At 35.0% G+C, this 144,179-nt stretch overlaps 4 protein-coding genes across 4 annotated transcripts; 2 read left to right on the top strand and 2 right to left on the bottom strand.

The window, feature by feature from the left end:
* Positions 1-48,171: 48,171 nt before the first annotated feature.
* Positions 48,172-65,943, bottom strand: LOC130648304 (thioredoxin domain-containing protein 5 homolog). Its single transcript, XM_057454343.1, has 12 exons — positions 65,670-65,943; positions 62,667-62,751; positions 61,592-61,650; positions 61,356-61,464; positions 60,506-60,645; positions 59,745-59,829; positions 59,476-59,562; positions 59,073-59,222; positions 55,204-55,280; positions 49,971-50,058; positions 48,888-48,929; positions 48,172-48,528 (listed from the first exon to the last, which is right to left on the bottom strand). Exons 1-12 carry the CDS (start codon positions 65,840-65,842, stop codon positions 48,373-48,375), a joined length of 1,251 nt encoding a protein of 416 aa, XP_057310326.1. The 5' UTR covers positions 65,843-65,943; the 3' UTR covers positions 48,172-48,372.
* Positions 65,944-67,972: 2,029 nt separating this feature from the next.
* On the top strand, positions 67,973-70,838 carry LOC130648303 (uncharacterized). The gene is made up of 3 exons (XM_057454342.1): positions 67,973-68,910; positions 69,410-69,564; positions 69,970-70,838. Exons 1-3 carry the CDS (start codon positions 68,329-68,331, stop codon positions 70,028-70,030), a joined length of 798 nt encoding a protein of 265 aa, XP_057310325.1. The 5' UTR covers positions 67,973-68,328; the 3' UTR covers positions 70,031-70,838.
* A 2,422-nt stretch (positions 70,839-73,260) lies between these two features.
* On the bottom strand, positions 73,261-102,298 carry LOC130648270 (double-stranded RNA-specific editase 1-like). The gene is made up of 9 exons (XM_057454310.1): positions 102,152-102,298; positions 101,939-101,999; positions 101,314-101,736; positions 77,771-77,977; positions 77,291-77,655; positions 76,420-76,591; positions 75,450-76,186; positions 74,933-75,347; positions 73,261-74,766 (listed from the first exon to the last, which is right to left on the bottom strand). The coding sequence occupies exons 1-9, from the start codon at positions 102,296-102,298 to the stop codon at positions 74,150-74,152; spliced, it is 3,144 nt and encodes a 1,047-aa protein (XP_057310293.1). The 3' UTR covers positions 73,261-74,149.
* A 10,826-nt stretch (positions 102,299-113,124) lies between these two features.
* On the top strand, positions 113,125-127,516 carry LOC130648302 (protocadherin Fat 4-like). The gene is made up of 9 exons (XM_057454341.1): positions 113,125-114,138; positions 123,001-123,157; positions 124,380-124,618; positions 124,815-124,970; positions 125,102-125,302; positions 125,623-125,827; positions 126,118-126,404; positions 126,555-126,686; positions 126,783-127,516. The coding sequence occupies exons 2-9, from the start codon at positions 123,091-123,093 to the stop codon at positions 126,960-126,962; spliced, it is 1,467 nt and encodes a 488-aa protein (XP_057310324.1). The 5' UTR covers positions 113,125-114,138; positions 123,001-123,090; the 3' UTR covers positions 126,963-127,516.
* Positions 127,517-144,179: the final 16,663 nt, after the last annotated feature.

Below are 144,179 nucleotides of genomic sequence, written 5' to 3'. Positions count from 1 at the left end.
AAAGTATAAGAAGAATCTAACATATCTATAGGACTCCTATAGATTTCTTGAAATCTCCTATAAGACTCCTATAGATTTCTTGAAATCTCCTATAAGACTCCTATAGATTTCTTGAAATCTCCTATAAGACTCCTATAGATTTCTTGAAATCTCCTATAAGACTCCTATAGATTTCTTGAAATCTCCTATAAGACTCTCCTATAAGACTCCTATAGGCATCCTATAGGACTGCAACAAAATGATAGAATATATCAATTTCATAATAGTACTACTAGTACTACTAGTACTACTACTAGTACTTAGTTTTTGCTATTTTTGTGTTAAAAAATACCTATTGCTATTGAAAATGGCTGAAACGGCAATTGATAACTTAATTGCTCTTCCGGGTCCTCCATCCGAGGATGGTAAGAGGCAAAAATTGCTAGAGTGTGTGTTAACCGGAAATAGCAAGCTATACCTGGGTAAAATGTATACGGACGATCAAATTCAAAAGCTCAAAGATGATGAGGTGAAGAAACTATTTAGTATATATGAAGCTAAACTATCGGGTCAAATGGTAAAGTCCTTGGGACAATCAATCATCCACATGTATTCCATGGGTGCCTGTACAGTATTAGGGATAAATTCTCAAAATGCATTGAGCAATGACCTGGAAAATGACCCCTTCCTAAATTCCGCCCTTCAAAGATTCACATGTGACTTGTATTATAAATTCGGCTCATTGTTAGCACCACTCAGTGTTGGTCTCATTACAGGTAGGCATTATATCGCTGGAAGAAATTTAAACGCAAATAATAATACTACTACTAGTAGTAGTACAACAGATAATAAAGATGTCAGAGGAACAGACTCCCATTCAGGTGACAACGAAGAACCCTAAAAAGGTTGAAGCGGGTAAGAGGTTGGCGGAATACAACCGTAAAATGCGGGAAGAATATAAAAAAGCGGCCATAGCACAAACACAGCCGACTCCTCAGACACAGCCATCTCAAGAAGACAATGCTGGAGAGGCAGAACCTACCATCGTCCCAAATGAAAAGCCTATGAACTACGCTATAGGGGAGTAATAGCCATCGGTTTGGTTGGTGGATTTGCTTATTTTGTGTATAAACAGAAAGACAATGTACTTTTTGCTATAACTGGGCCGAAGGGTACCCCACCACAAAAATCCAAAACACCTGTGAGAATAAGTAAACTTGAAATGGAATAAAGGGATAATATCGCGATATAATAATCTCACAGTATATAATAACATGGACAAGAAAAGTATCGTCAACGATTTATATCACGTATCGGTCGTCTGCGTTTTCGCTGTCGGCTATTCGATGCTAGCAAAAAAGGTGTTAAAAATGTCACCACCATCAATTCAAAAGTTTGACTTGGAAGATACCGGAAAGCTAGTCGCCATCGTAGCCGCTAGTGAAATGTCAAGGGAATACTTAATTAAGCAAAAGATTATACCTGAAACTATCAATATCTAAATATGGCTTCAATTGCAATGATGTTGGGAGGGGCCTTAGCCAATGCTTTGGCTTTTACAGGCTCAAGCTATCTATTTTCAAGCTTATCAAAAGACAGAATTGATAAGGAAAGAAAGCGTCATGATCTGGCTATAGAACAATTACAAAAAGCCCAGGTTTTGTGGCAACGTAAAAGACAAGAGAGAGTAGACTTTATCAATAAGCAGCTCAGACTTGAAAAGAAGGCCGAAGGAAAATTTATAGAGCTAAATGATGCAATGCGCGAATATAAAAAAGTGTTTGGAGATAAACTTGAACCTTTACCGCGGGAACCTGTATTGAGCGACTTTTAAACACCGAGTCAGGATCAACATGAAAGGGAATTGGCCTTTATCGCGCTAAGTATGATCGGTGTCGGTGGTGCTGTGTGGTATTTTAAAAGATATCAAACTATTGCTAGGTAGCACAAAAAGTATGTTACATGATACGTGTAACATATAAGCTGTAGTAGTATCCCTAACGCTTTGTCACGAGATAGGTGTATATCAGACCTCCGATTCCAACTATCAAAGCCCACAAGTTTTGACTCAACCAACCTACCGCTTCTTTCGCTCGATTGAGTATCCATGATACTATGGATCCTAATATACCTGGTAGAGCTGCAGCGGCCGTCCCCGCCAACCTTCCCAAGAGAGATCCCAACGCATTCAACTTGTTTTTTATCCAGGACCAGAGGTCCTTTGCACCTTCATCACCACCTTTGTCGGGATTTTGTGTGTTACCGGTGGATGACCCCCCACCCCCAGGTGACAAAGCTTCTACGAGAAGGCCTATAACCATACCAAATGCCGTTAGCACGCTGACAACAGTGATACCTTGCTCACAGAATAGGGTTCGTATCTTTCAGACAGTGTGGTATCTTTGTCAAGGACTTTGGTAATCGTCTCCTTGATGCTTTTTATTTGACTGTTAAGTTTACCTTTGAGAATATCGATAATCTCTTGCCGACCTTTCAACTCATTTTGCAAACCTTTCAACCTTTCTTTCGGTCATATTTGGTGTGTTTTCCATCTCTTCCAACTTGTTTTTTTCTCTGTCAATATGCTGTTCGAGCTGAACCTTTTTTGCAACTTCATCCTGAAGACTTCCTCTTATGTTTCTCAATGATCTATCCAATCCTAGCAATTCACGCATAGGATATTCAAATAGATCACCGGTCTAGGTTGCTTCATGGTCTACAGATTGTTGTTTGACCAATGAAATTAAATCTTCCGTACTGTTTACCACATCCCCAGATATAGCTTCTAAATCTGCATCACTTGCTGTTGTTATTTTAGATGATGAGGGTAGTTCTTCTTGTATTTTGTTTAGCTTAGCTGCCTGTCGGGCTGTAATCTTACCTTTTGGTATGTCAAAGCCTAAATTACGCAGCCTTCTCTTGCCTAATATATCTGATATAGTACCGGTGGCCCTTAGTCTTCCATTGTTTGTCAAAGGTTCGTTTTTACCTCTGTAGTATAATTCACCATCCTTAATTTCAAAAAGGTCTGTATGTACCACCTCAGGTTTTGACAGGGATCCTTCAGATAATCTATCATACAACACGTCAACCATTTCCCGCAAAACTCTGGTACGTTGAGTGGAACCTCCTCCGAATGATGTTTCTTCTTCACCCGGTGTATGTATTTGCACATGCGTACGGTCCCCGGTGGGTATTAGGGGAAAAGTTTCATCGGTACCTTCATCTGGCTCACCATGGTCTCCAAAAGGGTCAATGTCTGCCATTTTTTATTATTTAGAGGATAGTTTTTCTTTTTAATAAGATAATAACTAAAATGGCCGAGCTTAAGATTTATCCAAAGTTACCCACTGCTCCTGAGTATTCGAGTGAGCAAGACAAGTTTAACACAAATATACTGAATTCCCAACTTGATTAGTTGATAAAATTAAAAAAGAAATTCCAGGACAAGAAGTATAAATACAGCAAAACACTAGACAGATTAGTGATTTCATGTGCCATCTCGGAAACCTTAGCCATTGCCTCTGGTATTGGTACGATAGCAACCAGCGCTACCCTTGTTGGAATTCCCGTTTCTATAGGATTATGTGGTGTATCCCTATCAAGCTCTGTTTCCTGTAGCATTATCGTAGCTTCGATTAAGAAATATCGAACGAAACTCGACAAAGTAGTGAAATTATATGATATTGTAACTCTGCGCTTTCTGTGTTTGAAAACTCTTTCTCACGAGCATTGAATCAGGGTATTTTTGAAAAAGGTTCATCCTATCGTCAAGAGGTTGATGAGTGACGTGCTCGGGCAGAAGAAGTCATTGAAGACTCAGGCGACCTTGTGGGTGAGGTGGGTAAGGAATGATTTATCCAATGAGGATTTATCTAATCCTGAATCCATAGTAATGTATGTCGATAAAGCGTTCAATAGCTATATGGAGATACTGCACGCCCACGATGACATTTCTGATGTTTTCGATCGGATGTGTAATAAGATAATCGAGCAGATTGAAAACCCTGCTCTACCCGCCAGCGGGTTCACAATCGAAAGGATCCTACATATGCATGTGGACTTTCATAAACTGAAATTAACCAGAGGTAGTTCTTACTTGCCGCTACCCAAGAATTTCAGTGGAAAGCGATCTGTGATTAACCCTCATAACGAGGATGATGATGACCACAATCTGATCAATAATCATCCTGAGCGTATCTCAATTCTTAAGAAGTTTGAAGGCAAGTATAATTGGGATGGTCTAAATTTCCCAATGGCGCTAAATAAAATATATTTGTTTGAGAGAAGGAACCCCGATGTCCCTGTGCATGTTTTGACAAAGGATGGGAAAGAAGGTATCTACATGTGTCGCAAGTCGAAGCATCTGGATCGTAAGGAGACGGTTGTTTTGTTTTTACTGTGTGAGGGGTATTGGCAAAAATGGGGAGACCAAAGACAAAAAGATACAGCTGAGATTCATAGACTCATTCAGATTAATGGCAAGCGGCTTGAATTCGTTGGTAAACAATCTATCTGATGATCAGTGTAAAAATCTTCGAAAATTCTTCAATGATGATGAGCAATTCAAAATAATGAGAAGAAAAGGTGTATACCCATATGAATATGTTGATTCATTCGATAGGTTTAATGAAACTAAGCTTCCGTTGAAAGATGACTTTTATAGCAAGTTGAACATGAATGGTATCAGTGATGCCGATTATGCGCATGCCCAGAAGGTGTGGAAGGACATGGAAGTTGAAAATATGGGTGCTTATCATGATATCTATCTCAAGACAGACGTTATATTACTTGCTAATGTTTTTGAGACTTTTAGGGAAACATGTTTGACAAACTATAAACTGGATCCTTCACATTTTTACACGGCTGCGGGATTAGCCTGGCAGGCCTGTCTGAAAAAGACAGATGTTGAGCTAGACTTGTTGTTCGATATGGATATGTTACTGTTTGTGGAGAGGGGTATTAGGGGCGGTCTCTGTCAGGCTGTTCATAGACACGCCAAGGCCAATAACCCATATATGGGTGAGATGTATAATACTTCTGAAGATACCACCTATCTACAATACCTAGATGCTAACAATCTGTATGGATGGGCTATGATACAGAAGCTGCCGACTGGAGGGTTTGAGTGGGATGATGCTAGTAAATTTATCGCTAAAGTCATTTCAAAGTTGGCTGCGGAAAATGGTGAATATGGTTACTTACTTGAGGTTGATGCAAGATATCCGCGGGAGCTTCATGATACTCATAACGATCTTCCTTTCATGCCTGAGAGGAAGGTGATTAATGGCGTCGAAAAGCTGACACCGTGTCTTTCAGACAAGAAGAACTATGTCATTCACATCCGTGCACTTGATCAAGCGTTGAAGCACGGTCTCATTCTTGAGAAGGTTCATAGGGTACTGAGGTTTAAGCAAAGCGCATGGTTGAAACCTTATATCGATTTTAATACCGATCTGCGTACCAAATCAACGAATGACTTCAAAAAGGACTTTTTCAAATTCTTCTATCGTTGATTTAACGGGTATGATCTATTCTTCTGACGTAAAATGGTAAAGTGCTAAGGGATTTTTTCCTAACATCGGCATATTCCTATCTCTGTTTAAGACGTTCTGCTGACGCCAGCATTGTAAATCCAAAAAATAGCCCGTTAAAACGCGAAAAATTTTTTCCAGAAATTTGTATCCCTGTTACCTTCCTCGTATAGAAGCGATGATCAAGAAAATGTATAGGATCATGTACTTTTGAGAAACAGTTGCAGAGATATTAGGGTGTGAAAGGTTTTTGATGACGTTTTGATCCCGTCTATTCCGAAACGGATTTGGGAACCCAGGTTTGTGAAAATAACCCAAATTGGTCCTAGGTGGTCCCTAGTTACCTACGCGGTGAAAAATCATTGACGTCATCACCTCGTTTCCAAGTTATTTGGCCTCAAAGTTTCAAGTGCACTGCAATGGCTTCAGTAATTTAATATACTTTCCTTTGACGTTAATATTGTTTTAACGTTAAAAGTTTAGTAAGTTACAGAACAATTTTATGGGCGATGTTTTACAGACTTTATCAAAGAAAATGGTGTAGAATATAATCCACTTTGGAAAAGTCACAGACAGACAGAACTGGCGTATTATTATAGACTAGTCGATAAGGCCCGTGGAAAAATCCACTTAGGCAGAAGGACAATGGAAAAAAGGTTGTTTTACATTTTTTGCTGACGTCAGCAGTGCAATTACAAAAATTTTTGGCGAAATTTAGTTTATTCGTTGCCTGTACTCTGCAGAGGTTTAAACGGTGACTAAGAAAATGTATATGATCATGTCTTTTTGATAAGCGGTTAATGAGATATAAAAGGGTTTTAAAATTTTGCTGACGTCAGCAATGGCCAGTCAAACCCCCAAAAGTTTTTTTTTAGAAATTTATATACCTGCTGCCTTCATTGCATAGGTCTTGAAACGCTGATCAAGAAAATGTATAGGATTTTTGACAAACGGTTGCAGAGATATTAGGGTTTAAAGGTTTTTGGTGACGTCATCAACCCGTCCATTCCGAAGCGGATTCGGGAACCCAGGTTTGGGAAACTTACCCAAATTGGTCCCAGGTGGTCCCTAGTTACCTACGCAGGAGATGAAGTCAGTTATTTCCACCCGTTTCCATATATAACATCAAACGAAAGGAAACAGATTATTGTGGTAGGTGATTCAATCGTAAAACATATTCGACCATACGGAATATCAAAGACAGACTCTGTTAGAATTCGTTGTCAGCCTGGTGCTACAACTGAAGATATTGTCGATCATGTTAAGCCATACTCACGAAAACTTCCGGATGCAATTATTATTCACTCTGGAACCAATGATACTACGAACGGGTTTGGCACAGTAAAAAAGCTGAAGAATGTTATCCACACAATTCGCGAAATTGATAAAGATAAGAAAAGAGAAATCCTTATTTCTGGAATCGTAAATAGATATGATGGCAACTATAATAAACAAATTAGTGACACAAATCAAAGAATTGAAAGTCTATGTCAATCGAAAAACTTTATATTTATTGATAACAGCAATATGAAACAAGACTGTCTCAACCAAGGTAAACTTCACTTGAATAGTAGGGGTTTGGCTCGTTTGGCTTTAAATTTTGTTGATGGTCTAAGCAGAATCTGATTTTTACCCTCGTTAAGCACTTCAAATGAAATTGAAAAAGAAGTGTTTGAAAACGGGGATGAAAATCAAATTACAAATTTTTTACACAATGATCACACTAACGATAGTTATGTATCATCATGGTGTTCTGAAATTTGCGAACAAAGTCATAACAACTCTGAGCCAGCACAGTGTTTTGCAAGTTCCAATTCTATTCCCTGCGAGTTAAACGCTCATACGAGATTAAATAACTTGCGCATTAAAAACCTTCATAGAGTAGCTATTGGGCATATAAATATCAACTCAATAAGAAACAAATTTGAGATGCTTTCTGCGACTGTAGATGGTAATCTTGACATTTTGATGGTCTCAGAGTCTAAAATCGACAACTCTTTTCCCACAGCACAATTTTTTATCAATGGCTATACCAAACCATACAGGCTAGACCGAGACTGTTTTGGTGGCGGTATTCTGCTGTATGTACGGCAAGATATTCCATCCCGACCCATTACCTGTAAATTTCAAAACCATGCAGAATACTTATTAGTGGAAATAAATCTGCGGAAACAAAAGTGGCTCCTCTGTTGCGTATACAACCCTCATAAACAAAATTTGAAAAAACATTTGCAATATATTGAAGAGGAACTTGCTAAACATTCTGCTACTTATGACAATCTTCTTGTGATCGGTGATTTCAATGCTGAACCAAGCGAAATTCCACTTTCTGATTTTGCAAAAATGTATGGTTTGCATAACCTTGTAAAAGAGCCTACTTGTTTTAAAAGCCAATGCAACCCAACTTGCATCGACTTGATCCTTACTAACAAATCATCAAGCTTTCAACACACTAATGTTGTGGAAACAGGCTTATCTGACTTCCACAAGATGACTGTGACTTTTATGAAAACTAAATTTAAAAAGGGTAAACCGAACATACAACAATATAGGGACTACAAAAAATTTGACCATGAAACTTTCCGGGGGGACCTTTTTAAATCGTTAAATGAAACCGATTTCTTAGGTATTGATCTTGAAGCATCTTTGAACAAAGTCATGAACACTCTTAATATACATGCTCCAAAGAAAACGAAATATTTGAGAACCAACCAAGCACCTTTTATGAATAAAGAGTTAAATAAGGCAATAATGACTAGATCTAGACTAAGAAAATAAATACTTAAAAAACAAAAGCGATGAAACTAAAACTGCTTTTAAAAAGCAAAGAAATAAATGTGTCAAACTAGTACAAAAAAGTAAAGAAACCTACTATAACAATTTAGAGATTAAAAGTGTTACAGATAATAAAAAATTCTGGAACACAGTTAAACCTTGCTTTACTGAGAAAGTCAAAAACAAAGAGCTGATAACATTAGTTGAAAATGGAAGAACTATCACTGATGACCTTGCAATAGCATCGATTTTCAATGATTATTTTTGCAACCTTGTTCCCAATCTTAGAATCAAGCTAAATGAAAATCCACAAAATGATAATATTTTTAATGATAAATCTATTGAGACCTCGTTATCAAAATTTGCTAATCATCCAAGTGTTGTCAAACCCAAACAGTTTTATGGCGAGTCTGGTAAAAAGCTTTCTTTTAGACGAGTCAGCCTATCTGATGTTACAAAAAAAATTAAAGATTTGGATAAAAATAAAACTACACAGCAGTCTGACATTCCAACGAAAATAATACAGGAAAATTCTGACATTTTTGAAAATGTTTTGTGCAATAGCATAAATTATAACATCCAATTTTCCAAAAAGCCTTAAGAACGCAGACGTCATTCCAGTTTTTAAAAAGGAGGACCGTACGGACAAGTGTAACTACCGCCCGGTCAGTATACTGCCTAATATCTCTAAGATATTCAAAAAATGCTTATACGAACAAATTGAAGCTTTTTTTCAACCTATTTTTAACAAGCAGCAGTGTGGTTTTCGGAGAGGTTTTAGTACGCAGCAATGCCTTATAGCAATGATCGAAAAATGTAAAAAAAGCCTAGATAATAAAGGATCTTACGCAGCGTTATTGACAGACTTGTCTAAAGCTTTTGACTGTATAAATCACGATTTACTTATTGCTAAATTGCACGCTTATGGGTTTGACAAGGATGCTTTGAGATTAATACATAGCTATTTAACTGGCCGGAAACAAAGAGTTAAAATAAACAACTCATTTAGTACGTTACTGGACATCTTATTTGGTGTGCCACAAGGGTCTATTTTAGGCCCACTACTCTTCAACGTTTTCCTGATAGATTTATTTCTGATAACGATTGAAACTAATATAGCTAGCTACGCAGATGACAACACCCCATATACGTATGGGTCTGATAAAAATCAAGTTGTAGAAGACCTTGAAAAAACAGCAAAAAGAATGTTTATATGGTTTGCTGAAAACGGTATGAAAGCCAATGAAGCAAAGAGCCATCTTCTTTCTAGCTTACCACTTGATACAAAAGCTGTCGTTGGAGACACGTACATTGAAAACAGTGACCAACGGAAACTGTTAAGGATAAAAATTGATCGGAAATTAAAATTTGATTTGCATGTAACGGACTTATGTCAAAAAACCAGCCAAAAACTACATGCGTTAGCGCGTGTTGCACCTTACATGGATACTCAAAAAAGAAGAGTTATTATGAAGGCTTTTGTTACCTCTCAATTCAGTTACTGTCCTTTGATATGGATGTTCCACAATAGAACATTGAATAACAGAATAAATAATCTGCATGTAAGAGCACTTCGAATAATCTATTGTGACCATACATCAACATTTAAGGAACTGTTACATAGAGATAAATCAAAAACGATACACGAAAAAAATTTTGAAACACTAGCTATAGAAATATATAAAGCTAAAAACAAACTCTCACCTGATATAATAAGTGATATTTTTCTGTTCCGTAGTAGCACTTATAATTTGAGAAATGAAAGAGAACTTTGCTATCGCACAGCAAAAACGTCTACTTATGGCACTGAAACTATCTCAAATTTTGCGTCAAAATTGTGGCAGATATAATCATCAAATATAAAAACATCTGAAACGTTACAAGAGTTTAAGTCAAAAATTAAGAAATGGAATCCAGAAAGTTGCCCTTGTAGGTTGTGCAAACCGTATATTAATGGATTAGGTTTTATTTGACAGGCAGACTTTTATTTAGTATCTATAGCATTTTGCGATTTGTTTTTGTTGTGTTTTTTTTTTCCCGAATTTTCTGGCATACCACTTCCTTGCAATATATAGGATCTCAAAAATAAAAGCTATAGTCTAACCATCCTTTATCTCAGGATGATGGTATGCAAAGCAAAGAAGTCAAATTAACTAAATTAATTGCCTTCTTCATTGACTTTAATTAGCGACTTTTCCCGAGAAGCTAGAATTTTTTTTATTTTTTTTTACACGTCAATGTAAAAGAAATTGTTAATAATAATAATAATTCCAAGTTATTTAGCCTTAAATTTAAAAGTGCAAAGTAGTAGTAGGGAGTGATTATAGGTACTTTTCTTTCCTCCTACACCTTTACCCCCCAAAACCTCGCTTCCACCACTTCCACCACCACCTCCATCCAAAATCGGTAAACCCGACGTCATCCGAAAATAAAATCCGAGAAATACCGATTCCGATAATACGCATGCGCAATTTCTGGTTGGAATAAAATGTACCTATAATAAAGGGATGAATTTTTTCAAAAAGGCAATCAGTAAACTATATGATACAGTATCAGCACCAGTAGCGGCAACTCGCAAAGCTCTCGCTAACCAAATAAGGAGCGTGAAGGATACCGTTAGTTACTATTATAACAGGGTCAGGGATAAATTTTCAGGAACACCAACTCTCCACGATGAGGTTCAACGGGTCACCATCGAAGATGAATACCAAGGAATTGAGGACCTCAAACACATGTTCGGGAAAGAATCTAAGCATGCCACCAATACTGATGTGATTGAGGATATCCATAATATTTTTGATGATGACGCGGAAATGATAGAAGACGGAAACCAAATCAAAATATGGCGATTTAATAATAACCTTAACCAGCCATTGACGGAGGCCAAAAAAAAATCACACCACACGTAGACATGCGTGTGAAGGTGGTATATAGCTTTAGCTGCGAAATTTACCGAGGCGGTGGAGATGTGGGCAATTACCACAAAACAGAAAGCTCCGGGTCACTCTCAAGCATGGCTGAAATCGAGGCTTTTATGGATGAATGGGAGATGAAGCGCCTGGATCTGGAAGATGCCGAATTTTGGACGAAAGCCTACTTGCCACCAGATAGAACATACCAGGAGCATATGAAGGTAAAATAATATTTAAGCACGTTCAGATCAAGATAATTTCTACGAGGGAAACCCTACTTGGATGTGGACCTTTGCCAGGCTGGTTGCGCATCAAGAGGTGCATTTATAGTTTTGACAAGACAGACGAAACAACGGACAGCCTATGCTTTTGGAGATGCTTGGTCGTTCATTCCCGCGAGAATCGAAAGCAACGTGAAAAACATATTACGCAAGAGGCCCTCAAATTAGCCCGGGAGTACTACGAGGACCATAATCTAAAGAGGGAAGATGTACGTGCTACGAGGCTCGTGGATTTGGAAGGCATCGCTAAAAGATTTGAAATTAATATCAGAGTCTTTGAACCAAAAACAAGCAACGACAAGGCCCCATGGCGTCTCGTCTATGGCCACAATTAATACAAAAAAGACTTAGACACGATCAATATTGGTATGCTGCAGGGTCATTGTTTCTATATCAAGAGGATGGATGTATTGACGCAGCATTGGGAATGCGAGGTTTGTACACAAAGATTTACCAGATCCGAAAATCTCACACGACGCAAGAATAACGAATGCGAAGGCATCAAGACAAAGATCATTTGCAAAGGTGAAAAAATCGAGCGCATGCAGAGTAGCTCTGAAAAGGTATTCTATCCCAATAAGGGTTTCAGTTAAGCGGCATGCCAATGGATTGAGGCCATGTCAGAGCAAACAGGCCGACACATCCACCACGCGCTTTGTGGACATGGAGGAGAAAAAAAAACAACGAAATAAGTGTGTTGGCCTCAGAAAGAAAGCCATAAAAATGTATTTTATAGATTCTGGGATTGTAGAAAATAAAACTTTTTGGAAAACTATTAAGCCGTTTATAACCAAAAGAAGTGGTTTGAACAATGATAACATTATGATTATCAAAGATGGTGCTCAGATAACCAATGACAGTGAGCTTGCTGAATTATTTAATGATCACTATATAAACATTGTAGAAAAAAGCAGTGGAACCAACCCAATATCAATTGGTTATCGAAACTCCTTAGACAAATAGAGACTAATTAATGAGATAATTAAAACATACGAGAGTCATCCGAGTATTGTCAAAATTAAAGCCTGCAATGAAAATATAATTTTTTTTAACTCTGAGGAGGTAGATGACAACACAATCAAAAATCTTTTTACTAATTTAAACATAAATTCCTCTCCAGGTAGAGACAAAATACCCCCAAAGCTTGTGAAGTTAGCTAGTGAATATCTGATTGGCCCATCGAAAAATGCTATAAACGTCAGTATACGAATATCACGGCTGTAAATGGCATGGATGACCATGTCAACCACAGCGAACCAACGTAGAAAAAAATAATTTCAATCGTACCAAATTTAAAAAAGACCACATTCAGAATTTAAGCTACAATCTTGTCACTGCATGGGAGTGTGAAAATCCGCCCAAGATTAAGAGGGTATTCAAGAAAAAATTTCGACCATATCCCCATTTTATAACATTTGATTTCGAGGCCCTCCTGGCACTATTGAATCAGCAGCAAACGCCTGATATAACATCTCCAAGCATATACCTGTAAGTTTAGCCATTCACGATAGTCTGCAAGAACATCCAACATTCATCATGAATGAAGACCCAAAGGTGCTTGTGCAAAAATTCGTTGAGCAACTGGAGCAGAGACAAATGAGGATTGTCCAAGAAGTCGAACTGATATATCCCAAGCCAGATGATTTCGATATGCTCCCGGAACAATCTCAAAATGCTTGGCATGAATGGATAAATCAAGTGACAGTGATAGGCTTTAACAGTGGCAAGTACGATATCAACATGATAAAGCGGTATATTGTCGAACGAATTGCGGATGATGATAATATCAAAGTAGCGAAAAAGGATAATGATTACATGTTTCTAACCACCTCGAGGTTCAAATTCATCGATATAAAAAATTTCCTCGCGCCAGGTCTGAGTTATGAAAAATGGTGCAAGTCATTGGATTGTGATCTCAAAAAATTAGTGTTTCCGTACGAGTGGTTGTCCTGCTACGAAAAGTTGAACCTAGTGGGCCCAGTCAATCATGAGGCGTTTTATAGCACACTCAGTGGTAAAAACACCCTCTCACCCGAAGATTACCAGACGTTCAGAAATGAGTTTTTAAAAGAGAATGCGTCACGATGCTGGATTGGTTAGCCGAATACAATATGGCGGACGTAATACCATTTATCGAGGCCGTCGACAAGACCCGCAATACATACTACGAGGATGAGATTGACATTCTAAAAGATGCAGTGAGCATTCCGGGTGTTTCGATGCGGTATGTACTAAATAAATCCTTGCGGTTCAACCATGATATACAGCTTTATGCCCCAGGTGATCCCTGTAAGCATAAATGTGAGGCTCGTTGCACCAAAGCCCGATGCGAGGATTGTAAACAGGTTCAAAAAGATTGTACATCTTATACAAAGAACGAGGCATATGAGCTCCAAAATCCTCGTAAGGGAACCCTCTGGGTGTTTTGTTGTTTGAACCCAGAGGACTTTTGATTCTGCGAGTATACCACTCAGAGCCTTTGGTTTTCCATATCCGAGGTGTTTTTCAGTGCTGTCCTGCTTTGCAGGCTTAGCGTACTTGCTCTTTATACTCTATACAGAATGTCGTGCTTGTACTACGCATTAACGAAACCCACCTTTAAAATGAGCACTTACAGAGGACGTTACTAGCACTGACATTTAACCGGCATTTTGGCACAATTCTTTCCCGACTGGCACAATTTTTCCCGACTGGCACAGTGTGTGGTGGAAACCGGGGCGAGAAGGCCGCCTCCAGGTAAGGCATGGTCTCGCCTGCCTATCCATACCCTTCAGCCAGGTCTAAGCCTGCTACCACAATTTTACTATATATCAAGCTTTGTATATAGCTATTCAGTATCACCTTGATTATTACCTGTGTTAAAAATTCACGCATCACCGGTTAGGTCTTTTGCTCATCATACATAAAATCTCTTGATTATTCAGAAATGATAAACATTTCTGAATGGATGAGGCAAATGAGTTTGTTCTTGTTTTTACCGACTCATACTGAAGAGGAGTTACTTGAAGTTATGAAGAAAAAAAACCTATTCAACGCGACCGAGTTTAAGCATATATATATCGATAACCTTTCTTTTGATTCTCCGCGATCCACATTGGTTGCATGTTGGTGTAATGGAGTCGTGCGAGTTGAACTTCTTCGCTTGGATATTCACCATTATCTCTATATTTAATAGGGATTCTGTGGCCAGGACCCTCGGTTGCCCCAGTTCATACCGTCTTTGAATTGGGCTTGGATATGACCAATGAAAGTGCAAATACCGCACCCCAGATACTCGGTGGAGTAAATCTCTCTGTCACGGTTTAGGGCACTGTGAATCCTGGTCATGATAAGGTCATGCATATATCCCGGGAAATCACATTCCTTACAACGACCCCTCTGTTTTTGATGCGGGCATTTGTTCTGCTCCACTGACGCCCTCCTACTATCGATGCATTTGATACATTGTTTTGTCCGTTGCCCATTACGCTTGTTGATCTTGAAATTATCAAAAGATAAAGACTTTTTGCATTGTGTGCATTTCTTGGTTTTCTCCATTTTGTTTTTTTTGTTACATTTTGTGTAGTAGTGCTTCACAAAACTTTTGGACATGGAAACCTCACTATTTACAGCGTCTGCGGGGAGGTGTGCATGTTATATGGACAATCGTGAAGTGTGAAATGGGAGGTATCGTAGTAGTATAGAATAAAATCGCAGTACACGGATTGGTGTGGTATATATGATGACTGTTTTGCACGCGGTCTAAGGAATGGATTGAACGATTATCAAATATCCTCGCCGGTGAGAGCACACTCTTCATAGTTGATGACATGATCGCGGATGAATCCATGGATAAAAAACGCCAGAGCCTGCTTGAATTAGCCATTAGCGGGAGGCACAGGAAGCATTCGTTATGGCTGTTGACTTAGAGTTATACCGCAATTCCCAAAAACCTGAGGAGACAGAAAAAGCAGTTGTTCATGTGGTACCCGCACGAAAGGAGTGACATGAAATTGGTAGATGAAGAGACAAACATAATTAACGACTGGGAAGCGATCAAGAAACAGTTGAAAAAATCCAAACATGCCTGTTTGTATATTAGGCTGGACCATCCCAGAGCCTGGAGTATATTAGAATAAATAAATATGTCATACATACATCAATTAGAAAAGCAACTGGATGCCTGCCACCAAGAAATGGATAGGATACCACATTTGGAGCGGAGCCTGGAGGCTCTTGATGAAGATCTTCGTGATGTACTGGAAAGGGTAAGGTATCAGAGGAACACCATGTATTTTTTCATATTAATGTCAACTGTTCTAATGACATACATCCTGGTTGGAATATAATTGGGAAAGTTAGATATTGACCGTTTCAAAATATTTCAATATATAATTAAGCGATAAAGAAAAATGGAAAAGTACGTACAGAGTCAGCAATTTACAAAGTATTACGATGTGACGGTACCGGTTCTGCGATGCTGTATCAATGCAGGTTCCACTACCGGTTATTGTTAACAGTGTTTGGAGAATTTTAGATTTAGAGATGACGAGTACTATGAAGGTTTTGTATATCCGGATGATGACGAGCTTTTAGACAGAATATATAGATGAGGATCTCGAGGTAGATATTGAGGACCGGGGTATGCATATTGTTTCAGCTGATGTGAACAAGTGGAGCATGCTCTGCTACGAGATCATCAAGGATAAGGACCTAAGGCTCTCGGATCTAGCAGACCTAAAGAAAATTGGCGACATACTCAACATTCAAATCGAGGATAGGGCATTGGTTGACATCATTGACCTTGATAGCGAGTCAAATGTTATCAAGGGAAAGTCTATACGTCTTTTTGCTCCACCAAGCATCGGTCGCGCGTCTTTTAGCATCACCATGCTCCTCGCCGGGTTGCAGCAAGTACAAGTATAGGCCATCATCAGGTAGAGGCTTTTTTTCAAGATGGCCATCGCTTTTCATAAGCGGGACTTCATCGAGCTTAATGGCTTTCGAAGGTTTCATGTCGATCATGACGGTCTTGGTATTATTTATGCTTTTGACGATAGTGTACAAGTGTTTGACCCATGTGGTACTAGTTTCGTTAGAGGCAACTCTTGCGCATCTTGGGGTTTAAAGAGTCTCTCGGCGAATACTTTGTTGTAGCTTTCGACAAATGCCGTGAAGGTATGATGGTACCGGGTGGTAGCCCGTTTAATCTCCACACCCTCGCCTTCTAACAGCTTTGTCACGTCCGACTTGAACTCACTGCCGTTGTCACACTGAAAGGTCTTCGGGTAACGGAGAGGTCCTGCCTTGTAAATATTCCTGAGCATATCAGCGACTTCGCTAGCTTTCTTTGTACGTAGCGGTCTTGCCACTTTGTAGCTCGAAGCTACATCGATGCCTGTGAGCATGTATTTATAGGTTTTTCCACATAATTTATCAAGAGATCAAACTGGTGCATCTCGTTGGGTTTCGTGATGGTGAAATGAGGGTAATTGATACGCTTTGGTCCTCGAATATGCCTGAGCCAGAGCAACTGACGACTCAGCCAGTGCATAACTATCTTTTTGGAAAGACCAGAGCTCTCAGCGAGCAATTTGATGGCTTTACGTCCGGTCAAGAGATGTTCTGGAGAATAGTAGATTTGACTTAGCTTTTCAGCTTCCTCCCCAGTAATGATATGTGCTTTTGTTTTCGACATCTTTTATTAGATGTCGAAAAACATATATCTATGCCCATTTGTAAGCCGCAAGGCCGAGCAAGGCCAACGATCCCACTATAAAAGCGAATTCACCGTCTTTTTTGCCTTTGCCAGGTGTGTAAAAATCTGAGAGTTTGGGGCCTTCTCTATGGTTGCAATGAAATACTCCTGCATTCCCTCGTCGAGCTCCTTGAGACTCTCCCCAGCCTGCCTTTGTTCCTCCCTTCTCTTATTGTATGCATCAATCTTTGCTTGCCTATCCCTTACCCATTGGGCTTGGGCAGCTTGAAGCTTTTCAACCGCTAAATCATGACGTTTTCTTTCTTCCTCGCCGTGCCCACTGAGTTTGCTGAACAAAAAATTTAACCCACTGAAAGCCAGAGCATTGATCAAGAACTGCTATAGTTGCCATTTATTTTGTAGACCCAAGGCCTACAAAAACAAATTTTGATCTCTTAATATTCTACACTGTGGAACCTGCCATCCAGGATGTTTAATTGCGCGTCTTGGATAAGGAAGACGTAGCACCTAATATCTCCATTGCCATCAGCTTTTTTTGTCATGTGCAGGGTTATACCGTCCGATAACCTTTGCAGAGGCCGCCCACTACCATGTAGGCCCCGATCAGGTGTTGCCCTGAAATCAATGAATAGCGCATAGCGCTCGGTGAAAAATTGACCTATGGTCACTTCACTATCATGGCACCCAAATAATTCAACGATCTGCTGCAAATGATCTTGAGGTAGCATAGCATGTGAATACAGCTCATTGGGCTCACCCTCCACCGTGACAGAAATCTTCTTGATTTTGGGATTGTAGAATTGCTCATTGACACCCGCATAAGCCTTGGATACTCCGGGATCGACGAATAATAGTAATATACCCACCAAGGATTTAGCAGGGGTATCGACTTGGAGATTGTAGGATGTATCACTTTTCTTTATAGCCACCACTTTACTCTTCAATACTCGTTCGTATGGTAGGGCGAGGCGGCTGTATCGCGACATCATAGCGCTTGCCAGATCCTCATTTACTAATTTTTCCAACTCGAGCGAAATGTTAGAGATTTTGTATGTAGCGTCAGCTGCTTTGGCTGCGGTTGAGCCCGCGGCTGGTGTACCGGCATCCTTGATGACTTAATCGTATGAAGCGAAATGTAGAACGAACTGTAGCCTATCGTGGAGTCCATGTTGATAAAACGGGAGATCTCTCGTCAACTCGAACATTTTCCCCAACGGAATACAAAAGGTGTTTCCATACGCCGCGGCTATAGCACGCTCCTTATTTGTTCCTACATGGTCAGACGCTTTTTACCTGTAAAGCGCGAATTGTCCCGTCATTTGGATTGACTCCCTCCAAAATCAGATTGTTCTCCCTATTAAATTTCGATATCCAGAAATCTCGGTAGACACTGAATACATTATAATCCGCAATATGCTGGACCTCATTCCCATTCAAAGTAATACGTAGGTCACGCACTAGGGTCTTCCCAATATTGTTAACGATCGTTCTTTTCTAGTTGGTGCCGGTCAATTCCATATCAAATGGTAGTCTGATACTCCCAGGAAATATAACATCATCCCAACCCATGTTCGGTATTTTCACATAGAGATCCTCATTCTGGCCAATCGTGGACGGTACATGACTCACTTTAACCCGCTGCCTCTTGCTTTTGACAGCGAGCATAGTCTTGACTTCCTGATAAGGGTTTAGTCTTCCAAAAACACTCATTTATTTAGGTAGGCTGATGGTTGAAATAAATGGCTGATAATCCGGGATATGAAGATGACTTTACGCCAGAACGAGATATAGAAGACGAACCCGAAGAACGTAGTAGCGAGAACGAGATCCTTAGACCTGAGGATATTCCCACTACACCTTCACGAGGTGACACCACGATGGCAAGGCATGTGTTGATGATGTCTAGAATTGATGACTTATATGAAGCCCTTGATGAGGAGCTAGGGCAACCGAATGCCAGGCATTACGATAGATTTAAAATAGAAGATAATCAGCTTACCTACGATGGTGTAGAGCTCACGAAACAAAATGGTGAAATTAGAAAAGCTTCCGCGATAGTAAGGGATCTAGGCGTGGGACGATTGCGAGCCATTGAATTCCCCGACTACGTTAAACAAAACCAGTAAAAATATGGCACAGAGACTTCTTAACGAGATTGTTCACGTTGAAGAAAAGGCTGATGACATCGAAATGTTGCCGCTACTCCAGAATGTTCTAGATGAAACGAAGAGCCGAATGGAGGAGGATACTTCATTTACTGAAGCCTTAGATGAACGTGAAAGAAAGGGGTTTAAACGCGAGCTTCAAACTCCCAGCGGGAAACTGAAGAGGTTAAAGACAAAGAAAGCTACACCAGGTGTATCCGAGGAGCAACAAAAAATTTGGGATAAGAATATACACAATCAGCTTAAAGCGATAACGGAGTGCCTCATGAAAATAGCTGGAGATGACACATCGCTAAGGGAGAAGCTGACTAAGAGCAAGGGCCCGATCAGACGGTTACTCGAATTGAAATAATGAATGGGTTGTACAAGATCGAGGATTTAGCGAGTATCGTCAACAGTCAAGCACAGGGCAAGGTACAACTTTTTGTTCTGAAAAATGGACTCTGCATGCTACGTGGTAATGACGGGTACACGGTGGTGATTCATCGACAACTGCAAGAGCTCTTGGTGCTACCCTATGATCCCAGTAAAAAAATACTATATGAAGGGTGACTACGATTCATTTTATGGGACTGATGTATACCAGCGACTGAGGCTTGTTTGCCCTCAGTTAGATGAGGATGATTGCTTGCTGGATGGTAAAAAATCATAAATTCTAGCCGTACTTCCAACAAAAGAAAATGCATGGGGAGACATCTTTACGTGGACTTTTAATACACCGATATATCTTCCTTCGAATGGCTGCACCGATCGCCTTGAGTTCATGTTGACGGCTGAATATCATCACGATAAGAACATTTCGTTCATGGGTATAACAATGCATTTACTTATAGAATAAATATGACTGACATTACAAAGCTTTACCCGAGCCTACCTTCTGCACCTATGGAGGGGGAGGCTGATGAAAGTCAAGTGTATAGACTCAAAAAAATCGAAGAAGTGGATTAATATCTACGTAATGAGATTAAAGAGCGGGAGAAGCTCGCCAAAAAGTTCAAAATGCACGGTACGTGGGTTAGATACACCGATCATGGTCTGCTGGCCGTAAGTGTCATTGTTTCGGGGGTCGGGATTGGTAGCATGCTATCCGGAATTGGTGTCTCATTGGCCGTAGCCATGGGTGGCATCACCTTAGCCGTGGGATTGGGCCAAGCAGGTCTGAAAAATGCTGGTAAGAGGTTAGATGTCAAAAGCAAGAAGCACGAGGGTATAAGATTGCTGGCGGAGACCAAACTCAACTCCGTTATCGACCTTATCAGTAGAGCTGTGGAGAATGGGGTTATTAGTGATTATGAATTTAGCTTAATTATGCAGGAAAAGCAACGCTATATGCTGCTCAAGGAGCAAATACGTCAGAGAACCAGAAAAATCGTAGAATCGCTTAATGAACGAGAGAGACAACAGCTAGTTGAGAAAGGGCGTGAGGAGGGCAAACAAGAGTTTATGAAAAAACTTCAATCTGTTCAACATGTAAGCGGTATATAGATGAGCCGTCGACTTATTCATAATTTAATGTTTTGTACAAAACACTAAATGACACCAAGTAATTCACCAGTAGTTGCATCAATCATAAAATCACCGTCGTATATTACAGTTCATTTTTGTTTCGCTTCCAAGCCTCTGATGTACTCCTCTAGGATCTTCATTGATGCAATATCGACACATAGCTTGCAATAAGGACCATCGGTCTGCATTGCAGTCTCTATATATTTTACTTTGTGAATAGCAGCGATAAGATCAGATTTCTTGAGGGTTGAATACCCACTTATCCCTAATTCTCTCGCTTCTCTTTTCAAATCGTTCATGTCTATTACACTACAGTGAACCATTCCTCATCATCTGAATCAAGGTGTCACGTCCTGGATTGTTGAACCAGTTTATACTTACACTCTTCTAGCATAACCTGCAGATGGTTCCTATTCCCTTGACGATAGATACTTGATAGCTTTAAAATGCAGATGCAGTCGCAGGCCTGCTTAAGTGGTACTGGTTGATCATGAAAATCAGTATTAATCTCCCTATTCCATTCCTTTACTTTGGTAATAACATACTCTTTTTCAACTGGAGGGGTAGTGAATTCATTACCGTACAGTTTCTCTATCCATGTCAATATACTCTGATACCTTTCAAGCCATTCAGGATGATTGTGTAAGTTAAATGACATCGTAAATGAGGAACTATCATCATAGCGGGATGCTTTATTGCTATATAGCCCCCCCCATGGTGTTCTGATTAGTAGGGCGGTAATTCTATTATCATTTTTATAACCAATCACAAATCTAGCATCCTTGCCTTTATTGGCTTGTATTGGATCGCTAAGTACAATGTTTTCGATCTTTATATCAAAGATGTTAAATGCAGCTAGGTTGCTATAAAAAGCCGTTGTTTCAATATCATTTCCATAAAATTTAAACATCCCGTTTATTTATGAAAATTAGACTCTAACTAGGGTTTTTACAAGGACAGCACCCACCATTGTACGTGATAAACATCATGTAATGCTGCCAACACGCATATAATAACCTCCGTCCACACTTGCATCTATCATAGTTATCGAGATCAATCCCACATTCATCACAATACTCAGTCATTTATTTGTAAAGGCTTCGGGTAACCATGGCTCTGAAACGATCTGGAACATACTCGAACATCAAGGGATTGCGTTCAACGGCTCTGATACACATTTCTAATGTCTTGAAATGGTTGGGGACATACTTGAGCAACCATGGATCCTTCCTAGTAGCCTTGATACACATGTCTTTGTTTTGCAGTGATCTGGAATAGAACAGAGATACCAGGGGTAGCGCTCAATGTCTCTGATATTGAGCTCTTGATAAATATCCATATTTATTTTGGAATAATTCAGGGGACATAATAATTTTTACTCATATTCTGTATAATATGAGTATATGCTATTGCGCATGCGTATTATCGGAATCGGTATTTCTCGGATTTTATTTTCGGATGACGTCGGGTTTACCGATTTTGGATGGAGGTGGTGGTGGAAGTGGTGGAAGCGAGGTTTTTGGGGGTAAAGGTGTAGGAGGAAAGAAAAGTACCTATAAGCACTCCCTACTACTACTTGCAATGCAATGGCTTCACTAATCTTAATATACTTTCCTTTGACGTCAATATTGAACGTCAAAGTTTGGTAATTTACAGAACAAATTTATAGACGATGTTTTATAGACTTTATCAAAGAAGTTTTATCCACTTTGCAAAGGTCACAGACAGACAGACAGACAGAACTGGCGTATTATTATATAGATAGTAGTTGCCCGTGGAAAAATCCACGGAGTCGCCCGTCCTTTATATTTACCCGTCGCAACAAAGTGGATAAAAATATATCGCATTTGATATTCGTGTTTCCGTAACATCATTTTCTAACTCAGCGGGGGTCCGCGCAGAGACAGACAGACGATGGCTATTATTATAGAGACACTAGTCGATAAAGCCCGTGGAAAAATCCACTGAGGCAGGATAAAAATGAAAAAGAAGCGTCAATTGAATTTTGATGACGTCAGCAACCCATCTACAAAAAAATAAATAAGAACCATGTTTTCACGTTGCCTCTATTGTGTAGAGCTTAAACTGCTTATCAAAAAAAATGTAAATGATCATGTGCTTTTGATGAGCGGTTAATGAGATATCAGGGTTTAAAAATTTTGCTGCCGTCAGCAACGTTCCGTTAAAGCCCCAAATTTTTTTTAGAAATTTTTGCGGAGCGATTAAGCTTCGCAGGCGAAGCGAAATTGTGAAGCGCGTTTGCTACCCGCGAGGTATACCAAGAGAATTATTGAGATTCTCAATATTTCGATAGAAAAAAAATCATATAAAATCAGGGCAAAGAAATAGGACTGATATTTTTTCACGAAAAGGTAGGTTATTTTTTTGTCTACTAGAACAAATAAGTTTGGACCGAGCAGCTCTAATAAAAGTTAGCTAAAAATGCCAATATATTGGCTTTGTACCCCCTGCCTCCGTCTTTCGTACCCCCTTCCCCGTTATTTTCCGTTTGCCGGGAGCGAAAGACTGGGAAGTACACTCAAGCAATCAGAAAACGACTATTGGCTAATTTTAATATATGGAATCTTTATTATTTACTTGCGCGCGCATCTAAGTGATTATGTAATGGCCAATGCGCGCGCAGAAATGGAGGTAAAAATGTAAACAAACCAAGCAATCAAGGAGGAAAACTTTCAAAACAAACAAAATCCACAATAAAAACGCAAAAAGGCAGAATTTCAGATTTCAACATTTATTCACTATATGTTTTAACCAGGCTATACTGGCACAATTTTATTTTAACATTCACACAAATAAAAATGCATTCAAAGCTTGACTTCTTTGGCGTACCGCTCCGAGCACAGCATCTATGCGCAATCTTTAATGTCACTTTTATGCTTGTTTAGCAAAGTAATTTTCAGAAAGGGATTATACAAGGTAGACATCTAATCTATGCTTTGAGAAAGCGATCGTTTAACTATAATTTGTTAAGTTTAATTAAATTAACGAATAAGTTTAACTAAATTAACGAATGGTGCTTTGCACGAGCACGAATGATGACATAAACCCTCGAGAATTGAGCATTCGTCTCTTTTCATTTTTCCATTTTAGTAACTATGATTCTTTCAATGAGTATTGGCTATTCATGAATCCTACAACACAGCAGCTATTCGATCTTTTTCCTTTTTTTCGCTTTGCTAGGCTTGTGTTTTTCTGCACTAATGTTTCGTTACCTCCATTTCTGCGCACGCACCTTTTTTGGATAGCATTACGTAATGTTATTTGATGCGCGCGCAGGAAAAACACGGCACTATGACTGAGTGTATTATCGTGTGTTTTACAGACCCAACACAAACACATAGTTTATACCAAGTCCTGATAATAACTGGCATAGCTGGCATGCTTTTTCTCTTAATATTTCGAGTTGGAAAGCTTGTACCTTTTCTTCGAATGCGTAAAAACGTATTATATTTATCGCTTCATTAAAAAGAAGATTTTAAAGTACCAAATGATCAGCTTGAATTGGCATGTTTGTGGTATCCTTTTCATGCAGCAGAAGAAAAGTGAGTTGCAAAGGTAGCTATGGATGATTTGAAAGTTAATTTACGTTTTTCCTTGGTTTGATGTAGCTAGCTAACTAAATTACTTTATAGTTCCTGAGGCCACCATGGAAAATATTTTTTGCTGTCATCCTTTAATCAAATCATTAGTTAGCTATCTCTAGCTACAGTCAGAAAAAGAAAATTCAATCCACAAGTATTAACAAAACTCTTTCTTTTTAAATTTTATTATATTTTTAAATATTTCCTAAAACTCACGTTGCTTCTTTTTTTATTGCATCATGGAAATAAATTCAAGTCACCAATCTAAAACTAACAGGAAAATACACCTTTTTTTCTTTAAGGTATTTGCTCATTTCTGGTTAAAAACTTTTGTACTGTTGCTACTAGCGTCTTTTTACTGATATGTTCTTAATCTGAACTATTTTATCAAACAGTGCGTTTACCTGGAAATTCTACTTTGTTTACCTATTTTTGCATGTTGTTAAATTCTTCAACAGTCGAACCTCGCAATAAATTTTTCAAGAAGTGAGCTATGTATAACGTGTGAAGTCACAAATTACCCAGTGGACTTTTGTTTGATAATGGTGGTGACCGTTAATGTAATTAGTGTTTTGGGGAGATTAAGTTTGGACATATGTAAAAATATTTTAAAAGAAAAAAATTTAGGGCTTCATCATTTTCTTTACACATCTAAAAGTGGTTAGATAGATAGATAGATAGATAGATAGATAGATAGATAGATAGATAGATAGATAGATAGATAGATAGATAGATAGATAGATAGATAGATAGATAGATAGATGTGCATATTTTACATGGCTAGCCTCACAAATATCGAGGGATATACCCTGTCTATTATTTCCAGGAGGGGCCATGGCTTAGATGAAGAGTCCTAGAGTATTTAATGCTCATTTTGAGCGACGCAGACCCAATTAGGGCCCGCGCTCTACTAGACAACTCCCGGCAACATCCAACGGCCCACACAGTGTGCCATCTTCCCAATTTCCCTCACATGGCTTGGGTTAACCCGGGGCTATGGTAACATTCACTCGCCCATGTTGAATCGCCGTCAAGAGGAATCGAACCACGGTCTCCCGCACAGAGTACGAGAGCTATAACCACTAATCTACGGCGCCACGGTGATACACGATCCGATTAATTTAATTCGATTTGTCGAAATTATATTTAGCGTTAAAATAAAATTGAAACTTCAACTAAAAATTTAAGAAAAACGTTAGAAACGGAGTGTGTTATTTTTTACTAAACGAATTTTGGTTACGGCAAGAAGATTATTTTAATCTCTCTGTTAATAAACTCCACAGAGCGCTTCTTCCAACATCCATTCACTGATAAAAATCTCGTTAAATTCTTTTTATCTTTTTTTGAAGACTTGATTTTTTTAAACGTCCTCTAGTACTGTTTATTTTTCCTATAGAAACTCACATTTTTCTGAACGCACATTTGATGTACATATTTAAAGCATTTTGATTGTTAAAAACCTTTCGAATAATTGAAAAATTTGAACCGGTCCGACTTTTTAAAAATTGAATTCGACAAGTCTGAACATGCCGAAAGCATACGATTTTTACATGATACACGATCCAATTTGTCGAATTCGACTAATCGAATTCGACTTATTGGATCGTGTATCATTGCCTTAACCCTATTTAGTATGGGCTTTTTTGACCCTTGTAAGTATGGGGGGAGGTGCATAAAGTGCCCGCGGGCTGTAACTTTTGTTCGGTAGGAGGCGGATCTAGGATTTTTTTCTGGTTAGGCAAAATTTGATAGATTTTTTGGCAGAGTAATGTCAAGGGTTGTGGTGTTGTACGAGGTAAATCGGCCGTTTTGTGTTTTTGCTGTAAAAGGAGCTAATATTTTCCCAAAAGTAAGGTTTTTAGGTATTAAAAACCCTTCCTAGATTAGAAACTAAAATTTCTTTACAGCCAAATAAAAAACAGTAACCTCCGTAGTTTTAACACTTTATCCTTGTTAAATATGCGGATGGAAAATGCGTCCGTTTAGCAAATTAGATTCGAAACAGGGTTAGCGTTTACATAGTTTCTTTGAATGACATACTGGTAATAAGTATCATCATCTAAGCATCTTTTTACGTTTTACGCACATAATACGAGTACAAGTAATAAGTAGGGGAGTTGCTTTATTTCAAAATATGCAAGAGGTCTAATAACTAACAATACAACGAAAATTACATTACAAGACAATTTTAGGAATAGTAGTCGACAGTAGTGCAACATAGAAATATTGTTTGGAATGCTATAGTCTGTGTTAACAACCTGCAAATGCAAAAAGAAAACAGCATATAAAAGTATGAAAACTTTCCAGTTAGACTGTGTAAGATAGCAACATAAAGAGTATATAGTAATCACCTCTTTATGAAGTTAAACAGTTTAATATTAAGGTTACTGGTGTAGTTTTACACCAATTTCTATTAAGCAATAATTTTAATGTTATGAAATTCCCACAACAGTAAGGCAGTTTATTAAGCCAGAAAAGAGTTACAAATTAGAAAAATAACATCAAAACATTTACCATGTCTGTATATTATTTACCCTCGCAAGTCCCTGTCAACTATGTTTGAAAAATATCTTAATACTGGAAAATCTTTAGGAAAGTTTTAGTAACTATAGGCCAATTCTAAAGATTCTCATATAAAAAGCAACATAACAAATCCTACTCATAATCATATGTAAACATGACATTTTCATTAGTTTACAGTCTGTAACAGAGCGTTCTTTAACATGCAATTCTTGTTTCGATCTGTACTGTTTTATGTGAAAATTATTTCTATGATTTACTTGAATATTCACAAGTTATTTTGATTGATTTTTTCACCAATTTTGTTGATTATACCAGATATATATCCATTGTTTACAGTTTTCCAATATATATTATAAGGATTCAGAACAAATCTTCTGTGTTCTTTAATTGATAGTGATTTTCGTTGTCAGAAGAATATTCATCATAGGTACTAGGGTGACATCAAAATATCTTATCCTAAAACAAAATTATATATGTTGTATTGCTCAACAAGATGAGAATAAGAAATATTATAAAACAAACTTTGACTATTCTTAGATTAGGTATTGCTTCATTCTTTTGTTTTTAGCAATTTTATTACAATTCGAAGTAACATGGGAAAGTTAAAGAGATCTTCTCATGTTCTTAAATGTTTTGAAATGAGCATATGCTGTATATAAAATGCACTGTTTAAAAGTTCCCACAAAGTCAAAGTTCTTAGGGACAATCACAATAAAAAGTATATGCTAAACGTATAAATTTGGCGGTGGGACGAAGTAGAATCCTTTGACGTTTAAGTATATCTCATACAATGAAAAAAAAATTCCCGTATTTTTTTCTTCGACTTTTCGACTCGGGTTTTTATCACCGCAAGCAAGTCAGTCGGAGGACGCAAACATAACGTATTTTAATGGCAGCCTTACTGTACTGTGCGTGGCTACCATGTTATGTTAGATAGATAGATGTGCATATTTTACATGGCTAGCCTCACAAATATCGAGGGATATACCCTGTCTATTATTTCCAGGAGGGGCCATGGGGTAGATGGAGAGTCCTAGAGTATTTAATGCTCATTTTGAGCTACGCAAACCCAATTAGAGCCCGCGCTCTACTAGACAACTCCCAGCAACATCCAACAGCCCACACAGTGTGCCATCTTCCCAATTTCCGTCACATGGCTTGGGTTAACCCGGGGCTATGGTAACATTCACTCGCCCATGTTAAATCGCCGTCAAGAGGAATCGAACCCCGGTCTCCCACACAGAGTACGAGAGCTATAACCACTAATCTACGGCGCCACATAATCACTAATCTAATTTCTAAAATTTATTATAATGGAATTAGATGATAGCAAATATGGCTACTTCGGGTATTTTAAAATTTTTTGGCTACCTTTGAGCTATATATAATGGTGCTCACAAAAAAAAGTACACCAACATCACTCCAATCAAAATAAGTTCTCCAAACAATACTCTATCAAAAAAAATTTACCTGATATTCCTAGTTTGGGTAGAACTTGAAATATCGTGTTCGATTTCCTTGCAACCACATTTCCAAGACGAATCCAGGTTGTCTTTTTCAGCCATGTGTCACCGCAGCTTATCGCCAAAGGAACTTGCTATTTTGGGCTTTCGTTCATCCGGCATGGTTTATTTCTCTAAAAAAAGCTGACCAAGCTCCCTCTCTTTTCCACGGGGCCTAAAATTTCATGTTTTTTAAAGATATTTTTCGCCGCGTCCGCATCCCTTGAGCGCAGGAAGCCATTATGGAATTCGGAAACCACGCGTGATTTTTAAAAAACCCAGCGCATGCGCACACTTTCCTTCCATCGACAGATGGCCGTGCATCACAGGAAGTGATGACGTCAAAACGAGACAATGGTAGAAGAAAATATATCTTTCTTGGAAATTCTCTTTTTTTATCTTTTTTAAAACTATTTACAATACTAGTCATTAAGGTGGTGCTCCTAAAAAAATTGTGGTTTTAATATTTTGGGCGTATTTTATGCAGAATTTCCTGTTCTTTCAGATGGTGTATGCATTAATTGCCTTTTTTAACGGAAAACGCTGCAAAAACTTTGAAATTTTTTACCTTAACGTCCCTAGCAACCATATTTTAGACAGAAATTGACCTTTTTAAGTCTCTTTTACCTTTTTGGGCGCTTTTAGTAGGGTTTATCTTATTTGCTTTTCAGATAGTTTAGCAATACTCTGTAACCACATTTCGGCTGTTTCTGATGACACGAGCAGTTCTAGCGTTGTTACTAGCTAGTGACTGTTTGGTTGTGAAAATATTTACACTCAAAAAATGTATGTGCAATTGAAATTGTTACAGAAGTTACTCCAGAGTTAGAATGTTCTAGTTCTAAGAAACTAAATACAAATGATAAGAGCATGGATGTACCTGATGATAATATACAAAACACAGACTATTTCTAAGATGAATAAGATAAGATAAGATAAGAAGATTATCTTCCAGTCTAACTATATACATCGTTTGTTGCAATATTTACAAAGTTAAAAAAAAAAACATCTGATAATGGCTGAATGACAACAATTATTATTTTTTATAAATTTGATGTAGACTGAGGATACTGAGAATAATCACAGAGGATCAACCGAGCTCAGTACTCCTTCGTGTGCGTGTTTTTTCTTTTTTTCTTTTTTTTTTTTTTTTTTCTTCTTTCTTTTTTCTCTTTCATGATGAGCCGCGCGCGTAATGTCCCGAGGAGTGCAACAATGACAACAATCTCAAATATGGATATAACAAAAAGAAAGCTATGATGAAATAGAAATAGAATGATTTTTAATAATTATGTGTAATGGAATTTAAAAGGAAAGTAGCAATTGGTTAACTGCACACAGACCTCCCAAGAAACTCAAAGAGAATTGTACCAAGTCTATGTGCAGTTGACAAGTCTATGTGCAGTCAACCAATGGCTACGTTAATACACATATGCATTGTCGTTTCAATATAATTTAAAAGAAAAGGAGATATAAAGAACATTATTGGAGGTTGATATAGTGTTTACTTGACAGAAAATAGTTCCACTTATTGCAGTGTCGAAATAAGATGATTTCTGTAAGATTTTTTAAAAATATTAAGGGAGGATGACTTAATTATATTTTCAGGAATTTTATTCCACACTCTCACTCCACTATACGTGATGAATTTTTGTCCTACTTCAGTTCTCTTGAATGGAGGAATCAAACGTGTCGGGTGATAGGGGCTAGGCAATACATTCAGTTTCCAAAAGAATTTACCTACGGTCATTTCAATGTTGAGATCAAGGGGAAGTATTTTGGTTTTTACAAATAAAGGACTTACCGGTTCGTCTTGTTTACAGAAATTAATGATCCGAACGCTTTTATTGATAGATTTTGATAGATCATTCAGATAACCTTGTGACGCTGTGCTCCAAATTAGAGAACCATAATCAATGAAAGGTTGAATTTGCGCATTGTATAGATTTCTCAGTAGACCTTCAGGGACAAAGTGTCTCAACTTTGCAAGTAAACAATTACCTTTCATTAGTTTTAATTTGATGTTAGCAATTTGTTGGGAAAAAGTTAACTTATTATCAATAATTATGCCAAGATATTTACTGTGTTCCTTCTCCTCAATTTGTAGACCATTAATATAGATTTTAGAATCAAGAAGTGTATTGGCATTTTTAGGACGGAAAATGAGTACACTTGACTTCTTAACATTGAGACTTAGTTTGTTTGCAGTCAGCCAATCAGATAATTTAGATAGTTCAAGATTTAAGACTTTTTCAAGTGTTTGTCTGTTTTTATGCGAGTAGAATATACTGGTGTCATCTGCAAATAAATAAAATTGAAGAACTGGAGAAGCTGTGATAATGTCATTTATGTAGAGTAAGAAAAGAAGTGGACCTAGTACACTGCCTTGAGGGACTCCATTCTCTATATTTATGAAGTGTGAATTGCTGTTTTTCACTGATACACATTGAGTGCGATTTGTAATGTATGAGGAAAACCAATCTAGTGCTAGGCCTCTAACACCATAAAAATTTAGTTTTTGAATAAGTATACGATGGTTAACAGTATCGAAAACTTTAGCAAAGTCTAAAAAGATAGCACATGGTATCTCTTCCTTTTCCAGTCTTTCCACAATATTTGCCTGAAGATCTAAAATGGCTTGCTCTGTTGACTTATTTTTTTGGAATCCATATTGCTTACTGTGTAAAAGATTCATTTTGGTTACAAAGTTGTATAGACGATCAAACATAACCTTTTCAAAGATCTTACTTACTACAGGGAGTAAGGAGATTGGCCTATAATTAGAGACATCCAGTTTTGAATCTCCTTTGTGTACGGGGATTACTTTTGCTGTTTTCAATAACGATGGATATTTCCCCAGCTCAAAAGACTTATTTATAATTTGAGCAATAGGACTGCTGATTGCAGGCGCTGCGATTTTTAAAAATTTTGGTGAGATACCGTAAATATCAGCTGCCTTTTTGAAGTCTAACTTGCATCCTTTTTAATTACTCAATTAATTACTCAAGTTTTATTACGCCACTGTTAGTTTGTCCCGAATGTAAACGTCATCCACAGTTAACTATATTTGATAACTCTGAAAAGCGAATGGGACTGGTTCATCACTTGGAGTTTATGTGTATGACATGTGAATGGAAGGGCTCGTTATATTCTTCACCTCAATGTAAAAGGCAAACTCGCACTCAAGGTCGTCAAATATATGAGGCTAACGCAAGAGCGGTTATTGTGTTTCGAGAAATTGGACGCGGCCACCATGGAATGCAAACTTTCGCACATTGTATGAACATGCATAGCATTGGAAATGCATCATTCCATAGCTTAAACAATGGAGAAATTTATCATGCTTATGATAAGGCAGCTAAAGCTAGCATGAAAAGAGCAGCAAATGAACTTCAAGGTGAAAACATTAATGGTCCAGCGTCAAGTATAACTATGGGTATTGTAATTTATTTGTACGTAAAAGCAAAGATAAAAAACTTATGTATATAAAAATAATTTTCTTAAGGGGTGCTCTTCTTAGACAAATCTGATAGAATTAACATAAAAACTTTTCTGTATTAACTTGTTGAGTTTCTGAATTTAATAATAATAGATAATTGTTGTAGTTTTTTAAATTCACAAAATGTTCTGTCAATAGGTAGTATTTCTATAAGTATTGCCAGTATTATTATATTTATAAGTTTTGCCAGATTGTTATTTCACGTCAAGTATAACTATGGGTATTGTAATTTATTTGTACGTAAAAGCAAAGATAAAAAACTTATGTATATAAAAATAATTTTCTTAAGCGGTGCTCTTCTTAGAAAAATCTAATAGAATTAACATAAAAACTTTTCTGTATTATACTTGTTGAGTTTCTGAATTTAAGGTACTGTAAGGGGGCAATAGATTTTTTATACAGAAAACTATGTATTTTAATGAAATGATAATCAATAGGCATTTTTGGGGGGAGAGGGTGATTCCTTCAAAAGCTAAGAGAATTGTAGATGAACAAACCGCTCACGATTTGTTTCAAGTCACATCTTGTGTCAGTGCAATAATGTTTAGCCAGGTAAGCTGGGTAGCTCTACCTTAGATATGTTTATTACTTGATCGATTTACCACAATAACTTATAACCTATAAGTTATATGGCCTAAGAAAGTTAAGAAATTTTTAAATAAAATAAACAGCCTTACATGTTTAAGAAATGATAAACCTACAATACTAATTTGAATCTGAACAGACAAACCAAAACAAACAATTTGTGATTACTGAGTACACTGGGTTGAGCCAAAATATGTTCATTATAAATGTATATTAAATGGAAAGGTTAAAGTGTATTAGCAGGGGAGTGTGACAATAATAACGATACATAGCTGGGCAGCACATCATTTGAGTACATGCTAGCTATAACATTCAACCTATAATATCTAGCTATGAAAAGCTGGGTAACTTTTTTAGGAAAATAATTATAACCTATACAATTATAATATATGTAAATTATAATTATATAAGTTATATGAAGTTTGAGTAAACTAGGTAAACATTTTATAATTTACAGTATAGAATATATAAGCTTTTTGTAGGAGTAAGAAACAAGAAGTTTGTTGGCTAGCTAGCTATAGCTAGCCAACATTAAAGTTGCCATAAATACACACTTAACATCAATAAATATTCATAATTTTTGTCACACTACCACTACTAATACCCTCAATATACTTTTATCCACTACGATCCTTTCAATATGGCAGTTGAAAATTATAAAACCAACATTTGTTTATAGCTAAGGTCAGGACAGCTAGTAAACAACTTGGCGTCCTTAACTTTATCTAAACTAACCTCGTTTTAATGCAATGTTTTGATTTTTTGTCACCACGGCTAATCATGAAAATGCGATATTGAAATAGCTACAGCTGCATGGAAAACATGGCCACCATCATCAAATCGCATAATTTGAAAGTCTCGAAATCCGACACACCAGTTACAGCAAGCTGCAATTGCAGAAGAAAACCCGAATGTCCATTGGAAGGAAACTGCCAAGTGACGTCCGTCATATACAAATGCGAAGTTACAGCACCCGCTCACCAAAAGAAAGTCTACATTGGTCTGACTGAGAAATCGTTTAAGACAAGATTCAATGGCCACAAACAGTCTTTTAGCAACAAAAAGTACAAGAACAGCACGTCACTTTCATCATACGTTTGGGACTTGAAAGAGAAAAGCAATGTCACCCCGACGCTCAAATGGTCGACCATCAAGCAAGTACAAAGCTACACTAACAATTCACGAAATTGTCCTCTTTGCCTTCAAGAAAAATTTGAAATCCTCTATTACAAAGACAAAAGTGAGCTTTTAAACAAACGCAGTGAACTCATTGCTAAATGTCGTCACACAAATAAGTTTCTTTTGGCTAATTATAAATCTAAGGACTGATAATTACTTAGCCAATTATCTATTCACATGTTTATAACACCACGCATTTAATGATGTCTCTTAGGAATTTATCTTGTCAAATAGATAGATACGAATTTTTTTGTTTACTTTTTTCACTTGTATAATTTGGCTGATGAGTGTATAACACGAAACTCGGAGTACCGAACCAATGTCAAGTTAATTTTTACTTCCTTTACTAATAAGCTCTAAACTTGTATGTTTATTGAGCACTGTTATTGGCTAACTGCACGACAGTTTTGTTTCTTATTATAAAAACACGTTTTTTTGTTTACAATAAGTCAGACAAACTGATATTTATTAGAATGAAACTAGGCCTTGTGTGTGCACTTCTATGTATAAAAACCATTGTTGTAACTTGTAAAATTTCAGTGTGATTATGCCTGTAACATTAATGATGTTTTGAAATAATTTTTGTCATTTTCTTATGGGTTCTTATGGGTTTTTTTTGTTTTTTAGGTCATCTAGCTACACCTCGGAAGGCTGGAAGCTTAATGTATAGACAAAAATGTAATCTAACTACGTGTGAGACGGGATTAAACAAACAAATTAAACCTTATATGATGTTGTCATTATTATTTTGTAAATTTTTAGATTTAAAAGATTGGATTCAAAATCAAATTTTTTATTTACAAAAAATGGAAGTTAATTTTAAATGTTTTGTATTGTTAGATTGCTTTCAGAAATGTTCAAAATCCACGCAATTAAAATTTCCAAAAGATATATTTTGTTTTATTGCACCCGTTTTCGTCTGATTTGTTCTTGCGTTGTTTTAGTGCCTACACAACTTCCGAAATAAGTCCTACTTTGTTCTCACTCATGAAACTTTACGGTAGTGTAAAAAGAAGTGCAAAAAAATTCAGATTCTGGTTTGTCCTTTTTTTCTAACAAAATTCTGACTTAGGTTGTTAGTTGTAAAAACAGCTTTGTTCCTATTCATCGAGAAATATTTGGGTTCTGTCCTTATAGAGTTGTTCTTACAAAAAGAGCGCGTAGTCCTGTCACATTTCCTAGAAATTCCTAAAAAATATACCAGAGTAGGTTATTTAAATTGCTCAATTAGTTCTTGCAATTTTCCCGAATGTGGATGGCTCCCGAAATTAAATTCATCCTGGCTACAGCAGGGAGGGGGAGGGTGCTACCAGCTTCAAGGCCCATATCCCCGCGAACATTGCCGCCTCTGGTTCTTGATGAACAAATTTTGCTTGCAACTTGCGAGAATGCTTCGCAACCTATTTTTAATTTCTAGGTATAACTGCTGCCTTCATTGTATAGATCTTGAAACGCTGATCAAGAATGTATAGGATCACGTACTTTTAACAAACGGTTGCCAGAGATATTAAGGTTTAAAAGTTTTTTGATGACGTCATCAACCCGTATATTCCGAAACAGATTTAGGGACCCGGGTTTGGGATTACCCAAATTAGTCCTAGGTAGTCCCTAGTTACCCACGCGGTGAAAAATCATTGACGTTATCACCTTGTTTCCAAGTTATTTGGTCTTAAAGCTTTAAGTCCACTGTAATGGCTTCATTAATTTAATGTAGGATATTGACGTTAAAGTAGTGTTATTGACGTGTTATTAAAATTTAACATTTGAGACATACTTTTTTCGGCGACATCAAAGGAAAATGACGTTATCCACTATGACCGTCACATACACTCCGTATTATTATATAAGACTAGTCGATAAGGCCCGTGGAGAAATCCACTTAGGCAGATGGGCAATAGAAAAATAAGTTGTTTTAGATGTTTTGCTGACGTCAGCAGTGAAGATCCCCCAAAAGTTAGAGAAATTTATTTTATTATTTTATTGTAATGTGTAGAGGTTGAATCACGCTGATCAAAATAATGTGTAGGATGATATGTTTTCGAGGAACGCAAAAAGAGATATAAGTGTTTAAAAATTGTCCTGACGTCAGCAAAGGCCCGTGAAAACACAAAAATTTTTTTTTCAGAAATTCATGTACCTGTTGCCTCCCTCGTATAGATCTTGAAACGCTGATCAAGAAAATGTATAGGATCATGTACTTTTGACCAACGGTTACGGAAATATTGTGGTTTAAAGGTTTTTTGATGACGTCATAAACCCGTTCATTCCGAAACGGATTTGGGGACCGGGTTTGGAAAAATTACCCAAATTGGTCCCAGGTGGTCCCTAGTTACCCACGCGGTTAAAAAACATTGACGTCACCAACTCGTTTCCAAGTTATTTGGCCTCTAAATTTTAGGTGCACTGTAATGGCTTCATTAATTTAATATAGGATATTGACGTTAAAGTAGTGCTATTGACGTCGCGTCGTAACGTCAGAAAATTTAACATATTAGACATGCATTTTTCGGTTACTTCAAAGAAAATTTCGGTAAGATTAAAGGAAAATGAACATATCCACTTTGCCTGTTACAGACACACGGAACTGGCGTATTATTATATAGACTAGTTGATAAGGCCCGTGGAAAAATCCACTTAGGCAAAAGGCCAATGAAAAATAGGTTGCTTTAGATGTGTTGCTGACGTCAGTAGTGCATATACAAAAAAAATGTTCTTAAAATCTTACATCAAATGTCAAATCGCATTAAATCCTCCACACAAATCTTACACAAAGCAAAAAAGAACAGTTTGCAAGGTGTAAAATATAGTTGATAAAAAGTTACAACAACGACACTCACAACATCGACACTCACAACACCAATACTCACAAAACCGACAGTAAGAACACCGACAGTTAGATAATAATAATCTCAGAAATAACGCATCTCAAATATGTACATCTTAAGTGATTACGTTGAAAACCCTCAGTATTTTATTCTGAAATGTCAAAAAGGAGGCCTGCAAGAGTTAGCGCAAATCAACAAATATATAAGTTATTTTACACATTTAAAATATTGTCTTTCCCTTAAAAGATTATACAAAAATATGAAAAAGCCATAGTTTCGAAAACATCAAATTTAAATCTAGAAAAATCAGTCATTACGGTTGGATACCATCCTCTCCCACAAAAATTTACACAAAATGTAAAAATCAACCAGTTAAGAACACAAAAATTATCCTTTTTAGTTCCGTACTGCCCTTTACCAACAATTTTAAACCTAAATGTCAAAAAATCAATGAGCAAAGAATGAGCTTGAATCAACAAAGATCATTATTTTGGAAACATTGTATATGGTTCGTAAACAAAAGTTTTCACAAAATGTAAAACAGATCGGTTTTTGAGAAACACATCTAAATCAACAAAAATAAGTTCATTCAGCATGTCGTATATTGCCATTGCCCATTAATCTTCTACAAAAAGGTTATGAAACACATCAAAATTTAAAAAAATCAGTGATTTCAGTGCATACAGTCCTCGCGTTTAGATTACAAAATACAAAAAACAAAAACAGTTTCAGTCAGAACATTAAGTATATAATTTTTTATTATCAGCAAACATTTATCCCTACAAAATTTTGTAAAATTCTCAAGAAAAACAAAAACGTGAAACCATGGAATTTTCTTCCAGCAAAAATTACATCACATACAGTTAGTTCTCCCAAACAATAATTTATAATACGAAATATAAAGACAAAGTTGTTTATATAGTCTGAAGATGTACTTAGTGTACGAAAAGCTTAACAAATAAATACTTTTTAACTTTCAAACTCGTTTTATTTTTTCTTAATTAGTAAAATATGGCTGTTATTTTTACCGATAAAGACATCAGCTTTACAACAGCTTACAGTGAAGTCTGATTCTACAAAGATTTGTTCTTTCAGTATATATATTGCATGTGGTCTATTTCCACAAAAGTTTACACAAAATTTCAAAAAAACAGCATTTTGCAACACAACAATATAAACTGACAACCATACCATCCTCTCAAAAATGTTTTTAACCCAAAGTCATAAACCCACGTATATATAAATTTCCAATCAAATGTCAAAAACCCTTGTAAAAAAACCTGGCATTTTACATGTAGGCTGACAAAAGTTTAACAGGATGAGGAAACAAAACAATAAAAAATAACTTAATACACACACTTTAAATTCTATAAAATTTGTTCCACTTGTCATATTGTGGTCCCCTTGTAAAGTTTACAGGAAATGTGAAAAAATTATTCTCTATGGGCATAAAAATGTGTCACAGTATCCTAAAAAGTTCAAGAAAGATTTTGTAGCTATAGCTTGTTGTTACATCATAATTCGTGTTCAAAAAAGAAGAGAAGTTTGAGTACTAAGGTAGCTATAAATACATAAAAAAAGAGGAATAACGACAAAACTCATAGATTAAAGCTAGCTATGGGATGGAGCCTTGAAGCTAACATTAGCTAGCCAGCTAACAAAACAGTACCTAAGACACCCAGTTAAATATACTTAAGCTGGGGAGACTTAGCTAAGTCTATAGCTAGCTGTTTATGCTTAGTAAAACATATATAAAGGAAAACAATAGCAATGTAAAAATTATGACATTTGCAGTTAGTTCAACAAACCAAAACTTTCTATTTCGCTGGCACATTTGTTTGGTAGCCAGCTAACAGCTTTATGCAGCATTTTGAATTTTAGGACAAATACATTAGTTACGCACCGGGGGATACATTAATTATGCAAAAAACAGTAAATGCTAGCTTTTTTATAAAAAACGCGGTAAAACATAAAACTTAAAGAATTTGAAGCTTTTAAGTGACTTTTTCCTGGCAAATGCGAGTCTGCCTGACACGTAACTCTAGCGACATAAAAACATAACGTCTAAAAATATCAAACTTCTAACTATATGTGAATCCAAATCGACTTTAAACCCAAGCTTTTATTTTCTACTTCTAACTTTTCTTTACTACTTCTAGCTGCACTCTTCACTTTCGAAGTAACTTCTCGTGGCTTCTAACTTTACTTTTGTACTTCTACTTCTCCACTTTTACTTTTCTTGCTTTTAATATCTGCACTTTTTTGTGACTAAGGGATCGTCGAAAATAAGACATTTTTTAACCGCTTCTTCAGTTCGCCTTTTGTGTCGAGAACTTTGTCGAGAAATTTTTATGTTTGTTTGTTTTTAGCTTAGCGTATTATTATAAGAGATAAAAAAAAAAATTTACACTGCACTTAAAACTTTGAGGGTAAATAACTTGGAAAAGAGAGGTGGTGACGTCAGTTACTTTTCACCGCATGTGTAACTAGGACCTACCTGGGACCAACTTAAGTTTAAGTTGTTTTATCTCCACTCTGTCGCATAAAGTAGCGGAAAAAAGAAATCTAGAACAAAGTACTGTTACAAACTGACTTCGGACGAAATTATCATTTTGTTTACTACGTTCAGCAATACTCTATATTCGAGGATCAAGAAATACAAAACGAAGGTTGATAAAAGTAGATGTTGATTGTCTCGAGATATCAAATGCAACGAGCCAACTTGTCAACTGAGAGATTTTCTAAAAATTTTATGTTTCAATATATTGAAACTCGATTATACTACGCACAATCGCCTGTACTATATCAGTCTGAGAAACGGATAACTTTGTTTTGCTGTTTAGCTAGCTATTTTCTTGTCACTTGTAAAGTTTATAATTATTTAATATAAGATATTGATTTAAAATCTCCAAAAAAAAAAAAAACTTAAGTTTCCAAAGCCTGGGTTCCTGAATCCGGCTCGGATGAACGGGTTGATGACGTCACCAAAAAACCTTTTAACCACAATATTTTTGTAATCGTTTGCCAAAAGTATATGATCATATACATTTTCTTGATCGGTGTTTCAAGATCTATACGATAAAGGCGACAGGTATACGAATTTCAAAAGAAACTAGAAATTAAAAAAGGGTTGCGAAGCATTACGCAAGTTGCAAGCAAAATTGAAACTAGCCAATAGTTGACCCTAGTGCTTTTTGTTTCTCTTTTATATAATACGGCGAGGTGCTAACATCTTACTGCAGCTGATATCTGGGAAATACACCAAAACTGAATATCATAGACGTAAAAACCCTGGGGACGAGGTTGCAGAACAAGCTCACCGCGGAACAACAACAACTCGTTGTGCAAAAGTAGTGATTTTTTGGCAAAAATACAATATATATATATATATGCGGAATATTTCTTTTCAGAAGGTACGACAAATTTAGATCGCGCGAAACTAAACAAAAGCGATAACTAAGAAATTTCATAAAACCTCTTTTTCACAGAATTATAAAATTAAATATTGATAATAATCATAATATTATCAGTGTTGGACGACGTAAATCCAACATTGATGAAGCTTTTAGCGCCAAAAATCCATGCAAAGTTATACTTTTATAAAGTTATTTTGAAAGAAATGCAATACATCGAGTTGTACAATCCGTAGTGTGCGAAAATGTCATGAATTAAGGGGATGACCATCGTAAGATACACTCTTTCAACCGGAAAATAATACTCGGAACGCAGATAATAATAGAGACTTTTGCGTTAACGATTTCGGAGATAAGAAGGCGAACAAAGCAGCTTGTGGGTTTTTTTTCACATAAAAATAACGGCACTAGTTATGAAAACCGATTTCTGCTGCAATGAATTTCGAAAACTCACGGGAAACAATAAACAAAAACAAACAATCTACAGAAACGAAAACAATTTATTAAGTTTATCAAGATTTATAAAACAACTTCAAATTTTTGACAGAAAAACAATAACAACGCGGTATGAGGTTTCGCTTTCTTCTCACGTATTGAAAGATAACATCTCTCGCTCTCATTATACGCAATCTAAAAAGAAACAGAAAACATTTTTATATAGTATATTATATTATATATATAGTAAAGTCTCTAAATACATTAAATTCCAGTACCTTTGAGGGACGATATTTAGAGCTAAATTCTAAACTACAAATATATATCATTTTTGGGGACAGAGTGCTCAAAAAGTGTTTACTAAATACAATATGCTTGATATAATTAGTAAACTCTGTTTACTTTGAGGGTTGTCTTCTTTTGGGGATTGGTAGTTCAGTCGGTAGAGCGTTCACTTCATATTCATATGGGTTCAATCCCACATAACAGTTGTTCCTTATTGAACAGAACTTTAAATGGTTTCTGTAGCTCAAATAGAAGCTTTTTAACACTCAAGAACGTCTATGTTGTCCCTCCTGGAAAAAAATTGCCAGGCTAAATTTATTGGAATTAATGAGGCTAACCCCATAAAATATAGATCACTACTTTTTGTAGCCAAGACAACAGAATTGAAAGCACTGTTTTCCATTTGGAAAGTTGTATTTAACAATTTGTTCAAAGTTGCCCTCATACTTATACCTTTTTTGGCCAGTTGACACGCATACTAATCTACCATACTGAACACAAAAGTTACGAAAAACATGAAATTTGATTAAGGTGTATTATGTGGTCATTCAAGAGTAGTTTTTACGTATCATAACTTAGCTATACCACATTATTGTAAGCTCATTAAACACAATGCAAAAACATAGGGTCGTAAAGAAAATGATGAAGCCAAACTTAATCTCCAAAAAAAAACAATTGCATTAACGGTCGCCACCATTATCGAATGGATTGGTGACTTAAATTTATTTCCACGATGCAACAAAAAAAGAAGCAACTTGAGTTTTAGGAAATATTTAAAAATTGTATAATAAAATTTAAAAAGAAAGAGTTTTGTTAATACTTTATGAATTGAATTTTCTTCTTCTGACTGTAGCTAGACAGGACTTGGTATAAACTATGTATTTGTGTTCGGTCTGTAAAATACACGATAATTCAAATTAGCCGATAGCCGTTTTCCGATTGCTTGAGTGTACTTACCAGTCTTTCGCTTCCGGCAAACGGAAAATCGGGAAATAACGGGGGGGGGGGGGGGGGGGGTACGAAAGACGGGGGGTAGGGGGTTGCTTCGCAAAAATTTTTGTAGTTTAAAAAAAATTTGCTGACGTCAACAAAAATTTTAAACCTTTGCATCTCCTTAACCGTTCGTCAAAAGTACATGATCCGATACATTTTGTTCATCAGCCTTTTGAGCTGTGCATAACAGAGGCAACTTGTAAACAAATTTCCGAAAAAATGTTTTTGTGTATTGACAGGTTTTCTTAGGAATTGTAAACATTTCTTATACCAAATAAACAATAACACAGTTTTTACGTGCGTAATGTATTTCTGACACCCTTTCTAAACTGTACTAACAATACAAAACTTTTGCCGTAGTATTACATCAAAACGTGTGTTTTTGGTGTCTCAACATTACTAATTTTGCAGCAACTACAGTAACCTTGTCCAACAGAGCAACTTTGAATTTTATATTCCTATCAAATCCATTGTCCTTCAATGCTTTCTTGATGCCATATTTTGTACGCTTTTAATTCAGGATCGGTGGTATTTTATATTCCCAGAGGAGTCTAAAATACGCTTTACAAACTTTAAAACTTAATCTTTATTTGAGAAAATTTGGATGATTGGTTTTCAGACGAATGTGATAACAAACTTATAACAGAATAAATACAGTATAGGAGAGCTCAAGGCATTCCTTTTTCCAAAAGAATGTTTATCAACGTTCCAACTTATTAGCCTTTATTTATACTTGCTACTCTTTTAAAAGGAATAAGTTTGATTCTAAAAGTCGGAGCCCATTCTTCTGAAAAAAAAAAGGTTTTCAACGTTTCAACTACGCACAGTATAAAAGGCCTGGTGCCTAAATATCCACCTTTCCTCGTCAGAAATGTGTAACAAAAGGTAACAAGGTGAAGTAAGATTTAACTAAAAGGACCAACTGGTCACAAGATATTTGCATTGATGTCCAGTTTCCTTCGCTCTCTTTGTACAGTATAAAGGTCTGGTGGTCACGTCGGCAAGTATTTTTTAACGTGGCTTTTTTTAAAGCTAGATGTAGCTTGAACTTACACGGGGGTTTGTTTTCATATTCTCTCTTAATTTTACTGTTATTCGTTTATGGGAGCTTGCGATCGCAAACAACATATATATTGCCCACATAAGACACAAGTTTGTCAACGTAAGACAGGTAAATTGCATTTCACGTGAGCAATTTTTTGCTTGTGAAGTTAATTACAAAAGCTAAAGGAGACGTTTTTTTTGTGGTGCATTCAGCCTCGTGTAAACAACTTTTGAATTTCTTGAGAATTCTTAAACTTGTCCAAACTAAGAGTAATAAAATATTTTCCGTACTTGAACAATTCCATTAGACCAGAATATATTGCACTTTTGAATCTCACCAAATGGGCTTGAGAAAGTGCAACCATGTCTGCTACAATAAGGTGAATTGGATTTTTTCTCTCATTATTTAAAACAGGGGATACGCAATCCATTTTGTTGAATTGAATTTATATAAATTCAAAAAATGTGATAGCTTTTTCCTTTCTTTTTTGTTTTAACTAGCTGAATCCAATTATTCGAATTCGATTTTTCAAAAGTTAGACATTTGGACGCCTAACAACTTTTTGGATTTGTCAAATCAGTTTCTTCACAATACATCTAAAAATTGCAACTTTAACTTTCAAAATCACACTTTTCAAAATGAAATTCAAGTTTGAGGAATTTACTCAAAAGTCAATAATTAAATAATCAACAACAGATTAATTCAGTTTGTGCTAAAATTGTTTTCCTAGTACAAGAGCTCCCAATGGATCACACTTAACAATAAGGAACAAAAATTTCTTGACCGAAATTGATATGCATGCTACATCATTTTAAGCTTGGTCAACTGGTCTGCTTCCGTGGCTATAAGAAACAAATGAACCAACCAAGTAGTCTGAAATAGCCCTTAAATTCACCCATGGAGAACAAGATAGAAAATTTGAGGCAAAACAAATAAATGTATTAACAACCAAAAAGGAGAGAACTAACTGAAATTTGCGGAGACTTCGCTAAGTCAGCTAAACCCTAAATGTTCCCAAATTGACTCACAAACTTACCCATGGAGAACAAAATTAAAATTTTGCAGGGCAGTCTTATAACATTTGAGGAGTCAAACCACGCAAAAACTTACATTAAAAGTCAGGGCTCACCCATGGTCAGCCGACCTCTTTGGTCCTGATCTCAGAAGCTCTAAAGTGGGTCACAAAATCACTCATTAGAAGCATGGCTAAAATTTGTCACACGTGTCCCTACAGCTGTTGTGAATTAGAATACGCAAAATGTACCTTAAAAATCGAGGCTTTCCCCTAGTCAGCTGCCTTTTTTGGTCCTGGTCTCTAAAGCGCTATAGTGAATCGCTAAACCTTGGCCGGAAAATTATTGCATTAAACCTTACAAATTTATTATTTATAATCATATTTTCTATAACAGGGGCGACGGGTGCATTAGAAACAGTCAGTTTTCATTTCCGTTAAAAAAAAAATTCAAAAAGACATTAATTGAATTTAGCAGGATTTATGTGAATGTTTTCGTTTTATAAACACAATTCTGGTGTTAGTTATGATTACAAATTCTGGATATGGAACTATTATTTGTATGGCATAATGGTTTTATTGATTTGTTGATGGTGAGATTGTTTAGTTTTATCTAATCTTTGTTGATGTTATCTCATTTAAATTTGGAACCGTGGAAATTTGGAAATTTAAAATTGAAATTGAGATTTCAATATTTTGATTTATATATTTCGCTATATTTAGCAACGTGAACAATTGTTAGAGGCGGAAAAAAGCATCAGCAAGAGAAGAAATCAAGGTGGAGACGACAATAAGATGAACGTGTTTTTTCTTTTAGAAATTTTTCAAGCTAATTTTAAATTCAAATTTTGCAATAACTCTTATTTATGTAGATAACGAGGAGACAAGCAACGTGGAAATAAAGAAAGTCGTCAATACTGTGTCTGTAGGTTGGTTAACTTTTTTGCATTCCATTTCAGGGTATTTACAAGGAAATAAACGTCGTAGGAAGGAGATAAAAGGTTCATTCCTAAATAGTTTGCATTGTCTTTAGATGTAATCTTCGATATTAATTTCTTTAATCGGTGTTTACAAGACAGACTTTAGTGAAAGTCGATAGCATAATCTAAGATTTTACGTTACAACTTTTGAGAGAAAAAATGCTGCCTGCAATTTTAAACCGTTGAACCAATCATTTCATTTAGCGAAAAAGGTCTTGTGAGATGCCGTAATGCTTTAGAAAAAGGATGCGAATCTAAAACATGGAGACAAAATATTGAAAAGCGTAGTCCACAACAAAAGTAGTTATCATATGAACTGCTATCGAAAATTTGTTTCTCTACCAAAAAAACACAGATGTGAGGAAGAAGAAGAAGAGCACGTCACCACGAAGCCGGTATCAATGTCAAGATGAAGTTGTCAAAGAAGCTCTATTATATCATCCTCAAACGGTATCTTTAAGCCTGTATGTATTTTTCGTAACCAATCCAGAAAGAGATCAGGTGGTAAGACGCTCGATTTAAAAACTGCAGCATCCAATGAGATAGAAAACAATATCGAGAAATTTACACAATGGAAAATAATGAGGCGATACTGAGGAAAATAACTTACGTGCACTTTGTTTTAAAAGAAGTTAGGCATAAAGACCCTTGCAGAGTCAAATACCAAAAAGAGGCCGAATGCATCAGATTGGCTGATAAGAAGTGCAGGGAGTACTAAAGAACGAGAAAGATTGTTATAATTCTCTTGATAGTCACACAAACGAGGCAATCATAATTAGCAAGCAAGTATATATTTTAAAAGATATACTACAAATGTATCAGTTTCTTATCCGAGATGGAGAAGAGGAGTTTAAGTATTCTACTTCAACGGCGACTAACTTACAAGAGAAACTGATAAAGCATTTTGGAAAAACGCCTAAAATGGATAAGATCAACAATGTGCAAAAAACACTTGTTTTTCATTTGTGCTTTCCGTGTTAGAGGAATTAAAAAAAAAAAAAAAATTTGTCATACAAGACATTGTTTTTAATGCAACATCTGGAAAAAAGAAAGCAAGGAAGCATCTAGAGCTTGAAAACTCCTTAAAAATGTCTTACAGGTAGTCGATAAAATCGTTGAAATCATGAACAGACTTGGTTACTGCGCAAGTTACCATACGATAGCGGAGGTTTAAACAGCGTTAATAATTGGAGCAAAAAGAAAAGGCAAAATATTGCAATATGGGTTGAAACCATTTAGAGGATCAGGACCTGGTGCAGCGTGGAATAATTTCGATAGGTTTGTTAAAACGTTGAATGGGAAAGACACCCTCCACGATACAGTTGGTATTGTTTTTCAAAGAAAACCTAAAGATCCTTCGTTTTTACATACAGAAAAAGAAATTTCTTTTTACATTCTACCGAATCTTAAGCGTAAACGGGCATATGACTCAATTGAAATTCGAGTCGAGCCTTATCGAAAAAAGGTTATAGAACTGCCCAGCAAAATTTAAATTTTGTTCTCCGTAGGTAAGTTTGTAAGCCCATTTGGGGACATTTAGGGTATAGCTGACTTGTGAAGTCCCTGCAAATTTCAGTAGGTTCCCTTTTTTTTTTGATTGTCACTACATTCATTTTTTTTGTCTTAAATGTTCTATCTTGTTATCCATGGGTGAATATGAGGGCCATTTTGATGTACCTAGCTTGGTCATTTGTTCCTTATAACCCCAGGGGACAGAGCAGCTGACCAAACTAAAAATAATGTAGCAAGTATATACAAATCAAATTTATGGGTAAGTGTAATCCGTTGAGAGCTCCTGTACATTTTTTAAATGTTATTTTTTTCAGGTCGGCCGTTATACATAACACAAAGTTTTATGAAAAAGCCAAAAATGGGCAAAAACTAATCACATTAGCTTCAGTGCCTATACTCGGTATTCCTGAAAAAATACGAAATAAGGTAATATATAGGTAGCAAATGTTTTCTTAATCTTCTTTTTGTTTAAGCTGCTTTTGCTGGCTGTACGTAAAACAAACTTTTGTATTATACGCCAGTATAAATAGGGTTAGAAAAAGGGGTTTTTTTCAATCAAGAGAAGGACTAATTTCAGTTGGCTAACCATTACATAGAAAGAACCATCTGTCTGTTGAATGTTCTGATAGTTATAACTCCTTACTAAAATATTGAGACAATGGCACTCGGTCATTTTACATAAAAACATTAACTCACGCCATGGGTAAGCAGCGCTTAAATATCTTTTTAAGGAAATTCTCCACGTCAGAGTCCACAGAGGATCGGAAGTTGAACAAATGGTCATACTTTTGTAAGCAATAGTTAGCGAACTCTGAGAGTTTGGACAAAATAACATCTATTGACAGGTCAACTTTGACACGTTTAAATTACGGGAACCTGGCACCATATTTATTGTAGCGTTGAACTGGAAATTTGCCACCCTATCTCAACGTATTCTATGGAGGATTGTAGCTGCTAGCTTTTCTATAACTAGCTAGTAAGTAACAGCTCAACACAACATAATTTTTCACTATTATCAATCTGACTGGTTAAAGGTATCAAAAAAGCTATTTCTTACCTTATATTTTTTTGCTGTAGTTTATTGATTACTTTCAAAGATTTAACACGTAGAGCAGGACTTTTTTTACCGACCACCGTTTTCATCGACTCTAATTTTTGTCAAGATTTTAAGTTTTGATATTTTGGTTCATGTTGAAAGTGTTATACATAGCAGAACTTTTGGTGCTATCAATTTTTGTGCACAAATAAAAGTGTCCGCTATTTTGAGGTCCTCGTTTTCTCGCTTTAGTTTGGCCCACGGTCCATTTATCTGAGAACATGGGGAAAAATGATGCCATAAATATAACTGTGTATTTTATTTATAAAAATCTTTTTTTTTCCTATTCGCTAATTTGAGAGAATTCCCGGTAGCAAAGTTCGTTTCGTGAACAAGACTGACCACTATTTGCTGTCTGTTATTTAGAGTGTCTTCTATCAGAATTTGAATACGTCCGCTTTTTGAAGTGTCTTTTTATTACAGAGTCGACTGTGCACACAAACAAGAATTGTTAATTCCTTTACATATAAATTTTTTATACAGTTGACAAGTATTTTCGAAAAAAGCCGCAAAAAATGTCAGTGAATGTTAGTGACTTTAAAATTTGTATCAAACTTTTTTGTCAATTTTTTACCAACAAGGTAAGCCTCCGCCCGATGATGTATTAATGGTAAGAGGAATAATACTGACTTTACACAAATGGCTGCAACAGAAGTGATCCTTTTTTTTCTCAGGTAACACAAACGTTTTTTTAGGACCCGGTAAGACCCTAAAGGTGATTCCTAAATATCAATTACTAAAAATATTAGCACTTTCGGAAATTCGGAAATTAAACAGGCATGAAAATTTTGACTTATTCAATGTTCTTAATTTTAGACATTTTAAAACACTTGAATAAATATAAAATATATTCTACAAATCTTTATCAGTATAAATAATAACGTTTAGTTCAATGTGCGTCGAAATATCAATTTAAAGCTTCCACTTCTTTGTCGGGTAAAAAAATCACAAATTGTCCATAAGAAAATGATAAACAAAAAGTCGAACATAGGTAAAATTTCTAATCATAGGTTTCCAGTTTCTCATGAATGATAATCTACAGCTCTACTTTTCCATCCTTCTTTTTCTCGTTGCTGATATCGTAGGGATCGATAGCAAATTTCACCAGCGGTGTTACTGCTAGATCGCCTTCGTATAACAGGAAATCCTTTTCATCTTGCATGATGTACATAATGGAAGGAAATGATGTAATCTAAATATATAAAACAACTGTGGATCATTTTATGATATCACCTTTTATAAAGGTAACATCTTAAATATTTTCGTTAACGCGGTAGAGCAAGCCGGACCTTAAAGCTTTTACACAAAAAATCCTAAAAAATCAGCACTTTTTTGGATATTAAGTCCTAAGTCAGCCGTGAACATTATCAAGTTCGGAGACAGAAACTGCGTTCTTAATCGCTTGCGGTTAATATCTTTAAAATTCCGCCGTCCTTTTCAATCTATTATGCCCGAGGTTAAAGCTAATACTTAATTTTACCAACGATAAACAAATACATTATTATCGCCACAGCAACTATTGCATCTGGATTACATATTTTCAAAAATTACCTTATACTTTGAACAGAATTCTGAATCTAATACGCAATCAACCTAAAACAAAAGGACGATGAACAAACACTTCAAATCAAGTTATTCAATTCACAACCATCACGTTCTTCAACTTTTGTCTTGTTTTTGATTTTTTTGTGTAACTAAAATTTGTAAGCCTGCATTGTGGAGCTCAAATACAGAATTAAAGTAATTTTTTACTCACCAAGTTTAAATAAACAAAATTTACCCTATTTATGTGAATATTTCTTTATAGCTCCTAAAAATCCATTTCGACATCTATCAAAATTTATCAACTTTCCACATGTTCTACTTACAACATCTATCAAAATTCATCAACTTTCGACATGTTCTACTTACAACATCTATCAAAATTCATCAACTTTCAACATGTTCTACTTACAACATCTATCAAAATTCATCAACTTTCCACATGTTCTACTTACAACATCTATCAAAATTCATCAACTTTCAACATGTTTTACTTACAACATCTATCAAAATTCATCAACTTTCAACATGTTCTACTTACAACATCTATCAAAATTCATCAACTTTCAACATGTTCTACTTACAACATCTATCAAAATTATTCAACTTTCAACATGTTCTACTTACAACTGTTGATCAAAATTATTCAACTTTTCACATGTTCTACTTACAACATCTATCAAAATTTATTAACTTTCCACATGTTCTACTTACAACATCTATCAAAATTCATCAACTTTCAACATGTTCTACTTACAACATCTATTAAAATTCATCAACTTTCAACATGTTCTACTTACAACATCTATCAAAATTCATCAACTTTCCACATGTTCTACTTACAACATCTATCAAAATTCATCAACTTTCCACATGTTCTACTTACAACATCTATCAAAATTCATCAACTTTCAACATGTTCTACTTACAACATCTATCAAAATTCATCAACTTTCAACATGTTCTACTTACAACTGTTGATCAAAATTCATCAACTGTCAACATGTTCTACTTACAACAGCTGTGTCATCAACTGTCAATATGTTCTACTTACAACAGCTGTGTCATCAACTGTCAATATGTTCTACTTACAACAGCTGTGTTGACATTGGAATCCCATTGTTTTAATGACTTTGATACTTTACTAAACGTTTCCAAATGATCATTGGATGTTTGAAACCTATAAAATAGAACATATTACTGGAATAAACGAATATAATACCAATATCATTTTTTGACTCGGCAGCTTTTTTATGCATCAACGCAAACAGGTTAACTTAAAATACAGACTGCTAGCAGAGGGAGCGTATATTTGTTTTGTTTTACTCTGGCTGATCCCAGAAAGATTTCTTCTTGTGACTCTCCAATCTTAGAGAAATAAGATGCAGATAGAAAAAGAGGATAATAAATAACATAATTTAAGAATACTCTCTCTATTCAGAAATAAAAATCTTTATAATAATACGCCAGTTCCGTGTGTCTGTAACAGGCAAAGTGGATATGTTCTTTTTCCTTTGATCTTACCGAAATTTTCTATGAAGTAACCGAAAAATGCATGTCTAATATGTTAAATTTCTGACGTTACGGCGCGAGGTCAATAACACTACTTTAACGTCAATATCCTATATTAAATTAATGAAGCCGTTACAGTGCACTTAAAATTTTGAGGCCAAATAACTTGGAAACGAGGTGCTGACGTCAATGATTTTTCACCGCGTGGGTAACTAGGGACCACCTAGGATCAATTTGGGATATTTTCCCAAACCTGGGTCCCCGAATTTGTTTTGGAATGGACGGGTTGATGACGTCATCAAAAAACCTTCAAACCCCAATATCTCTGCAACCGTTTATCAAAAGTACATGATCCTATACATTTTCTTGATCAGCGTTTCAAGATCTATACGATGAAGGCAACAGGTATAGAGATTTCTAAATAAAAATTTTTGGGTTTTGACGGGCCATTGCTGACGTCAGCGAAATTTTTAAACGTTATATCTCCTTAGGCGTTTGTCGAAAACATATGATCCTACACATTATTTTGATCAGCGTTTTAACCTTTAAACATTACAGGCAACGAATAAACTAAACTTCACCAATTTTTTTTGTATCTGCGCTGCTGACGTCATCAAAAAACATCTAAAACAACCTATTTTCCATTGTCCTTCTGACTAAGTGGATTTCTCCACGGGCCTTATCGACTAGTCTATATAATAATACGCTAAGTGTGTCTGTGTGTCTGTGACAGGCAAAGTGGATGTCTTCATTTTCCTTTGATGTTGCCGAAAAATGCAACTCTAATATGTCAAATTTTCTGACGTTACGGCGCGACGAAAATAACACTACTTTAACGTCAATATCCTATATTAAATTAATGAAGCCATCACAGTGCACCTAAAACTTTGAGGCCAAATAACTAGGAAACGAGGTGGTGACGTCAATGATTTTTCACCGCGTGGGTAACTAGGGACCACCTAGGACCAATTTGGGTTATTTTCCCAAACCTGGGTCCCCGAATCCGTTTCGGAATGGACGGGTTGATGACGTCATCAAAAAATCTTCAAACCTTAATATCTCTGAAACTGTTTGTCAAAAGTACATAATCCTATACATTTTCTTGATCAGCTTTTCAAGATCTATACAATGAAGACATTAGATATATAAAATTCTAGAAAAAAATTTTATGTGTGATTGCGGGTCTTTGCTGACATCAGCCAAATTTTCAAACCCTTATATTTCCTTATAGGTTCGTCGAAAACCCATGATCCTATACATTTTTCTCATGAGGGTTTTAGCCTCTACACATTACAGGCAACCAATAAACTAAACTTCGCTAATTCTTTTTTGTATCTGCACTGCTGACGTCAGCAAAAAGTCTAAAATAATCAATTTTTACATTGTCCTCCTGCCTAAGTGGATTTTTCCACGGGCTTTATTGTCTCTTATAATAATACGGAGCTTCTGTCTGTGACTTTTGCAAAGTGGATAAATTTCTTTGATAAAGTCTATAAAACATCGCCTATAAATTTGGTCTGTAAATTACCAAACTTTAACGTTATAATAGTATTGACGTCAAAGGAAAGTATATTAAGATTAGAGAAGCCATTGCATTGCACTTTTAAATTTAAGGCTAAATAACTTGGAAACGGATGGAAATAACTGACGTCATCTCCTGCGTGGGTAACTAGGGACTACCTGGGACCAATTTGGGTAAGTTTCCCAAACCTGGGTCCCCGAATCCGTTTCGGAATGGACGGGTTAATGACGTCATAAAAAAACCTTTAAACCCTAATATCTCTGCATCCGTTTGTCACAAGTACACGATCCTGTACATTTTCTTGATCAGCGTTTCAAGATCTATACGATGAAGGCAACAGGCATACACATTTCTAAAAAAAAAAGTTTTGTGTTCTGACATGTCTTTGCTGACGTCATCAAAATTTAAATGACGGTTATTTTTCTCTGTTATCCTGCCTAAGTGGATTTTTCCACGGGCCTTATCGACTAGTCTCTTATAATAATACAGAGACTGTGTCTGTTTGTAACAGGCAAAGTGGATGTGTTCATTTTCCTTTGATGTTGCCGAAAAATGCATGTCTAATATGTTAAATTACGGCGCGACGTCAATAACACTACTTTAACGCCAATATCCTATCTTAAATTAATGAAGCCATTACAGTGCATATAAAACTTTGAGGCCTAATAACTTGGAGACGAGGTGGTGACGTCAATGATTTTTCACCGCGTGGTTAACTTGGATCACTTAGGACCAATTTGGGTAAGTTTCCCAAACCTGGGTCCCCAAATCCGTTTCGAAATGGACGGATTGATGACGTCATCAAAAAACCTTCAAACCTTAATATCTCTGCAACCTTTTGTCAAAAGTACATGATCCTATACATTTTCTTGATCAGCGTTTCAAGATCAATACAATGAAGGCAAAAGGTATACAAATTTCTCAAAAAAATTTTCAGTTTTGACGGGGTTATCCATTGCTGACGTTAGCAAAATTTTCAAACCCTTATATCTTCTTAACTGTTCGTCAATAGCACATGATCATATACATTTTCTTGATCAGCGCTTTAAGCTCTACACAATATAGTCAACGTGAAAACAAGGTTCTAATTTATTTTTTGTGGATGGGTTGCTGACGTCATCAAAATTCAAATAACGCTTCTTATTACAAGCTCGTGAGCTTGTATTAAAACGCAAATTTGTCCTACAAGAATGGAAATTTTTGCCTCTCTGAGCACCGACACGGGAGTAGTCGTGTGTTCGAATCTCATCTTGGTCACTATTTTTACTTTTTTTTTCTTTTTACTATCTTGCCTGCGAGGGTGTGTTTCCAACTCGTAACTAACTAACCAAATGGTCAATCGCAACGTCACAGATTTAAACTTCGTAACTAAACTCTCTAAGTACTTGGAATTCATCTAAATGACATTTCAGGCCAAAATTGGTATTATTTTCGACAAAATTTGGCACAGTTAACAAAAAAATTATGATTGTGACATCATAATTTGGATTTTTGTCACCTAAATGTCATTTTAGGCCAAAATTTGTCTGGAAATTAAAACTACTTTATTTTCGACAAAGTTAAAAAAAAGTATGCCGAACATGATGGTGCCATCAAAGTTTTGCTTAATGTCATTTAGGCCAAAGTTGGTCCGAAAATTAAAACTGCTTTATTTTCGACAAAATATAGCACAGTTGACAAAAAAAGTATGCTGAACATGATGGTGACATCAAAATTTTGATTTTTATCACCTAAATGTCATTATAGGCCAAAATTGGTCCAAAAATTAAAATTACTTTATTTTCGACAAAATTTGGCACAGTTAACAAAAAAAGTATGCTGAACATGATAGTGACATCAAAATGTTAATTTTTTGTCAACTAAATGCCGTTTAAGGCCATAAACGTTTCAATCGCGCAACTTTCAGCCATGAATGATAGGCTGTATTTTTTGTTAGCAGAAATTGTAGAATTGGGTTGCATTTTCGATGTTTCATAGTTGTGCATTTTTAATAGCGAGATTGCTTAAGCACCTCCTGCATCTTGTATATTGTTTAAAAAGATAAGTATTGAAAAGATGTATTTAACTAACTGGTAAAGTAAAGGTGTTTCCACCAAAGTTTTCCAAAGTGAATGTAGGCAGAGTTGAGGTCTCCCCAAATGCCTGGAAAGTAGTCTGCAAAAAATAAAATTCCACAAAAATACGTAAGAGAAAAACGAAGACGCTACACCTTATATAATTAATGACAAGAGCGAAATTCTTTTCGCTACGCTAATGACACGCCAACATAGTGAAATATGATTTCGGAAACACTCCGGAAAACGTAAATTTTTCGATTCCCTGCCTCTTATTTTTCTCCGCGTCATAAGCGTACAGGAGTGACAGTTCTGGTAATATATTTTTTTAACTAGAGCCATTTCTTTTTTTAAACAATTAAGATCGTATATTATTTTTCTTTATTTTTCTTCACTGAGTGACTTTCTTATACCCGGTCCTTTTTTTTGAGGGGGGGGGGGGGGGGGGGATTACTGAATTTCGAAAATTTTAGGTGCAGCTTGTGGTCTTTCTTCTTCCTGTCAGTCAGTTAACTCCAGGCTGACCCAACGAAAATTAAAATTCGAGGAATTTTTCGTTCAAGAAGATCTCACAAATCAATTTTGCAAAATAACTGCGTAGTGCGTAACAAATATTATTGCCTGTCCGAATAGCAAAATATGTCGTGTCTAATTTCGTAACAGAAATCACAATTTGATAGACAGCTTTTTATAAACTTTCTTCGCGAGGTTGTTTACGTGTATCATACGTCTTGTTCATTTTTATTTTGCCTCAGTGGATTTTTCCACGGGATTTATCGACTAGTAATAATAATAATAAAAAAATTTAAAGTTACTCATCTTAAGTAAGCTCTGAGCTAAGATTTTCTAAGTCCGTACGTAGAAATGATTTTCGGTGGTTAAGACTAATCAATGACAACTTATTGCTGCATGATAAAATCAAAGGCTGGCCGGCGTCAATGTGCAACAATCAATACATCCTATAAAAACGCTGTGCTATGTACATTAGATATGTGGTTCTTACAGAACGTACAGAAAACTAGGTTGGAATGCTACACAGGAAGACTAGTTCTTTTCACTAGATTGTGCTTCACAATTGTGGTTCCAGTAAAGGTAAACCATACTTTTGGCAAAGCAACCAGCGGAATAGGTTAAGCTTGTGTAGGAGTACGCCGGGAAAAGTTTGCTCTTTCCATATCATCCTATTTTTCACATGTGACTGTAAAATTGTGTCAAATAACAATACGTCTTTTCTTACCATTCATTGTGAAAATACACCAGATGTGGATTCAGCTGAATCTTGTTGGAGAAAATGTGACCGTCAATGTATTGCACCTAAAATTAATGTTGTGCGCTAAGTAACTAGTTGTAAATGCGACAAGAAGAGTTGCTACCCTAACACTAATCTTACATCTATATACACTTTTTGTAAAAACCATCTAGCAAAAGTTGTAGTCAAACATTAAGAACTATAAGAGCATTCCAGGATTCTTCAAACACATCTAGAAACAGTTATTTGAGTTTTTTGTTATTTCATCTGATGACATTTTACAAATAAGATGGGGACAAAATTAGACTTTTTTGAGAGTTGTTGCCTATTCCGCAAATGTTCGCACAAAATTATTCCACAAATCATCATTCATCATCATTCTCGGCTTAACGTCTGTTTTCCATGCTAGCATGGGTTGGACGGGGTATATTAATGACCCTCTTCCAATCTGATCTAGACTGTGTTAGATCTAAACTCAACTTCCTTTGTATCAAGTCTGTCCTTATAACCTCCTGCCAAGTCTTTCTCGGTCTGCCTCTGGGCTTTGCCCCAGGAACTATCAAGTCACTACACTTTCTTATCCAATTATTCTCCTCCATTCTTTCCAAGTGCCCCAGCCAATTCAATCTTCTTATCTGGATAACATCTTTAATACTACGGAGACTTAGCCTGCTTCTTAGCTCATCTGAACTCTTTCCGTCTCTCAGACTGGCGTTACACATCCACCTAACCATTCTCATATCATTCCTTTTTAAACGGTCAAGATCTTCCTGCTTCACTGCCCATGTCTCACTACCGTACAACATAACACTTCTTGCACAGGCCTCATACAACCTACCTTTTACCTCAATTGACAGGACTCTGCTAGTCAACAAAGGAAGTAACTCTCTGAACTTTTTCCAAGCAGAACCTATCCTGTAAGTAACACTTCTTCCAACACCCCCTTCACTGCCCAACATATCACCTAAGTAACAGAAGTTCTCAACTATCTCCAACGAGCCACTGTTGTACACCATTAAAGCTGGAAATACTTCATTCTCTATAATCTTACCTTTGTAACGCTTGCATACAAACTGAATGTCAGCTCTCAACCTTCCACTAATACTACTGCACTTCTTATGTACCCAATGCTTGCAAGTCTGACAAAAAAATTGAGTTACTACCAACCCCTTACCTGCAAACTCCACAAGGCCACTTTCCAACTACAAGGTCACACTTGGCTGTAATGCTTCTAATCATGACTTTAGACTTTGCTGTGTTTACCTTTAGCCCTTTCTCTTCTAGTCCTTTCTTCCACTTCTCAAACTTTTCAACAATTCTTCCATCGACTCTGCTATGAGAACCAAATCATCTGCATACAATAACTCCCATGGACAACCTGTTCTGAACATCTCCATCGACAGCGCTTCTAAGACTAGAACAAACAACAAAGGACTAAGTACAGAACCCTGATGTACACCAACATTTACACTAAATTCATCACTAAGTGAATCGTTAATCCTGACACGACTTCTAGCATTGCTGTACATAGACTGTACCATCGTAACTGGCCACTCATTCACACCTAATTTTCTCATAGCCCACCAAATAACTTTACGTGGTATTCTATCAAAAGCTTTCTCTAAATCTACAAAGGCAAAATAGAGATTCTTTCTCTTTCCTAAATACTTTTCCTGAAGCTGTCTGACTAAAAATATTGCATCTGTAGTGCCACGCCCTGGAACAAAACCAAATTGCATCTTATCTATATCAATTCTTTCTCTAAGTAACTTATGAATCACTTTTCAATAACTTTCATTACTTGATCAACCAACTTCAAACCTCTATAGTTACCCCTTTCTAATGCATCACCCTTGCCCTTGAAACAATTCACTATTACACTCGACTGCCACTCACTCGGAATAGCACCATCCTTTATAATCTGGTTAGCAAGACTTGTAATAAGCTCAACTCCAATATATCCAGATGCTTTTACCATCTCTGCAACAATACCTGATACTCCTGCAGCCTTGCCAATCTTCAATTTCCTAATAGCCTCCACTACCCATTCTGTCTTGATCTGCATAGCTGTCCCTTCTACAACATCATATCAGACAAATTATCCTCATCCAATCAAACTCAGTGTTAAGCAACCTCTGATAATAATTCTTCCAAGCTACCCTTTTCTCCTCCTCTGTGCTAGCCAAAACACCTTCATCATTACGTATACACTTCTCACCTACAACATCTTGGCTAGTCTTCTTCATTTGCTTTGCTATCTTGAATACCTCATTGCGCTGGTCTTCCCTTCTTAACACATCTGCAAATCTGTTTCTCTCTGCTTCTGATTTTGCCTTATACACTGCTGTACGAGAACGACGCTTAGCTTCTAAGTAAATATTTTTACTACCACCTGACTTCCACTCTTTCCAAAGTTTCCTCTTTTCCTTTATACACTGGTCAACCTCATTATTCCACCACCAGGTCTGTGTATGTCTAGCTGGTCGTTTCGTCCACCCAAAGGTATCATCAGAAGCTTTTAGAAGACAATTCTTCAAAGTAGTCCAAGTACTTTCAACATTGTCACTATCACATTGACCATTGTGGGCTAACCGCTGAACTTTTGCACTAAATTGTCTTGCTACAATCTCCTCTTTCAGCTTCCAGACTTTACGACGGAACCTGTACTTTCCCTTGGCTTCTTTAACACTCTTCAAGATATTATCACAAACCAGCAACCTATGCTGGGAAACACACTCTTCCCCTGATATAACCTTCACGTCCTTCACCACTTTCTTGTCTGACTTTCTAACCAGGAAGTAATCTATCTGTGTCTTACAACCACCTGACACATATGTTATCAGCCTACTTTGTCTCTTACTGAATGATGTGTTGCAAACCACCATGACCGTTGCCATTCCAAACTCAAGCAATCTCTCCCCTTCCCTATTTCTGCTCCCAAATCCATAGCCTCCATGCACACCTCTATAACCTTTAGATGACTTCCCAACATGACCATTAAAGTCGCCGTCCACCATGACAAGTTCAGTGTCTCCAAACTTTGATGTGACTGCTATTAACTCATCATAAAACTTATCTTTATCTTCCTCACTGAGTCCACACTGTGGAACATAAACTGACAGAAAAGTGACAATCCTTTTACCTATCAAAAACTTTATCACTATAATACGACTATTAACACGCATAACATCTATTACTTTTCTACCCACTTTTTGCAACGAATATGCCAACTCCTCCATATCCATCACTATTATCAATCCAAAAAAGCTTATACCTTGCCCTCCTACCTTCCACAAATCTCACTGAAGCTCCTCTCCACCTGACTTCCTGAACACAACACATATCAACAGATCTACGTTCTAACATTTCAACTACTTCACCTGCTCTACCTCTCAGAGTACCAACATTTACACTAGCCATCCTCAACCTAGTGTTATCTACCTTGTGATGTGATAGCTGGGGAGCATCTGTCCTACCGTGCGCGACACCTTCACTTCTTAGAGTTCCAGCCCCGTTTACGCAGTTTGTCTGATCAACTATTCTTACGACCATTAATAAAGAGTTTTGGCATTGTTTTACAGCTGGATGCCCTTCCTAGCGCCAACTGTTCACAGACCGGGCTGGGTGTTTTTTGAAGTGACACCATCACTATGTGGCATTTCATGGGACTTCCACAATCGCCCCTTTAAACTAAGGTATGGTAGAGGACGTTCAACTCCTCTCTTGTCTTTTAATGAGACCCTTCACCATAAATATTCGCACAAAATTATTCCGCAAATATTCGCACAAAATTATTCCGCAAATATTCGCACAAAATTATTTCGAATAGTCTAAGTGAAACACCAGTATATGCTTACAATATGATTGCTGTCTTCTCCTTCAACGTCTTCTGGTTCGATGAGGAGAAATTCTTCCATTGGAACTGTTACAACATCCTCACCAACTGAAGCTGACTCGACAAATTGAATGAGATTTGCTAGATCACGTGAATGTTGGTAACTGGATATCTATGGTGACAAAAATAGCAGTAGATTTTATTTTCGAAAAAATGAAGCAATTCATTTTAAGCGTTTATTATTGGCAAATATTAATTCTTTAAATTTCACGTACTGTGAGTAAAGCCTCGAAACTATTACACGAAAAAAACATCACAAAATTTCACTTTCGGTTTTTTCTCATTAAAACCATACTGACGAGTAGATAATTACGAAACTACGTACATATTTTGTCTTATGCAAAAAACGAAGACAAAAAAAACACCTTTTGGCCATTTTTATATAAATTCAATGATGGATAAGCAGTTATATCTTCCCTCTGACATAAGTCTGGTTCTGCTGTACAATCCACCTAAAGAAAAAAATACATTAATGTTCAATAAGAGCAATATGTTATGGAAATAACGAGAAAAGAACAAGAAAAAAAGAATTCAATCACTAGAAAACAGATTAGATATCGTGTGTACAGCACATGAAGAGTAACGTCTTATAAGAAGTCGATCAGAAGACAACTTTATTGTATGATATTTTTACCTTAGCAATAGTAATTGCAGACTCGTGTTTGAAATGCGTGGCTAACTCATTCCACACCGGTTCAAGTTGAACACAATGAGGACACCTAAAATGAGACATATTGGAAATTCCGTACATGGTAAACAAACCAGCTAATTGGTTTTTTGGTAATAAGTGACCAACAATTTTTAATAATAACGATATATTTCGACTTTTAAAGAAATTTGTTGTCCGTGATGTAATTCGCGCTATATCGGTCAATCAAGTTTGCATTTTATCACCCGCATAAAGGAGCATCCTAGAGTTTCAAGTCCGGTGGACTTACATTTTAATAGCTGCGAATGTATACTATCAATGGAAACAGTTAAAATTTTGTCGACATTGAAGTCTCAACGGCACTTATGATTATGGAAGCCCTTTTTATATGTGAAATTAAGGCATGGTTAAATATAAAAAACGAGTTTAAAAACCATACAAGTTTAAAAGTGATACATATAGTCATTTGATAAAATTTTAATATCATTTCAATATTTTTTAGTTTAGTGAACGTATGTTGTAGACACTTTTGTTTTAATCTGTATTAACTAATTTTACTATTATTTTAGATTTTACCTGATGATGACTTTAAAAGTCCAACTATATATCATTATTGTTAAAAAATGTTGGTCACTTATTACCAAATAATACTGCTGCCATAATTGGTTAATGTTTAATCTTCTGCAGTGAGACATTATACTTTTAATACACAAAAGTATTAACTATAGTTACGATTTTGAACCTACCATGGTGCATAGAAATCAACGAAGGCCAATTTTTCTTCAATCTCTTTTTGAAAAGTATCACTAGATAATACTTTCGCTTTGACAGGTCTGTTCACTTCAGCTTTAATCTCATGATCGGCACGTTCAGAGTTGATTGGAACCTATACAAATAAAACTCAAATGAACGTTGCATGTGTTTCACATAATCGCAACGTCAAAAGTTTTACTGTTTTACGCTTTGTTTACTTAAAGCAAAAATTTAAGCTTAAGATATAATACCTAAACTGTATTATTTAAATAATCATTGATCACATATCTCAATAGGGAAATTAACTTTCGTGAAGACGCGAAAATCGATTTATGCTTTATTCTCAGTTCAAATTTCGCGGTTTGCTATGCTCACAATACTACACCCTAATTGATAGAATTACACTAAAGACTTAAAATGAGCGTCAATGTACATGCAAACGTATTTCTCATTACATATATCAAGGATGTTCATTTCTATTGGTTGAATTTGACTAAAAGAAAGTAATTTAAGGCATAGGTCCTTTATAGTATTTCTGCAAATTAGACAATCCAAAATTGTCCTCAAGACTAAACACTAAAATAAGGCTTTTTTACTTTTGAAAGGGGTTGTATCTATATCAAGACACTAAGCCAGTAGATTAAAAAAATTACAGGGAACACATATGGCATTCCACAAACACCATACCACACACACAAATCTTTGGCAGAGGCCCTGAACTAAAGCTTAAGTTCTATTAATGAAACAAATGGAGAAAATTTGTGTTGCGATTAAACCTTTCAATCTCATTTATAAAGGTATGTAAGAATGATAATGTGAACATGTAAGCAAATAGTTCCTCACCTGCCAATCTTTGATGCTTTTTATGTTCATATTCACAAATTCATTAAGGCCGGCAATATTTCGATTTCCTTTATATGTGTACTTCTTATGGTCGTTAAATAAACGGAGTCTATAAAAACAACAACCCTCCTATGTAATTCCTGAAAAAAAAATATATAAAAGTTATTTATATTACCAAAAATAATAAATAAAGGCATAAACAGCAACAACAACAATAATACACAACATATACTTACGTTGGATATGCTTTTATACTTTCACTTGCACACAATGGTGTCGTTTGTGTACAGTCAACCTAAATACGGTATTTTACAACTAAATGTATCAAGTGCTGTTTAAGAAATTTGGTTTCTTTTGAAAAACAATATTTTTTTTTGCTTAACCCTAATAACACCAGACTTTTTTAGTCTAGTGTAACACGTGCCCACAGGGCACAAGTCCGAAGACTTGCTTGTAGAATGTCTTACTACAAACAGATTTCAGGTCAAAAATTAATTTGATGATGTCATTGGGATCAGAAATAATGTCACACACATCACAAAATAGGTCATTTTTGCAACTTCACAGTAAATTTATAGTTCTTAAGCGTTACTGATGTACAGTTTTAATTCTTAGTAGACTTACTGAGTAAAAAAATTGATTTCACGGAAATGAGCTTTAATGTCATTAGGATTATTCATGATGTCATACTTGTATGAAAGTGTCTTCTCTGTTTTACCAGAAATATTGATGTTTATGTCATTAAACTTGGTACATGTTTATGAATTCTTTGGGATAAAAATTCTAAGTTCTGGCTAACCAAGCTGTTACAATTTATAAATTGTAAATGCAAAACAAAGACCGTACTGTTGTACTGTTTTATGTACAGAAGACCATGAAGCAATATTCCTTCATATGGAGTTTTCGGTGTGCAAACAAACAACATTATTTTTAGAAAATATTTTGTTATTAACATGTCCTTTACTGCATTGACTTATTAATTTGCCTGATTAAAGTTCTAAGTACATCAGAAGCAACTTGCATAATTAAAGTCATAAGCATATTGGGGCCAAAGCACACCACAAACAATTTGCATAATTAAAGTCCTAGCACATTAGAAATACAAAGAACATTAAAAGAACATCAGAACAAATTTGTGTAATTAAAGTCCTAAGCACATTAGAAACAATGTGTATTATTGAAGCTCCATGTGAAAAATAAGTGCTACTTTATATTTTTAAGGTGTTGTGTACTATATCTTTAGTTTATATGTTCTTTTTGTTGAACACAAAGAAGAAAATTGCAATGAAGACAACGCGCTTTTTTATCTACCTTTGCAACTTTAAAGCGTCTTCTACTATGATTTTCTTCAGCAAATTTATCCCACAATGTTTGGATACGTTTACAGTGACCGCACCTAAATGTTAAAAAAAGGTTTGAATTTAAAGTAACTCAGGGTTTGTATTAAAAAAAAAAATAATTGATGAAACCACGTTAAATTTACAGAGATATTCGTATTTGTGTCAATTTCAAGGAAAGTTTAAAAAGAAGTATAAGAAGCAAATTTGTTTTAAATTTGTTTGAATTTAGTATACCTGCAAGGAAAGACTATAGTTTTGGTTGAGGGCGAGACTTTAAAAATTTATTTTTGAGATCAAGGTGGGAGCAGTGGATGGAATCATGAATTTTTCAAAAATGAAATGTTAAGATCACCTATTTAAAAACCATGCAATTTTATTGTTGGTTGTGTTTTTAATGTTTTTTCTTTTTCTAATTTATCAAAATTACAAGCAGAAGGGGAGGGAAATTAGGGGTCATCCATTAAGTATATACATACACACTAAATTGTTCCTTTTCTGACTCTGACCAGCCTCCCTTGTGCACATACACACATATATATATAGGTGTGGGGTACCTCTACATAGAGTAAATAATTATGAAGAACAAAACCAAAATAATTTTGTTTTTGTTTACTATGTGGGTGTTAAAACAAACTCACCCAAGCTTTGGTCAAAATTGTGTGAAATTTTGTGTGACTATGCAATAAAAGATAGGATCCATGCTGATATTCTATTAGAAGAGGTTAATGAGCCTTTAGACAATCATAGCCTAATTTGAGTTTACTCTACACTGTCGAAAGTGCCGACTTGCCACAAAAACCACAGGGCTGTCGAACGACTTCCAGCATTTAAAAAAAACTTTTTTTTGGTGGAGAAACCTGAATCAACCCGAAACAACATTTTTTTAAACATTTATTACCGTGTGAAATTTATTCTTTTAATGTGGAGCAATGGTAAGTGGAAGAGTTCTGAAAAAAAAACTGTTTTTTGAATTTTCGCGCCCGAAGGCGTAGGAAATTCTTTAAAACCGTCGTTTTTTTCTTTCAGAGCATTTTTTCAAAAAAAATCGACCCTGGGATTTCACGTTGGTCCGTCACAGATGTAAACTTCGTACCCAAGCTCCTTAACTACTGGGAAGTCTAGTATTGACGCTTCAGGCCAAAATTGGTATTTGTTTTCGACAAAATTTGGCACAGTTAACAAAAAAGTATGCTGAACATAATGGTGACATAATAATTTTGATTTTTGTAACCTAAATGTCATTTTAGGCCAAAATTGGTCCAAAAATTAGCACTACTTTATTTTCAACCAAATTTGGCACAGTTAACAAATAAAGTATGCTGAACATGATGGTGACATCAAAATTTTGATTTCTTCTTACCTAAATGTCATTTCAGGCCAAAATTGGTCCAAAAATTAAAACTACTTTATTTTTGACAAATTTTGGCACAATTAACAAAAAAAGTATGGTGAACATGATGGTGACATCAAAATTTTGGTGTTTTGCCACCTTAAATGTCATTTTAGGCCAAAATTGGTCCAAAAATTAAAACTACTTTATTTTTGACAAATTTTGGCACAATTAACAAAAAAAGTATGGTGAACATGATGGTGACATCAAAATTTTGGTGTTTTGCCACCTTAAATGTCAATTTAGGCCAAAATTGGTCCAAAAATTAAAACTACTTCATTTTCAACAAAAATTGACACAGTTAATAAAAAAAGTATGCTGAAAATGATGGTCACATCAAAATTTTGATTTTTTGTCAACTAATGCCGTTTAAAACCATAAACGTTTCAATCACAAGACTTTCAACCATGAATGATAGGCTGTATTTTTTGTTAGCAATTTATTTTAAAATGTGAGTTTATTATGACACGTTTCGTTTTATTTGCGTTTGTTGTAAGATATAATGTCACTGATGGGCTTTATCTTCAGAGGTTCATGCACCAAACCCCTTCGAATGTTTGGCACAATAACACAACGAATTAGCAGGTTTTCATCAAATGATTTGGTAGCGCGCGGAAATTCTTAGAGCCCCCAGGGCTCCTTGTTATATCATTTATTCCATAAATATATAGGTAGCTGTAATAAAATCCTACCAATAATAAACGAGAGTACAACGACAGAATATAGCTTTCTTCTCGACAAAATTTAAATGAAAACAATGAGCTTGCGTGCCTTGCATGAGCCGTATATGTGTATTTCAAGCACATATACGGCAGTGAGTCGTCCATCCTCATGCACACACTGTGTGTATACCTTTATTTTATTATTTTCTTGATACAATATGGTGATGCACACTGGTCAATGTAAAGGCATTGGATTAAAATTAACCAGACTTAAGATTATATAACAAAATAAGAACATTGGAGACTAGCTAGCTAGCTAACTAGAAAAAATTATTCATTTGTTTTCATAAATCGTGTTTTATCTTACGTTCCTATTTTCAAATCAACAGCCTGTTGTTGTAGTTCCTCTTTCTTACGATTTTTATCCGGTACCAAGTAATATTTTCTGACAATTTTTTGCTTTTGGCAACATATACTATCACTGGCATCACCCTTCCTTATGTACAAACTGTATAGCTAGACCACTTTCCGTGTGATGTAGTTATTTTGATTTTATTTTGAGAACAATGGGCATGCGCGCACTTTTGTGTAGGCAAAAAAGCAGGACTCGCACAGGGTAAAATGGTTATTAATGAAGATTAAAGACTTTTTTGGGCAGAATAAGATTCAAGATGAACTGGAATTAAATTTTAACTATATTCTTCTAATTCTTCTTAAAAAATTTCACTAATTTTGAGCGAATATTTCTTTTTTGGATGGATTTCTTTGATTACTGTGGTCAGTTGTTTATATTTTCTGCCTACAGAAATGCTTGCGCATGTGCAAAAAAAAGCGCAAAATTTTTAACTTTTGTAAACATTGGCAAGTCATAGATATTTTGTATTAGAGTCACTGTAGTGTAGCGTCACTAAAAATCGCTTACCATGGAGCATAAAACATCACGAAATGTGGATAAGAGCTGGATCTAACACTATCAAAATTTTGCATTGTATACAACTCAGCTTTATTTGAACTTACTACAACAATATTTATTAAAGTGAGAAATGCAATTTTTGATGGGCTAGAACGTCGTAGCATGCTTAGGATGGTCGCCATATTTGTTTTTATTTTAGAATGACGTGCCGTAAACGCTCAATACAGCGTCCTTTAAAATTAGCGCCCTTGTGGCGGTTAGTTGCATGATGTTGGGGTAGACTTGCGGCAGGGGATTTCTTTGGAATTTTGTTTGTCTTACAGTTGCGAATAAAACACCTCCATAATTCGTAAAAAAAGACGAAAACGTTTATGGATTTGTTCTAAAACCTTGTGTAGTTTCTGTTTACTTTTGATTAATTCTAGCGCAATATTTATTTTTGCGAAAAAAAAATAAAATTACAGTTTAGAAACAAAATTTGTTTTATTAAAAGTCTGGGATTGTTTTGTGCGACAAATTTTCGCAAAGGGGGTAAAATTCACCACAATTGATATCCGCCAAACTTAATTACATTGACGTAGAGAACATTACGACGCATCTTCGCCCCGTTTTTTGCCCAAATCCTTGTTTTAGGGGAGGGGGCAAAGTTGTCACTGTTATGAAGTTCACTATTATGTCAAAATGCCCTGAGAACGAGGTTGGTTGCATCATAGTCACGTGAACAAGTTGCACTTTCGATATTATGCGTCACTGATTTTATCAAAAATAAAAAAAATATGCGGAAGTAGTATAAATGGAAAGAGGAAAGAACTCGATTGACTTTGTGCTTGTGTTTAATTTTAATTGGAATATAATGAAAAAATAAAAAATACGCCGATTCATGCAGATTCGATTACTTTTGGAAAGCACACTTTGGAAGTAATATTCGTTAAATGCTAAATAAATAGTTAGTTGGTTGTACCCTAAATTCTTTCTTTTATAATTTATCTTCTTATTTGTACTTCAAATGAAAATAATATGTTTATTATTGACTTTACTTCTTTATCACTTATTGTAGAGCTGTTGTGAAGTCGGTCCAGAAAAATAAAGCGAGTGTCATACAATATCTAATACAAAATATACTGTGCATATTCCTTTCCTTTATATATTTTTTACAAACGTAATTCTAATTTAATTTTAAAAACCCTATCATTAGTTATTTTAATGCCTTTTTCTTTCTCTCTTTCCTTTCTTTTTCCTTTTAGGGTTGATGGAAGGGTTAAACCTATCGACTTGTGATAAAATATAAAACGATACAAATATAAAAAACTAGGATAAGTGGTGATAAACACGCGCCAAAAAAACAAAAATAAATACATTTTTAATTGCACAAATTTATATTTCTTTACTTTTATTTACACGCAAAAGTCACCACTGACAAAATCGTTGTTCCTTCCTCTGGTTTTAATTTGATTTTAATAGCCCAATAATTAGGCCCTCCATCATTGGAGTTGGTTTTTGACACAATGTTGTAATATGCAAACACTCAATGATAAAAAACACGAAGTAAAAAAAGAACACTTTCCCGCCAGCGGACGCATAACAATCCTCGCAAAGAATCAGCACATAAAATTTTCATACTAATACTTTACTTTACTAATACTAAGTACTAATACCCACCCCCTTACACACACACAGTTTTTTGCTAAGTAATTATTTTTTATTTTTTACCAATAAGTGTCTCTATCACCGCCTGAAAATTGATGTTATCCAACCAGAGAACCTACTGGCTATCTAACTTACAGCGCCTCCTGGACCCCAAGGTATAGCTGTTTTGCGTGTTTTAGGACTGCAAAAATGCGTTGGACCCCAGCTGGGGTCAAAGGGGGCTTACAGCTTCCCTTGGACCCCAGCTGTTTCGGCACTAGCTTGGCTCGTTGATTGTCACTAAAATCTCACACTATGCCTGAGCCCCCTCACTTTGGAAATTGTGGCGCCGCCCCTGTATATTTATTTAATGTCTGAGCACCTACCCAAGCAGGAAAACAGACACCATGTTTTGTCTAGATTATGAATAAATTTCAGCCCCCTCTGTAAGCATTAGTGATGGAATTATTGCACGTATAGGTAAGCCTACTCCATAGTTACCATTTTACTGAAAACCATCTACGCAGGAGTTTTTTTGTAAAGTCATGATGAAGCTTAAAAACAATAATTAAACACATCAGAACACTAGCAAATCAATGAAACTTTGATGCCACATGAATGTTCGACTTCGTGGTGTATAGTCAAGATTGTGGTATAAAGTTAAAACAGAAAGTCCTTTATGTTAACTTTAGTATTTATTTATTTGTTTATATAGTTTATCAAATCAAATATCATGTCTGGAAAGCTTTATATTTTTTTTAAAAAATCATTGTCGTCAAATATAGTTTGTAATCTAGCATAAAATTAGAACGCTGAAGTTTCTTCTTCGTCAATTTATCCTTCCTTTGCGTTTCCACTTCCAGATTTTTATATGTTACTTCGTATAGACATGTAGGTATTTTATAATTTTTTTGAACACGTTAAAAAGCTTTCAAAACAGCTATTATACTTTACCTTACCATGAGTTATGATTTTTTAGATTGCATATTAGTAATATTGTGATAGCCAACATAAAAAGAAGCCTCTGTTAGGAGGAAAGAGAATGTCTCAGGCTATTGCTGAGCCTAAAATAAACGAGGCAAATTTTCATATGAAGTCTAAAAATAACACAGAACGTGATAGAAACCATGAAATTCATATGAACGTGGTAGAAGATCGAAGTTCAGAAGGTGCTTCAAATGAAAATGGTGTGGTAGAAACTGGTATTGAGAGGAACAATTCAGAAGAAGGTAGTTTTATTGTTATTCTCCCAGATAATGGCGATAACGAAGTTGAGGAAAGTATTGAAATTGAAGAAAGTATTGAAGTCGAGGAAAGTAATGCAAGCGAGACGCACAGTGGCTGTTCGTGCAATTGTCATGGAGAGAACGCTGGAGTAAATGATGCATCAGCACGTGCAGATTTCAATGGTAGCAACGAAACTACAAGTAGTGGCAGTGACATGAATAACCCTGTTGAACAAAAGATATCAACATTAAATACTGAAGAAAAGAAAGCATTTTACGTAAACGCGTCATTTGCTTCAGGAAAATCACTTCCGTCTTACGATAGTTTGGGAGAGTATATACTCCAAGACGAGCCACCTAAATATCAAGATGTGACTGGAAAACAAATTCGAGATCTTGTAAGTATGTTTCGATGTTATTATATTTGACATCATACAACAAATCATATTGTACCATAGTTCTTAAATAACGTCCCCAGGGCTTCCTTTTGCAGTGAAGTTGCGTAATTGTAAGATTTTAAAAAACATTGCGTTGATAGTAATAATTTCAGTAGCTCAATTAAGGATAATAATTTCATATTTCTATAAACGTTATGCGCTTTGCGTTTATAAATTATTGCGAAACAAAGAAAACCGCTTTTTCACTTTAAATAATTGTAGCAAATTTTACGTGAATAATTCCCGTGATTTAAAGAAAAATTGGGTGCAACTTGCAAATTGTATCTAAACGTGGTTTTTTTAGTCCACGATATCAAGAAAGTACCTTTTTCATGGATAACTTCTGGCAAAAAATGTACAACGTTTGCGAATATTACGGTTTGTTAGATGACAGTTTATTCTGCATACATATGTACAAACCAAGACGTAGTCGAAATATTTTTTTTCTTCTTTTTCTTAGGAGGAAAATACGACTCCAGCAGCAGCCGTTCAAGCAGAAACACCATGGTCAAAAGCAAAACGAAGAATGGCATGCTTTCTGATAACATTGGCCATTTTAGCAGTGACGTCTTTGTTGATATACCTTTCAATTACGGGACGCACTCCAACAGAAGTGTAAGTAAGCTGTGAAATACCAATTATATTTTGGTTTAGGAAATTAGGTCCTGCAAAGTATTAAAATAAAATAAGAACATCTAAAAATGTACAATTAGAAATAGTATATAACTCACTTACTGACGATGTAAGAAGCTTCGTATTTTTAATTGTACATTTTTAGTTGTTCTTATTTTTAACAGATTTAACATGACAAAGAAAACATTCTTATTGGAACTATACGTGTTTCTTAGCACGAGTTTGCCTCACAAGAAGTGTGGTGACATAGCAAACGTGCATAGATGTTTAGAATGTTTAGAAAATTAATCCTTGAATTTTAGAAAACGACAGGCTCGTTAATTGCCGTAAAATTTAAGGTTGGTCTTCGAAACTTCCAAAAGTATAATTTAGTTCATTTCTATCTAGATTTAGTAAAACACCAATCGTAGATCCTGACGAAGGAATGAACGGTCGTCCAAGGAGATAAAGATTTGCTCTGAAGATAAATTCAACTTTTATATCTACTGCTTTTAAAGATTTTTAATTCTAAGTTAAAAATAACGGTAGCAATCTCAGTTTCTGCAAATACGATGCAAATGCGATTTCATTAATATGTTGTGGCAGGCTATATGAAGTTTTAACTTTAACGAAGTTGTATTTGGAAACTTTCTCAAAATTGAATGTTTGTTAAAGGGATAATTTTTACACAACAATTTGCACAAAAGTGAACGCACGAAGATTTGTAAAAAATATTTTATCCTGATTATTAGATGTCTTTTCTTTATTATATTTGTCAGAAATATTTCCGACTGTACAGAGTCGCTACAAAAGCAGTAAACATTAAAAATGCAACACATTATTGAAACCTTTTTTTTGAAACCTTCTGCTAGTAAGTGATAAGCTCTTCAGGTCTTCAGTCATCTCAACACAGTCGTCTTGTTGTTTGAGATTTTATTTTGTTAAAAAAACAAATGATAAACCTTAGCAAAGAAATTCTTCTTTTTTGATAAAAACTTTTCCCCTTTTATAACTTTGTGTAAAAAAGTAAATATCCTATATCTGATTTTCACGTTTTCACAAAATCCTTCACAAGATTTGTATATACGAATTTAATCATCAAATTTCAACAACAAACAAACAAACAAAATTTGTGATATTTTCCAGCAAGTGTGTGCAAACTAACGGAGTAAACCCTAACTTTAAAAATTCAAAACAAATAACAAGTATTTTTAATGTATTTATTCATTTTTGTATATAGTATTATTAGTTAGTACTTATATTGTAAATATAAATGTTGTAAATATTTTCTTATAAATATATTCTTATTAAACATATTTTCTCATCCTTTTTTGGCGCTAAATATATTTCATTCCATGCGCCATATTGAAATGTACGCTTCCACGAATGAAATGTTGCATATCACACTCTTCTAACGTGCTGCCCATCCTACTGGAAGTATAATTTTCAAAAATTTGGTGTTATGGCAAATATTAGACAATATTTTCACTTGAAGTACATTGCTGCACTAGAGAATAAAGAAGAATCCTCTTAGATAATAATCAGTAGATGCCCCTTCTTGTTGAATATCAATTTTATATCCACTCCACTTAAAGTATTTCTCGGAACACAGCTTATTATCGTAAAACTTCTAATCTAACGCGCTCTCTACAAGCAGGGGTCATTTTTTGACAAAAATCGTAATTTATTTTCCTCTTATTTTACGCGCGTGTCCAAAATCTTTTCCATTTTATTTGACTCTAATGATTAACGCGCAGCCTATAAACAACAAAGGCGATATTCACGAGACCTCAATAACAACATGCGCGGAAAATTAGAAGAATATTTTTTTTTATATTAAATTTTCTTTGAGATAAAAGCAAGCTTTCAGCTACCCAATTTGGTGGCCAGAAATCAAAGGTGTTACTTGACCAGTATTTTTAATATTTCAAATTGACGTGCCACTAAAACCTTGGCGCATTTTACTTGAACATTTTTGTCGAAAATGGTAGATTATACTGATAAAAATTTTCCTCATGGAGTTTTTGGTGGACAGGGCAAATTAGGAATTTCTTGCGGGAGGTTAATGTTCAGTTTCACGATTTTTATGTACTGATTCATGTAATGATGCATGATTACACGACTTCAAACAATTCACAAGTTTAGTTTTTAGATTTCACAACTTTCTCAGATTGTTTGTTAATTGTTTATGTAGCTGATCATAAACGCTTGTTTCAGCCAAAAAATGTTTAATTATAAATGTGGCATAAACAAACTAAACTACCCTAATACTTTGAACTAGAGTCCAATATTTGTTAAGCACACTCATGTAAAAGTTCAATAAGCGTCCATATTCGAACAAGCGCAACCCACCTACGGTTAACTCCCAGGTTGGGTAGGGGAAGAATATAAGTGCCCGCGGGCCTCTTTGACTAGGCACAAATTAATTGACCATGTGATTCGATGCTAAAATCTTTTGACGAAAAAGAAATTAGTGGTGAAATTTTGGGACTTTCGGATATTGATTGGTTGCATAAATAATAATAATTACATGTATGCTGATTACCAGGTAGATAGCTTTTCTACGGAGATAAACAGATAGTGGGAAGAGAACAGACGATATAAGAGGTCCATCAAAACGAGGTCATATATGAGGACGCTATTATGAATTTACAATGTAAAAGACACCCTTTTAAAAACATCACAAGGCTAATTGTTGGGGGGACAACAAAAAAAATTACTTAAACGGAAAACATTTTTTTTATAACGTTTAACTGTTAATACAATATGACTTTTTAATATTTTTGGTTTTGAAATTGCTCATTGATGTTATCTACGTTCACTCTGAAAATGCTTGATGAGAGAATGAAGAAAGGTTATTAAATGTCAAATATACTTCTTACATTACAATTGATAGCCCGTATTTTGCAGAAGCGGCCTAAATTTTATTTCTGTGATGATGTCAGCATTTCTTTATTGAATTTCAAAAAAAAAAAAAAAAATATGCAAAAACTGTCCTGTTTTTGAACATAGGATGGTTTTCTGTTTGCGAAATGTCAGATGGATGTAAATGCACTCAAGAACATTAAATCACGCAACACTGCCATCAGAAATGTTTTAAGACTTCGATCGTTCTATGAGCTATCAAGATAGAACTAACATGTTCATTTCACTTTTCTGCAAAAAAGTTAAAACTATTTGCTGGGTGTAGCAATGGCGAGATCTTTGCGGGAAATTGATGTTTAATTATATGCAATGTTTTTCTACACTGAGAAACCTTACAAATCTTTCTACTTGGCAACTTTATTTTTTAAATTCTCAGAGTATGTTTTATAATTTGTAACAAGAAAAATTAATTTTGGTTGTTCGCCCTTGTCTTTTTTTTTCAGTGGCAACTGTTCTTATTTTGTTGTCTGCAACTAGTAAAATGAAATAATAATAACATACTGCCAAAACATCTATAGGCAATGTCTAATCTTGAAGGAGTAAGAAGACACTTTTTTAATAAACGCCCCTCTTAAACGAACCCTTTCTCCAGTTTGTCATGCGCTTCAATTTATACCGATCCATCAGTTGTGCTTTTTTTTGTCTCTCTTGTTCTATTTCTCTCAATATAATATTGTTTATACCTTATTTTTAATATATGTCTTGTTATTTTTGTTAGGATGAACAGCCATTTTATTGTAAATTGGTACGCCCTAAAAAGCATTTTACACACCATTCCATGATGAAAGGTGTCTATTCTTTTTTTGTGATCCACAAGTAATACTTCACTATATTAAAAGTTTACAAAAAATCGCTCGAAAAATAAACTTTGAAACTTCGTTAGTTAGTATAGATTTTATATGCAACGTAACATGCGAAATAAAAAAAATCTTGCTTAACAAGGTACAAAAACGTTCAACATCGTCTCTGCTAAATATGTTGTTTAACTATTTCAAGACTTTCCCGCCATTTTTTGGTCACATACACAAAAAACATAGTTGAACACAAGAAATTTAATAAACGCCAAAATTTATCTTGCTGGACATTCAAAACTATGGAAGATTTTAAAAAGTTAAAACAAAACTGAGAGGTAATGTGTCATAGACAGATGTTTTTCGAAATATTGATGTTTCAACGTTTCCAGATGTTTGTGTGGAAAATGATGGATAATACAGGTTTTTAAGGTCCACCAGACGCTCTTCAAAGTCAATTGTAGAAAACTTAAAAGCTACGAGTACCTGAAATTATTTTCAACATTCTAAAGACATCACTCCAGAAACGTTAAACCATTGTTCAAAGTTTTATCTTGTACTATGACTAATTAATCTCGCGCATTTCTCAACTTCTCCGCATTTTGTTTTTCTTCTGTCACAGCTTCCACTCCTCAGGTATAAACCACACACACTTTTTTCATTAATACGGATTGGAATCGATCTTTAAACATTGTAACCGAGCTGGGTAGTTGGGCGGGACTCTAGAGGTGCACTTTACAATTATCTTATCCACGTATATCTTTGAGTCAATCAACGTGTCTGTGTTAATATGCAGGCTACATCATGCGTACGATTTATTCGCTTAGTCAGCGCGCACGATATCTAAACAAGATAAAGTAAAAACCAACACGTTAATAACCGAACATGTCGTGTTCGTAAGGCTTTCCAATCCATTTACCACACGTGGTATCATTCAACGCCTTGAAAAAATTCTCTTTAGCCTTTTGGTGATCGCACGCCAGAACTTTCGCAGCATGGTATGTTTTTGGATTCAATTTTAGCCTGAATGCTTTTATAAGCTGCATAAATTGGTCGTAAAAATTCAATTTACAAAGTCTCGAAGGCGATTGGACGACAGTTTTTCCTGTCGTTGCATTCACTGCCTCCACGTTTTTTTGCTCGCTGTACCAGTTAAAACTGTTGCTGTTCGCTTTTGAAGTGTCGCGATTTATATCTGCATTTGTCGGCGTCCCTAAACATGGTTTGTTCAGTGCGTAGGCTTCGGGACAATCCTTCATCCTCCCAGCTCTTTTATACAACGCTCTATACAACGCCTCGTAATGGTAGTGCAATCCTACCACAATACCTTGCAAGTAAATAGGTTCGGTGAAATAGCTAAGTAAAGCACCTTGAACACCCAGGGCATTCCACTTAAGAATCTTATCGCTGCAAGACATTGTGCGCAACCGCTCTCCCTCCAAGATGCCATCCGATGTTTGTATATTGTTCTCTGGCACAGGTATTGTCCCTAAAAATAGCCAATTATAGCTACACACAAAATCGTACAAGTTATTTATTCGGGTGAAGGGAGATTAGCAAACAAAAGTAAACCTGCAGCGCAAACCTTTTGAAAACACAAAACAAGGTGATCGTTATCGGTTAACACAACAAGAGTAAAACAAGAATAGACTTACCTTGTCCGTTCTCAATCTTCGTTCTTAACAAGCCAGCAGTTTTGTTTTTCGCTCCTTGCTGATGAGTTTGTAATGTAAACACCCTTCCATCTCCACAAGGAGCCGTGTTCACAAATAAATAGACATGTACAGACGGTTTCAACGCAAATTTACCGTTCGGTTGTCGTGCAAATATCGTACTCGATTTGTTTCCAGCAGCTAAAAAAAGTTCATTGTATAAATACCGTCGAAATCCCCGACAAGCGATGATCTCCCCGTGACAATCGTTTAACGTCTGTCCTTTATGATCCATCTGGTCACCAGTTACGCACTTTGTACCGGTACCGATACTTACTACCTGCAAATCAGGAGTAGAATTTGTATCCTCGCATTTTGCCAACACAAAGGCGGCAATCACTTTGCACTGGGTTTCTCCCTGAAAAACATTTAAAAATTTTTCCTGTACAGCTTTCGTGATCATGTTACACAGCCCAGGTGCAAGCTCGTATTTAGGCTCGTCGTTTTTAGGACATTCTACCTTTACTCCCTCAGTGTAAATGTCTGGATTGATACCATACAGGGTATTTAGTGCCTCCCGCGCAGCTACTGTTTTGGCTGTTTTCTTGTTAGGACCTTCCCCGATAAAGTCTCTTTCTCCCACGTAGGCGGTCGCTTTAAATTTAACGGATGCATTACATTCGCAATCTTCCCATACTTCGAAGCGGGTTTGTGGATTTAACTTCAGCAAAAGAACAATAGGATGATTGGTCGCAGGATTGCTGGTCGATTTGTTTTCGAAAATATCTTTTAAGTCGATTGCCGTCCACTCGTTGACGTCGATGTTTTTCAACTCCTCCAACACCGACAACGCTAGTCTGAGTTTCGCTCTCTTTTTTGAAGAGCCTTTCGCTTTAAACACCTTTCCTTCGATTTGTGTCTTGATATGGTACTCTGTGATCCCAAGTGCAGTCTTTTCCTCACTTTCATCTAATTTAATGTCGCGAAAAAGTTCGTAAAACACCATTGTCGGATGTCGAGACGTGTCGATAGTTTTAACTTTAGTGCTGCTCTCTGCATCTTCATATGCGGCCATGCCATCCTTCTTAGGACGTATCACATCAAGAGCCTTCTTAGCAGCTCGCAGTTTGGCTAAGTTCCGGTTTTTACCGACACCTTCGTACGCCACGCCCTTTATCACAATAGTAGCATGGTATGATTTTTCTTCGCTGTCTGGCTCTGCTTCTTCCTGGATAACCTCGATGTTAAGATCTTCACCTGTAATTTAACCAATATCAACAAATAAATTTCGGTGTAAAAAAGGGGGAACTGAGCCGTGGCCAACGCAAAATTTACAAGTGGAAAATAAAAATTATATACTCGTCACAAAGATATTTAAATTTTACTGGATTGGTTAAAATGATTGAATTTAAAACGTAATCAAACCCTTGTGAAAAAAAAGTCATATACACACTAGCGCGTTCAGAAATTCTATTAATATTAGTACATACGGAGGAGTTCTTTGAGCTGCGTAAGAGGAAACTTTTTTTCTAGTTGAATCTCTTCCGGTTTTACTTTGGGGGATTTTTTTGTGATTTCCGCGTCTTTAAAGTCGTGAATATCATATATGCACAAAAGGATAGTCTTTGCAAGATTAAGTTTGGCTGTTTTCTTGCTTCGTCCCTAAACAGAAGAAACAAAGAGAAGTGAATAAACGTAACAACTGCTTTAAACAAGCACTTTATTTTACAATATTCCCTAACGCGAATGGTGAACTACCAGTTTCCCTGCAAAAAGGGTTATTAACAGATATTTGCTATACAAAATGCAGACGATATAAACAATTTATATTACAACTATTGTCAGTTAATGTCAATAATACCTTATTCACCCCTTTGTCATTTTTTTTAATAAATCTTTTTTGCTATGTTGAATGGTTAATACTTACTAAGTTTCTATGTTTAAATTGTTACATTTATCTATTGCACCGCAAATTTTTATTTCCTATACCTCTCAGAACCTTAGATGTTGGCCATTACCCGAAACAACGAAATCCTTAAAATCAGGAAAATAAAAAAACTTTCGTTAAGATTACTCTTAAAACTTGAAACTCACAACACAACTTTATTTCATCAAGAGGAATCAGTCTATAAATTTAATATGACGTACTTACAAGTGTACCAAATTCGATTCAAATTAGAAAAAAATCTTCAAAGTTATGGATTCCGATCCCACCCCGTCATAATGAGTTCCCCGGACCGAATAGGGTTAAGAAAATTAAATCTCGCGAGAACGTTTTCGACATACAAGTTAATTAATAAGTCAAGATACTTCGGTCTATTTCATCACTTCACTTTAGAACGAAAAAGACGGAATACAAACCTCTCCGAAGAATCTTTTGCTCTGCACATCAGCTTCGACCTTAAACTGCCGATCGCCTTGTCCGGAACCTTCACACCAATTCAATCTCATATTGGGAAAGATTTCCGACAACACCATAACGGGATAACAACGCGCTTTTTCAATGTTAATAGCAGGAGGGTTAGTAAACAGTTCCGGAAAGCCCCGCCCGACAGCCTGATGTGGAAGTAAGGCACCCGGGCGTCGGAATGGATTATCAGGCGGCGGGTGTGTAGGACTGCGGACACTAGGTGGGGCGTACAAGGGACGGTCTCTGTCGTGACTAGGCATTTCTTCGTCAGATGTGAAATCAATATACTTCCCCTCCACGCCAGAAGTTGACTGATCTGAAAAACAAAATAAAAAATACAACTTTCCTACTAAATTTGAGATACCACGTTGCAGGAGTAAAAGGATTTTTTGTCTATTAAATGTTTGTATTACGATATATGGCATACTCACATAGTGTATGGTTAAGTGGTTGGTAGTGTTCGAAAAAGTATTCGCTCTCCTCCCTCTCAGTTTTGATAACTTCCTCTTTACCACCAAGCTCTTCCAAAGCTCGAGTTGCTAAATCAAGCTTTGCCTTTTGTTTGGTCGTCCCACTTCCTTCAAACGATTTTTCGTTGAGAATTGTGTAAGCTTTAAACGTAGGCTCGTGTACTGGCCCTGAAATAAGAAAATGGGCGAACTAACACGTGAATGATGTAACTAAAACTTGATGATGGCAGTAAGAGAAGATGAGAAGGAAATTGATGTGTGTACAAAACTTGTAACAATCAGATAAAATAAGAAAAAACAAAGCTAAACACTATAAAGCAGAAAACACACATACATATAGGGTCGCATAAGAAACATGCAAAAGAAAATGTAAAATCATTAAAAATTGAAGAATTCCTTTTTTTCTAATTTCTCCTGTGAAAAAAATATACATAATTCAGAAGACGCAAAACACACAAACGTTGCATGAGAACATCTGTCGCAAGGTGTTACATTGTTACAAGGGAACGGAAAAACACACCCGTTAACTTGTTGTCCCCAGCAAAGTTCGAGACGTCAACGTTTATTGGTTATTAATGTCACGTGACACCTGTCACATTGCACACAAACTATCGAATATAATTTCAAATATTCACAACCTTTAGTTTTAATAATTCCGGTTTTCAAAAATTATTGAAACTGAAAGAAGAGCTGCTAATTAAAAACAGATGTGGCTTTTTCGTGTCATTTCTTACATCGTACTCAGTTCTGATCAGCCTGTCTACCTTTATATCTGGAAGAGGAAAAACTCAAAATTTTCTGAAAAGCCGTGCTAACAATCACTTTATGCACGTTTAGTTTTATAAGGAAATTCACAAATACGAATAGACTTTGAGTAGAATTTTGAGCCTTATAAATGTGTGAAAGTTTCACACAAAGAGTGAATTTCCTTATTCAGTCCTGGACATTTATTACTAAAGTTCCTTGAGGTTTTCTTGACAAAACAACACGGTGAGACACCGTGTTGTTTTGTCCTTTATAAAAATTTTTCATGTAAAAATTTTTTATCTAAAGTAGATAAAAAAGTCGTATAATTCTTGTTGTTGTTATTGACAACGCAGAGCGCTCCTGGTGATGATAATTCCACAGCAACTATTCAACACTTAACACTTTTCATAATTTTACCATATTGAAGTTACCATCCCATTTCTTGCACGTTGATTTTATTGAATTTCCGCGCCCGAAGGCGTAGGAAATTCTTTAAAACCGTCGTTTTTTTCTTTCGGAGCATTTTTTGAGAAAAAATCGACCCTGGGATTTCACGTTGGTCGGTCACAGATGTAAACTTCGTACCCAAGCTCCTTAACTACTGGGAAGTCTAGTATTGACGCTTCAGGCCAAAATTGGTATTTGTTTTCCACAAAATTTGGCACAGTTAACAAAAAAAGTATGTTGAACATAATGGTGACATAATAATTTTGATTTTTGTCACCTAAATGTCATTTTAGGCCAAAATTGGTCCAAAAATTAGAACTACTTTATTTTCAACAAAACTTGGAACAGTTAACAAATAAAGTATGCTGAACATGATGGTGACATCAAAATTTTAATTTCTTCTTACCTAAATATCATTTCAGGCCAAAATTGGTCCAAAAATTAAAACTACTTTATTTTTAACAAAATTTGGTACAGTAAACAAATAAAGTATGCTGAACATGATGGTGACATCGAAATTTTGATTTCCTGTTACCTAAATGTCATTTTAGGCCAAAATTGGTCCAAAAATTTAAACTACTTTATTTTTGACAAATTTTGGCACAATTAACAAATAAAGTATGCTGAAAATGATGATGGTACAAAAGTTTGATTTTTTGTCACCTAAATGTCATTTCAGGTCAAAATTTATCCAAAAATTAAAACTGCTTTATTTTCGACAAAAATTGACACAGTTAATAAAAAAGTATGCTAAAAATGATGGTCCCATCAAAATTTTGATTTTTTGTCAACTAATGCCATTTAAGACCATAAGACTTTCAACCATGAATGATAGGCTGTATTTTTTGTTAGCAATTTCTTTTAAAATGTGAGTTTACTATGACACGTTTCGTTTTTTTTGCGTTTGTTGTAAGATATAATGTCACTGGTGTGCTTTATCTTCAGAGGTTCATGCACCAAACCCCTTCGAATGTTTGGCACAATAACACAACGAATTAGCAGGTTTTCATCAAATATTTTGGTAGCGCGCGGAAATTCTTAGAGTCCCCAGGGCTTCTTGTTTTTTTATTTTTTTGAGCAGTGGGGACAAGCTAATTTACAACAAAACACTTTTTAAACAAATGTCAATTAATTTAATACTACTACAGTTTAAAAATAAATTCAGTTGAGAAATTAATTAAAATGAAGTTGTAACTTCATCAAATTTTACAAAGAAAACAGCGAAAAGTTGAACAGCAAAAATAGAAATCTTCGGGTGTTAGGATGATTTTCATTCAAAACAATTCACTTCACATCAACATCAGATTAAAATCGGAATATTCTTTTATGCGCTTCGCAAATTGTAGTGTATTCCGCCAAGTCAGTCCTTGCAAAAATTAAAAAAACTCTGCCGGGGAAATTAATTACGCGCATGTAAAAATATGAACAATTTTATGTCAGAAAATATTTGAGCATTAACTTTTGTCGGCCATGTAAAAAGAAATATAAATATTGCATAACTCGTTAAAGCTTTATCATAAAACAACGGGACCGATGAAATTGTCGGCTTAGTTTAAGGAGTTTAAGTATTTAGAGATTTTTTATATATATATATATTTATATATATATATATTTTATATATATCTATATATATATATCTATATATATATATATCTATATCTATATCTATATATATATCTAACCTGAAAAACGTCGTAACAATGTAAAAGTAAGAACTTATATATGTTAAAAAGGGAGGCAACAAACAATCCAATGAAAAACGTATCTTTTACTCTGCGCGTTAAAACCTTTTTGTAAATAAAATCGTTTTCACTTTACGCATGTGACAAAATCTTGATGTAATCGCGTTACGAATTTTACGATTGGATCATCTATTTTCGTGACAAATTAACACACAGCCGCAAGAAAACACGTTGTATATTGTATATGAAATGCAATGCCTAAAACGTTAATATATTAAACACGAGTAATTTGCTTGTAATTTAAATCGCTTTTGTGAAATCTTTCAAGAAGAACATCCGAAAAGGTATTTGACGTTATGTCGAAACATCGACCTTATTTTTGTATTATTTTATATCTACGTAAAATAATGAAGTTTATAAAAAATTCAGGCTATAAACTGTTTAAACTTCAAGAGCGATATACAAGCTTAAACTTTAAGAGCGATATACAAGCTTAAACTTCAAGAGTGATATACAAGCTTAAACTTCAAGAGCGATATACAAGCTTAAACTTCAAGAGTGAAATACAAGCTTAAACTTCAAGAGTGATATACAAGCTTAAACTTCAAGAGTGATATACAAGCTTAAACTTCAAGAGCGATATAAAAGCTTAAACTTCAAGAGCGATATACAAGCTTAAACTTCAAGAGTGATATACAAGCTTAAACTTCAAGAGCGATATACAAGCTTAAACTTCAAGAGTGATATACAAGCTTAAACTTCAAGAGTGATATACAAGCTTAAACTTCAAGAGCGATATACAAGCTTAAACTTCAAGAGTGATATACAAGCTTAAACTTTAAGAGCGATATACAAGCTTAAATGTAAAGAGCGATGAACACGCTAAAACTTTACCCCCTTAAAAAACTTTTTTGAGTTTTTCTCACACCGTCATTAAAGTTCATTAATTTTCTTCTACTCTTAATTTTAAACAAATGTCACTTTCCCAACAACAACAGCGACGAAAGATCACTCGATCAATCTTGTTGTCAATTCAGATTAATATAGAAGTTAAGAAGAATCCTCACTAAAAAGTGTTTGAAATAACTTTTCGAACGCGCACAAATTTTTGAAAACAAAAGTTCCAAAATTTGTCTATCCGTTAAACCAATCCAAGTATCGGAATCACTTATTTTCAATATTCATGAGTAGTTATCACGGAATTTCCATTGAAACCACGCCGCAAATCTCAAATTACAAAAGCTTTTTTGAAGTTAATGTTTCAAGCAAAAAGCGAATTCCAATTTACACAAAGTAACAGTGTAATTTTTTGTTCACAGATGGAAAGTTACTAGCGGTACCAAATGTCTGACGCCAATAACGTCAAACATTTTGCAACTTCAATGTTCAATACGATAGAGTACTCTTTTTTTGTCGAAAAACGAGCCACGAGAACAATTATTTGATATGACATTTATTTTTGGGATAGAAAACAAATAATGTCCCAAAAGACATATGCATGAGTATAAAGAGTGCAACACAATTTTTAATCAAAAGTTTTTATACAAAAAAGCATGAACGATAAAAAACATCTTTATTGTTTCCACACAGCCGTAAGTCACTATTATTTTTACTTTAAATTAAATGACAGTTGTTTTGAATATAGCACGAGTGTTCATAGGCACTAGCTTGAAGAATGTGCAAGAACAAACGAAATAAAAAGTCGACAATGATCTTATAGCTACAGATGATTTTTAATAACGATGCAACGTAATTTTTAAACTCTGCAGGAACTTACTATAGGTGCAAAAAAGAGAGAAAGTCAATATTTACTTTGAGTATCAAGAAGAGCTGTGTGTATCAAACATGCTTTTCGTTTGGCACAATCTAATAGCACATAATTTTTATGGGTAGCGTATACCAGGAGCGGATACAGGAGAATTACTGAGCGAAACATTCAGCTAGGGTGGTGTAGAGAGGCGCTGTCAGCCTCCATAGTGAGGTCAGAAGCATTCACTTATTTACCTACCTCAACACTGAAAAATACCTTAGCAGGACCGAGTGTAAAAAAGTACATTTGTTATGTCAAATCAGGTTTTTGAAAGACCCTCTAAAATATAAATATGAAGCGAGCAAATTTTCTTTCTCTCTTTCTTTCTTTCTGATATTTTAAAATTAAACTCACAATTATTACTCTAAATAACCTGTATTTTTAAACCACAGCTAAATTCCATACAATATAATCAAATAAATAAAAATTACATTTTTATATACATATAGCATTCTGAATTCCTTGATGCAAATTCTGTCACGTAAAATTGATGAAAATTTATCGCACAGTACAAATAATAACTTTCAAACAAGTTTAATGAACCAAGTTCAACAATTAATTTGTTCCTCTATGAAGATACTAGCATTTGAGTGTTTCAGCATCTAGGGTTTTTCACGGTTGTAGCGAAGTGGAGATCCGTGTTTCAAATCCAAGCTTCTGCGACTACGCTATTCGCAGTTTTGGGAGTTTAGAACACAGTGTAAGTGACTCACGAAATTTGCTATGCGGAAACCAAGGACAGACGCTGAGCTATATTTGAGTGCGTCTATTTTACAGAATTTATTTTCATCGAATAGACCATGATTTCGTAAAGTTGGTTAATTATAAACCCAAAGCGAACTGGAACGATAACAGCCTCCAGGACATTGAAGTCAATAGAAAGACCACATTGGAGGAGTGTAAAGCTCACAAAAACATCAAAAAAGATGTTGCCAAACGTCAAAAAATCAAAACTGTGCTTGATAGTGGTTATGATAAACAGATGGTTACTATAATAGGATATATTGACATTGATAATGTAGCTATTTCAACTATGGATTCGTCTGCAAAAAGAACTGATACATTCGTTAACGATAACAGTGGGATTGTTTTGGTTTCCTTTTGGAGTAAAATCGCAAATCAGCTGAGCACGAGTGGTACCTATGAATTACAAAATCTTTCCGTACGGGAGTTAAATTCAACCCCTGTTGAAACTGTTCTCACTACAACCAGCGAAAGGTAATGCAATAAAACAATTGTCTCCACCATATCAGCTAAAGAAGTCCTTGCATTTCCCCTCGGTGTTTTACTCAAATTGAAGAATCCACGCTTGAACAAGATTTTTTTCGTTGCGCCAAATGTAAAAATAGTACAAAATTTTCTTCGTTGTCATCAAATGTTACGATCCAGTTAATAACGAATGAAGGACAAGAAGTGGTTATGTATAGCACTCAGCTTAACCAATATCTCCTAGCGAAAAGGGAAAGTGTTGAAGTTGACGATGAAGACCAAGTATGCAAGGTTTTGCTGTTAGATGAAAAATCTGTGATTTCTGTTAATCACCGTAATGTTGTCATTGCCTTCTAAACTTTAAATATAAACATTGCTTTTAAATTTCGATGCACTGCAAGCTTTGAAATTAACTATTGTACACCACATACATGTAGTACATTCTGTATAGTTGCTAGATATGAACTGGAAGTTATAGATACTTACACAGAAAGATCAGTTACTTCAAGACTTGCAGTGCATATGCATGTTACTGGTTAGCATTGAATTTTGTTACATTTTGTTACTTTTTTTTTCTGTTCATACATATGAACAAGCCTGCAGAAAGTTCAGTCATTCATGGTTGATGTCTAACGAATATTCAAGGCTTGTTCATAATGTATATAACTATAGTTTCACGACTTGCTTTGTTTTGTTTACTCCTTGCACCTGTGATTGAGTGTACTTTTTCTGTATATAGTTTCCCGCCTTAAAGCAAAATATACACTCTCACAAGTGACGTCTAACAGTTATTTCAAGGCTTATTTAAAGTAGTAAATGTGGAGCAGTAACTAACAAACAAAGTAACAAGACATGCTTTTGGCTTGCTTTGTATTAAGCCGTGAATATATTTGTTTTATGCTATACACATATACTAGTTATATAAGTGAAATAATCATCAATCATCACTGTTGGGGAGAGATTTTTCGAAGCATTTTTATCCTCCATATTTGTCTGGAAATTCCTCCTCAGTGATTATCAACAGTTATTTCAAGCCATCCATCTTTTTGGCATATTTTCTGTATATAACCTTCAGCTGTAAAGCATTTTCTTGACAAAAACAGCTATATTTTTACTAGAAGTCATAATTCTAAACCCTATACAAATTTGACTGTTTCAGTCTAGCTCCAACAAGTCAGTCTTTAAATTTAAACCCCAATTTTCCCGGTTTTGATAGTTCAGCAAAACCTCTGAATCACGTCTGGGCTTTTAGATGTCATAATGCTAACGCCTATACAAAATTGGTTGTCCTGGTCTGGCTCTAACATAAATCGGTCCGTAAATTTAAAACTGGATTTGATAGCCACGCCCGGGGCTTTTATTTATCACACACAATTGACTCTTACCCAGGTCATCTATGACGTTTTTTAAAATTTAATCCAAATGTCCAAAAATGGTCACACGCACGATAAACACTTCTGCAGCCTTATTGTGCGCATGACCATTTTTGGACAAGTGCACTAACTTTTTGCGAATGCACAAATTAAATTTTTGCCGTGTTTTGCTCAGATTAAATTTCGGTGGATCGGGATATTTTGGAAGTTTGCGTGTTTTCGCGAACATGTGCAATGCATCATCACTTGCGTAGTAACATAAGTTCAAAATTTTTCGACACACACTGCGATTTTGGTAAAAAATTATACCAAATGCTGAACGTGCCAAAGAAGATCATGTGCGTGCTTCAACCGTGTTCGCGCCATAAGGCTCTTGTTTAACTTACTCTCTTACTCGAGATTTTTTGGAAATGTTGACGGTGGCTATTGTGGTCACAGCTGATCTACAAAAGAAAGAATTCTTAAAAATGAGGAACAAGAATACAATTTCAGGACAAACTTTGAAGCTGGTGCTATATATATATATATATACATACATATTTATCTAATCACTCAGGAAACAAGTCAGTGACAAAAGACGCAATATTTGCTACATTGAATGCAATCCCTTTTTGATAACTTTTGACATCTATTTAATGTTAACATATTGAATAGTGAAAAAACAGTGAGTTGACTTAACCACAGTAGCAATTTAGCCATGACTGTATTTTATCAGGCCCATTTCGTGAAAGTAAAAAGTGAAATAACTCTGGTACAAAAAGAGATATTGACTTAAAATTAGCCACCACGTTTTGTTTAGACCTGTCTGTTGGAATTAGCATAACAAATAATTTTGCATTAAGTAAATATTTTAAATTTTAGAATTTAGGCATTTTTAAAAAGGGTGAAAATTTTTTCAAATAAAATTTTAAATTCTACAGCAGTAATGGGCGAACGATTTTTTTACAACTTGTAAGAAAAGTAATTTAAAATTTTTAGGTACGTTTGCTAGCTAGATGCTGAAAATATTTCGTTAATGCTTCAGATTAGAGGCCAGAAAGTGCTTTAAATTGTAATAAAATGTTGCTCAAACTAACTGGCTGTTCGTAATACTTTTCAACCTACCTAAAGAATGCTTCTACTTTAATTGGAGAAACTTTCGCGAGAAAAAAAATTCGCGAAATTTTTTGGATAAACTTTCGCGAATGAAGAAATTCGGAAAATTTCGCGAGATTAACTTTCGCGAATGAAGAAACCCGCAAATTTTTGCGAGATAAACTTTCGCGAACAAGAATTTTTTAGTTAGAAAAAAACTTTAAAATTCTTAGCATAATTCTTGAAATAAGATTTTTAAGTATTTTGTGCGTTTTTGGTAAAAAATGATAAAATAGGCTTACTAGGTAAACTTTCGCGAATGAAGAAATTCGGAAACTTTCGCGAGATAAAGTTTCGCGAATGAAGAAACTCGCACATTTTCGCGAGATAAACTTTCGCGAAAAATCAAGTTTCTCTCGCGAAAGTTTCTCCAATTAAAGTATACAAGAGATAACTTATAGATATTTGGTAATCATCACCCAAAATATTCTGTCTTGATATTTTTCTAGCTAGCTAGGTACCCAGCTAGATACCTAAGCAACAAGCTTATATTGAATCATGCTAAGGTATAGCACACATTTCTCAATATAACCTAGCAAAAATAGTTCTTACCTGGATGTTTTGGTGATCAAACTACACCATAAAGCAAATGCTTTGCCTTCTGTCCTTGCTCAGCTGAAGCCATAATGAACAGAAATAAATAAATTGAAGAAGAGCCAGCCTCTTTTACTAAGATTGCCAGTTGCTACGATTAATGGTGGTATTCACCAATGTGTAAATCTAATTTTTAAAGGTGCTGAAACTTGTGTAATTTACGGAATGGACAGGTCATACAATAAGAAAATATGTGCACGTTAGGGCATGACATTTTAATATATTGTTATCTTTTTAATTTGTCATTAAATATATAAAAGACAAACCTATATTTTTGGAAAAACTTTTTATTGCTCTTATTTTTATTGATCTTTCACAGATACATTAATTCTCTTCCAAATATTCCTAATAGCGATTTTCGAAGCAGTCTGAGCTGCAAGTGGGCAAGTTTTGCAACCATTTTAATAATAAACATAGTATTTCATTTTTCACGTCAATTGTGACTTGTTTACCGCAATCCAGCGATACTCGTGCTATTATAGCAACTTAAACTGATCTCGGCTCTCATAAACTTGTTCTATTTTTCGTATTCAAAATTTTAAGTAACTCTTTCTTTTAAAATACAAAAGACGACAGGACTAGGGAATAAAAACCGTGTATCAGCATTTAAAATATAACACAGTCTTAGTTATTCTGTGATTCGCTTATTTAAGCCATATTAGACTAGCGTATACCGTTCAAATTATGTGAATGTGAGATGGCTCACATGAAGTTATAACACATATATGCTTTAGTATATTTATATATGTAGTATGCAGCTGGGGGTACCATGTTTGTTTACCCTCTTTGAGTATGGTTAGTGTGGACATAAAGTCTTGGCCCCAGCTGCTTTTTGTTCTTATCTTCTTTGTTTTGTTTTGTGCTGCCCCTCCCCTATTCTAATGTTGTTTAGGAATATGACCAATGTATTGAACTTATATATAAGAAACTTTGTACAGTATACAAGGTTGGTTCCAATTGATACATAGAAGATATACATGTGAGATTACTTATTATCTATTCAATTTTATTTCACATGTGATAGACCCCACCTAACATTTGATGGCCAGTGTGGGGCCACTTATTTGTCAACCAAAAGAAGAATTGTCTTGATCAACTAGTGGATTGTGGTGCTGTGCTGTGTTATGTTGGTTGTGGCTTGCTGTTTGGGTGTGTGCTGATAAAGATTGGATGTGGTGATGTAGGAAGACTTGATTGACTTTGTACAAGAGGAGAAGTAGAGAAGAATGATAAAGAAATCTTGGGTGAATTGATGGGTATGTACTCTGTACTTACCTTGGACGACCTCATACGTGTAGCCTTGAGATTGGACATCCAGGTACCTGATGAAAAGCGAGGTAATCATACTTTTGTCCTTAGACTTGTGTTGAGACACTTAAATTCTGAAGAACTTGAATCTAACCCAGTTGTAGGCATCTAAGATTTTCAAAAACCCACACAACTCCATATCACGACTACTAAATCCGAACCTTCCAACCCGGGAGACATTTCGTGCAACCTATGTTTCAAAACCTTTAAACCTACCTAATGAAATTGCTTTCAAAATTAATCAACACAATCCTTTTACAACGTTTGCTACATCCACATCATTTCCAAATCACCACTCTCCAAACTTTAATCTTACAAAAAAAAGAACGTTTAACTTTTGAAGATGATATCCCCAAACCTGTTCTTAAAATAAGAGAGTTCAAAATCAGTGGATCAATAGGAACACCAGGACAAAAGGACCGTTTGACATATCAAATTAATAGTGCAGATAAACAAGGATTTTCAGAAACTTAAATTGTCAGTGGCTTTATTAAAGCTATAAACACTGGAAACCCACTTAGAACCTATCTAGAGGGTGGAACCTTTTTATCAGTAAAACAGTTGTTAAAAATTTTGTACTTGAAGGAAAAAAATGCAGCAACCCTATTTTCTAAATTGACCAATGCATCACAAAACCTTAACGAAAGTGCACCTGAATTTGTTGTGCTTTTGATGAGCTTACGATAAAAAGTCATTTTAATTTCGCAAGAGGAAGATTGTCCGTTTGAAGAGTCAATGGTTATGAACCGATTTTTGCATACCATATTGACAGGTCTTAGAAATGATTATGAAGACTCGAACTGAAACCGCTCTTCAGACAGTATCCACTACTAACAGATGAGGATATTTTACAAAAATTAAACTAAATCGCTTCTGAGGAAACTGAGCATCTAGAAAAAACATCTACTAAATGAAAAATTGAAATTGCTGAAATATCCAATGATCCATCCAAAACAAAACTTTTGTCTGAGATACAAGAAGTCAAGGCACAACTGGGAAAACTCTTACTTGTAAACAATGAAGTCGAAAAACTAAGAGCTACTGTTTCAAATTTCCAAAATCAACAATTTCGTCCAAGGTACCAGTGTAAAACTTGTCGTAAAAAGAATTTATCTGTACGTTGTAGCCATTGTTTCCTGTGTGGTTCAACTGAACACCGTAAATCCTTTCGCCCACAAAACAAATGGGAAGAAAAAACTAGATAAGGCTCCAGTCGGGAGGTCAGGAGCTGAATTTGTAGAGACCTCCAAAAATTGTTGTGTTTGTAAAAAGAATGTAAAATATAGATGTTCAAATTGTCGTTGCAGGTTGCATTGTTCCAAAGAGTGTCAATTGCAAGACAGAAATAACCACAAAGCTATATGTCGTGCCATTAAGGAATTAGAATTAATGGAAAAAGAGAAAAATTTTAAAAACTTTTATGTGTCTCAAAATTCCCCCATTTCCCCAAAAATGGCCAACAAACTTGTAACGTTGATTGGAACACAACCCATAGTGAATTGTGAAATAAACGATGTTTCTTGTCAGGTTTTATGGGATACCGGTTCCATGATAAGCCTAATTAGTCAACGCTGGGTAGACAACCACGCGCCAAACGTAAATTTTGTACCTATCGAGAAATTCACGGAGCATGCAAACGGCATATCGTTAAAAGCGGCAAATAATACGGAAGTATGTGTAGCCGGTGTTTTACCATTAACATGACAATCGCAGGAGCCAAGACAATTTCCGTACCATTTTTAGTTACACCAACCAATATCGCGTTACCCCTTATCGGATATAACGTTATGGAGCACGTTGTTTTAAACTGGGAGTTACCGTTGCCACTCTTATTAAATGCTGCATTGCCGTGTCTCAATCATAAAAAAGCGGAAGCCGTCATTGACCTGATTCATGAACTCGGAGATGTCCTAGGAGATGTTAAAGTTAGAACCAAAACAATCCTACCGCCCAACCACTGAGTTTCAGTAAAATGTAAAACCAAAATTGTAATGGATGGAAATGAACTAGCATGTTGTTCGAGCCAAATGTCACTGGTGATTTTGATGAGGAGTTATCACTCAAGGATTTATTAGTGAGAGTTAAAAGAGGAAAAACCCAAATCGACACGGTGTTTGTTGAAAATCCTACGAACCATGAAATAATTTAAAAAAAAGAAGTTTGATTGGTATCGTTAATCAGCCATCTGCCATACCCAGGGTACAGGACATTATTTATGGATTAGGAGGTCAGTCCTGGTTTACAACCCTTGACATGACTAAAGCCGATCATCAGGGTTTTATGGACGAGAATTCGCACCATTTTACTGCATCTGCAACACCTTGGGCCCTTTATGAATGGCTAAGGATCCCATTTGGTTTAACCAATGCTCCACCTGTGTTTCAACGTTACATAAATGAATGTCTAGAAGAGATATTGTTTGTTCTGCATATCTAGATTATGTTATAGTAGAACATTTGAGGACCATCTTCAAAATGTCAGATCTGTTCTTCAAAGAATGAAGGAAAAGGGAATCAAGCTGAAAGCAAACAAGTGTAATTTCTTTAAACGAAAAGTTGTATATCTAGTTCAGATGGGTATCAAGCAGATCCAGCATCTAAGAAAGATATTCATAAATTTCGAAATCCACCATCTACGGTTGGAGATCTAAGGAGTTTACTGGGCTTCTTAGGTTATTACCGTGGTTTTATCAAAGACTATACGAGAAAAGTTAAACCGTTATATGATCTACTAAGAAGTGTAAATAAACAAGACAAAGGTGGAAAGAAATCAAAATGTAAAATAATATAGTTCCTGGGGCAAAGCCCAGAGGCAGACCGAGAAAGACTTGGCAGGAGGTTATAAGGACAGACTTGATAGAGAGGAAGTTGAGTTTAGATCTAACACAGTCTAGATCAGATTGGAAGAGGGTCATTAATATACCCCGTGCAACCCATGCTAGCATGGAAAAACGGACGTTAAGCCGAGAATGATGATGATGATGATGGTGAACACCACGTTGTTTTAGACATGATGGTAACAATTTTACAATCACCTGCAGTCATGACATTTCCTGATTTCAATTTCCTTTTATTGTCCACTGTGATGCTTCTCAGAAAGGTTTGGGTGCTGTACTATATCAAAAGCAGGAGGGTGAGATGAAAGTTATTTGTTATGCTTCCCGTCCTCTAACCTCAAGTGAAAAGAATTACCATTTGTACAATGTAAAACTGGGGTTTCTAGCTTTAAAATTGGCAATCACCCAACGTTTTAAGGATTATCTTGGTTGTGAACCTCCGTTTGAAGTATATACGGATAATAATCCTTTAACTTATGTCATGACAACAGCTAAGGTCCATGCCACAGGTTTAAGATGGATATCAGATTTGGCAAATTACCAGTTTACTATAAAATATCGTAAAGACAAATCAAGTACAGACTGTGATTACTTATCCAGGAATCCCGTTAATTTTGAGGATATTGTAAATACCTGCACAAGCTGTTAAAGCTGATACGAAACCCATAAGACCAAATAAATTCCACTGAAGAACAAGAATAATCATCAAAGACTTCAAGAAATTCCAAATTAAAGATGGTGTATTAGTTCGAAATACAAGCAATTACGGGCACCAAACCGTGTTACCAAAAGAATATCACAAAACAGTGTATAACGAGTTACACAGTAAAATGTCTCATCTTGGTTCAGAAAGAGTCCTAGAATTGGCTAGACAAAGATTTTATTGGCCCTGTATGGCAAAGGATATTACCTTTTTATACAGAAACAATGTCGCTGCATAAAAGACAAGAAACCAAACATTGCTGATAGAGCTCCACTAGTTCCAATCATTTCTACTCGACCCTTTGAAATGATCTCAATCGATTACCTCAAACTTGACAAGTGTAAAGGAGGCTATGAATATGTATTAATGATTTGCGACCATTTTACCAGATTTACCCAAGCATTTGGAACCAAAAACAAATCAGGCAGAAACGCTGCTGATAAAGTCTTAACAAATTTGTTTCAAAATTTGGTTTTCCAGAACGTCTTTATCACGATCAAGGTAAAGAATTCAACAATGCTCTTTTTAAACGATTACATGAATTTTCAGGGGTGAAAGCTTCACGAACCACACCATACCATGGACAAGTCGAGAGGATGAATCGTACTTTTATTAACATGCTGAAAACTCTACCATCAGAGAGCAAACAGAATTGGAAGCAAGAATTGCCAAAATTAGCATTCGCTTACAATAGTACCATTTGCAAATCTACTGGCTTTACACCATTTTTTTTTAATGTTTGGCCGACATTCACGTTTTCTCATCGACCTAATATTTGGTCTAGATGATATTGAGAATGAGGAAACTTTCAGAGTTTGTTAAGAAATGGAAAGAATCCATACAATCTGCCATTCAAATTGCATCAAAATCTTCAAGATCTGGAAAAAATATCTACAATAAAAAAAACACATGGTAAAGAGATAAATGAAGGAGATAGAGTTTTAGTAAGAAATTTGAGCCAACAAGGTGGCACAGGTAAACTTAGATCTCACTGGGAAGAGCATGTCCATGTAGTAAAATCAAAATCCATGGAAACTCCTGTGTTTGAAATTGTTCTGAAAATGGAGAAGGAAAACCAAGAAAAGTTTTCACCGGAATCTATTGTTAAAGTGTGACTTCTTACCACTAGAAATTCCAAAGAAGAAAAATCACAGAGCTTTGACAAGTTCGGAGGGAGGAGAGGAAGGTACTGAGCAATTACATGAAGGTGTTGAAGATCTACAATTAAATGAAAGGAACGGAGATCTTGCTGAAAGACCATCTAAAGAAACAGAAGTATTTGAAGAAGACGATGTTGAAATACAAGGCGAAAGACAACCGGAAGAATAAGAAGTATTTAAAGATGATGTCAAAGTACAAACAGACGATCAAATAGCAAAAGTTGATGACGAAAAACATAATTCAACGAGTGATGTTCAACAACACATACGAAATACAAGATCCCAACGTCAACGACGAGCACCTAGAAGAATGACGTTTGACGATCTTGGTGGCAAAATCACATAAGTACCTTTGTGTTCAAAGTATTTCTGTTGTGTGAATAAAGTTGAGTTTAAATCTATTGTAAAGTCAACAACAGTATCTTGTTAGTTTTACTACAAGGACATAGTTATTATCTTTGGGGAAGTCAACAACATGCTACACAAGTTTCTTCTATGAAAAAAATATAAAAACACTGCATAAAAATCGAATTAAATATACACTATTTTGAACAACTTTGGCGAAGTTTTGGAAAAGAAGGATTTTCTAAGAAGTCTTTATATAACTGTTAAGCTGTTTGGCTTGACATCCGATCTGCCGAAATTGATCCTCTGTCAAATGTGATCTGAAAAATGTCTGATTCTGAAAATTTTTTAAATTTGTTTAGTTTGGTTCTAATGATTTTTGTATTTTTATGTAATCTGTGGTGGTTAAATCTTCCATTCCTTTGGAGAAGACTGTCAAGTTGGTCAAGTTGATTCCACGTTGGTCAAAACGATTCGAATACGAGTTGGTTCAAATAACGATTATGGTAACGATTGAAACATGAAACAATACGTTATAAGATCCATAAAATCAAGCTTCGTTAAATCATTGAAAACATCCAAACCCTCTTTTAAAGCAGGGGTGAGTGTGAGATGGCTCACATGAAGTTATAACACATATGCTTTAGTATATTTATATATGTAGTATGCAGCTGGGGGTACCATGTTTGTTTACCCTCTTTGAGTATGATCAGTGTGGACAGGAAGTCTTGGCCCCACCTGCTTTTTGTTCTTATCTTCTTTGTTTTGTTTTGTGTTGCCCCTCCCCCATTCTAATGTGGTTTAGGAATATGACTAATGTATTGACCTTATATATAAGAAACTTTGTACAGTTACAAGGTTGGTTCCAATTGTGACACATTGTGAGATATACTTATTATCTGTTCAATTTTATTGCACATGTGATAGACCCCACCTAACATGTGATTTCACCTTTCTCAGTTACTTTCTTTTTCCTCTGGCAAGAACAGATGGCCTTGACATGATATCCTGAGCCTTATATCTATGATATACCATATTACTATTTTCACAGGCACTTTACACAACACACTCTAAACATTGCTGGGACATTTCAATCTATTGTTATCTTTGTAATCATTCATTAAATACCAAACAAACCTATATTATTAAGAAACTAGACAGGCTGGATATCATTTTTAAGAAATATTTACTTTGCTCTCCTTCACAGATCCGCTTTGGCAGGCCATTTCTTGAATAAAACTATGCCAGAGCTACGAAAAGCACCCGCTAAAAAATTACGAGTGCTATGGTGTGCGAAAAATCGCACTCGTAAGCAAAATTTACAAGTGCGATGTTAATATTTGCAAGTGTGATTCACACTTAACTATTTTTTGTTTACCGTAACGTTATATGTTATTTAAGCTGTATAGAAATGAATTTTTTAAAACGTATTAACCACAAGTGCAAGGTTGAAACACTGTTGAACGCGATGATGTGTTGGCAGATTCGCTATATGTTTTTGGCATTAAATATATTTCTTTCCCCTTTTAGAAAGATTTTTTAAACTTTATTCAACATGTTTTTTCTTTGGTATTACATCACGAAATCATTCGTCCGAAAGCTGTATTAAGATACAGGACACCTAACCTCTCCCATGTTCTGGTTATATTTAACTTGCATGGGTGGGCACGCTTCTCGCAGTATTCTGTGACGATGAAGGTCGGACCGACTTGTAGCATGCTTCCAAATGGTCTTCCGTCTTTCATTTGAGTCTCAGTGTAATGCACCAGCCGAGCATAAGAGTGTCGGCATGAAGGAAAGGGTCTGACTTTAAAGTTCTCTATACTTTTTAAACAAATCAATCACAAAGAAATGAATGTTATGTAATCAGCATAATAGCCTTTTTCATCGCTCAATAATATTTCAGAAAAAGAAAAAATTCACAAGTGCGATAAAAAGCACTCGTAAATCTTTTTATGACTGTGCGAGTGAGTGCGCGTGAGATCACACTTGTTTCAATGAATGGCCTGCATTGGTAATTTGCTTCACCAAGTTTTCCTAATGTCATGTTAGTTTTTTTTAGAATCAGAAAAACGTACATGGCGATGCTTAAAGCAGCTACTAACTCCATCTAAGACAAGTCGCCAAGTATTGCAACCATTTTAATCATAAAAAGACTTTAGAAATAATTCCAGTGGATCTTACATCAGAAAAAAAACATCACGGAATTAAGACATAAATTACAGAAATAAGACGTTTTAGTCGATATCTTTTTTGCTCGACCTTGTTCACTGCATTTTTGCAGTCTTTTCTAGGGATAACTTATAGTCAAAACCATGAAGTTATGCGGCAAGCAGAGTTGCCAGATCATTACTAGAGCTGTTTGTTTAGATAATTACGTAATTAGGACTGCATACGCTAGCATACTAATAGATAAGTCAGTCTTTTTCAGGAATATTTGAGTAGGTGTGCGTTGATTCGCACGTGTAAATCAAGTAACGCCTGCGATGTGAAACGCATATGCAAAGAATGTTACGCCTGCGATACGGGCTCCATGGTTATTTTTGCTGCGCAATTATTTTGCGGTAGAAAAGTGGGGGACGTTTTAAATCGTGAACCCCAAACACGATGATCGAGCGTCTACTGGTATAGCGACTCTCTCAATCTTAACTTCCTTTTCTATATGTCCGAAATAGTATGCATGACTATACTGTCATTTTCATATTTATTGTTTATTTTTCAGGTCATCACAAGCAAATAGGCAAAAAATATGCTTTGTTTTCAAATTAAAAAAAAATCTTTATCCACGTGGCTTAAATAAAACTTCAAAATTCATTCAGAAAGATCAGCTACACTTTAACAAAGTTTTTACAGAAAAATTTATACCGCCCATGGGTTTCGTTTTTACAGGCATAAAGAAAAAATCCATTAAATTCGGACCTGCTATTGTTTCCAATTATTTTGTCAAATGAAGAAATTATCTACAATTAAATCCATGATAAAATGTCTATTCCGCCTGTAAGTGCAGTTTTGCAGACTTCCTTTATCCGTGCTCCGTCGGCGTTCACCTCCGCATTAGTTAAGAATCGCATGGCTGGATTTCTTGTGTAAGACCTGGTTACCAACGACGAAGGGCCAGGCGAAACAGATTTATGTCTACGTAGTTATTTTAACTAAGTCAGGAGTCAGTGAATTAGCTAGGTTAAACAGGTTGGTTATGCTCGTGGATTAAAAAACACAGGACTATTCAATAATTTCTGAGATCTAAAAGTGTCCGACCAAGACGGATAATAATAATAAATAATAATAAATAATAATAATAATAATAATAATAATAATAATAATAATAATAATAATAATAATAATAATAATAATAATAATAATAATAATAATAATAATAATACTAATAATAATAATAATAATAATACTAATAATAATAATACTAATAATAATAATACTAATAATAATAATAATAATAATAATAATAATACTAATAATAATAATACTAATAATAATACTAATAATAATAATACTAATAATAATAATAATAATAATAATAATAATAATAATAATAATAATAATAATAATAATAATAATAATAATAATAATAATAATAATAATAATAATAATAATAATAATAATAATAATAATAATAATAAATATTTAAAGTGGCTAGCCCAGAAAATCACAAAAACCTATAGTTAGTGGATTGTTTCCACTGGGGGCCACTAGAACAAAAAAGAAACAAAAAATGATAAACCTTAGACTGCCTCAGCTCAATCAAACAGAGTAACATTTATAATCTGTGAAAATTGAAAAGAAAAAGAATAAAAAACAAAAATTAAAAAGTTAAAAAGTGATCTCCATTAGAATTTGCCAAATACATTAGAGATGGAAGTCTTAAACGAAAGCAGACTTCCATCACAGGTCACTTGGTCTGGAAGATTATTCCACACTTTTGCAGCTCTAAATGGGAAGGCTTTTTTGCCAAATTCCGTGTTGACCAAGGGAAGTGTGAACCTGTTTTTTGAAGCTCCTCCTGTTTGATGATTATGACAGTTTTTTGTCAAAAGGAATTTTGAGCGCATGTAATCAGGAGCAATGTGATTCATGGCTTTGAAAACTAATATGGCATCGTTTTTGATGAGTAAATTATTCATTGAATATTCCCTCTCTTTCCCAAGAAAGGTACGGACACATTTTAATCGTTTTTCTAGTTTTCCCAATCTACCTTGGGTGGCACAAGCCCATGCCGAGGAGCAGTAGTTGAAATATGGCATGACAAGTGCATTAATTAAAAGGTTTTTTGTGTGAGGTGTTAAACAGGATGCAATGGTTCTAATTTTAGAATATTTAATTAGTATTTTTCTATTTATGTCAATAATGTGCTTTTCCCATTGCATTTTTTGATCAAATGTTACCCCAAGATATTTAACTTTTTCGCTCCCCTTCAAAGGAATACCCATATAGTTGATAGTTTTGTTCTCAACTTTTTTTAACTGGCTGTGGTTGCCGAAAAAGATTGTTTCAGTTTTGTCCGTATTAATAGTCATTTTGTTATTATTCAGCCAGAGGTCGACTTGCGAAAGTTCTAACTCGACCTGGGAGACAAGGGTAATCAAGTTTTTATGAGACGAAATAATTATTGTATCATCTGCATATAGATGGTGGTAGTTTGAATTGATGACAGATTTTAAGTCATCAATATACAAAAAAAAGAGCAGGGGCCCCAACACAGATCTCTGCGGGACCCCAAAAGCATCTTCATGAAGCAGATCTGATCCTGTGTCGTTTACAAGAGTCAGCTGCATTCGGCCCGTTAAGTAGGACTCGAACCAGTCAAAGGCAGCATCTCTGATGCCAAAACACCATAGTTTTTTTAACAAAATTTTATGATCAACAGTGCCAAAAGCTTTTTTAAGGTCAATGAGCACAGCACAAACAAAGTTATGTTGGTCGAGCTCAGTAAGAATAAAATCAGAGACATCGACTACTGCAGTTTCTGTGGAAAAGAGTTTTCGAAATCCGGACTGTCTGTCATTCAGGAAGTTGTGCTCAGAAATAAAATGAGACATTTGCTCATGCACTAACTTTTCAAAAATTTTCATATGAATTGGCAAAATGGAGATAGGCCGATAATTAGTAGGATCTGTTTTATTGCCACTTTTAAAAATAGGCGAGACCCTTTTAGTCTTCCAACATTTAGGTACATAACCAGTAAATAAAGATTTGTTGAAAAGACTTGATAAATAAATACTTAAAACTGACGAACCTGCTTTTAAAAGTCGTGAACCAATTCCGTCCAAGCCTGTAGCTTTATTAAGTTTTAGTAAACCAATTATTTTTTCGACACTTTTGGTCTCAATACGAGCCCACCGAAAATCGTGTCCGCTAACAGGTGGATTAACATTAGTAGTGTCAGAAGAAAATTTAGAGGCTAGTTTGGCACCAACACTGACAAAAAATGAATTGAATGTGTTGGAAATTTCTTTTGGGTGAGAAGTTTCTGTACCATCGTTTTGGACTACTCGTTTTATCGAGGTAGTATTGACTGACTTATCAGGAACCAGTTTTTTTAGGGTTTTCCAAAGTTGTTTTGGCCCTTTTTAAAAGTCCTGCAAAACGTCAATATAGTACTCGTTTTTAAGTCGATTTTTGAGACCTATTACCTGGTTCCTTTTTTGTTTGAAAGCTTCCCAGTCTTTTTATTTTTGATGCTTTCCGTTTCAAGAAGTCTCTTTCTTTGATGGCTATTATTAATTCATCAGTGACCCATGCCTCAACACGGCCAGAAAATCTATGTGTTTTGAAAGGGGCATGTTTGTCAGCCACTGTTTTAACATTTTTATTCAGTTTCTCACATGCTTCATCAAGGTCATCATAATTATTAAAATATGACCAGTCTAAATTCCTGAGGTCCTTCAGAAAAGCCTCTTCACTGAAGTTCTTATAGCTACGAACCTTGCATGTTTTAGGTTCAAATTTTGGCCTTTTGAATTTTCTGATCACATAAACTAAATTGTGATCACTGATGCCTAAATCCATGACACCAGTTTTAGAAATACAAGAACTGTTAGAGAGTATCAAGTCTATAAGAGTGCTACTATTTTCAGTAACACGAGGCTCCGTAATATGTTGTTTTAGGAAAAGAGTGGAGCATAATTCCTTTATTTTGGAGAAAAGAGCATATTTTGAAAGCATGTTACAGTTAAAATCTCCCAAGATAAAAACTTCTTTTTCTTTTGAGAGCTTGTTAAAACACTGTTTAAAATGCTTACACAGGTTTTCGGTACTCTGCAAATCACTACCTCCAGGTGGCCTGTAAACCCCACACACGTAAATAGGTTTAGTTTTTTTCAGGCACACTTTCACCCATAGTGATTCAACATTTTCGAAGTAAAGATGTTTCAAAAGGTGGCTATCCAAGTTTTCATTAACAAAAATTAGAACACCGCCACCTCGTCTATTCCGATTATTCCTATAACAAACATAGCCATCAATTTTAACGTCATTGTCAGTGATGGTGTCATCAATTTTGGTTTCACAGATGGAGAATACATCAAGTTTTGTTTGATGTAGCAGAAGTTTAACATAGTCTAGTTTGGATGACAGACCATTAATGTTGAGATGGGCCATTTTTAAGCCCTTACCATTTCTGATTGCCTCAAAATCAAAGTTTTCATCAATAGTAATATTGATGTTGTCCGGAATTTCGTCACCAAATGACTCCTCATTAGGAAAGGGCAAATTACGAGAAAGACAGGGACTGCAAACGAAAAACAGTTTATCTTTAGGAGTCTTCATAAATTGTTGATATTTTTTATCAGAAATACGCTCACATTTTTTATGAGCCCATAATCCACACTTGTCACAAGAAAGTGCTTTGTGTGTTTTGGCCACAGGTTTTAAGCATGAAGAACAGGGATACTTAACAGGACCTGGGTTGAGGCAGATGTCCCCTGACAAGGGGATTAAAAAATAGAAATACTTGTGCCTGCTTGGCTAAAGTTTTGATAAAGCCATTAATTTTAATTGGAGAGTGAGCTGGCTTTCATCAAGTGAAGAGATAGAAAAGAAACTCTTATCTAGTCGACTCATTTCGTTGTTGTTGGGTGAGCTACTTTTGAACGAAGGTTTTGTATTGCTCAAAAATACAACGAACACAAAAATCAGTTTTAGCGTAAATGTGGGGTTTTCTACCTGAGTAAAGTTATTTTTAAGTCGTAGAGAGATCATTCTACGGTTATGTGCTCTTCCAAAACTATGTTTGAAGGATCTGAGGCAAGCCCATTTCCTTATGATGTTACACAGAAGGAGCAGCAGGAACCCACAACACAGCAAAGCTACCATATTAGATGATAGATGGATAAAAAACTGACTGGGATAAAAACAATTTATTAACAAAAACAATAATTTAAAAACTTACAAAACAACAAATTAAAGAAATGAAAAGATATAAATGAAGTAAAGAAGGCAGTACAATATATAATAAATCAAAAAGGACTTAGCTGTCAAAGCAGGAGCTCTTCAAGCTTTAGTCTTCTTTTTTCTTTCTTCGACTTAGCGCGCCAAGACCGGAGCGTTTTAGATACGTCCGACCTCAACGAGAGCTAAGCACGGAATGAATCATCACTGAATTTGAATTATTTTTTCTTAACTATTATCTTCTCTGTTTAAGACCAGACATTACCAACTTTACAGTAGGTTGTTTTTTTTACACTTAATATTATTGATCGTTGCAGTCTGTTGTTTATATTTTTTGCCTGTGCACATGCATGCGCATGTTCATTCTGCATGCAAAATCAAAACATTACGTCACGCCGCAATCCATCTATTATACTGTATATATATAACAGCATATTTAAAAGTCCCCCCCCCCTACACAATGCCGAAAAGTCATCAAAGTCTCCCAAATCATATAGGTATATCTTTCCCATTGTTTTTCTGATTAAGTTGGTTGTTTCACAGGTCTTTCAAACTAGTGATTCCTGAGATTAAATTAAAAACGTGGAAAAATGTCTAGAGTAAGGTAGCTAGCTAACTAGCTCCCTATCCTGAACCGCTAACTAAAATTATGCTAATAGGTAGCTACATTGCAACTTGGTCCACATAAGTTCCATTCAAGTATATATGTAATTTATTAAGACAATAAGGTAAGATAATAAGACCGTAGCTACCTGCTTGAACAAATAAATATTCGATTGAGGGAAACCTCTCGTTTAATTCCATAACTGGATGCTTCTTTGACTTTTTGCTCGCAGGTCCATCTTCTGCCATCTTCTCTTCGAAATCCTTTCTTTTCTTGTTGGAATGGGGCCAACCCATTCTTCTTTGCATACAATTCAAGAACTTTGAAGTTGTATAAATAACCTCGGACGCATTTGATTTGTAACTTGTACGATCACAGCTCGGATACCATGTTCTTAGAACGGGTGCAAAGAACCCAGCCGGTCGCTCGGGCTTAAGCGATCCTAGTGGACAAGCGACTATTAAATTTCCATATAATATGCCATCGCGAAGTAGGATGAGCGACAAAAGTTTAAAGTAAAAACATGGTTTTTTTTTATTCTTCTCCAGAAAAAATATTTTAGCGCATTTTTCTTAGCATAATGTTTACAATTTCGATTCTGATTTGGCTCGTTGGCGATTCACAAAGATTTGTGAATCGCCAACGAGCTCGTTTTTAAAGAGAATTTTGTTAATATAGCAAAGGAAAATATGTCAGGCATTATTCTTACTGGTCTTTTTATTATTTACATTGCTATCCTTACTGATTCATTGTTTTGTTCACCCCCATTATACTTAGCTGTAAGCATTGTGTGGTATTAATAATTTCCATAGCTAACAGCCAGGATTCTAGTTCCTAAATGTCAAAATTCCTTAAATTTCCTATCAAGATAACTATCTAAAAAATGAACCATTTTTATATAAAATCTTTCAGTCGACACCTATTCTAATCTCATGAAGCGTCACGAGTCATTACACTTACTTATCTTGTCTTAAACAACTTGTTACTTTGTCGCAATTTTTTCCTTTTCTCATATTTTTACAACTTCCCATTGTTTCATTTCTCTCTTTTTTACAACTACTTGTGTAAAATTGCCCTTCTATCATGAGTTCGCAAACATCACAAAACGCAGGCTGACGAAGGCAGTCCAGCATATTTTATCTCTTTTTAAGTTAAATTAAAGTAGGCCAATTGCTACCACCATTGGACTAAAGCAAAAACAAATTTAATCACCTCAAGGAAACCGTGTAGCTAAAGCAATTGGACAGGATGACAGGTGGAGATTTATATCCATGCTGATCCACAGTATTAGAAAGTCAAATATGGTAGTAAAGATAACAACTTTCACAAAAATCACCCAGGGCACGAATAGAACCATGTACTAAATATATACAACTTCCCTACATAAGTACAATGTCATAACAATGACACCCGTAACTTCCGTACATAACTACAACAGCATCATAGAAATACCACACAAATAGAAACATACACAAGGTTACAGGAATTGTGTGTCCCATAATTCAGTAACACCATTAAGGCGTGTCATACTACCGCTCCATTCTAGCAAAACATTGTTGGAGACATGCACGTATAGTTTATAGTCACTAGACCACCTACCAAGAATTTTAATGACGGATTCTGAAATACTGCACGAGGTTGCTACAGAGGCACCACCGCTCCGAATAGTATGTGTATTCAGGTCCAAATTGTAAGATTTAAACAAGCTAAAACGTATTTCCATATGACAAAATCAACATTAGACAGTACAAACAAAGGACCATGTTTGCCACCCTAAAGCAGTAAGTATTGTCTAACTTCATTAGCAGGACATAAATTTCCTCCAATGTTAGCCCGTCGGATGTTGATTCTTTTCCATAAGGGATCTATTTTTGGATGCTTTAATAAGCAAACAGGCAACTCTCCCACAGGGAAAAAGTAATATCAGAAAGTGCCAGATAGATTGCTGGATTAAACGAGGAATTGAGTGGACAAGCAAAAGGCGACATTTCCACAAGGCTTCATCATGATGAGAAACCTGGGACTTGGTTTATAAATATCAACATTTCATTAAGATGAGCAGGAGTGATGGGCAACCTACGACTGACTGTTTAAGGGTGACAACATCAAATACCTCGCAAGACATAAAACAATTGTTCCATTGTAACCGCAACCATTACTTTGGTACTGGATACCACACAAATACACTTTGATTGTAGAAAATTTTCCTCGTCCAGCCAGGAAAGAAACGAAAAGTTGCAGGGAAGCTCTTTTAATGGAAACATTGATTACAAAACCTGTGAATTTCGGATATGTATGTAGACTTGGTATTAGGTGAATGTGCTAAAGTAATAAAAAATAACGTTTCAAAGAACTCTGATATTGGGATAAGTGTGAGAGCTACATCTGTTTTTGTGCATATGGCTTTGAACTTTGTGACCAGATATCAAGAAAATAGATCAGCGTAGTTGGAACTCCCAGCTATGTGAAACAATAAAAGATTGATATTTCGCTGGGCAGTGAAAAGAACAATTTTCGAATCAAAGACATGGTGTGCTTGCATTTACATGACCCTGTTTGCCAAATGTTAAAAATGGCTTCATTGTCTGTGCGTAAGACAGCTTCTTTGTTGCCCCAATTTTCACCCCAGCAAGATGTGGCAACCACAATGGCTAATAGCTCACAAAAACTGATACTATAATGGTGCTGCAAGTAAATGGGTAACAAAAACTACCGACCATCATAATATCCTCCAAGGCCCAATTCTGATGCGTCTGTATATAGTTCAGGCCTTATTATACAAAATAGTATCAAACTGGAATAATGCCATCCAATTCCAGGATGGCAAACATTCAAGCCACCAATGAATGTCTTTCCTTGCTTCGACCGATAGAGAAATGTGATGATGCAATTGATCACCTTGGAGGACAAATCAATCAAACGTCGCAGAAAAACTCGACCGCATTTGACTACCTTGTAAGCAAAGAAAAGGGATCCAAAGATGACAACGAATCATGTATGGTGCTGGATCTCCACTTTAGTAACGTAGACATAAGCTTACTTAACTTTTCCTTAGGAAGCCTAATCTTTCGTTGCTAAGGTAAGTAATTACTGAACTAATAAATTTTCCAGGGGCCAGTGGAACTCCAAGTAATGAAAATACTTTTATAATTGTGTCAACAAAAAACTCACAGGGTAGTTTGGAAAGGTGGATAATGATAAAATCATCAATGTATTATTTTAAGTTCTTGATGTACACTAAGACAAGGAAAAGACTTATTGTTTCTGACAGCAGCGGTTGATGTTATTAAATCCTAACCTAAATCCAAAAGTAAAATTAGGAATAATAAAATCCAGTAGGGCTCTGTTAAGGTGAGAAGATAAGGGTTGACTTGAAACGTGAACCATAATGGGTGTAGTGACCAATAATGTAATAGGACAAAACCTGGAACCAGATTTAGGAGGCCGGGATGTAGCTGGGTATTTTCTTTGAGTAGTTTTGACATTTGTGTACAAAGGTACAGAGATATCTACAGGTGATCCCTCGATTGAAACGACTGCAGAGGCTTCCATGTGTGTCGTCCAAGCTCTTGGAGGGGCATCCTGAAACTGTGGTGGTGATGACTGCAACCCAAAGAACCTATTTGGGTATTGTGCAGCACAATGTTCTGGTCCTGACAAGAGAAACACCTGAGAGAAACACCATAATGACCTTTGCTTTGCTTCGCGTTGAAATTTGTCAAAAAAAATCTTGAAACCCTTGATAGGCATGTTGTGCGAATTAGAAAGAAGAACAAGGGATTCCTTGTCAAGTTGAACTCAATTTTGGAACATGCGCAGACGAGGCTCCACAGTGGCAGCTTTTTTTTTACACTGAACACTTCTCTTACTGCTAGTTACATTGGAGGCCATTGGGATGAGTAGCTGTAGCTGGCTAAGGTGTCTATGTTGCATGATAAGATTCTTGCAAACGTTTAGCTAACTTAAACTATGTATTCCTGTTTATGTTTTGCCATGTTAAGTTTTTAGTTTGTAGATAGTGCGAACGGTAGAGAATGAAGTATTCTTGCAACAAATGAGAGTTTGTGCTAAAATTGTATTGTATTTTTAAGGGATATAGGTTCCCCAATGTTCATCTCTTTTAGTTTATACAACTGCTTACTTATACATTCTAAATTTATATTTTATATTTTAAATGATGATATTTTAAATGCAAAATTTGAGAGATATGTGCTGTGGTTATCGTTTTTTACTTTCAGCGAAACGTTATATTAGAAAGATCAATGGCATGATTCCACATCAAGCATGATGATTCGATGTTGTAACTCATGATCTAAAATAGTTTAGAGTTTAACTTTGTCTCTGATTAATTGTAAACGGAGTATTTATCTGGCCATAAATTACTGCAGCTCTTATTAACCCTATTTGGTATGGGCTTTTTTGACCCTTGAAAGTATGGGGGGGCATAAAGTGTCCGCGGGATGTAACTTTTGTTCAGTTTGGTTTTAAGTGACAAAACTTGGCACAAAGAAGCATCAATATGTAGTGACTTAATTAGTGACAAAATATTTAGGTTGACATGTCATCACAGGAAGTGATGACGTCATAATGAGACAATGGTTGAAGAAATTATGTCTTTCTTGGAAATTCTTTTTCTTTTATCTTTTTTAAAACTATTTACCAGTACTAGTATTAAAAAAGTAATATAAGAATGTAAGATATTATTAGGAACATTAACAGGTGGTATAAAGACAAAGGATTTCTCTAAGGAGAAAATGGAAATCGATCAGAATTCAAATCTTCAAGAATTTTTTTTGAAAAATCTATATTTGAGAACCTTAGTGTTAGTAGTTGTCATGGAATAAAACTTGGTATATATATATATATGCACTTACGTCATTAGCTATGTAAACGTTCGGTACAACTTGTACCCAGACTTTTATTTTTTATTTCTTGTACTTAGACTTCTTTTATATATTCTGCCTCGTGCGCATATTTTGTTAGTTGTAAATAGACGCCAAACAGACAACACGTGTTTCATTCGTTCGTGTCCCATTATTATTTACAAGATTTTACATGGCGCCCGATGAGGGACACGAGAAGATATTACTTATGATTTAGTTCGACAAATTATCGTGAAAACATCCGTTCTTACAAACGTTGTTATCGACCGTATCGAACACTTGAATTTTGTATGAGACATTGAACGAGATTTGCTGTGTTTTGTTGTTATTGGTTGTCGGAGATTAAAACATTGACTGTTAATTTGGGATTCGTGTATTTGGACATTGATTATTTATTCGGTTAAACAAGTGTTTAGCATGATTATATTTTGTTGTTGGGATTTGGCTGTTATGATTAAAACGTTTCACGAAGGTTTGTTTTGATAATTGCTTATTTTACATTGATAATTGTTCAGGTGTGAGTATTGTCGAGCCTCGTACGAGAGTTTAAGTTTATTTAATTCCGAGAGTGTGTTTACTGTTTTTATTTAGTAATAATGAGTGCTGTGTTAAACAGAAAAATTGCGAGACGTAAATCATTACGAACTGATTTTGAAGAGTGTGTCGAGGAAGCGAGTGCTTGTACGAGGGTGCCGACAAGCCGCATACGCCGTAAAAAGCGCGGGCGTTTTCGGGCAAGTTCGGCGTTTTGAAAAAAATATAAGGATTCGCCCGAAAAAACCCGCATAGGCCCGTTATATGTTCTGCAAATTACACAGTATGCATATCAATATTGTATGATGACTTTTGTCACTATCACATACATAATCCCATATTCATACAACTGGTTAGTTTAGAAAGCATTTATTTTTAGCACTACAATAAAAAAGTTGATATGACCACCTGCAAAAAAGGACAAAGTGACATTGACAGGACATGTATTGGAAATATTTTTTTTTATTTTCCGTAAGTCCAATAAAAGTTAGGAAAAGTCACAAAATTTCAGGTATTTTCATCCAGTATTTAAAAAGTTTTTAGACTTTGAAAATGCCGCGGGCACTTTATCACCCCCCCCCCCCCCCCCCCATACGAAATAGGGTTAAATTAAAAAGTTGTAGCTATTTAACTTTAATCGACTCATGAATTCAATCATAATACCGCAAATATTCTGTCTAACATTTCTTACTAACATTTACTTTGTCATTCCCATTGCAATGGTGTGATAACGTCCATACATATGTACGCTTTATATTTTTATAAAGCGCTTTAGCAAATTATGCTTATAAAACATTTAAGAGAGAATTCTCAGGTCGTGAAGCAATCCATACGCAAGCTATGAGTTAAATTACTTTCGTATGCGAAAAAAAAATTTTTTGAAGACAAACATTTCCTATACGCAACATCGTTCCCAGGGCATTTCGCCTTTTTCTCGTTTCGTTGAATTTAGGCTTAAAAAGAGCTTCTTTAAGATAAACCTATGATAATATTTTTCACCTAAGAACAGAACATTCTCTGCATGTACGGATGCGAAGTATAAAACAAAAAATTCTTGATTTTGTCTTCGAGATTTTGTATTGTCGTTTGTTATTTACGATATGGTTTCTTATTTTCGGCAAATTAGATCTATAATCATTTACAAAGGAAGGACTAGAATAAAAAATATATTTAGCTGCCTATTTACCATCTAGCTATAATCAAAATATCTACCAGAACAACGTACGTTTTATATATCGCCTTGCATAGAAACAACTACTATCAACTTGCTTTTATTCGATTCTTCCTTTGATACATTCCACAAATGGATAAAGAATTGTAAATATAAGGCAAAATGCGCTTGAGAAATGAGCTTGCAGGATGATTTGATGTTCTGAATATAGCTGTTGAATTGTTCACATATTGGTAAATTAACCCCACTCGAAGCTTCGAGACGGTTATATATGAAGGATTCGTGAGTATAACTGTGTAAAACATCATAAAAGAATCTCGTTTTTACGAAAAGACTTTGTATTTTTACAATATTCTGATAGAGAGCAAGCAAAGTCATAAAAAAATATCATCTAAGGCTTTATTGCTAGAGCTCAAAAGCGATGTTAAAGGATCTCTTTGCTCTTTACTTCCTGGAATCGCATGGAAGCTATACCAATGCGCATGTAACGGACAAAACCAGAAAAATACATAGGTTGTTCTTTTTTTTTTCGAAATCGAAGGATACTGTTTTTGACAACTGATATCAAGACAGTCCTCAAAATTGACATGAATACTTTCTTTAGCATTGATGGAGGTACTTTCCTTGTTCCAAACCTAGCAACCATGTTTGTTGAAATAGAAAGCTCGGTCCTGCTTAGCAGGGTTGTAGGTGCCTGACATAGGGGCTGTATCCTGTGGTTAGTCATGGATGTCTATGTTTTTGATAAATGCTATGGGATATTTTAGCAATAGCATAACATCATCATTAGGTAATTGTGTCGGTGTTGACAATGCAGATGCAAAAAGCACAGAGGATACCTCTGATGCATAAAAACGTAGTTGGTACAATAATATGCAATTAAGAACAAGGGATTTCTTGCTAAGTTGCACCCAATCTTGGAACGTGCGCAGATAAGCTCCTTTCGAAAGCCTTCTTAATAAAGGCCGCAACTTCATCACAGTAACGAAATCGTAATATTGTAACAACGGAAGCATCTAAAGATAGCATTAGAAAAGAATTAACTAAGCTTTTTACTGTCCAAATTATTCGAAATCATTCTTTGTTACACAGGCAGAGCGTATTCACTCATAAGGTTTCAAAACATTTCACAAGTTTTAGCATTGTTACCGCCTAGCTTTTGAAACTGTTTCTTCAGCAGAATTTTTGCTTGGTTGAAATATTTGGGTTTTGCGATCCGGCGTTTAAAGATAAAGCAACGGTCCAGACGTTTTAATGGTGTGTCAAGGATGTCATCACCATATACACACTCGATAGAATCGACAAAAGAATTTTTAAAATCAGTTTTATGCGCTGAAACCCAAGCAAAAAAACCAATTAATGAACATTGATAAACTTTATTGTGAGAAGCTTATCTTCAAGTAATTTAGACATTGGTGAAATTTTAAAAAAACACTGGCTGAGAGAGATGATTTTCGAGTTATGTAATTATAGAAAAATTATCCATATGTAATTTATGCATTTTCGACAAGACCTAACGGGAACATGTTCTATCCATACCATGTATGAATTCACAACCACCACTTTCATCGTCAATTCCATCTTTAAATTGTCTCGCAACCTAGTGGAAAACTGCTTGAACACTTCAAATTTATTTACCAAAAGCCAATTTCTTCATTAAACACATGTTTCGACTACGACAGGTAAAAATGTATAAGAAACTTATTAACTGTAGTAAATAGTAAAGTGTATATGGCTTATTTTCTCTAAGCATAAAGCGACGCTCTGACTCCTGGAGCTATCTCTGTTTAAGAATAGCTGGATTTGAACCAGAGAACGTATCTGTGAGCTTGTTATTTTAAATATTTTGTAGTGTAATGAAGTAAATGCCAGAATTATAGCAGAAAAAAGAGTTTATCAAACCTTTTTATCAGGAAAAAAGTTTGAATTGTCGTCATTTTTAACGCTAACGTCAGCCTCGTCGTCAAAACTATTATTAGATTCGTTATTACGTTTCAAATAGAAATCTTTAAATAATTTTAAATGAGGACATACGTCGGAAGCTACTTTCAAAGTTTTCACTTATCTTTTAGGACCCTTTTCAATGGAAAATAAAAATTGTGGCATTGTATTCATCTATTAGTTCCAGACACTTTAAACAGGGACACGATTGAAGCAAAGTCTTTATGGATAATGGAACATTTTTGAACATTTAATTTTGCAGGAATTTCCAACACTGCAGTGTTGCGCGACTTTAACCCAACATTGATTACTGACACATTGATCAAGGCTGCATCTTTATTTATCTGCTCTACAATCACATCTGAAGAGGAAGGAATTGAAACAGTACTGAACAGCAACCTGAGATGCAAACCAGAAACACCCAACCGTCTTGTATCTGATATTTGAGGACTTCCAAGACATTTTTAGGATATGAAGAATATTTTACAGCTGCAATAATACAGTAGTTGTTATGGTTGCAAGAGCATGGACATACTCAAATGGCTAAAACAAAGAAACTGAAAATTTATCAAATCTAAAAATCAATAACATGTACATAATAAAATCAATTTCTTCGCAGCCATTACAATTCAGGTAAATACTACGACATTGTCAAAAATAAACTAATTTAAGAACAAAATTGTTCCTTTAAAGAGGTGCGAGAAAGTGAAAAACCTTGGGGTAATGTTTGATTAAAAAATGACATTAATTAGAAAAATCCTAAATATTTTCAAATTAGAACCAATGCACCTTGTTTGTACGGTTTTGCGATTTCAATTTGACTGGTACAAAACTCATTTCCCAAAAAATATAGACATTTCCAGATGTCATTTTCAAGCAATAACACGAAGTGTTATTGCTTGAACATGAAAATCATGTGGAATAGTCCGCTGATAGACTTCTGTGTAACTATTTTGTATATAAATTTTTTTTTTATATTTTAAATAAACTGGTGTTGCGATTTGCTCTGTATGGTTAGAACTATTTAACTGGTCAGTAGCTGAAAGAACTTTTGATAAAGAGACTTTCCTCTAATGATTTATTACGATTTTGGAGGAACAGAAGGGAAATGGGAAAAATAAGCCTTAGCTATTAAATAAAAAACCAATTTGTAGCTGTGTATGGTATGAGCCACGAATACATTTATCAAACATCAATGCAAATATTTCTCCAAAAAAGCATCAACCTTAAAATTTAGCATAGATTACTTAAAAAAAACATCCAGGTAACAATGTAATCGAATAAACATCCTTTCTCCCAAACCTGTATCGCGAAATGGCGAATGCAATTTGGCGGTAGAAAGGTGAAACGGACTCAAGATATCCCTGACAAATTTCATTTTTATAAGAGATAGAAAGAATCATAAACTAGCTAAAAAAAATAACAATAATTTTCACCAATGTCCATTACAACTCATCAGGTGATGGCGTCAGTTATTTTCACTATTTCTAACTTATGTGGCCTAAAAGGCACACACAGTTTCCGTATTCTTTTAAGTTTGTGAAAAAATCTGCTTAGGCGGAAGAAAGTTTAAATGTTGCTGAGGTCAGTAATAACCTGTTGAAGTTTTTGAAAATCTGTTTCGATGCCCATACAAAATTGAGCTTGAATGTCTATAAAATATATAGTCTTATAAACGTCTATAGAACCATGTAATATCGATGAGCGGTAGAAGAGATATTAGTGTTTAAATTACAAGAGCTCTAGGAGGGGTTGATGGCTTTACTAATCTGCCGTAACGTCACAAAAGTTTACAAATAAGACATCATCGAAAATGAACACATCCACTTTGTTGGTCACAGACATACAGACACCTTAAATATTATCTCAAAGAGAAATTTAAACGAGAAGTCGTAATAGCCTAAAAATCACGTTTTTTTACCAGAAATACTTTTCTTCGTTAATATGACTTTATATGACTAATAATTCTTTCGGCACATCAAAAAAGAATCTCAAGGAACGAGGGTGATTTGTGACGCCACAAAAAAAATTAAGCTTGTAACTACGTTTAAGACCGAAACTCCTGCAGTTTAATTTTAATTCCTGAAAATACAAACACCTACCGATCATAACCCGAAGCAGTACGTAGGTGACGAAAATGTTGTCATCGTCATGTTCAGCATGCTATTTTTATTTCCTGAGACAAATTTTAAAAACAACGAAACGAGACCCACTGAGAAGTTAGCCCCGAGGTCCCTCCGTGGCTTGATTTAGAAAAAAAAAGTTTAGGTGCAAGCAAGATATTAACTTTTGCGAACAGGTCTAGAATTTGGAAAAGTTTCTTAAGAGAAAACACATGCCGCATTTAATGTGACGTTGCTCATAGCTAAAATTTCGAGCACGCTTAACTGATGCTGCTTATTTTAAGGAAGAGCATGTATATTCTTTATTTTTCTTGAATCTTTTGCAGCTATCTTATCGCTTATTTAACATGGAGTTTTAAAATATAAACAAAATACAGGTAATAATAAAATAAAGGTTGGTCAATGTTATGCTGTGAAGACAAACCCACTCGACAGAAAAACATCAAAATCGTCCGATCAGCCTTTTAAGAAGGCCTAATGGCTCAGATCGATAAAATAGAAGTTTAAGTATGTTTTTAAACGCATAAAATATTTACACTTAGAGAGATAAAAAAAAATCTTTGTTTTGATTAACCTTAGTTGTTTTTAGAGAAAATATTTTTTAAGAGTTCTGAGCATCGTGAAGTAATTATTTTCCTACCATCATCATACAACAAAATTTTTTACTCCCGCTTTTATGGTCCCTTCTGGTGACAACTGACAGGATATACCCTTAACATTATCTTTTTATTGGTTATTTAGAAATCGGTTAAACTACCAAAGATAGCAGCCAAAGATAGGCTCTTTGTCTCTTTTATTCAGATGATGAAACTTACATATTTTAATTTGTTAAAGTAACTTAAGGTTGTTTAATCTATTAAAATGTTCAGATATTAAAAGAGCTTTAAGAAAGGGTCTGATTTGATCTTGCATCTTAGTGAAATCTAACAATTTGAAAAGCAATACAGGGATTATGTATTTACTTACTTTAATTATAAAGTTATACCTAGTCTGCATATTTATATTACATTTAATCCATGATTTAAAACGCAGGATAAAAAAAGTTGCACGCGATTAGAACAACTGTCCTAATCTTCTCGAGATTTCAATAGTACACATGACGAAATATGGCGCGTGTGCGATATGTTAGATGAAAAGAGCGACGGCGGTCTTAAAATGAATGCAATATTTGTTTAAAAGGTTTTACATCATTAGCGTGTCCTGAATTGTTTCATTTGAGGTTTAGTTTGTGTATCTTAGCCGAAGCGAAATGTCTATATTTGAACAAGTTATAAAGCCTTTTGTTGTTGCAAATGCTAACGCATCCTTTTTAAAATGATTCAAAATGAGAGCTTTATTTTATATCTTTTATTTGAAGAAAGGTTAAATGGTCAGACATGTTTGATAACAACAAGAATAATAAGTTTTGCCCTTTGCGATGTCCCCATTCTAGTCGTTTCCGATCTTTTTCCCAGTCGTTTCTGATTTTGGTACCTTTGTCGACTGATAACGTGATTTGGTGTGTTTTTGTGGACAGGTATTCTCGTGGGAAAAATTTTGTGATGCAAAGTAATTTATAACAGAATGAAATTGGCTTTGTTGTAAGCTGCAGGGAACATGAAGCAATGCATTTTTATTTTTTAATTCTAAGTAAACATACATCATATATAATTCTTGCAAAGAAATACTAACCCAACTGTGTGAGAAGCTGTTTTCTAAATATTCTTAAAATTCGCGCAGGTAAAGCGTTATTTGGCGGATACTTAAATAACTAAAAAGCGAAATTAAACACAAAATTTTTCTATAACTTTTAATTTTATTTTATATTTTATAAAATAAATGGAAAGCGGGACGTTCTTTTAATTTATAACTTATAACATTGATTAAAGAAATCCTTTTTTATTTAACAAGCATGTTTTGTATATTCTTTACTTTCTTTTAATTCGTGCAGCCTAAAAACCGCAGTCATTCAATTTTTCACAGCTAGGATCTGCACGAATGTTTGATTTCGCGAATATCAGCACTGACAAGGAGGATAAAATGACTTATTTTCAGTAAATCAAAATGACCTATAGTTCAGCATTTCCTTTCATTTTCTTCAGTATAATAGTATATGAACGAATGGTTGAAGATAATGAACTACAAATACCGAAAAAACGTCGGGGCGCTTTACATATTTTGAATAAAAAGACAGAGACAAGAGACAAACAAACAAAAAGCAAAACATCTTGACAATAAAAACAAAAGAGTATAAGGTAAACAATGTTTGTTTTGTCGTCTTCAACGAATGTCATTTCTACATGCGCTTCAAACAAGAAACAAATATCTTCAGTGAGAAAAAAGTAAGCAGACTTTTCTTATACTTATTTCTTTTGTTGTGTAATTTTTTCTTTATTGCGTGTAATGTTTATGACTACAATTATTTCTTGGATGGAATCCGAAATTAACCTTAATATACAAAATTGTACAAATTTCAACTTTTACCGCATTTTCGTTTCTTCCAGCAGTTTTTTCATTTTTTTGTTTTTTATAGTAGTAGCTCGGTATAAGAGGTATATTTTTAGAACCTTTTGTAACTTATGATCACCATTATTTTTAACTTTCGTGCGCACATCAGAGTGACAGTCATCTCTTTATATTGTCTTTTTAAAATAAACTATATACAAACGATCTTGATTTGTCTGTAAGTTTTACGTACAATATTGTCAGCTGTATAAAGATACAGCTTCATTGTGGACATGAGAACATAACAATATTTATGTCTAAAACATTTAACATCTCTGTTACCAAACAATGAATGGGAACCTTTATCGGACGAAAAAATGTCGGACAAAATGTTAACCACCCAGAAAAAATTTAGTCACTTCTGTCCATTTTGAAAAAGACGGTAAAATAACTGTTTAAGCACGCACTTTTACAAAAACATTGTGCAGAAATAACAGACCTGTTGAAATTTAAAGGAGAGGCGAACAAGAAACTATTTTGTGGCAGCCAGGAAATAAATTTGAGGCGAGAGAAAAATATATATAGACTTCTAAATCCTAAAATCTGCTAAGATAACTACTATAATGCCAAATAAAAAACTGTATTTCACGACTAACTACCTATATATCTTTCTAACAACATTTTTACAGAAATTCCATTGCTGTATGGCGTGAAAATAAGTAGGTTTTAAATGTACTATTTAGTAAACATCAAAAATAACATCTTTAACTTGAAATAACCATGATATTTTGCGTACTATAGTAGTAACAGCTCTTTATAACCTTCGTTTAAACTTCTTTGAACAAGAAATATCTGTCATAACCAACAACAATATTTTTTTCATGTTTTGAGTCCCTTTTCCACAACATACTACCAACTTCGAACGATAAAGTTTGTTATCATGAGATGGCGCCAAATTTGAATAAATATACAGACCGGAAACCTTCAATAACAAACCAAACGTGCAATATAGTGGCTTCATCTTTCTTCCTTGTTTTTTTACTCTCTTTATCTTTACTCGCTATTTTATTGGCAAGTTAAGTAGTACAAAATAATAAAAATATGTTCTTTACATGTTGTTCAACATTTTTGCCATTTTGATCTTCAACTTTTTCTTATTAAATCACTTTGTGTACATTGACCCCATGACCATCACAAAAAAGAGAAATATATGCCATTGTTTTTTAATTTAGCCACCCGTTTGACAAATGCGTAAAAATACTCAATTATAAGAAATTCAGCACTCACAAAAATGTAAACAAAATAATGTATGGTTTATAGTTATAGTTTGTGGAGCAGGCGAGTAAGCCAATCAGTCTGGTCTTTAAAATCAACACTTATTATTATAAACTTTTATTCAGTAGCCGTGCCGCAGCGCAGTTCGCCTCTCCTTTAAGGTGCTCATGTCCCTCTCATTCTAAGTAAGGGAACAATTCGAGAAAAATTAGTTGACTGCTTTCCGCCACATGAAATCTTTTCATTTGAATTTGCTAATTTCTTGTATGGTTAAATAAGTAAAAGGGTTGCCTCTCCCATCCTAGCAGCTAAGTTATTAAGGATGAATCCGTTATTGAAACCAGTGTATGATGGATTGTACAAGTGGCATTTGTTCCCTAAGTGGATGCATCTAGCTTTTTAATTTTCTATTTTAATTTTAATCTCCAGGAAATAAGGATCTACTGAGCGATTTCTAAAACAATTATTATGCTATGGAATTGACCAACCCGTTTAACTCTGCACTTTTCTCCCAGTCCGTTATTTTGCTAAACACGCTTGATACTTTGTAGCGTTATCTTTAAAATAACTTCAAATTTTCTTAATGGCAAGAAATCTGTTTTTACAGAAACATACATGTTTTCACATAGTTTTTGCTTTTTTCGTTGGTGTGGAAATGTAGTATTCGACTACTATCACCTTTAGTTCATTAATCGAGAACCATTTCATTTTGTCTCACTTTAATCTGACATTATTGTGTTTGGTTGTCGGGAAAATATAAAGTTATTGTTTAGCACAATTCAAGGACAAGGTTATTTTACATCCTTGGTTCTAAACAGCCTTGAGCCTGGCATAACTTTCCGCTAGCACCATACGAAATAATAAAAGAGTTGTCAAAAATATTAAATTTAAAAAAAAATCAAAACAAACTTAATTCCAACCTCGCCACCTGAGCTTTTTTACGCTTAAAGTATTTCGAAAGAACAGAGGCGTAGAAGTGTCCTACGGACGAAGTTGACTTATTTCATAACTTTTCGACATTTCACTGTCCTGTCCAAAAATTATCTCATATAAAACCCACTCCGGTATCTTTCTAACAACAATTAGTTAAGCTCATTAATGCATTCATGGAGCAAATGTTGTTGTTTTTTAATGAGGAAACAATTTAATGTTGCTGATAAAATTGTTTGTTTCAAAAATTGTTTATTGGGTGGAGCAACGAAAGTACACCGAAACTAACTGCGCATTTTTCCTTGTTGAATTGCATCTTTATAATTTCTTATTTCTCTTTTCAAATCTTATATCGTTCGCACTATCAGTCAGCGTTGCTGAAATAGTTTTGTAATTGCATTTATGCCACGATTTTCTGTTACAGACTGTCAAACTTATCTGTTGTTTTTAAAAATTTCTTTTGGTATGCCACTCAGATTTTCCGTCTGTAGTTTCCGGTTCGATTTTTTTGTACATCCGTTTTCATAAAAAATGTATAGAAAATATATTAATTTAACGCATCAAATGCAAATGTATGTGATGTCGTTGTTGAAGAGTTTATATGTGAGTAAACTATTATTTTTGTTATAGTTGTTCGCTTGTTTGTTTGTTTATTTGTTTGTTTGTTTATTTGTTTGTATGAAGCTATTTATGAAACAACAAAACCAGGGTACCGGACCAGTTATAACGTAACTACAATGCCATAGTAACAACAAATATTTTAATAAATATCAAAGTCATTAATTTTAATAAAATGTAGCTAATTACTAAATCACAACAAAATAAAGTTTAATTTTAATTTTGTAAATTTATTGGAAATAAAAGTAACAAGAACTCTAGCTCAATGCTTACAAATAAACAATTTAGGCTCATTTAAAGTTGCATGAAACAAGACAGAAAATTTTAAGCTTTATTATTCTGAAAGGTGAATTTTTAAACATTTTTTTCAACACGTGAAACCCTACCAGCTAGGTCCTGAAATATGGCCGTACATTTCTTTTCCTAGGTCCACGGTCCTGTGTGCATAAATCATATTATTTACATTAAAAACAGTTAAAAACAGAACCAAAATTTTTACTGTATAATCCAATTAAAGTTTTCCGTTGCTATGACAACTATGAAAATTCCTTTTTTTGTGGCAAAAAGTTTCAAATATATTTGTGCGAAAGTTCATATAAGTATTTAACCCAGTAGCTAAGAAGGAGATTTCCTCCCTTTTCTTGACCCAAGAAGAATTACGAAATTTTAAAGTAGATGTTGCGTCATTTAAAACTTTGATGACGTGTAAAATTAGGCAGTATTTTTCAATCTATAGGCATTATAATAAAACAAGAAAAAAATCTTAGCAACTGAACATTGCTGTAAAATGTGGAAGTTGGAACACCTGTTTCGAATTTTCTTCTTTCCCCCTTTTGTATACTTAACTTGCTTCCTCGTATCGTTTTAAAATATTTAGGGCGAAATTTTAATCAACATAGAGGAATTTATCTTGTCATTTAAATTAAAAAAAAATATTTTTGTCATAGTACTCTTTTCATCGTATTCGATGTCCTGTCTCAAAATACAACCAAATGTATATTAATTCAAGTTTTATGGATAACCAATGGTTGTTGTTGTAGTGGATGCTTATAAAAATGATAATTTACTCCATATTTAAATTTTTAAACATTATCAAGATGTGACGACATGATTGTTTTTGACAAACAATTAATTGATTCTTGGCGGGGGAACAAACTTTTCCCACTGCAAAGTTTTTCTCGAAAACCTAATCCATTTTTCGTACAAGTATGTTGCACTTTTCCGCTATATGGAATCCAAACTTAAGTATGACCTCAAAACTTTTTGCTCAACAGAGATTTAAAAAAAACATTCTAAATTTTCATAATTCTCACTTTATTAATTTAAAAAGAAAAATAACGGGTTCAAAAAACATTTTTGTCGGCCTAACTTTTCGTAAAATACGAAAATGTTCTGAAAGTTTTTTTTTCTTAGGCCTAGATGTCATAGGGGTCATAAAAGACAAATTTAAAGACACCTTTTTTCTCATTTGAAGTGGCAGGTATAGTTGTGTCACAGTTCTACTTTTCTTTCATATTGCAAAAGAAACAACGCAACAAAAAACGGAAAACAAATTTAAAAAATACATTATTAGCATTTATTGGGTTGAATATTTATCAGTAGTAGTATAAAACATATCAAAAAGTAGTATAAATATATATGGAGTATATTGTTAATTAAAAATAAAAAAATGACAAAGCAAAGATAATAAAAATATATCTATACCTACTGTTCAAACTTATTCAGCATTTCTCTGCTAAGTCTTATTTGCTGACACATAGCTGTACCATGTTGACAACGTAGCATACCATGTTGACAACGTAGTATTTTTTATGATACATACTCAGTCATAGCGACAGTAAAGCTAAATGTCATACGTTTCCATGGTAATAAGCCACGTGCTAGACCGATCGTAAAATAAAACGATTCCAGTTTTTCATTACTAAACTGACCTTGTCTACTTTGCTGCGATACCTAAAAAATGGTTATAAAAACGAACAAAGAAAACACAAAAACACTTATTATTTTTGCGACGTGTTTTTCATCATTCATTAGTAACGTTGACATTTTTTGAACAAAAGTAATAATAATTGCACGATCAAACAACAATGCCATTATTATGTTTAGGTATCTATAGAAACACATCACTATTAACGAAAATTTAGTTACCATGAATGTAAATGTGTGAGTTTTTTAATTAGGTTTATTGTAACTGCATTCCTTTAAAGAATCCGGCAATCACCAAAATGCTTACAATGCAAAATTTTTAAGAATATGGACACTCAAAACTGCTTTTTTATAAGAACGTCGCGATTCTAGTTGAGGCTGGATGGTTTTTTGATACACTTTTATCCTTGACTGTTCGTATTGTGCTCGTTTGAAAGCAAAAGTAGATATATTTTAACAAAAGTATGAAATATATAGTCAAATTTCAGGAACGGAATAAAGATTTTGCAAGATTGGGAAAAACTTATGTTGTTGCAGTTACCCTAATTCCATTAATTTTATTTCCTATTATATTTTTGCTCCCTCTTTCACCACCTAAAAATTGCTCTTCCCATCCATATACGAGTAGCTAGATCTTAACAATCCATTTTTGTGTTTAAAAGTGTAAAATCTTATTCTGAAAACAGAATGTATATTAGTAAAAATAAAAAACTATTCATTATTTTGTTCTTAAACCTAATCCTTTAAGAAATAGGCCCTTGCTGCTGCCTAAATATATAGAAGAGATATTTATCTAACTTAGAAGGAAAGCGTATCTCCCAGATACATGTACATAAATAATTTTTTGAAAGTAACGAAAACGAATTCAGTTTATTTCTGTCTAAAACGCCATTTAATTACACGCTTTTTCTTTTATAAGAATATGTTTTATATAGTAATATCAGAGGAAAATTTCGAGTTAAAACAATATGTTTATTATTGTTTAGTACAATAGAGAAATAAGAATAATGACCAGCATGGTTAGAAATTTGGTATTTTTAAGGGTTGTTTGTATGGAAGGCGGGAGAGGACGTTTGCTGGGATGCTATTGTCCTACCTTTATATAAAAAAGGGTTTGTGGGGGTGCTTTTTTTTCAAATGAAATATGCAGAAACTTGTCTCGTTTAATTCGACACAATGTGCTTTTATAAAGAAAAAAAACGCTAGGATCGCCGCTTAAGCTAAGTCGGGATCCTGCTTAGCTCACAAAATTAATTCACCAATTAATTAACTAACGAATAACTGTTATAACATGTATTTATTTATTTACATGTTTTGTAGGAAACCAGTAATAGACAGTGAAATTTTAAGAACATTACAGAAGGTCAACTTTACCAGGCAAATAAATACAAACGTTATTCTATAGTGTTCATTAAAGCTCTCAAAAATGTACAGAGACGTTGTTTTTTTTTGTTTTTGTTTTTTTCTAGTGTAAAAACTGAAATGTTGACGTGATTTAGCGAAATAACCCAACCCAAGGAAAGCATTTTTGTTTCATGATTTTAGAGTACCGAAAGTTTCTTCTTTGGATACTTCTATAAGAATTATTAAACTTGAAGGCGCCATTATCTTTTTAGTTAACATTTGCGCGCATCCAACCACGCGTAGCAAAGAGTGCCACATTAAGGCAATGCATAATCTCAAGCTCTTGAAAAAATGAATGGCTCGAACTTGGAAATTTCTCGCATCAAACACCGTCACTAAACACGTGTCTGCATTAGTAATAAAATTTTAGAATTTTTTAATATTAGAGTAGCTATATTTATTTGAGTTTCTAGCGTTCGGTTTCTTAACAACAAGTTTTAGTTAGAAATTAAAATAAATAGACTTTCGCAGGCGAATAAATAAAGACATAAGACAGACAGATGAGTAACAAAACTTCCATTTTTCCTAATTAGATTCAGAGCGTGGTCGTCCCCACAAATTTACGCTGTTTTAATTATTTTCCGGCTGCAAACAAATGCGAAGTTGATATGTAAGGCAAGATAACTTTTTGTCGCACTCACACCCCCACACCAAATTTTTATATAAAACACTAACATTGTAGTCAAAAATAAAAAAGGATTCAGCAAGAAAAGAAGAAGAAGACAGGTAGTTAAAATCTTGCATTTCTTAAATATTTTCTTAAAGTTAACAGGTGAACAATGTATCTCCGATCAACTTAAATAAAAGGAAAGAAAATAATTTTTTTCTTATGTAGAGCTTACATTAGTTTATTTTTAACTCTAACATGTCTTAACTTCATTGAAAAGAAGTATTTATACAGCTGAACAGTTTTAATCTGCTCGTCCGTTTGTTCAAATTGAAACTCGTGTAGAGGTATTGTGATCTTAATACGATTCATAATACTTAGACGATACTAAATAGAATAAAAAAATAACGACCTTTTCAGTGTGTGCTGGATTTTCCCATGAACTTGAGGCCTGTCTTTTAGAGAATAATAACAGGTATTTTAATTACATATTGATTGAACCGTTTTAAGTAATTAGTATCCGGATTAAGAGGAAAAAAACATGAATACTTCTACATAAATATACCTTAACCTTAGTCTTAATACTTTTTGTCTTTCTTGTTGTTATTGTTGTTGTTGTTGTTGTTGTTGTTGTTGTTGTTGCATGGGAGATATTTCAAATATGATAGGAAATTAACTATGATATTAATATCACCAACATAGTATTTGATTTCCAAAACTAATACAAAATTGAATGGTTAGAGTGCGACAAAATTGACATTTAATTATTTTGCCCTTTTCTTGGAATGGCGTCAGTAGAAATTAGATATGAAAAAAGTCCTGTTGAAATAATCAATTTTACTGTTTCATGAACTTTTTCGCTGTGAGAAAATGCATTAAAAAAACTTTTTTTTTTTAACAGAGAAAATCCAATCGTACATGAAATTACACTTTCACAAATAAATTCTCTGATAACGTGTAGTGAATTCATTAACTTATTTCTTAAAACGTTAAAAGTAGCCTGGGTATTAGGAGGTCTTAAAACATAAAAACAGTGAGCGGTTAAGTGGTGTTTTTAGCTTTTGACAATACGTTGACTCGTGACAATCAGTAGCATAAAACAACGGAATTTTTTAAAAAATGCAGTGCCTATCAAAATAATACCAACTACTTTTAAACACACTGTCTTTGTAATTGTCAGTTAGGAAGTTGTTCTAATATTACTAACCAAGGGCGTTGGGATATTGCTAAACAGAGTTCACATAAAAGACGGAGATTGCGAAAGAAGCGTTATAATAAGACATTTTTTTTACCTCCCTGAAAGAAAAGGGAAGCGCAGTTTTAAAAGAACACAAAAAGAGCGAGCATTTTTTGTTGTTATCGACAAGAGATCATATATAGGTATGCACAGAAGCAGGAAAATATTTTTTAGAAGGAAGTGAAGTATTTTTTATCAATAGGAATTGTCGCATGAAAGGCAATAGAGAAACAAAGCAAATATTTCTAATATTAATGCTCTAAAAAGACAAATACCTTCGGATATTATTCAACGAAAAATAACTATTTCCATACAAATCGGCAAGCGGTATCCTCCCAATTTGCATTGACGTAATTGCACAGTATTTTAAAACACCTTTGAATAGAAGAAAAAAGACTTATAATGTGCACTTTAACGTAAAGTTTGTCATTAAAATAGAGCATTGATCGCTATATTTAAAAAAGATTATGAAACCTCTCGAAGTCAGTGACATTATGGTGGCCACAATGAGATGTAGGAAAAACTGTAAAAGATAGCTTCAAGCATGATGAATTTATTTTGACATGACAAGTTCTGATTGATTCTCTAGATAACATGGGTTATTGAAAACATGTTGATAAATTGATTTGAGTCTCCGATGAGTGTACAATCACAGCAATATAATTGTTTATCGTTTGAAATTGCATGTCTGAGGATTAGTTAAATTAAGGTTGACGTGAAGTGTAAATGGATTAGTTATTACTAAATATCATGTTCTTTTAGGTTTATTAAACACTAGAGCAATATTCGTTGACAAGTTTGTAATCCAAAGATTATCGAGAAGATTTTAAAGTTTAAATACAACCTATCACAATGATGTTTAAAACTATGGCTGCCATTTTGTTTCTAATGAATGCAGGCGTAGCTAGTCAGTCAATGGGTAAGCCCTTTTCATATTAAATGTATCATTATTTTGTTTCTACTGCAGAGTAACGAAATTTCGTCCCCTTCCCTCGGTTGTTATTTTTTTAATTTTTGGTATCCCTGCGTTTATATGAACCCTCATTAATTACTTTATTGATATAAATCAAGCGTTCCAATCTGTTTAAACATCCAGACAATATCTGCGATTGAATTGAAACAGCGTATTATGATATCTGAGAAGAGAATAATAAAAAAAAATACCTTGCACTGGCATGTCATCTGGATAAAATAACTGCAAAGGTTTTTCCTCAAAATATTTATGGTTTTTATTTTATTTTTTAGTTTGCAATACATTTGTCAATCCTCCGCTCATCCCAGCAGTTAAATACCTCGAAATGTTTTCAGGTTTTAGCATACTTGACTGCACCCAAAATCAAGTGAAATTGAAGTAATTAAAGTGATTAATTAGGGACATATATTTTTGGAGAAAAATTAGATGATGATCATTTAAATGTCATAATATTTCATTTGATATAATCGATCAAATTTTTAATGTCTCTTGTTCACAAAAATTACTAAATTTGGAAAGGGTTATTAAAAGTGCACTGTGATATTGATATGTGATATTGATGTTTATGAAATACGACAACTTATTTTTCCTCACCATTAAAATAAATCAAAATATTTTTGCTTAAACTCTGGAAATTAAATTTTTTAAATTGTTTGTTTGGTTGTATTTTTTATTTGGAGAAAAAAGCTAGAAATAAAGAAAATCGTAAAACCAAAATTAAAAACTTTCCCAGCTGTAAAGAATCGCTTTTCTTTTGTTGTAATAAACTTCCTTTTTTGTCCTTTTTATTATTTCAACTATTATTTTTATAGTTTTGTAGTTTCAAAGCAACTTAAAAAATGGCATAAAGAAAGCCCTTGAAAGTACAATACTGCACATACCTGAGGAAGAACTATTAAATTAAACTCCAGCAGTTATTATCATATCCTTAATCAGTATTGATTTGATCTTTAATATTGTCAGATTTTATATCTTGTGTGTGTCTAAATATAACTTTTTCTTAAATAAATGACATACCTTAAGTAACCGAAAAATTTAATTTTAACGTTAATTCAACCTTCGGGTGACACAAATGTCAAAAAAATTCGGGTTAAGCCTGGATAGTTTTTACGTTTGAAGGAAAATTTGGTAAGTTTTGTGTTATTTTTAAACACAATTTAACTTTTAGGAAAATATTCTGCTCCACAAAACTTAAAACCAAGATTTTATAGAGACTGCTCTCCACTGAGACTATATGTTGAAGAAAACACAAGACCAGGATTTCTACTTACAGACATTAGCAATTGTGTAACAGACGATGAAAATGATATACTAAGTTATCGTATTGATTCTGGAGTGGGCTCAGAAATCTGCACCATAAATGAAAGTAGCGGAGAATTGAAATTAAAAATCTCGCCAGACCGAGAGGTATGTACAGCAGGCTCTCGCTCTCTCTCTCTCTCTCTCTCTCTCTCTCTCTCTCTCTCTCTCTCTCTCTCTCTCTCTCTCTCTCTCTCTCTCTCTCTCTCTCTCTCTCTCTCTCTCTCTCTCTCTCTCTCTTCATCTCACACTTTTTCTTTGCTCTAAAGTCACTCTCAAATAACCTTAATTGCTTATCATGTAGAAAAAGAGTTCGTATCGGTTCAAGGTGTTTGCATCAGATAATTTTGAAAGCGGGATAAATCGCGAGGCTAGTCTGAATGTGGAGCTTCGTATTTCAGATCAAAACGACAACAGACCTGTGTTTAACAAAACTACATATCACGCAGATATCCCTGAGGTAAGAAGTGGAGATATTGAAAGAAAGTTGTATTATGATAATTCGGGTTGCGTTTTTTTTAACGTTTATATCGCCAAACCTAAAAGAATGAAACCAAAATAACATAGAAAGGAATCTTTTGAATTTTCTAGAACGTGGACGTTGGAAGTAAAATATTAAAAGTGCTTGCCACAGACCTAGATGATGCTTATAACAAAGATGTTCTTTATTTCTTCAAAGAAGGGACTGATCATGGCCATTTTCAATTGGATCAGAATTCGGGCACTATCACAGTTGCTAAAGGTTTAGATTATGAAAACAAATCACGATACGACTTATTTGTCGTTGCCAAGGTAATAATGACGTTTTCCTACTAAGGAGTTTAATTTATGATGTTTATCAACAAATTTTGAAACATAAGAAGATGTATTTCTAGTTTATTTTTTTCTGACTTAACGTTTTAAAGTATCTGCTCCACGGGAAACTTTTTTTGTTTAATCATTGGACAAATAATATCCAACGTTTGTTCCGTGGTTTAATCTCCGCGTAGTTTTTATTTACCACTATCTCAGAACAACCAAATAAATTAATATCCCCAACGACTGGGTGAACGATAAAATTCTCACCAAAGTAACGACAACAAAGTTACACAAAAATATTTTTCACGTTTTAGGATGAAGGAATTCCTGAACTATCGGGAGAAACACAAGTTATCATAAATGTGGCCGATGTTGGTGACACTCGGCCATATTTTCTTGCACATTCTTGTCAGAAGGATGTCAAAGAAAACGTACCGAAGGGAGAGAGAATTTGCAAGGTGGAAGCCAAAGACGGGGACAAAGGCGTTAATAATGAAATCAATTACGCAATTACAGCCGGTGAGTAGAAAAAGTGGCCACTATTTTTTAAGTAAGTAAAACGTTTTAGCTTGACGATATTTTTTAACAATAACGAATTGATGGACTTTCCATCCAATATTTACAAAAGTTTACTGAACTTTACGTATTTTTGTACATGCAGCCACATTCTTGTAGGAAAAAGGCAGGACCATGTGAAGTAAAATGGTTTTTGTGGATCAAATTGAAACTGAAAGGAACAGAAATTAATTCCATGGCAGCGTGTTTTGTTGTATAAAAACGATAAGTTTATATGTTTTTTTTTCATCTAGGAGATCCATACGGTTTATTTCACATTAATAACAGGACAGGGGTTATCACTGTGGAAGGAGAAATCGACCGGGAATCTTACGTTAACATTGAACTTAACATAACAGCATATGAAGTACCACAACCGGAATCGAGCGCAACCATTAAGTTCAAAATTACTTTTCTTGATGAAAATGATAACAAACCGAAATTTGACAAGGAAAGTTATTTGGTAAAGGTTGAAAAGCAAAACCTCAATGCTGGTACAATTTTAACAAAATCAATAAAGGCTACGGACGAAGATGCTACGGTAAGACATGTTGTCGCAACGAATGACCTATCAAATTCACTAATTTTTGTTACTTTCTTTATCGACAATTTGGAATTAAACACCAGACAGAAGTTCACAAACACGTTATTCCCTTTTCTAAGCACCGTGTCGAAATTTTCTCCATTTTAGGTGAAGAATAACGAAATAATCTATTCACTAAGATATGACGACGACAAATACTTCAACATTTTGTCAGACTCTGGAGTTTTAGTGCTACGAAATGACCTGACAAACATAACTTCAAATAAAATCATAATTTTTGTAAGTGTCGTTATTCTCTAGATTGAAAATGCTTCAGTACCTTATAGCATTTTAAATTTAACAAATATCAAATAATTCTTGTGTTTAACGTTTTAGGTATCTGCAAGAGAAAAAAATACAAAGGAGGGTTACAACGCAATAGCAAGAGTAACAGTGCAAATTGTTCCTTCGCCCAGCGCACCTGCGTTTAGAGCAGACAACTCCCTATCATCTGCATATACAGGGAATATATTTATTGTTGCTTTGTCGGCCTTGTGTGCTCTTTTTCCTATGTGATAAGTGGAATAAATTATTAGGCAATTTAGAAGTTGCAACTGAAGAGAGATTGGAGGTTTGCATTGGTAGCATGTATTGAATATTGCACGATCGTACATTAGGTGTAAAAGACGTGCCAATGGTGATAATATGGTAACCAGAAATAAACAAGCTTACACTGTGTCACTTGTTGATAATGGTTTAATGAATAATGAATTTAATTTTAGTGTGAGTCCGACAGACTATTGACGGGCAGGTTTCCCATCTGTCGGCTGACAATGAAAAATTAGAGACACTTGTTTTGCTTGTGCAGTATCTCGTAATCTTTTTATTGCAAATTTTGTTTATTCCGTAATGAAACAACGAAATTTTAATTTACAGTCCATATGCAACGAAACTGATATCAAATTAATTGCTTTTACCAGACAGTTTTTGATTCGAACTAATTTGACAAAAAGACCAAAGATAATTTGTGGAAACCATATTCTATAATATAATATTCAACTAAATTGTAAAAAGAAAAGAGGTTTTATAGAAATTATGATGTAACTTAAAATGTATATACACTCTCAAACGTCAATGTGTTTTTATCTCGTTGTTTGAACATTCCGACTGTACCAAAGTAGTTGTGTTTATAACCTCTTACCATTTCAGCTTGTGGTTTTTACTTGTATCTCTATAATAATATTAATACCCGTTTTCTGTTTGTGCACAACAAAACAGTCGTGTTATGGACATACGTAATAGCAAATGCAATATATTACTATCCACCTTGTTTTGACGGCGAATTTCCTTCGCATGATAATTCCATGAGCTAACGACTAGTCCCTGTAAGAGTACCGAAACTCTGTTCAAATTTTTAATTTTGACAAAAAGCGAATTTTCAATTTTGACAAAATTAAAGAAAACATTTTGAGATTTCAGAAAAGAATTTGTTACCGTCTTGCATAAAGCGCAGTCTCGGAATGCGAGTAAAGCGCTTGTAGGGACAAACATTAGCGTATTTTAATTTGACTCGATACCCCAGTCCAATTTCTTGGTCACTTTCTTACAAAGAATTATTCGTGTCACACGGAAAAAGGCTTCTGTTGTTTCTCTTCTAATTCTTTGCTTCTTATACCAGCGTTTAGCTTCTACAAAACGTGATGAAGTGATGCTGCTAGTCCTGTCTATGGTTTATTAACTTTATTAAAACAGTTACAGTAAGAACAATTTTTTTTTACAAATGTTACTTGATAATAATAATAATAAAAATCGGCATACGTTGTGATACGTGTGGATTTAAATGGCAGCACGCAATGTAGACTTGATTGCTATGTGATGATTAATATATGTTTTTACCAACGCAGTGAGTTTGATATTAGGGACCTTAAGCCACAACTACGGGGCGTATTGTGATATTCCGAAGAGATATAGACATCTGACATGCTCACATAGACATCCGACATGCTCCGCCGTTGTTCGGTAGAATAGCGCGTACGCGTGCGACCTAGTTAGTTTTAGAAAGATGGCGTCTTACAGTACACACGTATTTTGATTTTCCCAAGATTTTCATACTTAATTAGGGATATTACAACTGGCGCTGCGAGTATCAAAGATACCTACGTTGATTATACATTTTTTATTTAAGTGTTTACAAGTGTTCAAGTGTTTAAAATGGCGAACATATTAGGAACTTCTGCACCCACGTGTTTCAATGCGAAAGGTGATCCAAACAGCCTTGGTTCTCGATGGACAAATTGGGTATACGGTTTCAAGACATACATTGCTGCTGCAGGCGTGACATGTCATAATCTAAAAAGAGCATTACTACTACATTGCTCGGGGGAAAGCGTGCAAAAAGTTTTCGACACCCTTTTAAACACTGGGGAAAGTTTTGATGAGGCACTTGTTCCACTTCATGCATATTTTAAACTCAAGCAAAACAAACATTTCGAAAGACACGTGTTTCGTACATGCGCCCAAAAAGAGGACGAAAACATTGAGACTTACGTCGCTAAGTTGCGTTCGTTAGCAAAAACATGTGAATTCCACAACAAGGACGAAGAGATCGTGGATCAAGTCATTGAAAAATGCCGTTCGGCAAAATTACGCAAGTGATTGCTGAGGGAACCAAAACCCAATCTGGACAAGTTACTTGGCATCGCCCAAGCCATTGAGATCGCCGATCGACATGCTAAACAATATGAGAAAGCAAAATCGCCGGCAGCCGAAAAGACTTACTCGGACGACGATGAAGAACTGAACAAACTCGACTTCGGTAAAATGAAAATGCGAAAGTCGGGAATCAGTCGTCCGCCCTCAACTACCGCCCACGCCGGACCAAGCCGCCAACAACAAACACCAATGTCCCGAGTATGCTACCGTTGCGGCAGCAGTTACCATATGGCAAACAAATGCGAGGCCACCAGAGAAAAAACCTGCAACAAATGTGGAATTGTTGGTCATTTTGCTAAAGTTTGCCAATCCAAAGCTACCGTCAGATACGTCGAGACTGACCAGAGGACTGCGGCAGTGGGATACGTAACTGCATCAGAGTCATTTTCTAGCCCAGATGATAAATACTGCTTTGCTATCCAGAAACGTGATCAGAAAGCATTAATACCTATCACAATAGGCCAGATTATTGTGAAATTCTTGATCGACAGTGCCAGTACCGTAACCATAGTCTGTGAATCGCAACTGAAAGCCATACAACCACCACCTCAACTCAGACCATATACAAAGAAAGTGTTCTGCTATAATTCCCCTGAACCATTAGATGTGAAAGGCTGTTTCGACATCACCCTCAAGTCCCGGCAATATTCCACCCGTACCACTGTGTTGGTGATGGAAACCCAAGACGTTCCTATCCTAAGCCGTGAAGCTGCGATCGCCCTAAACCTACTGAGATTCGGCTCGCCGAAAGAAAAACCCTACGAAAAAATCAATGCTATCGCTGACGCAAGTGGTGAACGTCAGAATCGTCTGCAAGGTCTCATTGACAAATACTGCGACATAATCGAAGGACTAGGCCAACTGAAGACGTAAAAGTCAAGGTACAAATTGATGAAACCGTGACACCTGCTGCGCAACCACCTCGCAGGCTACCAATTCTCTTACAGCAGAAAGTTGATGAAGAGATCAAGAGATTGTTGCAATTGGGTGTCTTTGAGAACAACCAGCATGGGTCATTCCACTTAAAGTTGTCCGAAAGCCTCCTGGTGACTTACGCCTGTGTGTTGATATGCGCAAGTCGAATACAGCAATCATCAGGGAACCGTACCAGATCCCCACCTTTAAAGAATTTCGGCATGGATTCAACAACCGCAAGATATTCTGCCAACTAGACCTCAACTAAGGCTACCACCAAGTTACATTAGATGAGGAATCCAGAGATCTCACTACTTTTGTTACTAGAGATGGCATATTATGCTATACACGGCTCATCTATGGAATCAGTGCCGCAACTGAAATCTACCAGCGCGAGATCGGGCGGGTGCTAAAAGGAATGCACAGAGTGTGTAATGTGTCTGACGGCATTATCATAGGTGCTGAAGATGAAGACGAAATGTTCAACAGGCTCGAAGTATTAAAGCGCCTCAGGGAACATAATCTCACCATCAACTTAAAGAAATGTAACTTCTTCAGGAACGAACTCACGTATATGGTATATCCCCCGACCTAGTCAAAGTAGAGACTATAAACTCCTTAAAGCAGCCAACAAATCCAAAGGAAGTACGCTCATGAATGGTCACATATTGTGCTAGCTTCATACCAAATCTAGCTACCATTACAGAACCCCTTCGAGAATTGACCAAGAAAGATGCCGAATGGAAATGCAAAACAGAGCATTAAGTAGTATTCAGCACCCTCAAGCGTCCACTCATATCCGCAAACACACTAGCACATTTCAATCCACACGTAGAAACCCACGTCATAGCTGATGCATCACCAACGGGATTAGGCGCACTCATATCTCAAAGGCAACCGGATGGAACATTGAGGCCGGTTAGTTACGCGAGTCGCTCACTTACACCAGTGGAGAATCGATATAGCCAAATCGAAAGAGAGTGTCTGGGAATCTTTTTCGCAATCCATCGTTTCAAGATATATCTGTACGGCATGAAGTTCACTGTTTTTACGGACCATAAACCGCTAGTGCCCGTCTTCCCCATTAATGTTAAACCACCACCCCGTATCGAAAGATGGATGATGTACCTAACACCATTTTCATTTGACGTTCAATACCAACCAGGCGACGACAACGCATCGGATTTCCTATCACGTTCAAATCCATTACCCCATGACCATAAGGACGATAGCAGAGTCGAGTCCTATGTCTACGCTATGCTAGAAAGCACTCAACCAGTTGCAATCTCCAAGTCCGAATTTAAAATAGCTTCTAAAGAGGACAAACGACTTAATGAATTGAAAGATTGCATCATCACCGGTTCTTTCAAAGGCAAATTCAAGCAAGCTGCTCCATAGAAACCACACCTGTCAAATATGATGTCGTCATGTTCAAAGACCGAGTGGTCGTCCCTAAAAAGCTGCGTACCAGAGTTCTTCAGTTAGCACACGAGGAACACAAAAGTATTTTCGCACAAAACAACGACATCGCTCCAAAGTTTGGTGGCCAGGCATGTCCAAGGAAGCTGAGGAATTCGTCAACACATGCCATTCCTGTCAATTCACTAAACCCCTGACACCCCATACTCCATTGGATATGATAACAATACCTCGAAAACCTTGGTTGCTGCTCGGATGTGATTTATGCGGTCCATGCGAAAATCTACTGGTATGCATCGACTATTACAGCAGATATCCTGAGGTGGAAATCCTACACAAAATTTATACACACGCTATTGGAAAGAAACTCAGGAAGATGTTTGATGACAAAAATCTCGATGATTTTAAAATGTTTGAAAATTTCAAAAACAGTGTTTTAAGCATCTTAGATAATCATGCTCCTCGAAAGAAAAGGTATGTACGTCATAATCAGGCAGCTTTTATGAGTAAAGAAATAAACAAGGCAATTATGAAGAGATCAAAACTTTTAAATAAGCATAGGAAGGATAAAACTCCAGAGAGTAAATTAGCATACAATAAACAAAGGAATTTTTGTGTTTCACTAATAAGAAAAAGTAAATACAAACTCTTCAACAACCTTAATGTTAAAAATATAACTGACAATAGGTTATTCTGGAAAACAGTAAAACCATGTTTCTCTAACAAGACAGTTACAAGTGAAAATATTACCTTAGTTGAAAATGGGACTACAATATCTCATGATAAAGATATTACTGAAATATTCAACAATTATTTTGGCAGTGTTGTTGAAAATTTAGGCATAAAGTCATCAAATATACAACCTTCAAGTAATGAAAACAGACCCAAAGATCAAATAAATTCGATAATATATAAATATAAATCTCATCCTAGTGTAGAAAAGATAAGAAAAAGCGCAAAAAGCAACACAAAATTTTCTTTTAAACAAACTGCATTTGAAGATGTTGAAAAATACATTCGAAAACTTGATCCAAAAAAGGCGCAGCAAAAAGATGATATTCCTACTAACATCATCAAAGAAAACAGTGATATTTTTAGCCAATTCATTACTGAAAATTTTAATCAATCGTTAAAAAGTTCTGAATTTCCAACATCTTTGAAAAACGCAGATATTACTCCCACACACAAAAAAGGACTGCGCACTGAAAAGGCGAACTATAGACCTGTAAGCGTCCTATCGAACATCTCAAAAATCTATGAAAGATGCATGTATGACCAAATATACACCTTCTTCGAGCCATTATTTTCGAAACTTCAATTTGGTTTTCGCAAGGGGCACAGTTACAATTCACCAAACGAACTTACGCATCCTTGTTACTGAGCTGTATAAAGCTAAAACAAAAACAGGTCCAGAAATGTTGAATGAAATTTTTATTTTTCCTGAACCAGTGTATAATTTGAGGAAGGACAAACTCAAGAGTAACAAAATATTTTCAGTGAGATATGGGATCGAAACACTGTCTAATGTTGGGTTAAAGCTTTGGAACTCTTTGCCTAACGAGTATCGGAACGCTGGTACTTTAATTGAGTTTAGAAACAAAATAAGAAACTGGATTCCAAACCATTGTCCTTGCAGAATATGCAAAATTTTATACCTGAATTAGGTTTTCTTTAGTTTCCCCGTTGTCTTCCTTTGCCAGTTGTGGAGCGGGAACTCAGTTAAACATGTCTTGCGGTGCGACGGTTTAGGTGGGGTGGTATCATATGAGAATATTCTAACCTTATTATCTGGTTGTATATTATTTTCTTTCGACCCCTGCCTGGGAAGTTTGACTGAGTTCCTGGAACCACCACTACATAGCCTTGACATATTTTTGACATATTATTTATATTATTTAAAATACTTAAAAAAAAAATGGTATATACGGTATTCCTTATAGATTTTTTATATTCAGTTATTTACTGTTTTTAATGTTTTTAAAGTTGACTTTAATTAGCCTCAGAGCTACATTTTCTTGTAAATTTGTCAACTATAAATAAATTAATAATAACAATAATAGCTAGCTAGCTGGACTATATACTATATACAGTAGGTACTTAGCGAACTTGTGACATCCTGGAGACAGCTTTACTCCACCACATATTTATAAACGACATATTCAATGGCTATTATTCTAATATACACAACAATTTCTCAAAATTAATTTTTTACAATAAAATTAAGAATGACAGGCTGTAGTGATAATTTTATGGATTATTCTCAGATCTGGGTTAACATGCTTGACATTTTCTGATGTTTCTCAACCAAAATGACCAATATTTGAATTCAGTGTCAAAATTTTCTCAGTATGGTAAATTGGCCTTAGAAGAATTAATTTGTTCAAAAACCTCACTTGTTTGTTCTTATTTGGTCCATATTTAAATAGCTCAAATTCTAAAACCTAGAAAGTATATATAGCTAGTACAAAATCATTCTTTATGTCTATCCTTAAAGCTTACATCCCACTTTAAAAAAAGTATTCGAAAATCAACTCAAAATATTGTACTAATAACGAAAAAAAAAATTCTTTTGTACTTATTTTGATTTGTTCGCAAGATATTCGTTGTTGAAGTTGTAAAATATTAGCCGAAGAAGAAGCTTCGTGCCAGTCGCCATCTTGTGTCCCGATTGTAAATAAATTCCTTCGCGGGAGGGCTTGTGACGTCAACTCCCGGATGATAATTTCGCTGATCCTGCCGTTGGCCCATGTTTTTGTATACAAAGCGGTTTTATATATGACAAAGTGGTTGTTGTTTTTTCAATATTTGTAACGGGTACTGAAGATGAGTTTGTAACAGGTATATACTAAAGATAAGTAAACACTTGTTTTTTACTTCCCTTTTTAAAACTGAGATCCCGTGAAAAAGTTGTGAGCTTTCTTAGTTTTGAAGTTTCGGCCAGAAAAATGTCTACAAAACCTGACAGTGAATCAGACTCTAGCTGGGAAAGCTGATATGAGGATGAGAATGGAAGTTGAAGCAATAGCTTAGTAGTCAACCGTGGCCTTTTTAGCTATTCCGATGCTCTCAGAACCAGATTGGCTCTTTCTGACATGTGTAGAGACTTCAATGCCCACAGGAGACGGGTTGCGGCGCCGGAAAGTATATTTTAAAGTGAAAAAGAAGCTATTTAGGGCTATCAGAGCAAACCATTGCGGGCGACATTTTATTTTACTCATTCGAAAAATGCCGCGCTGTGATCCCTAAGAGTTTGTGTTGGTTAGAAGAGTTAGACTCTGAAAGCGTTTTTAATTAGGAAGATTTGCAGAAAACTTCATTTTATGACTAGACTATTGGCAGCGTAATCACGACCATGCGGAAGTAAACATAGTAAGAACGGGTGCAAAAACACAACCCTGGGCTTATTATAATAACAAATCAAGCAACCTCGATCCCAGGCCTATAGCGTTCTTTGATATGAGAATGAAACGCGACACGAAAAATAAATTAAAATAGATTAATATAAGAAAGGAAAAAAGAAAAAAAAAGAAAGAAGAATCAACAACGCGCGCAGAACTAAATAAAATCCCGTAAATCCCCTGCCTAGTGTACCACAATATAATAGAAAAGTCTTAGACGCAACGTAGAAGAGCGAGCACCTATACCAGAATTTTCATATGGCCTAATGCAAAGACAAGTAGAGAATGATTTAGAATTGCCAAAGCCTTTTTTGTCAACGTTGATCAAAACATTCTAGTGATTAAAACTCGACTAAAAGGTACCGACTCTGTTAATGAGTACACGCAGCTCGTTTTTTCTTGCCTGTTGAAAGACTGGCAAAGGAATGCTTTCCAGCTCTACTTCTAATATTCTTATTACAAAAAACCATAGCACGAAAACACATTTTATAATCATTAACACAATTAATCTTAGTTGCAACAATTTACTCTTCTTCTTTTTCCCTGAGTTATTGTTTTGCGGCAACATGTTCAGGGAGCATTTTTTGCTATCCGGGAGATGACGTCAAACTGGGTTTAATCCGAAAAAAAAATTATCAAAAAATGGCAGCTTTTGAGAAGGAAGCATGCTGTAAACACAAGAAAATGTGGCTTTATATTAGCTTTATTATTTCAAATTTTACTTAATAAATGTTAAATTACAAATCCTCAACATAATATAAACAGAATAAGATGAACTTTTTTTTGAAGTGGGAGGTAAGCTTTAAGTATATATATAGATAAATAGGAATAAAATTGTGATATGAAGAATTTGTGAGAGCTTTCTTCATTTAAAAGGCAATGCCAAAAAAGTACACTACAGGTTACATTCCATTGGCCTGGTTAGTATAGTACAGTAATGCTTCGAATGAACGCCCGGGGCGTTTATAATTTTTTTGACATTTTTGGGGGACGTCTATTCGAGAGGGGCGTTTATTAAATTTTGTACACTTCGTCTCTTTTGAAGTTTTTAAGGATACCTATAATATATATCTTCACAACAGAAAATAGAAGATATTCACATGTTTTAGAGAATGAACTTTAAAAGTGAAAAACTAAATTTCCAACCTTAAAACTAAGATTTAGGAAAAAAGTAAGTAAGTAAGTATACTTTTACTATCGCCTCAAATAAACGCCCCTTATGAGGGAGGGGCGTCTATTCGAGGTGGTGTTTATTTGAAAAATGAATGAAAAGGAGGGGCGTCTATTTGAGGGGGCGTTTAATAGAAGGGGGTGTTTATTCGAAGCATTAGAGTATATCAAATAAGCTTATCATATTTACCTACTTATATATGAGTTCCAATGTTTATATTTTTAAAAAATTCTTGGGCATGCCTGGAAAAAATCAGAAAATCGACAGGAAAAAAATGGAGACTTTAGGTGAAGAAAGTCAAATTATGGTTAAAAACTTTTGTACTGTATAATGTGTTCTAAATCTGAACTACATGCAAGTTATATATATATTTTAATTTCATTTTCAAAAGACGCCTGAAATAAAGTTTGGAATGGACTGGCACACGGCTTACCGCCTGCATTATTTTAAGAGGTTTTGGGATTATAATCAGCACACGTCACGATGAAAGTCAGCTGCATGGTTTTTAGCCAACACAAGGTTTCTTAAAAATGTAACAGATACTAATTTGCCAACATAAGATTAAAGAGAACACAGCCAGCTTGTCATCAAAATATTTATAAAAATAGACTCAAACATTGACTAACAACATTAAGTTTTGTATCCAAGTAGGGTAATGACTTTAACAACATCAGTTTATATGGCTACTAGCTATTAATTATGATGTTCACGTAATTTGAACGGTGTACGCTAGCTAGCTAACTACCAGCAGTTCTGCAGGGAAAGACAAACACCTCACATATATCAATCTAATTATCAAGATAAATTTGCTTTATATCATGCAGAACTAAAAATAGTATCTTTTTAACATATTTCTTAAACGAGCCCCTTTAAAGTTGATGCAAAACTTTCGCTAGTCTTTTTATCCACTTTACAAAATATCGACCGCCATATTTGTTGTATTCTTGTTTACATGAAACTCCCGCGCGGGGCGGAAATAGATTTTTGCTGGGCAAGAACTGTTTCATAAATTATTTTTTGGGTATAATTATCATAAATTATAAGCGATCATGTGACCAGCCTGTTCCAGGGTCTTTTCGCTGCTATCAGCTTTATCAACAAGGCAAAATGCCCTGGCAACGAGGATGACACAGGAAGAGAAGACCTTCAGGATATCTGCCTGACTACGTCCTTGGGGGAAAGATGTGGTATTCCGAAGAGACATAGACATCCCCGCTGTTGTTCGGTAGAATAGCGCGTACGCGTGCGACCTAGTTAGTTTTAGAAAGATGGCGTCTTACAGTACACACGTATTTTGATTTTCCTAAGATTTCCATGCTTAATTAGGGATATTACACGTTTATACTACGGGTTTCGGTTATCGAGGGACTGGGGTGGACTACAATGTTGCCGCGTAACTTTAAAATAGTTAAGCAAGACGCTTATTATCTAGTACGGTGTTCATCTATCAGTTGAATTATGCCTTATAAACGGGAAATGAGAGAGATTGTATCGCTATCTTACGATGAAGGACTAATTGATGATGAAGAGATGGTTTTACTCTACGATAAGAATAAATCAAAAAACCCTGATTTTCCGTATTGGAAGTATTCTAAACTTGATTTAAATTCTTTATGTAATGATGAATGCAGGTCAAATTTCCGTTTCTATAAGAACGACGTGTTTAACTTAAGGTGACAATAACCCTTTTAAAAAATTGTTTTTACATTATTAGTTACAAAAGATTATTTTTAGACTATATATCCATATTTTTTCTGTTATAACACACTTGTCACGATTTTATAGCTAAAATACTATTATCTTTCACCAAAAATATTCAGCCTCAACAATTACTCTTTAGAATAAAAATCATGAATAATTGATTACTTCTGCCGAATATAGCGTCTGAGTAAGGTAAGGGACTAAGCACAAAGCTACGTCCGTGTCCAACAATACAGGACCTTATGACAATATAGAAACCAGGTGTCAGGTACACGTGGTTTTTATAATGACAATAACAAGATGTTTAACACTACATGTCTTAACTTGGAGGAAAGAATACGGATTCTTTCCTCCAAGGTCTTAATGACAATATAGAAACCAGATGTTCGATAAAAGCAGCTGATATTTTATGTAAAGTGAAATAAACTAAAATAGAAAAAGCTAATTAAATTGAAAGTAGAAATAAAATAAGAGTTAATAAAAAACAAAAAACAGAAATTAAATAAAATTATAAATAAATAAATCAATTGAAAACGCAATTAAACAGAGTTTTTTCGTGTGGCAGTTCTCGGCCACCATAGATAAGGACACATTTTTTTTGCGTGGCAAAAAAGCAAGATTTTAGGTAAAAAATTATGTCCTGTTTTTACCTTCTTAAAACAATGCTTTGTTTCGGAGTATTAAGTCATTCTTTTCCGGAGCAAGACTGGAGCAAAAAAGTCTTTCATAAGATTTGAGGTAAAAAATCTTTACATTTTTTTTTTCATTTTAATCCCAATTTTTCTAACTGTTTTTTATTGATATAGCTTTATTAGGTATTACTGCTTTCGATTACACAAAAAATATGAAGAAAAAGAGCAAGTTTGGAGCTAACAGTCCCCAGCAATAAATTTAGCGACTAACTGTAATGGAATAGTGTCTTACAAAAATTCATTTTTTACGGATACAAAAATGATTTCTGCAGATACAAATAGCTTGATTTAAAAAACAATTACCCTTTTTTTTATAAAAAAACGAGCACATTTGGAGCAAAATAGTCATTTTAAACTGCTACTTTGGCTTGGCTTGGTTTTAATAACCTAGCCTAACACGTAATCAGTTATTTTATAAAACATTTGTTATTAAAAATGGCAGGAAGGCCTGTTTAAAGTTGTATCATATTAGCCAAATTCATACGGCGCGATCAAGTTCGTCTGAATTCACTTGTAGGGGAAAAAATAATAATGGCGGCGATTGTTTTGGTGTACTTGGCTAGATAAATAACAATAAATCGAAGAATAACGTTGTATGCAATAGTATATATAGTTTATTTATGATATCAATTAATTAAGTTTATAAACATGGAGAATGCAAAGGATGTTAGCAATTATAGCCGTAAAGAATGTTCACAATGGCTAAAAAATATAGGTCAGTGTTAATGTTCCAGATTGTAAGCAAAGCATATAAAAAATGAGCAAATATGGAGCAATATAGTCACTAGATTGGATAATTTTAACTATTTTCAAAAGTTTTTTGTTTAAAATGGACTTGCAAAGTCGAGAAAAGTGAGTTTCCCTTTCACTTAGAGTTAGTATGTTCTAAAGGTTATCAGTTTTATTTGAAAATAAGCACCAAAAAAGAAAAACAGTTACAATATTTTGCATGAATGAATTCCGGTTAAACACGACTGCTATTTCTCCATTCGTAGTATACCTTTAATTCATTAATTAGGAATGTTGTTATTATTATGATAATAATAATTCTAAAGTTTATATTAACTCGGATGTGTGAAAAAGAGCAATAGTTGAGCTATCATTAATCTAACGTAAAAATGAGCCTACCTGGAGTAAAATTTTAAGAACGTTTCCCTGCACAAGCAATCGCGGTTTTTTTCACTTCTGTGACATCTAGATCGTGGATGCTTTGTTTGTTTTATGGAAATCAGTACTCATTACATTGTTCAATTTTAGAACCAGGTGAACAAAAGTATTTTTATCATTTGAGTGACGATACAGGGCGCGATCCACAGTTTGTTCACGAAGTTTTAGTTGATTTATTTGAACGGATAGACATAAAAGATGAAACGATCATTATAAAAAGTGACAATGCTCCAACGCAATACAAAAGTATGCTTTCCCTTCCCTACAAAATCCAACAAAAACAATTATTTGAATCTTTAGTGCTGTGGGTCATGGAAAAGGTCTCACTGACGCTATGTCAAGCTTCGGAGTTAAATCATTTCTTCGACGTGATATCATTTGTCAAGCTTCGGAGTTAAATCATATCTTCGACGTGATATCATTGGGTTGGATCAATGGTTTGAAAACAGCAAGAAAATGTGTGACTACCTAGACTTCAGAAATGATGGCAGAATAGTTTACCCTCATATTGAGCCGGAAACAGTTGATAAGATGAGACTTGAGAAAACAGGTATCCGAATCAAAGGTTGCATGATGGGTCACTTATTTGTATACAAGCCAAACTCAGCCAAAATCTTAATGAAAGAATACTTGTGTGATTGTGATAAATGCCTTAACTTGGAGTAGCTACGAAGCTTGTACAAAAGGTTCATCGTCGAAAGAATACGGAAATGATGACTATGACGATGATCAATACGAAGAATGCATGTTAAATGAACAAAGTGATCGTGGTTTTTAAATTTACGATTTTGTAACCCCACCTATGTTAGTCTTTTTGCCTTTATGTCAGCAGAACCTGATTATTTTGTCCATGTGAGGAAGAAAGGATAAGCTACCGAAAATTTGCAAGATCGCTAATGGCATGTCATTCTTCCTGGTGAATTTTATATTGAAGGCCGTTACCTACAGATATCTCGCTCGCGCCATCCCAGTAAGAAGAAATTTCTTATTCATAATGATACTGTTTATATCAGTCCGGTTAAATATACGAGTCGTTTGTAGAATTTGGAGACAATTTAACTATAGAAAATAATGTTTACTTAAAATATTTCAATATACATTTTAAAGTTTATAACGTTTTTATTTTAACGATTAAAGTTTTTATAAAGTTTTTAGATAAGGTTCCATAAAGAGATAGGAAAATGTTCCTTCGAGCGCAGCCGCGCACGCACATCACACACACGTCACAGTCAACCACAACAAATCCAGTACCATGCAGTGCTTATCCATGCAGTATCCCTAATAGTCAGTGCATATCCATACATAGCAGTGACGTCATCAAAAATCATACAAAAAGGAGTCAAAAAAGTTCTAGCGCAATCCCCTAGTAGTCGACGCATATCAAATCATACAGCAAATGAGTCAAAAAAGTTCTAGCGCACCTAGTAGGGGAATTCCCTCTACAGTATGCTAATAATCAACGCATGCGCAGTCAAGATGCGTTAGTTGAGCAGAGTGAAATCCTCTGACTTTGTTGAAATCTGTATATATAAATGAGTTGGTTTCACAATATTCCGGACCATGCCATGGCGCAAGACATGTGGAATAAGGCTGTTAAGGAGGAGCACCGGCAGTTTAAATATGTGCCGGACAGGTTCAAGACGCGAGGCATGTGCAGCAGGGCTGTTGAAAAGTATCCCTACCTATTTAAGTATATCCCCAACGGGTTCGGGACGCAAGACATGCGCGACAACATGAATTCAAAAATACTACTATAATAAATGTGCGTTAACTGTCAGCAATCAAAATTCAATGTCTTTGGAACTGCAGCATTGATGATCTTTATGGCTGGCATTGGTATCTCCCTCCCACTTATGGCCCTGGCATTGGTACAAGAATCAGGGAGGAAGAAGGAGAATGAACGGAAGATTCAAGGCCTAGATGATGGTCTTGAAGACTATAGAATAAATGGAGCACTGTAAGGACTGTGAAAGGGTACTCGATTCGTACGACAGGTGCACCTGTGGGCGTCGATTCGTGGTAAATGGTAAAATTTTGTGCTGGCAGTGCTACCATGGATATATCACATATAATGGGGGTGGCTGCGTATGTACAATGACATGCAATTCTCTGAAGTCGTTTGAAATACAATAAACAAGATGCTACAATTTGAGAATGAGCTTGTCAACCCTAAATTATTCTACTCGTTTGTTGCTACCTTTACAGACATCAACGATCAACCTCGTCCCCAGGGCATCTTGTATCTTTTCTGACCCCGGGACGGCGATACGAGCATGGCCCTGGAGGAGGCCTCGTCACGTGACTCTCCAATACACAGTATTTCTGTGTGTAATATCTAATGAGATTTGTCTCAATGTACCAAAGTTTTATATAACCTTGCAGAGCTAAGCGAGATCGGCGTTTTACGTCATAGATACGTGCGGCGAGCTTGTTTTGATTCCTCTCATCGCAACACACAAACTTCTCGTATATTGCCCTTGATTGTTTTGTGTAAATGTATAGATATACAATAATGTTATTTAGGCTGCTGTTTACTTGAAGAAATTCAAGCAACTTAGTTATGTGTATTTCACTGAATTGGTTGACTAGCAAGCACTGGGTTGCAAAACTTGTAGCTAGGGGAAACTTTGAAATTAGTAAATGATTTGCCCATCTGAACATAGCACTTCGTTGGTTCTCTAAGGTGCAAATATGGCTACATAATTTTCAAATGTTCGTATCATTCTAGGTGCCTGACTGAAAGTAGCTAGGCAGAAATTTAACCTCATATTTACATTTTTTATTCATTTTGGCTGAACTTTAGAATTCTCATTTACCGTGAGTTCATATCTGTGTCTACATTACTGCTTTTATATGATGACAAAGATTTCGCTGTATTTAAACAATACTTAACTGAAACTCAATTCGTATATGGTGGACTCACTGCTTGCAGTTATATTGGGTGAAAAAGGCTTCAGAAGAGTATTTACTTCAGAAGTATTTTTTTCTTTTACATTTGTGGCCTTAACATTTCCAAAAAGCCACCCATTACTGATAAATTCTGCTTTTTCTTTTCTTAATGACATGTTTTTAAAACGCCTTGCAGCTTTTTTATTTTTTACTCAACAAGCTCACATTTAATTTGCACACTTAATTTGCATTTAATTTATACAAAAACAAGGTTTTTTTCTGTTTAAAACATAAATAATTCAAAAATTTTATCAAAAGCATTATGCTGGTTTGAAAATTGAAAACGACAAGGTGTGATCTGTTTTCTCGATTTAATGTATCACTGCCTTAATAGTTTAGAAAGTATTGGTATACGACTTTACCAACAGCAAAGTATTGCTACCTTGAGAAACAAATGTTTTGGGAATAATTTTTGAGGAAATTATTTTGGGGATTTTGGACCAAAATTAGTTTCATAAATTCGCACTTTTTAGAGCTCATCAAAATTCTGCTGCTGTTCAAAAATCGATTTTTTATTGATATATACATCTATTTATTGTTATCATTCTGCTCGGAAAATATTTAAAATGCCAAACTAGCTAACCGTTAAGATTAATTTAGTATTCTCATAAGAGCATTCTATCACAAAAAGATATCAGCAAAGAGATATTCCTTGCAACTAAATTTTTTGTTTACTGGCATAATTTTAGGTTGAATCTTATCTGACGTATTTCTGAGGTTAGAATAGCTTTTAAAATTTTCTGAATCTGTATCTTGGTCAAAATTGATATGCTGTCAAAAGCTTATTGGCGTCTCTGAAAAGGGCTAAATTCTGAAACTCAGAATGTATGATGATAATAGAATTATTTTTTGGCTCAATTTCATCAAACCAATCTAAAACCATATCATACCAAATCTCAAGTCAATATTTTAATTTTTACTGAAGTTATGGGACGCTATATAAACTATATACGCGGTTTAGACTTTTTTTTTTGTTATTTTTTATGTTCACTGTTTTGTAATTTGTTTTAAAACTCTTGAGATAATATATCACAGTGGTGAGCTGTTAAATATCTACCACCATCTTCAGTACATCCTGGATTTAACCATATGCCTGATTGAGCGCTCAATCAAATTTGATTGAGTTCGATTTTCTGAAATTTCTTCATAGCGTGTTAAAAAAGGCCTAGCAAGAATCAGTTTAAGAAAATCTTCCTACCTTTTTCTCTTCCACAAAATAGCTTTTTAAATTTTTTATGCCTGGTGTAATTTTATATTTTATCAGATAGGTTTAAAAGTACTCCTTAACAAGTTTCAAGTTAATAACTTTATCTTTTTACTGAAGCTTTTGCACTTTGAATTTTCTTGAATTAGGCCGGATAAATGTGCATTTAATGATAAAATGGCTCCGACGGTTAACCTACTGGCTTTTTATACCTTTTATAGTAACCAAAGCATATAAGGTAATAAACATGCGCACTAATAACAACCTGATATAATTTAAGACGTAATGTATATATATTTTGTAAAAAAAACATTTTCGATATTTTGTGCAAAATTATTTTGTCTATAAAGGACATGGGCGGCAATTTTATGCAACGTCATTCTTTGCAAAAAGCTGCAAATCAAACCTGGCCACTTGGAAACAAGTTGAGTTTCTTTCTTTTGTTCTTATCTTGATAGTTTGCTA

The sequence above is a fragment of the Hydractinia symbiolongicarpus genome, chromosome 6, assembly GCF_029227915.1.
Source record: "Hydractinia symbiolongicarpus strain clone_291-10 chromosome 6, HSymV2.1, whole genome shotgun sequence".
NCBI lineage: Eukaryota > Metazoa > Cnidaria > Hydrozoa > Anthoathecata > Hydractiniidae > Hydractinia > Hydractinia symbiolongicarpus.
Note: the sequence above shows the minus strand (reverse complement) of the source record. Positions and strands in the feature narration are given on the sequence as shown.

Coding starts and splice junctions, on each gene's coding strand:
- LOC130648304 (XM_057454343.1), bottom strand. CDS start 65,842: ATGGCGACCATCCTAAGCATGCTACGACGTTCTAGCCCATCAAAAATT. Junction 62,752..65,669: donor GTGATGTTTTATGCTCCATG/GTAAGCGATTTT, acceptor TTTAACATTTAG/GTGCGGTCACTGTAAACGTA. Junction 61,651..62,666: donor GACGCTTTAAAGTTGCAAAG/GTAGATAAAAAA, acceptor TACCGTATTTAG/GTTGACTGTACACAAACGAC.
- LOC130648303 (XM_057454342.1), top strand. CDS start 68,329: ATGTCTCAGGCTATTGCTGAGCCTAAAATAAACGAGGCAAATTTTCAT. Junction 68,911..69,409: donor GAAAACAAATTCGAGATCTT/GTAAGTATGTTT, acceptor TCTTTTTCTTAG/GAGGAAAATACGACTCCAGC. Junction 69,565..69,969: donor GGACGCACTCCAACAGAAGT/GTAAGTAAGCTG, acceptor ATTTCTATCTAG/ATTTAGTAAAACACCAATCG.
- LOC130648270 (XM_057454310.1), bottom strand. CDS start 102,298: ATGCTGGACTGCCTTCGTCAGCCTGCGTTTTGTGATGTTTGCGAACTC. Junction 76,187..76,419: donor GCAGCTCAAAGAACTCCTCC/GTATGTACTAAT, acceptor GTTAAATTACAG/GTGAAGATCTTAACATCGAG. Junction 75,348..75,449: donor TTTACACTGAGGGAGTAAAG/GTAGAATGTCCT, acceptor AATGTTTTTCAG/GGAGAAACCCAGTGCAAAGT.
- LOC130648302 (XM_057454341.1), top strand. CDS start 123,091: ATGATGTTTAAAACTATGGCTGCCATTTTGTTTCTAATGAATGCAGGC. Junction 124,971..125,101: donor ATCACGCAGATATCCCTGAG/GTAAGAAGTGGA, acceptor TGAATTTTCTAG/AACGTGGACGTTGGAAGTAA. Junction 126,687..126,782: donor CAAATAAAATCATAATTTTT/GTAAGTGTCGTT, acceptor TTAACGTTTTAG/GTATCTGCAAGAGAAAAAAA.